This window comes from Babylonia areolata, chromosome 12, assembly GCF_041734735.1.
Source record: "Babylonia areolata isolate BAREFJ2019XMU chromosome 12, ASM4173473v1, whole genome shotgun sequence".
NCBI lineage: Eukaryota > Metazoa > Mollusca > Gastropoda > Neogastropoda > Buccinidae > Babylonia > Babylonia areolata.
The window spans coordinates 23,825,434-23,947,329 of NC_134887.1; the positions used below are offsets into that span (position 1 = coordinate 23,825,434).

Genomic DNA, 121,896 nt, shown 5'->3' on the forward strand with positions numbered 1-121,896 from the left:
CCCAATGATGCAGAAAATGTGGCGACGGAGCATGCCTGTACAACCTCCTCCTCCAGTTTGTTCCAGTCTGCTACTGTCCTGACAAAGAATGAGCATTTATACTGCTCTGAACTTGTCTGGGGGACTTTGTAGCTACGGCTGTTGTTGTACACATGCTTGTTGATGATGATGGTTGCCACGTGGTCTGTGTAAGTCTTTATTTTGATCTTCCTCTTGGTTTGCCTGCAGGGGTCAGGAATTCCTCAGGTGACAGACTTGGAACCTGGCCTTCTATCACTTTAAAGAGTGTAACAAGCCTTGTTGCTTCCTTCGCTCTTGTAGTGTGGGCAAACCTTGCTCCTGGAGCATCCGGATGACACATCCTGGGTCTTGTGACTTATAATCCCTCTTTATGAAGCGTGCTGGCCGTCTCTGCACTCGCTCAAGTCTGTTCTGATCTTTTGCCAAGTACGGGACCCAAACAATGGCTCTGTAGTCTAGGACAGATCAAATGAGTGAAATGTAGGCTGTACACTCTTCAGGACAGCTGCCCAAGTTTCATCAGGGGAATCCGAGCATGGAGCTTGCCTTCTTGCTGATGTTTGTGATATGTGTAGACCATTTTAAGTCTGCTGAAATCTGTATTCCCAGGCATGGATTATAATCCACATGTTGGGGGATATCCCCATCAAGTTTGTAGTAGAAGGACGAGCAGTGTTTGGTTTGAAGAACATTACATTTTTGGGCTTCAAACTTCATTCCCCATTCTCCAGCCCATTCTTCTAACTTGGCAAGGTCTTCTTGGAGTGAGAAGTGGTCCTGGAACTGGTGTATTTCTCGGTACAGTAGGCAATCGTCGGCAAACAGTCGTACTTTGGAATTTGTGCCTCGGGCAAGTCATTCATATGACACAGGAAAAGTAGGGGCCCAAGAACTGTGCCTTGGGGTACTCCAGATTCGACTACTGTCTCCTCCGAGGTTTCTCCTTCCAGGACTGCTCTCATTGTTCTCTTTGTGAGGAAGCTTGAGATCCACCTGTGGACTGGGCCTGTGATTCCATAATGCTGCAGCTTGTGACTTGTGGAGGAGCTTGTCATGGGGCACAGTATCAAAGGCCTTGCTGAAGTCCAAGATCACAACATCTGTTTGGGTTCCTTCATCATTTGACTTGAGGAGGTCATGCATCGTCGTGAGAAGCTGGGTTTCGCAAGAAATTCCCTTCCTGAAGCCATGATTTCCGTCAGTGAGGATTTCATATTTATCCAGATGTTCTCGGACATGGTGGCTGATGACATGCTCTAGTATTTTACACGCAACAGGTGTAAGTGACACCGGGCGGTAGTTTTCAGGCCTGTTTTGGTCTCCTTTCTTAAACACACAGCTTACGTTTGTGGTCAACCAGTCTGCTGGAAGTTGACCAGTGTCCTGTGAGTGGTTGCAGATGCAGGTCAGGGGTGCTGCGAGAATGTCAGCGCAGTTTTTCAGTACTCTGCTGGGAACTCCACCTGGGCCACTAGTGAGCTTTAGAGGGGTTTAGGTTTCGCAACAACTTGGCTACACCTCCTCTGACCGTAAGGTTGTTGATCTGTGGTCACTGGGGGCCATTCATTTGTGGTGGTGAGGAGCCATCACTTTTGGTGAAGGCATAGCGGATTTGCCTAAGAAGGATCTTGGCCATTGTTGCGCTGTCGCTGACCTGGTTGGTTCCTTCCTTAAGCGGGGCCACGCCGTATTGTCCTGTCTTTTAGCTTCCCAACACATCCTCCTGACTCAATGCCAAATCTCCCACCAAAATTACCAACGAACTCCCATTATTTTATTTTTGTTTACCGACGAACTCCCAACAAAGTCATCGTATGTAACGATTACCGATGTCGTTCAATGACATTTTCGTCAGGATCTCCGCAAAACACCGAACTACGTATCCATCGAGGATCGACGCCCAGCTACTTAGTTTCCTAAAACTTGCATGTGCGGAGTAAATGAGTCAATAGACCTACTACGAGACAATCTGCAGATTAATAATAATAATTATTATTATCATCAGTGTTGTTGTCATGACAAACAATACCTACCAACTGTGTTTAAATTAGTTTGTTTACAGATGTGAGGCTTTCCAATCTGGAAAGTACGTGCAAGGGCAGCAACTCTAAACGATCTGTGTCGAGCTTCCCATGCTTGATGATGTGAAAAGAAACCTGCCGATTGGGCACTGACCACAGTTCAGTTCAGTTGCTCACTGTTGAGGAATATGCACAGAAACTAGCTGGTTATATGCACGACTTTTGTTGTTGTTGTTGTTTGTTTGTTTGTTTGCTTGTTTTTTTGTTTTGTTTTGTGTTCATGTTCGTTTATTCATTTATAGTCTGTTCATCTAAGATGATCATATTTTGCGGTCAACTATATACATTTATGCATTGTTATAATTTGGAAATATATCCATTACGGTCAATTATATACATTTATGACTGTTATCATTTGGAGATAAATCCTTTATACACACTCCCTGTTTGGCAAGGTATATTTTATGCATGCTTATTATATTCTATGGACAATCACTATCTACAAATATATCCTTTATGCAAAGTCACTATCATGGTCTCCTTCATCCAAAGAAATTAACGGGGAGGATTTCCTTTATGCACAGAAGCTGTCTGCAATTATATCCTTTATGCTCATAGGATAACTGGAAGGTTCGTTTGCACCTTAAAGAACAAGCAGGATATCCTTTATGCACGCTCACTATTTGGAAGGATATCCCGCGGCTCTATTCACAGTATATAATTGGAAGGATACCCTTTGTGCACAGTTACCATCTGGAAGGATATCCTTTATGCGAGCACGCTGTCTTACAGGGTATTCTTTATGCATGCTCGTTATCTAGTATACTGATAATCTATGGACACTCATTAACTGGAAGATTATTGTTTTTGTACAGTCACTGTCAGGAAGGATACCTTTTATGCACAGAAACTATCTGGATGGATCCTTTTTTTCTTCTTCTTCTTTTTTCTTGTTGCAATTATACGGAGGATATCCTTTGTCCTTATGCAAACTCACTGTGGCAGGATGTAGGCCTACTTTATCTGGAAGTATTTACTTTATGCACTGTCTGGAAGGATATCGTTTATGGCAGTCAGGAAGGGCATCCTTGTATGCACAGTAAATAGTGGGAAGGATATCCGTTATGTATAATCATCTGGAAACATATTGTCAAACGCCTGCTAAAGCGGACGTGAACCCCCCCCCCACCCACCCACCCCCGCTGCCCCACTACAGACGCCACAACACCAACAAGCCCACACAGAAATAGATTTTTTCAACGCATTTAATGTATGTAATTATGTAATTGTATGAATGTATATAAAAAAAAACAACACACAACAACAACCCAAAAACAACAAAAACATATATTTAGAAGGAACAACAACAGAAGTACTCTTATTTCCTTCAACAAAGTATCCAAAGGACACTGATGGGTATGACCACACGGTCCATTACTAAAGAAACACTTCAAGTTTACTCGGGGAGCCCTCATCTCAACCCCACTCCTACAAACAGTTAAACGCAGATAACCAACATTAAACACAGGTAAGCATCATTTCAGTCCAACACTTTCTCTCTCACTCTCCACAAGTGAGTATCATGTATATGTGCGAGTATGTGAGTGTATGCGAATATGGAGTTGACCAAATTTCAATTATTATCACACGCACACAAATAAATAAAACTATAGGTTACTGAAGCACAAATGTCAAGAGTGAAATCTGACCAGGAGTCCTCAGGAGCAGAAAAGAAAAAGAAAAAACAAAAAAACGAAGCACTGAATTGTCTTCAGTTCCCTTTTGAATATGGAAATATCACTGTCAAACATGGAAAGGTGAAATCCTTGAAGACGCTGGCGGGCTGAAGTTAGAGTCCTCCGAACTGAGCGTCAGTAGCAATGTTGGCGGACCCGTCGCTGGTACCATGAGGCGGGAGGTCTGGAACCACCATATAACTATATACTTTCCACATGAATAGCAGCAACCAGCCAGGAGTACATCAAAAGACATAGGTCATTGATGTGGCAGCGGAAGAGTAATGGACCCAACGCTATGCCTTGTGGGACGCCGGATTCAACTGCTGCTTCCTCAGATGTCTTCGCCGTCCAGAACTACCCTCATCTTCCTCCCTCCCAGGAAGTGCAGCCATGTGTAGACTGGGCCTCTGACACCATAGTGATCCATTTTATGCGAAAGTTTACTGTGGGGGACCGTGTCAAAGGCATTGCTGAAGTCAAGGACAATCACATCTGTCTGCCTCCCAGCATCATTTGACTCATGGAGATCATACGTCGTGGTAAGGAGTTGCGTCTCACATGAGTGGCCTGAAGCCATGGTTTATGTGTCCGATAGGATTCCATGCTTCTCAAGGTGTGTTCGGAGGTGTCGGCAAACGATATGCTCCAGAAGTTTACAGGCCACTGAGGTAAGCGAAACTGGCCTGTAGTTTTCTGCTCGGTTTTTGTCACCTTTCTTATAGATGTCCGCGATGTTTGCTGAGTGCCAGTCAGATGGTAGTTGTCCAGTCTGGAGAGAGTGGTTGAAAATGGTTGTAAGGGGTGGAGCTATGGATTCTGCACAAGTTTTCAGCACTCTGTTCGGTATGCCATCAGGGCCAGAGGATTTGGATGGATTAAAATTCCTCAGCAGTTTCAGGATGCCGTTGACTTCCACGGACAAACTGTAGTTGGTCGAGCAGGCTGGTCCATCCATTGCTGGTAGTGCCGCGTCGTCTTCCCTTGTGAATACCGAGCAGAACTGCTGCAGGGGGATCCGATCTTTGGTGATGCTGTCGTTATGAAGAGTAGAGCCTTTCTTCAGGTGTGCTACTCCGACACTGTCCTGGCGTCTCGCTTTCACTTATCGCCAGAATGGCTTGGAGCTGTTCTCCTTCAGGCCTTTTTTCAATTGTTGCGTTCACTGAGTAACTCTCTCCTGCATTCTTTTTGACAGAACCTGTAGTTTTTCCAGTTATCGTATTTCTTTGCTTGTTTGTATAGCCGCTTTTTTCTTCTCAGTAGCTTCCTGATGTGTCTGTTGATCCATGGACGGCTGTAGTTTTTTCGCCGGAGGTTTGATGGGATATGCGTCTCGACGGCTGACATTAACGATGTCTTGAACTCGCCCCACATGGATTCAACGTCTGCACCTTCTTTGCTCATGTTTTTGATGGTCTCAGCAATCTTGTTAATGTCCGTGCTGAGATCTTCCTACTTCGCTTTTGAATAAAGATAGTGACGTCGCGGCTTCCCTTTTGCTCTTTGTGGCTTGGTTTCGAAGTCTGTCACTACAGCATGGTGGTCCGACACTCCAGGGATAGATGGGTTTGAGGTAAAAACCAAGTCAAACATATTGTTCTCCCTGGTTGGCTGTTCATGAACCTGGATTAGCTGGGCAGTTGAGGTGATGTCAATGAGCTCTAGCTATACTAGACGGTCTGGTACGTTGGGGGTGACTGTGACTGTGTTCCAGTCGACATCCAGACAGTTGAAGTCTCCTGCCAAGAGGACAGTTTGCTATTTCTGAGCACTGGTGATTTTTTTAAAGGCTTTTGTTTAGTTCGCCTTGATCTTTCTGTGAGCGGTGGGGCATGTAGAAACAACCGACAGTCAGGTCCTTGTTTCCCTGGAGGCAGATCTTCACCCAGATCATCTCGCAGTCTGCATCGATCTCTGTAAGCGCTGATGACACAAGGCTTTTATGCATCAGGATGAATACCCCACCCCCTAAGTTTCCTCTGTCCTTTCTGTAGGCCGTATATTCTTCTGCGAAGGCCTCACCCGCTTTGTTATCTAGTCCCAGCCAAGACTCAGTGCCTGCCGCACACAACATCTAGTTTGGTGTTTTTGATTGTTGCGTGAAATTCTGCCCTGTTTCTGATGACACTCCGGCAATTGACAGTGAGCACCCTCCAGTTCTTTTTCTTTGGCGCTCGGATGGAACTGCTTTTGTTGGATGTAGAGCCTGTGTGAGGGCTGCCGTGGTTGACTGTGCTGCTGGGGAGTCTTGTTTCGACTTTCAGATGGACTATGCTGTGTGCCATTCATTGGGTGTTGCTGTGGCTGTGGTATAGAAGCTGGTTTTTCCTTGTTTTTGCTTAGGTTGAAGGGGCTGCTGGTTTTGATAGGACTGAAGAGATAAGAGGAGTTGAAGGAATCAATAGATACGTCTGATAGAGGCTGGTAGAATTTGTTGCTATCTATACAGTAGCTGTGGAAAGTGAAGCTACTGCAGTTGATGCTGTCACGTGTATGACATATCTACAGCATGCTCTGATGTTGAAGCAGGCTGAAGTCCGTGGTGCACAACTCCAAGCAAGACCTGTGATACCACACACTACATTCGTCGCAAGCAACACAGTTAGTGCATGATACGATCCGGTCAACAAAGGCCACAGGGGAAGGTACTTGCTTGTCGGTGTGGTCCAGGATTACAATGCACATCGCCTGCTAGCATGAGGGATAGAACAAGGAACGTACCGACCTGGTACTTTCTGTAGTGTCAGGGCTTCAGGCTCTGTCTTACTTTATTCCCAAGCAGAAGTGGCTCAGGCGTGTGGAGAGAAGTCTTTCCTGGCAGTGGTGAGTTGATGTGGACATAGAAGATGACGAGATGTAGACTTGCTGAAAGGCTTGCCATAGTGACGTTTTCCACTGACCACTTTCGATATTTCTGTTTTGTTTACATTTTGTTTTTGTTTTGTTTTGTTTTTTAATGATGGCAGAACTACTGAGTTGTGAGTTTCAATTTCAGTTTTGATATTACAAACGATCAAAAGTTTATGAAGGGTTCAATTTGAGTTTCAATTTCAGTTTTGATGTTACAAACGGTCCAAAAGTTTGTGAAGGGTTCAATTTCCTTTACTTTATCTTTCTACTATCTTTATAAATGTAATTTTGAAAAAAAAGCTACAAAAACTATTATTTAGAATCGAAAAGTTAAAAAAAATGTTCACAGCAGGTTACTGTGGTACTTCCTGCTCGCGCATGCGCCCTCTTCAAACTGGATTGATGAAAACGATATTACTGGTGATGAGCAAGCTGGATTCAGGAAAGGTTACAGTACAGCAGATCACATCTTTACTATTTTTACTATGGTACAAAAACAGCTTGTGAGACACAGAAAACTGTACGTAGCATTTATATATTTTCGCAAAGCATTTGACACTGTATGTAGAGGTAGTATGTATGGACCATCTTGTGTAAGAATGAGCTGCATAGTAAGATACTGAATGCTTTAAAGTCAATGCATTCTGTTGTAAAAGCAAGAGTACGTGATGGTGGTGATTTAACAGATGCTTTTTGTGCCCACAAGGCCTGAAACAAGAAGTATGTTCACCAGTCTTATTTTCTTTGTTTATAACAAATGATATAATTGAGTTTGGGAGCCACGGTGTTCAATTAACACCAGATTTGATACAAATTCTGATTCTGTTATTTGCTGATGACATTATGCTAATATCCGACACTATAATTGGTCTCCAGACACAGTTATGTATTCTGTCTGACACAGCTACAAGTCTTGATCTTATTGTAAATATGGATAAATCCAGCGTTATTTTCTGTAATTGTGGTTATCATGCCTTGAGAGAAAAATGGGTCTGAAATCTGGGAATGACACAAAACCAAGACCAAATCGAAAGAGTTCACTTGTTTGCTCTGAAACGATTCATGGGCGTAAATGATAAATCTCCAAAACACTTAATATACGGGGAAACGGGAAGATATACTTTATATACTTAATCTTTTATACATTTGGTTATGGAGAAGTTTGGGAATCTCAGGGGGTTGGTAACTCGGAAATGTTTCTAACGGCTTTCAAACAGAGACTTCTCGACTGTTTTAAACAAGATTGGCATGCAAGTTTAGAGTCGCATACATTCTATGATGTCTACACCTCTTATAAGCATTCTTTTTCACCAAGTTGTCATTTATTTCAAATTGCCAGCATCAAAATTCGTAGCGTTTTCTCCAGATTCAGGATTGGTATGCCGCCACTGAATTGTCATTTTTTACAGTACAAACGTGATGTGAACAGAAATGTCTTTTTTGTGTCAATGTCCCAGAAACAAAACTTCACTTTTTGTTAACGTGCTATAAATACAAAACAATATCCGGGAGGAGCTAATACCAGAAAAGTTCTATAGACAACCATCCATGTTTAAATTTGCACTTCTGTTTGCCAATGTAAAAGAAAGAATTGTTTGTAATCTATCCCTTTTTGTATTCAAAGCGTTAAAAATTAGACAAAACGTGTGAATGTCTTTTCATATCGATGAATTAATTCATGTTTTCGTCATACTATGCTCACTCCATTGTATGGGCAAATGGCCTATTAAACTATCCTGCGTCCTACGTATTGAGTGCAGGACAAGAACACAAGACGAACATACAAAACACGCGGCTAGAACTGTCTCTATAGTCTCGTCTTACCTTCCAGACGGGGTACTTCTATCCGAACAGAACGAAAAACCACAATACTCCAAGGAAGAAAGCAAAAAGATCCCCACTGACAAGCGAAGAACCGGACGAACAGCCCTGAAGAGCACTAAAACAGGAACGACTGCCCACTGTGACAGTTGCGGCACAAAAATGTGTTATGATACACTCCTTGACCCAGTTTTTATATATGACATAAAATGTTTTGTTAAGTGGGAGCAAAAATTAGATGTTATTGTTAACTGGGAAACTACCATGAAACAATTTTTTAAGTGAAAGAGACAAAACTGAAATGGTTTCAAATTAGAATCTGTCATGACATTTTAGCTACAAACAAAATTCTTATAAAAATGAGTATTGCGACCAGTGACATGTGTAATTTTGGTAAGAACGAGTCAGACTCATTGCACATTACATATGGTTTTGCGGGTTCTCACAATTGTTTTGGATAGATTTAGAGAAAGTTTTAAAGTAAAAATGTGATAACTGCTTAAATGTTAAGTTAAACATACAAAGAGTGCTTTTTTGAAATGATGATGTTACAAAAACAGGTGAAATACTTAATCCCATCTTTTAACAAAACACTTTATCTACTGATGCAGACTAAATAGAACTACACCACGTGCTTGGCTTTTTTAAAATATTCATATAAGAAATCATTAAAAGGCAGAAAAGATATTTGTATTCAATGGAAATGTTAGATACGGTTTGGTTTTGTACAAAAATGAAAGAGAAAACTAAACAGTTTGAAGTCATTGCTCAAGAGGCCAAAAATGACAAGTGGAAACAGTTTTGCGAGGCACTCAGTTATGACACAACATTGACAGAGTTCTGGCAATTTTATCGTCGCATGGAAGGGAAAACGTGCACAACAACAACCCCAGACATGTTAGACACTGACGGAACCAAGCTTAAGACAAACGAAGAAAAAGGATCTGCCTTGCTCAAACGTTTCATACAACAGAGTGATCAAAGAAACTTAGATGAGAAAAAGAAATATGTTGAGGAGTTAAACCAAACCCTTATGCAGACTGGACCTGATGATGACTTGACAATGGATGATCTAAACGAGGCAATAGCTAAATGCAAGAAAGAATCGGCTCCTGGCCCAGACAAAGTTCGTTACTCAGACATCAAGGAGCTATCGGAAGAAGACAGAAGCAAACTTTTCAATCTATATCAAAACAGTTTCCAAAATGGACAGGTGCCGGAGGACTGGACACACAGCTTCTTAAAACCCATACCAAAACCAGGAAAGGACCATCGTCAGGTAAGCGGCTACCAGATCCTAACCATGCAAAACATTGTTGGAAAGCTCATGGAACGCATGATAGCCAGGAAACTTGCAAGGGATCTTGAACACAGGCACATTCTCCCTTCAAATCAAGGTGGTTACAGAACAGGTAAGTCCACATGGGAAAATGCAGCTGCTTTTGCATATGAGGTGTATGAAGGATTTCAAAGAAAAGAAGAAACACTAGCAGTAGCAATTGACCTTGAAGATGCCTACAATAAAGTCCAGTTTGCGCACCTCATGGAGCTGCTACTAAGGTATGGAGTAAGTTTGACACTGACAAGATGGATAGCAGCAGCGCTTCAGGAAAGAACCGTCGTCCTACGCCTCGGAGATTGGATGTCTGCACCTTCTAAACTATCCATGGGACTGCCACAAGGGTCTCCGCTCTCTCCTGTCCTCTACAATGTCTACACGAAGGGCCTTGCAGACTTAAACAACAATGGAATTGCTCGGGTGCTTACCCTTGCGGATGACGGCCTGGTCTTCAAAACTTCGAAAAATGCTCAGGAAAGAACTGAAGCCGTCCAGAAACAACTAAACAATATTGCTCAATGGTGCAAAGACACAGGATCTTCCATCAATCCAGCGAAAGCCCAAACGTTGCTGTGCACCCTCAACAACAAAACCGCGAGCAAATCACCACCTTCTGTGTCATTCGATGGGATTCAAATTGAGAAAACTGAATGCCTACGCTACCTAGGAATACACTTCGACAGGATGCTGACCTTCAGAAAACATACGGAAAATACTGTTCTCAAATGCAAAAAGGGCCTTTCAGTCTTAAAAGCAATGGCAACCAAAGGAATTGAACAACGCCACCTCTTCCTGCTATACCAATCACTCGTCCTCAGTGTGATCGACTACGGACTTGGGCGAACAACACCGTCTCAAAGCAACCTCCTAAAATTAGAAAGAGTCCAAAATGAAGCTATGAGGCTGATCCTTGGAACAACAAAAGACACGCCCACAGAAACCATGCGATACCTGCTTGACCTTCCTTCAGTGCAGGCCAGAAACAAGTTAGAACAGGTCAAGACCTACTTCAAAGCATTAGAAAATCCTCAAAACCCACTGCATGACGCAGTCAAAGAACCAAAAGGCAGCCGTCTAGGACGAGGAAGATCATGGATGGGGCAAGCAGAAGACACAATCCAGCTAGTATGCCGACTACAAGACCTGAAAGAAACAAAAGAATGGGAGAAAACCCCGAAAACCTCAACCATCTATTCAACACAGTCATTTCACCCACTCTAGGAAGACATTGTCGGGAATGGCCAGAGGGCAAAACTGATGCGGAAGTGAAGCTGCTTATAGAAGAAAACAGTAAAGAAGAGGACATCATCATATACACAGATGGCTCAGTCACCAAAGACCAGTCTGGTTGGGGATTCACTGCGAAACAAAATGGAAAAACAATTTGGGAAGAGAATGCTGCCTACAAAGTCACAACCTCCAGCCTAACGATGGAAGTTGAAGCTGTGACACATGCCCTCCAGTGGCTATCGTCCATCCATACGCCCGGAAACCAACATGCCATGATTCTAACCGACTCAATGAACCTCATACAGAAAATTGAAAACGGAATGGGAAGCCCAGAGTGGCATAACGCAATGCGCAACTTTCAGATTAAAAAACTCACATGGTCATACTGCCCGGGACATGCAGGTGTTAAGGGAAATGAGCGAGCTGACAGACTTGCTGGTAACGCAACACCAACAAGCGGCCTACATCTAGGAAAATCGGAAATCCTCAGAAAAGTCAAAGAATACCAAAAAGAACAGGTACAAGGCCATCACACCATCGATCGCCTCAAAGAAATAGAAGCAGAGAGAGGGAGCGGCCGCAAGTCTAACATGAAAGGTAGAGCACGATGCTTTGCAAATCAAACAAATATCGGCATCATTTCCAAACCAACATTGCGCAAATTTCTTCAAAACGGAACAGAGTCTCTGTGGGTCTTTCCAAATACAATAGACTGAGCAACACACTAGACGCCACGTTCTTGGCATCAGAGATCTTTTCCCATCCCTCTTGCGGCCAGTCAGTGGCGGCTGTGTGTGTTTGTGTATATGTGTGGGTCTGTGCTTTTGAGTGTGTTTGTGAATGCGCGAGAGTGAAAGTGTACACAAGTGTCAGGAGAGATATGTGTACGCGTGTGTGTGTGTGTGTGTGTGTGTGAGGGGAGGTGGGAGTGCGGGGGGAGGTGGGGTAGAGGATGAGGTATGTGAGTGTATGCATGCCTACACTGTGGGAGCAACAGGATATTGGAACATATATATATATATATATATATATATATATATATATATATATATATATATATATATATATATATATATCTTTGTATGTACGTGTGTGGGGTTGGGGGTGGGAGATATGGGCGTATGTGTGTGTGCTTGTACAAGTAAGTGTTCATCTCTGTGAGTGTGTGTTTGTGTGTGTGTGTGTGTGTGTGTGCCGTGGAAGCTGCGATACGTAGACTAGAAATGAGTGTGTGGAGGAGGGGGTAGAGGAGGTGCAAGGTAATGTGTGTGTGTGTGTTGGAGCTCATGTACGTTTATATGTATTTGACTGTTTTTTCATATGTGCTTGTACAAGTAAGTGTTCATCTCTGTGAGTGTGTGTTTGTGTGTGTGTGTGTGTGTGTGTGTGTGTGTGTGTGTGTGTGTGTGTGTGTGTGTGCCGTGGAAGCTGCGATACTTAGACTTGAAATGAGTGTGTGGAGGAGGGGGCTGGAGGAGGTGCACGGTAATGCGTGTGTGTGTGTGTGTGTGTGTGTGTGTGTTGGAGCTCATGTACGTTTATATGCATTTGACTGTGCTTTCATATATGTGAAACTGCATGTTTGGTGCATTTCTGTTATGCATGTGTGGGTGAATGTGTGAATGTGTGTCTTCATATTTTACATTTATTCGCTTATTTATCACCATTGTTGTCTTATTTATTTATTTATGTTTTATTATTATCATTTTGTTGGTATTACTAGTATTGTAACTACTGCCTTTTTCTATATTATAATTATTTATTTATTTATTTATGCAAGCTTGTCTATAATTTGTTCCCCCGTTTGGTTTTTTTGTTGTTGTTTTTTTTGTTTTTTGTTTTTGTTGTTGTTTTTTGTTTTTTGTTTTTTTTCTCAAGGCCTGACTAAGCGCGTTGGGTTACGCTGCTGGTCAGGCATCTGCTTGGCAGATGTGGTGTAGCGTATATGGTTTTGTCCGAACGCAGTGACGCCTCCTTGAGCTACTGAAACTGAAACTGAAACTGAAACTTTTTTGTTTTTTTGTTTGTTTGTTTTTGTTTTTGTTTGTTTGTTTGTTTTTTTTGCAGAAAATGGTGTCCATATCTTAAGCTTCTTGAAAACAATAATTCATAACAAATTGTGGTGAAATATCAAGGTGCGCAGTGATGACGCAGATGTAAATGTAAGTATGCGTGTGTGTATCCATGTGTATGGAAAAGGTATATCACAACTGTGTATTTTGGTGTATCATGCCTTACTATATTGCTGTTTAGATGGAATAAGTTGCTACATTTGAGGTCCCATCTGTGGAAATCACGAAATGGTTTACCTTCCTTTTCCTTTGTGCTGCCTGACATATACTAATAAGTAAGCAAATTGTCAACAATTCAATGCTGATTACAATGCTAATTATCTTTTATAACATCGAATCATTATCAATATCTGATGATTGTTTTCATCTTGTCCAAGAAAAAAGTGAATCAAAAAATTTTTTTTTAAGGAAGAAAAGTGAAGGGAATAATTCCTGGCCTTATAACCCATATGTACTCTCACACACGCGCGCGTGCACACACACACATATATCTATCTACCTATCTATCTCTCTCTCTCTATATATATATATATATATATATATGTGTGTGTGTGTGTGTGTGTGTGTGTGTGTGTGTGTGTAGCAGTGGTACCCGAGTGGTATTATTATATCAATAATAATAATGTGTGGTTCGTCCGTCGGGATCGACGAGGACCATCTATTCATCCTGGGGGTGGGTGGGTTGGGCTCTGTGGGTGCGCAGATGACTGGTCAGGCCAATCCGCGCCCGGAAGGTTCTGACGCAGTGTGGACAGGGCATGGTGGCGGCTGTCGGGGACTTGCTGGCACTGCTTTTCCTGGCCTGTCTGCGTTGCTCTGCTGCAGCGATTCTGTTGGCCTCACAGGATTTGGCGCCTTTGTGGACAGCTGAATGCCTCTTTGGTCTGTCCATTGCATTCAGCTCCCACGTGTCGTAGCTGATGTTGAAGTCCTTCGGAGAAGCTTTCAGAGTGTCTATGAAGCGCTTCTTTTGGCCTCCATAGGAGCACTTGCCATGTTGGAGTTCACCGTACAGCAGTTTCTTGGGGAGCTGGTGGTCTGGCATGCGAACTACATGGCCTGCCCAGCGCAGCTGGGCCTGCATCAAGATGATGTAGATGCTGGGCAAGTTTGCACAAGTGAGCACCTCTGTGTCAGGGATCTTCTCTTGCCACTTTATGCCGAGAAGTTTTCTGAGGCTGGTGGTGTGGAAGTGGTTCAGCTTTTTGGCGTGGCGTTTGTAGACCGTCCATGATTCACATCCATACAGCAGTGTGGTGAGAACTATGGCCTTGTATACTTTGAGCTTCGTCTCCAGGGTGATGCCTCTCCTGTTCCAAACGTTCTTATGGAGTCTGCCGAAGGCAGCGCTGGCTTTGGCGAGTCTGGCATTCACCTCGTCGTCGATGACAACTGTGCGAGAGAGTGTACTGCCCAGGTATGTGAACTTGTCCACCGCGTTCAGTCGTTGCCCGTTGATGAAGATGTCTGGTTCAACGTACGGCTTTCCTGGAGCTGGCTGGTGCATCACCTCAGTCTTCTTTGTGCTGATTGTGAGGCCAAAGTTGTCACAGGCAGCAGAGAACTTGTCGACGCTGTGTTGCATGTCAGCTTCGGAGGCAGCGTTGAGAGCGCAGTCATCAGCAAACAGTAAGTCGTTGACGGTGTCTGTCCTCACCTTGGTTTTTGCTTGAAGCCTCCTGAGGTTGAAGAGTGAGCCATCTGTGTGGTACCGGATGCCAATGCCTACGTCAGCGTCTCTGAAGGCATCTATCAGCATGGCTGAAAACATGAGACTGAACAGGGTGGGGGCAAGAACACACCCTTGCTTGACTCCATTGGAGACAGGGAATGGTTCTGAAGTCTCTCCGTTGTCTTGGACTCGGGCCAGCATCCCATCGTGTAGTTGCCGTATGATGGTGATGAACTTTCTGGGACATCCGTACTTCGCCATGATTCTCCAAAGGCCATTTCTGCTAACAGTATCGAAGGCCTTGGTCAGATCGACATAGGTGGAGTAAAGGTCGGTGTTCTGTTCCTGACACTTCTCCTGGAGCTGCCTGGCAGCAAACACCATGTCAATAGTCCCGCGTTCTTTCCGGAAGCCACACTGGCTCTCTGGTAGGAGACCTTGCTCAAGGTGCGCTATGAGACGGTTGAGTAGCACTCTGGCCAGAGTCTTAAATAATAATACTGTACATTCATATAGCGCTCTTTCTCACTGAGAGCTCAGGGCGCTTTACATGAAAGAAAAATATTACAAGTAACATAAAACATTCATGGCCACTCTTTCTCAACCCCCCCCACCCCCACCCCCCCACACACACACTCTCCATTTCCCACTCTTCATACATCCACAGTGAGCTGACATGGGTGGTGCTGGAGAAAAGGAAGCTGAGAGTATTTATAGATAGGTTTTAAAAAGTGATGAGCGAAAAGCAGAAATAGAATCAGAGGCACGGATATGATAAGGAAGTTTGTTCCAGTTGTGAGGAGCAGCAAAGAAGAAAGAACGTTCACCATAGGTTCTTGTATTGACACGAGGAAGTTTCAAAAGGTAATAGTCAGAGGAAGAGCGGAGATTTCTTGTGGGAGTGTAAACACTGATAAGGTCAGAAAGATAGGTAGGTCCTACGGAGTGTAAACCAGAATAGCAGAGACATGCAACTTTGTATGTAATTCTCGCTTCAGTGGGGAGCCAGTGTAGAGTGCAGAGGTGAGGAGAAATGTGATCAGTATGTGGGACTCAGAGTCAGACGGGCAGCATTGTTTTGAAGTTTTTGAATTCACAGAAGAATATTATGTGGACAGCCTATGAGAAGAGAATTAGTAGTCAATTCGTGACAACACAAAAGCAGAAATAAGAGTTTTAGTAGTTTCAATAGACAGGTACTGACGGATAGAGTTGATATGACGAAGTTCACAATAAAATTTACTATGCGTATCCAATTTACTACCTGAGCGTGCTTGCTGAAGTTTGAATCAAGAATGACTCCAAGGTGCCTTGCTGATGGGGGTGGGGGTGGGGCCTGGGGGGGGGAGGAGGGTAGGGGCGGGTGATTCTGGCCGCTGTGGCAATGTGGTTTGCGTCGCGGACTGACGGCTGGGAGGACGCGGGTTCGAATCCCAGCCAAGGTGGCTTCTACCCAGAGTTGAGTGTGCTGTGGGTTTAAATGGGGAGACTGGGATCACACCTTCGAGTGTCATCCACTTCAAGGATGCGTCTTTGGCTGTGTTGCTCTAATTACCTGACCAACACTGCAAGTGTCTATCTCTCGGGCCTGGTTAACGCCGGGATATCATTATGACAGGCAGCGTAGAGTACAGCCTTGTCACGCAGTCCCAAACCAAAAATGACCTCCATAGCAACATCGTCATCGTCATCCTCCACCTCCTTCATCATCATCAATATAAACAAAATAGTCTCAAAGTCTGTGGCCTTTCATGCCCTGGTCTCATGATGACTTCAGTTTCGATACCCCTCCACTTCTGTGCTTGGGCTGAGTCCTGTTAATGTCTTCAGTGTCGGCAGATTCATGGGGGGGCTGTTGTTTGAGGGACGAGGTGGCGGTCTCCACTCTAGGAGGGACGCTCACTAAGCCATTATTGTCGTTAGTAGGGGGCTTAGTAGGTGGTGTCCTAAGTACGTTAAATTAGAACAGGCACCACTGAACACCATCGAAGTGCAGGGTCTCCTCTGGTGTGTGGCCTTCTGGCGACCTAACATCGATGGTTCCTTGCGGGCTGCCGACGCTGGAACTGTGACGGACGAACCCGGGTGTGGCCGTGTATGGAGGAATCTAAGTGAGCGGCGTGGGAGTGATGCCACTGGAACGGTACAGATGACGGGACAGCATAAAGCCAGAACCCCCACCCCCACCCCCCTTATGTGAACTTAACATTGGGTGGAGAGTGTGTATATGGGTATAAGGCCAGGAATTATTTCCTTCACTTTTCTGATCATATACTGTTCCATAAAAAGAAACGCAACAATGTTCAGAAGGCAATGTAATGCCCATCGCACACGGGTGTCGAAGCAGCAAGTTTCACGCGACAAGCAGCAATAACGTACAGCGCCCCGTGTGCGAGGTATTCAGGCAGCAAGAGTCGCGCGGCCACGCAGCAAGATCGCCGTTGCCGCGCGTCAAATTCCTCGATAGAACTTGTCCTATTTTCCCGTGACAAAAGCGACGGACATAAGTGGAGCAACCAATCACGAGATCCGCTCGTTTCACGTGACACAAAATGGCTGACATCGTTTGGACTCGATTCATTCGTTTGACGTTGATCAATTAATCATGAAAACAAAGTGTTTTGGAAGTAAACGATTAGACTGTTTGGATGAAAAGATTGTCATTACATCTGAACGCATGTCTGTTTAAGAGTGATTTCTGTGAGTGCCCCAAAAATGATGACTTAATACTTTGAACAGCAAATCACATGGTAACATTTGTAATTCCTGCCTGAGAATATTCTGAGAACGAAAGTATCTTTGACTGAAATTGTAAGGATAACTGGATTTCCAAATATCTTTTAGAGCTGTACACACTTCTTTATTTCCACACACATATCATGTGCCAGTAAACGCACACACACACACAACCACCACCACCACCACACAAAAATACAACTGAACATTCACACAAACCCTACTGAACACACACACACACACACACACACACACACACACACACCACACCACACCACACACAAACACTACTAAACACACATATACACACACCACATCACACACTCACACAAACAGTACTGAACACACACACACACACACACACACACACTGTACCACACCACACACAAAAACACGACTGAACTCTCAAACAAACAGTACTGAACACACACACACACACACACACACACACACACACACACACACACACACACAAACAACAAAAAAACCAAAAAAAACACACACAAAACCAAACACCACTGAACACTCACACAAACACTACTGAACACACACACACACACACTACTGAGCATTCACACAAATACTACTGAATACATACACACACACACACACACACACACACACACACACACACACACACACACACACACACACACACACACACACACACACACACACACACACACAGAGTCATTCCTTCATTTACTCCTTCATCCACATGCTCACTGTGTAGACACTGAGAGCACATAAATAACAATAGACATAATAATACATGAATATGTAAAATCAAATATTTGAGTTCTGCAATTTTGACAGTTCACTGATCCTGAAGTAATGTGCTGGGATAACCAACAAATCAACTGAAACAAATATTGACTGCAACCATAACTAATTAAAAAAAATATATATATATATTTATTTATTTTTTACTGGAGTGCTGTTTTACTAATATTGATTACAAATGTTGGTTGCAACTTAAATTGAATGTTTGTAAACAGTCAGAATACAAATATCATGCTGACAGCAGCGAAGTGTGACTATTTCCCCATGAAATCACAAATATTAGCATGAAATTATGATCAAACATTGGTGAACTACTGATTTTAGACAGCATGTTAACTTTCTTATCAATCATAATTATGATTTATTTTGATATTATTCTAACATAGGTTTTTATATCCATATTAGTTAATGTGCATGGCTGACCAGATATCACAATATTACAATAGGAGGAATTTTTGTTTAATGTCCCGTCACACATATCGGTGATTGAAGACATTTTGTTAAAGTATTTATGAATACATCTGAGTATTATCGGTTAGAAGGGGTGGGAGATGTGGATGAATGGAGGGTTGGGGGAAACTGGGCAAATGAGGGTAAAAATGTGGGTGAAATTTGGAAGAAAAACAAAACAAACAAACAAACAAAAAAAAAAAAAAAAACAACCTCTAAATACAGTTACAGGAAATTACTTAAAGGACTTACAATATATCCCATACAGCAATCAGCTGTTTGTAAGCAGGCATACAACATATGTTAAACTGAGTAAAACAAAGTGTGAGATATATACATGTGGTAAACTGACTGTAGGTTAGTGTGATTTTCAATTTATTTTCCCCCAAGTGAAACAAATACTGAATGCAGCATTATTTATTATGTGGAGCTATTTTCTCAATACTATTTACAAATGTTGGCAGCAACCTAATAAAATGTTTGTAATCGGACAGAATACAAATATTATGGGATTTATGCTGACTGTAGCTAAGTGTGACTATTTTCCTATACAAATAACAAATATTAACAGTATGATTAGTGTTTGGTAAGCAACTGATTTCAGATAGCATTTTAACTTCCCTTCCTGTCATAGTTCTAATTTGATTGTTTTTTGACATAGCTTATCATCCATCATAGGTCTGAGTGCAATCAAAGACTTACCTGCCTTCTACATTATTTTCACCCACACATTATGTGCAAGCACACACACACACACACACACACACACACACACACACACACACACACACACACACACACACCACACCACACCACATCACACCACACCACACACAAAAATACTACTGAACACTTACACAAACACTACTGAACACACACACACTACTGAACACCCACACACACGCACACACACACACACACACACACACACAGACACACACCACACCACACCACACAACACACAAAAATACTACTGAACACTCACAGTCACACAAACACTACTGAACACACACACACACACACACACACACACACACACAAACACACACACACACTCACACACACACACACACACACACACACACACACACACACACACACACACATATTACCAAACAGGATAAAACTGAACGCTTTTATAACTAAGTTCAGCAAAGATGTTAGATGCATGTGTGGAGAACATATATCTAGCAACCATATAATATTCGAATGTCAGAATCTAAAATGCTTTTTACCAGACTTCACCAAAAGTTCTTTTGAATGTGTTATTAACAATTCCAATATGTTATTTGCTGTTGCAGAAGGTTTGCTGCGTAGTCCAACAGGACATTTGTTATAGTTGTTTGATGTTGGCGTTTATAACGTTTCCATTTTCTCTAGCGTTGTCTCTCCCTACTCACCCTCCACACATACACACACTTTTACCCCCACCCTCCTCCCACAACCCCTACCCCCATGTTTTTGTTCTTGTTTTTTTTCCGTCTAATATCACTTCAAGTGGAAAGACGTTAAACTGAAGACGAACACACACACACACACACACACACACAGAGTCATTCCTTCGTGTTCTCCTTCATCCACATGCTCACTGTATACAAATATCATAGGATTAATGCAGACTGCAGCTAAGTGTGACTATTTTCTCATCCAAATCACAAATATTAACAGTATGATTGGTGTTTGGAAAGCAACTGATTTCAGATAGCATTTTAACTTCCCTACCTATCATACTTATCTGTCTTATTTCAGCTGAAGCTGAAATAAACATTTCCCAGCAGTTTCTTCTTACAGAATTTGCCAAATGACTTGTAATTATGTATATCAGTGTTTTAATAACACTGTTTGATAACTTACACACCATTGTATAATATCAGTGTCTTTTGATATCTTCATTTGTAACTTGTGTTACTTCCTATTGGAGAACTGTTGGTTCAACACAAATACATGCTTACATAATTGATTTCTCCTTCATGGCCTGATTGCAATTGTAATTTCTTATCTTTCTTTTCAAACCATTTTGTTTGGAACTGTAAAATGTTGGAATCTGATTGTATCTGCAGTTATAACAGGCACAGTTTATTTTATGAAGCCGTGCAACTGATATGGAGAAGAAAAGAACTGTCACAGTTGCATGTACAGGATTCTCACACATCAACACTAATGTAAATGAAAGATGCAACAACCAGGTTTGGTTCCAGTGTAAAATTCTTCTTAAATAAATTATTACATTTTCTTATATATAGTATATATACACTTTTTGTATCTGATTGTAAACATCAACACAGAGGACACACACACACACACACACCTATATATATATATATATATATATATATATATATATATATATATATATATATATATATATATACTCACACATATTCTCTCTCACACTCTCCAGTCAAAAGATCAGTCCACCAACTCTCTCTCTCTCTCTCTCTATATATATATATATATAGAGAGAGAGAGGTGTGTGTGTGTGTGTGTGTGTGTGTGTGTGTGTGTGTTTAAAACTAGATTTATTTATTTGTGATTCTGCACACTATGGCTGTGTCTGGTCACCAAGACGGAAAAATACTGCAGCCAAGTGTCTTTTGCATACCATGTAATGTTTTTGTTATTTCTAGTGTGATAGGAAAAGAATCTTAAAATAAATAAACGAGTTTAAAAAATAAAGATGAAATAAATGAACAATCAGTCAAGAGTATAAATTGTTTTTGTTCATTTTGTCATGTCAAATATTTGGAATGAATGATTAAGTACAAGTAAATTAAGAAGTAAACGCATGAATCATTAAACAAATTATTAAGGACAGACAGACAGTTGGACAGATAGACCTGTATAATGAATAGTACAATATTAGATAAACAAATACAATGCAGAATATATTCACTGAAGGAAAGGGTCAGTGAAAACTGGATGGCAAAGAAGCAAAATAGTGATAAAATTAAAACAGGTCAACAATTTAGTTGTAAACGAATAAAATGAAATAATGAATAAATGCAGTTTCATGTTTATAAATAAAATGTTGATGACTTATACATGAAGTGAATAACATGAAATCAGTGAATACATATTGTCGCCATATACGTGCAGCCCTCACTGCATATATTGTCGCCAGTTTTTAGAGTAAAAAATTCAATGTAGAAAAATGATGATAGTATCATGATCACTACGATAAATGTTATAGTGAAAGAGAGAGAGAGAGAGAGAGAGAGAGAGAGAGAGAGAGAGAGAGAGAGATGAAACTGAAGATGCGTTTTATTTCTAGGGGGAATAGAATAAACAAGCAATTGCTTTTTTTTCATCCACCCCTCAAACAGGAAAATGTCAAAAAACGATATGAAGAAAGACCACAAGAAATGAGTAAACGGTAACATACAAAATCTTGAAAAGATGTTTTATGGATGATTACTTTATTGTGCAGTCCACCCCCTTCTTCCCTGTCTCTGTTTCTGATTCTCTGTCTCTCGCTCCCGTTTCATTCTCTTTCTCTTTTCTTTTTTTTTTTTTTTAATACAAAGGTGATCTATAAAAAAAAAAATTTAAAAAAAAAATAAAAAATCGGTGTGAAACTTTTTCATGGAATCTGTGTGTGTGTGTGTGTGTGTGTGTGTGTGTGTGTGTGAGTGAGCGTGTGTCTATGAGTAGTGTGTGAGAGAGAGACAGAGAGAGAGAGAGATGCGGATACGGATAATTTATGCATTAGGCCATAGCCCCTATGAAGGGGTACACAAACATCATCTGTTGTGTCGCATTTGTTTGAACAGACATAAAGAAAAAGAAAATCACTTGAAACAACATTAATAATAACAAAACATAATTATCATGAAGTTGCAATTTCTCTAAATTTAAATGCTTTATGCAGGAAGATGGACAAATTCCACACATCATTTTGACGTTTTGAAGACATCAGCAAACTGAACTTGAATGTACAAGACTGTCGGTAATATTTAGATGGAATATATTTTTCTCTAATCTCTTCAAGAGCTGGACAGCTCAGCACAAAATGTACGTCGTCTTCTTTTTCTCTTTGGCATAACTGAGGGCAAATCAAATCATTGTATCTGTAACGATGAGTTGCAAAACCCGACCCACCCAGCCGAAATCTTGTGGTTGTAATTCTCAAATGTTTGTCCATATTAGCATTAAATACGGTTTCATGTCATGCAGCCCACAAAAAGTTCTATACATACTAAATCTATCATTAATCTGAACACGTTCATTCCATGCTTGCCATCTACAATCAATTAAACGTTGACGAAATATTTTAACAAAATCATTTATACTACCCACACATTGATTTAACCACACTTCGCCAAAACCATTTTCACACAGACAACCCAATTTCTCTTTCCTCTAGTATCCAGTTCAAACAACAGTTTTCAAAGGTATTCTACTTTCATCCATTTGTACCAATCTAAGCCAATATCGTACGCACTGAACAGCAGAATTCACAACTCTCGGATATCTATTAGTTACACCATAAACAAGGTCATTTGGGGTACACATATCAACACACAGAAACTTTTTCAAAGCAAATTGATGCACAGATTCACAGTGTAACGCAGCTTTGTTTAAACCCCACAGCTCTGAACCATATTGTAGGCTACAATGGGCTGTACTTGGAAATCGAACATTTTCAGAACATTTTCACAGAGAGAGTGTGTGTGTGTGTGTTTACATGAGTGTGTGTGTGTGTGTACTCGTATAAATGTATGTGTGCGCTCGTATGTGTGTTTATATGAGCGTGCGCGCGCGCGCGTATGTGTGTGTGTTGTGCGAACGTGTTGTGACGGGGCTGGATTAATAGGAATGTGCTGTTCGTTTGTCCATCGCGGTGCGACGGAGTGAGAGTACAAAAAGGTTTTATTACCCTGAGGCACAACGACCTATGAACTTATTCTGTGTAACACCGGCAAGCAAGCGGTTGCGACATTGTCGACGCCGCCGTCTTCAAAGACAGTCATAAAACCTTCTTCAGTTAGACAGCTGTGGAAGCAGATGCCGCCATGGGGTGGGGACTGTCTTCGGTGCTGCCGTCTTCAGAGAAACATGATTGGGTTCTCAGCGAAGACGTTCTTCGCATTCCGTACATGGTCGCATTAAAAGTCCTGTATGGTGTAGACCTACAAGACTGGACACACTGAATGAAGAACATTTAACATCCTCTATGTGTGTGTGTGTGTGTGTGTGTGTGTGTGTGTGTAGGTTCAGTCCATATATTTGATACTCCGTGCTTACACACACATACACACTCTCTCTCTCTCTCTGTCACACACGTGCGCGCACGCACACACAGGCATACACACACACACTCACTCAGGTACTCTGTCTCTCTAAGCACACGCACACGAGCACACACACACGAACACACACACACACCCCACATAATCATACGCGCGCGCGCACACACACATCACACACTCAGTCACTCACAGGATGACCATAGGGCAGTAGGAGCTCTTATCCTTGGCTGGAAGTCCTCCTAGGAGACGGAGCTCTGAAGAAAACATCTGCACCTGCCGAGGCCGTACTACACGTGGCAGTATCTGCACCTGTGGGCCTGTGAGCGTCGGTAGGCGAGAGAGTGGGGAAGGGACTGCACAACTCCTCGTCACTAAAAAAGTCACCTGTGCTGGTCAGGCAACCAGGCTAATGTCGGAACGACGAGCTAGCCATTCAACACCCAGCTTTCCCAAGCCGTGCGGTGATGGAGAAGTGGTAACGGGGACAGGCAGAGGATGTTGCTGGCAGTTCCTAGTCACGACTCTGCACGCAGGCGGCTGTGGGGTGATGATCGTCCGCCGTAGACCTGAGCAGATGTGGCGCCCGTATCCTCCCACAGTGTCAGAGCAGCCCTTTCTAGGAACAGCACTGCTCTACCCACATAGGGAAGGGGTGATAAAAGGATCCCTAAACAAGGCCTGCCCCACCTAGTACCTAGTAGGAAACTGCACCTAGTTGGACATCCAACACTAGCAGTCAAAAACAACAGAAGAAAAGAACCAGGAGTCATGCCCTGACTCTGGGTGCCTGGAATGTTCGCACCCTTTTAGACAGAGACGACAGACCAGAAAGGTGCACAGCGCTCTTTGCTAGAATGCTTGATCGCTACCAGGTAGACACCAGCCCTGAGCGAAACCAGGTTTGCGGGTGAAACCCAGCTGGAGGAAGTTGGAGGGGGCTACACCTTCTACTGCATTGGGAAGCCAGATGGCACTCCAAGAAACTCAGGCATGGGCTTTGCCATACGAACCAAACTTGCACGACAGCTTGACTGCCTTCCACGTGGGATAAACGAAAGGCTGATGACCCTGCGTCTGAAGCTGTCCAAGGATCGCTTCTCCACAGTCATCAGCTGCTATGCCCCGATGATGACCAACCCTGATGACATCAAAGAAGCTTTCTGAATTTCAATGCCCGCGTCGGCGTGGACTTCTCCTCGTGGCCAAAAGTCCTAGGACAGCACGGCACTGGCAAGTGCAACTCCAACGGACTGCTTTTGCTCTCGCTCTGTGCGCAGCATGGACTGACCATCACCAACACCCTCTTCCAACAAGCGGACAAGTACAAGAACACATGGATGCACCCCCGCTCCAAGCAGTGGCACATGCTGGACTATGTGATTGTCCGACAGAGGGACAGAGGTGATGTTTCCATTACACGCTGCATGAGAGGAGCAGTCTGTTGGTCGGACCATCGCCTGGTACGCAGCAAGATGAACATCAGACTTGCACGCAAGCTCAAACCAGCCAGGCAGAAACCCCCTAGGAAGCTGAACATCCACCGCCTCCCTATCACCAAGGACATGCTGCAGCAGCAAATCCAAGCAGCTCTCCAAGAAATTCCTGCATCGACTGATGTAGAAGAGGTATGGAGCACCTTTAGAGATGCTGTGTACACAGCAGCAGCTGACACACTCGGCTTTGTAAAGAGGAGCCACAAAGACTGGTTTGACGAGAACGACTCTGGAATCTCACACTGCATATACGGCATCAGGATCGCATTTCCGATAAAGAATGCCAGAGGAAGGAGAACCAGTTCTTGCAAACCAAGCAACTCATACAGAAGAGGCTGTATGACATGAAGAACAACTGTTGGGAGAGAAAGTCTGAAGAGCTTCAGTCCGCTGCTGATGCTCACGACATGAAGACCTTCCATGATGGTCTCCAAGCTGTGTATGGGCCGAGAGTCACAGGATCAACCCCTGTCCGAGCCTTGGACCAGACCACCCTCCTGACAGACAAGAAAGACATCCTTGCCCACTGGGCAGAGCACTTCAACACCCTCCTCAACAGGGACTCGTCCGTATCTGACGAGGTAATTGCAGCCCTCCCACAGCTACCAGTCAATGACTCGCTAGCTGCCCCTCCCACCAAGGCCGAGACCCGGAAGGCCCTGAAGCTGACAACGTCAGGAAAAGCACCAGGAGCAGATGGAATCCAGGCTGACATCTACAAGTATGGAGGCGAGGTGCTGACAGACAAGCTGACCGCCCTGTTCCAGTCTATCTGGGAGAGAGGTGAGGTCCCCCAGGATTTCAAGGATGCTTCAATTGTCCACATTTACAAACGGAAGGGAGACAAAACATCCTGCGATAACTACCGTGGAATCTCTCTCCTCTGCATCGCTGGCAAGATCTTCGCCCACATCATACTGAACAGACTGGTTGACCATGTCCCCAACACAGTCATCCCTGAAGCACAGTCTGGCGCAGGGGAACATGTGACATGGTGTTTGCTGTACGCCAGATGTAAGAGAAGTGCCATGAGCAGAACAAGGAGCTCCACATGGTCTTTGTAGACCTGACTAAGGCCTTCGACATGGTGAACCGCCGTGGTCTGTGGAAGATCCTCCTAAAGTTCGGCTGCCCAGAGAGCCTAATCCAGCTGATTGCGTCATTCCACGATGGCATGCAGGCGAGAGTACAAGAAAATACTGACATGTCGGATCCGTTCCCTGTGGTAAATGGAGTGAAGCATGGCTGTGTCCTGGCACCGACACTGTTCTCCATTCTCTTCTCTGCCATGCTGATTGGCGCCTTCCAAGACTGTGACTGGGGCATCTACATTCAGTTTCGCACAGATGGCAAACTTTTCAACTTGCGGCAACTCCATGCCAGGTCCAGGGTGTTTGAGGCACTGTTGAGAGAGTTCCTCTTCGCTGATGACTGCGCGCTTGCTGCACACACCCATGAAGACATGCAGTTCATTACGAACAGGTTCTCAACCTCCTGCAGGCGCTTTGGACTCACCATCAGCCTCAGCAAGACCGAGTCCATGTACGAACCAGCTAGATCACAGAACACCAGTGCCTCCCCCTCCCCCCCAACCCTGCCCCGCCAGCAATCAAGATCGATGACACAGAGATCAAGTTTTGCTACCTGGGCAGCACCCTATGCAGCAACGGAGCCCTTGATGCAGAAGTAACGCTGCACATCGCCAAGGCCAGCTCCACCTTTGGCAGACTCCACAACAGGCTGTGGAACAAAGGCATCAGGCTCAGCACCAAAATCAAAACCTACAGAGCTGTTGTGCTGACCACCTTGTACTGCTGTGAAACGTGGACGACGTATCGCCGTCACATTCAACAACTTGAGCAGTTTCACCAGAGATGCCTATGAAAGATCCTCGGCATAAAGTGGAAAGACAGGGTCTCCAACCTCCAGGTCCTAGAGAGGAGCGGCCTGCCCAACATCGAAAGCCTGCTGAACCAATGCCAGCTACGCTGGACAGGACACGTTGTCCGCATGACAGACAGCAGGATCCCGAAGATGCTTTTGTATGGCCAGCTGAAGGAATGCCACCGTGAACTTGGAAGACCCTGCAAGCGCTTCAAGGACACCTTGAAGACAAACCTCAAAGCCTGTGACACAGACATCGCTTCCTGGGAAAATGATGCCCTTGACCGCTCTCACTGGATGATGCTGTGCTCTAGTGGCATAAAGACGTTTGAAAACAAGAGAACGCTGGCCACTAAGGAGAAGCGTGAGCGAAGGAAGCAGGGCTCAACTTCTGGAGACGTTTTCCCTTGCAACACCTGTGGGAAGTGCTGCGCATCCAGAATCGGCCTCTTCTCCCATATGAGGACACACACCGACAGATAAGCCTGCCTGCCAACTCATCCGTCGGTCCGACGGGAGGCTCCATGAGGACCAACATGAGGATAAATGAAAGCCTCTCAAACTACCACCCCACCCAAAACACAAATACAGCTTAAAAAAAAAAGAAAAGTTTTACCAGTGGAGTGCTGGCTCGGAGGTAACCTGCCCACGAGAGAATCTGAGCGCACTGGTTCAAATCCCATGGTCGGCAGTATTTTCTACGCTAGAACTTTTAATCGTGGTCTGAAAGCTAGTCATTCGAATGAGAATAAACCGAGGTCTCGTGTGCAGCATACACTTGGCGCGCGTAGAAGAACCCAAAGCAACAAAAGGGTTGTCCCTGACAAAATTATTTAGAAAATCCACTTCGATCAGAAAACAAATGACGTTGCATAGAGGAAAAAAAGAAAAGGTGTAGCGACGCACTCTTTCTTAGAAGAGCAGAAGAGAAATATGTTGTGACAAAAGAGTAATACAATTCAATACAATACAATACAATACGTGACATGGCATGACATGACATTGCAATGCAATGCAATGCAATGGTTTCCTACCAGATACTGCACATATTCTGTCTGTTATTTATTGTACATAAAAGATAAACCTTCAATTTAGTGAGTGTGCATATAAATTGCATCCTCCCACACTATTGACTGTGCGAAAAGTAGATCCTTCTAGGCTGTGTAAAAATGATACACTTAAAAGTAGCCCGAATTTCACACAGAGAAATATTTTGTGACCAACAAAACAGCAATACAATAAATGATATCCTCCCGCATAGTTGACTGCGAAAAGTAGATCTTTCCAGACTGTGCAAATACACTTTAAGATGGTGACTGTGCATAAAGGATACCCTTCCTCACTATTTACTGTGCATACAAGGATGTCCTTCCAGTAGTGACTGTGTTAAAAAGGGTAGTGGTGGGGATAGGGGTTGTACGGATAGGTGTAGAAGGTGAAGGGGTAGAGTAGGATAACAGGCAGAGGATAGGTGCACAATCCACTCTCTCCTCGTACCACAGCAGGGTCTTTTAGAAAGATGAATTGAGGTGTTTATTTCTCTAACTTTAAACAGCACAACTGGAACACACACAATATTAAAACCCAGGTTAAATCAATACCAAAACATATGCTAGACATAATTGCACTGATGTAACAGAAACATCATTATGTTGTCTGGACAAGTAAACAATTCCACAGATAACCTTTCTCCATTCTGACACTCCATGTCTAGCCATACACTCTCTTCTCAAAGAGATCTATGTAAAGATGTAAAACAAGTTTCATTTAGCTTACCATCAACAATCAGTGGCACATACGTTAATGTGCACCAAATATATGACTAACAAATACTAACTCCCAGTGTTTAACTCCTGTCAAACCACCACAGAATAATAGCTGTCGCACCAAGTCTGTGGCAGACAATTGCAAACTCCCAGTGTTTAACTCCAGTTAAATCACCTTACAGTAACAGCTGTTTCCATTAAGACTGAACAAATCTGTACTTTGTCTCTGCAAAGTATCTCACTGGTAAAATTTTTACATGGGAATCATACAGTTACCAAGTAATTTGGTAAATATATAGCAACCTGTGTGCACCAACATAGGACTGCCTCTCAGTGGTCTCAAATCTTATTGAACATATACAGCTATGTGTTACCCCACTGGCATATAACACATGACTACAGCACATGGTAATCACAACTACCAAGTCACACATGATCCCCATGTTGCATTATCACCCATGTCATCATGGCCTGGCTTCGCTGACGAAGATCTAGGAAGGGCGTTGTCCACGTCTGATGCAGGCACGCTCATGGCTGACAAGGCCAATGCGGGAAAAGCAGAGTCGGCCGCAGCGGTTGCAAGGGAAAGTCTGGTCTGGGTTCGCGGCTGCAGCGTCGTGGTTCTTCCTCCTTCTGCGTTTGTCCTCAAGGCTGGCCCTGCGGTTGTTTTCGAAGGAGGAGACAGCTTGGTGGATGGTGCGTCGCCAGGTCTCTCGATCAGCGGCTACTGCGGACCACTGGCGATGGTCAATGTGACAGGCACCGAGAGCTTTCTTCAAGGAGTCTTTGTATCTCTTCTTGGGTGCTACTCTGTCACGGTGGCCAGTGGACAGTTCGCCATACAGCGCGATCTTGGGCAGGCGGTGGTCCTCCATCCTGGACACGTGCCCTGCCCAACGTAGCTGGGTCTTTAGCAGCACTGCCTCGATGCTGATAGTCTTTAAACAGCACACACATGGAAAAGCATGAACATACAGTTAGCCTGTAGATTTGTTCACCTTGAATATAACCATCACCACCTAACATACAAAATAGGTATGTCATACCTCAAAATAACTCCAACTGTTGCAACCAAAACATTCTACACAGATGCAACACACATAATCTCTGTGTTTCTTTGTGACTGAATGCTTACATTGTTCCCACAGTATGTCAACAATTGACACACCACTGACATTTTACTGAACATTATCATTTATGTAAGCCAAGATGCACAACATGGGGGTGGGGGGGGGAGGACAGGGTTGAGGGTGATGGAAGTGGAAGGGAAAAGGGCAGGGGAGTGTATAGGAAGAGAATGGTCAGAGGAGATACCATCTTTACTTAGTATTTCTTGATAACTTGCTCCCTCTGCACTTGGCCAAGGGAGGGGGGGGAGGGAGAGAGGGTATGGGGAGGGGTGTTGGTGTTGGTGGGGATAGATGCCATGGAATGTGTGTGTGTGTGGGGGGGGGGGGGGGGGGAAGAGTAGGGAGGAAGGAAGGAGGGGTCCATCAGTGAGCAGTGTGTCTAAGAAAATCCCATGCTTCCACCATAGGCGCCTGACACACTATAACAACTGTGTTGAAACGATGTATAAAGTATGTACTTCCAGATAAAGTATATACTGCCACAGTGAGTATGCATAAGGACAAAGGATATGCTCCGTATAAATGTACAAGGATGTCCTTCCAGTTAGTGACTGTGTAGAAACGATGTATAAAGTATATACTTCCAGATAAAGCATATCCTGCCACAGTGAATATGCATAAGGACAAAGGATATGATCCGTTTAAATGACTGGAGGAAAAAAGTAGATTAATCCAGATAGTGCATGAAGGGTATTCTTCCAAAAATAGATAGTGACTGTGCGTAGTTGACTGTGTAAAAAGGATACACTTCAAGATGAAAGAAGAATATTCAACAACAAAAACAAAAAAGCATGTAATATCAAGCTTCAATATTAGACTTGTTGGAAGCGATGGTGTTGCATACAAGCCAGTAACATACCTAGGACCTAATACGGCTAAAAAATGCATTCACAAACTATACAAGGTATTGCGGTTTGTTAAGAAAGAACAAAAGAATCCCCAGAAAATGATCAGAACCCAGAACAAGAGGAAGACTCTTGCAACGCAAAGATTTTTTATATTTGTGATAAACCTCAGGCTTTGATAGAGTTAGACACCACGACCACACCAAAGGTTTATGTAGAGGGCCGGCACATAATGAATACAATGTGAGGTTAAGAATTAAACCGGATCAAGCAGAACTGCTTTTGAGAGTTTCTTTACTGCTGAATAAAACTATAAGGACTGTAATAGGTCTTTGCCATTTCAGTGAATGTGAATGCCTTGGTAAATTTATAAGCCACAAAACCAGAGATCGTCATCGCGATGATTAGAAGTACAAATTCACGAGGGTGAACCCTCAGAGGGTTGATGATAATCAGAATGTCAGGGTTTATCAGAAGAGGTTGTAACTGCTCTCCTGTTCCTTTTTAATACACTTGCTTATCTTGAAATGTGTCAACAGCGTGCTGTTGTTGTCTTGATAAGGTTTAGGCGTTGGATTCTCTGTTGGTTGTTTTTTTTTTCTTGCCATTCTGCTGTGCTAAGCATTCTTCTACTGATTATATCTAAACACATAGTTAAATTGGATTTATTTCCTTTGGCTCATGATATGTTCGGGGTACATACAACTACGACACAACCAGTTGATGAGGGTACCTAGAGTGCAGTTGATTACTACAATCAGTTGGGACGAGAGCCCACCACTGGACGAAATTATGCAAATTTTGAACTTGATTAATGAATAATCCTGATTTTGATATTATTAATGCTTATGCTACCACTGGCATTTCAACTATGGCTCGAAAAGCTGGTTGTGCAATTAACTCGGTTTTACAGATTGGAAACATCTCAAACCGGAGGCAGTTTCAGCTCTCCACAATGTTGACACATTATGATTCTCCATTACCTCATGGCTTCAAAGGCTTAGATAAAGCAATGCAGACACAGCGCGGTAATCTTACAGTCTTGCTAAACTTTCCACTCTAGATGAAGAAATATCAAGCTCAAAGATATGTATTCAGTCTGCAGAGTTGGCCGACAAAGATGTAACACCACTGCGTTTACATTTAAATGATCTAAACGCTGAGCGTTCTGCAATATCAGCTGACAAAGAAGCACGGCGATTTCAAATCATTAAGATACGTGAGACAATAGATTCGTGTTCTAAAAGACCCGCTTTTGTAAACAAAGGTGTGTCTTCAGCTCTTCCTTTTCGGTTTCATCACAGAAATAGGCATACAGGCAGGCCACAAACACAGCTATAAGTTTGAATATGTACATTTTAATGTTGACTAAAATCTGAACTTAAAAAAAGATATATAAAAATTTGGAAAAAAAAAAAAAAAGACTAGAATATCTCTCGGTTAAGTGAGTTTCAGAAAAAAAATTCTGCGTCGGCCAACTTCGAATTTGAAATCGCAATGTCAGTCAAAGGGACGGGGGCCCAATCCAGTCCATATACGCTTCATCCAGGTTCTGAGTCTAGCAGCCGTCGTCAGTCAAATCGAATACGAAGACACGACTCTAGCAGAACAAGGCACCACTGTTGCTTCCATTCTCACTGTCTTTGGTATGATAATCAGTACTATTGTTTTGATAGAGGGCAGCTGGATAAAAAAAAAAAAAAAAATTTTTAAAGACCTGGGGGAGTTACTGAAAAATCTGGTTTAAAGGCAGTTGTTGCACCTCCAAGGATTACATGGACTATCGTTTCATGGCCGTAGAGTACATTAGGTAAGGTCGTTGGGTGGTTAGCTAACAACTTGTGGGCATTAGTAGTTGGTGCTTGTATTTCTCTTAATGATTAAGCAACAAGTTTGCTTAATGTCAGATTGTGTCATACAGAGGCCAGTGCCAAATACAAAGTTCACTTCTGATCACGCATACTGAAGAACATCTTGGTACTCTTTTATATTGCTGTTTGAAAATTGATTGGCGTATTAACAGCTTCAACGGTTGCTAAAAATCGATTCTGTACATCAAACCCAGTCCCTTGTTCCCTTCGTGCGATACATACGTGCGAATGCTATCACTGAGTCTGATCACTCCAGCTTGTGTGAAACCGAATCCCTTATCAGATACAACTGTAGTCCGGACTATAGAGATATCAACAGTATGTTTCATATAATCTTTAGGGCTCAGGAAAACGGGCCTCTCCCCTCTCTTTCTCATTGACATTCGTTCAGCCCCACTTGGGGTTTCATACTGAACAATCCCACTCCATGGCCTTACTTTGTAACTCCAATCTGTGTTTGGATTACCACTGAATTCGTTACACAGACGCTGATAAACTGCTTTATTATACGGATTTTTAAACATTTTGAATGCTTGATGGGTGGGCATTCGTATCTGCATTTCATCTAGTATTTTACGAATCTGACAGTAACAGTAAAACCTATATATGGCTTGAATAAAAGGATCAGAAGCTTGCAAATGTTCTTTTGTTACTCCACACTCAGCAGTCACACCCCAAATAACAAAGTTGATTTGATTCTGCCACCACTGTATTGGGTTGTGTATCCAAGCCGCATTATCAACATTAACATCTCCAGTCAAAGTGGGATTAACATATGACCGAAATACATTAGGGAATTTTACGGTAAAAGAATAATCTTTGTTAGCATAGACTTTTTGATTCAGCATCTCCAGTCAAAGTGGGGTTAACATATTACCGAAATACATTAGGGAATTTTACGGTAAAAGAATAATCTTAACATAGATGTTTTGATTCAGCACATAGTTTCTTTTCTCTATATCGTGATTTATAAGTTGTGTCCATTAAAGCTGTATATTTTCTTTTTCATAATGTAAGTATGAATATCATATCAAGAGATCTTCAAAAAGATGAATTACCAAAATCAAAGTGTCACTCTAGAACATGCATAGTGTGAAATGACTTTTCTTCCACACTGAGCTGAGCTCGGGAACAATTCCATTGCTATAAATGGCGTAATGATCCCAGACGGACATTATAATGTATGCGACTTGAATAAAGCGTTTGTATGTAGTTAGATTTACATTCCCCGAGTGGTTATCTGAGAATAAAGGGCAACACATCAGGAATTGAACTTAGTGATGGTCTTTCACAAACTGGGGTTTTCTTGGGGAAGGATAGGGACTGGGAAAACAGTAATAGGAGACAAACATCCACATCTCGCTGTTCATGACATTTCACATCCACTGATAAGTACTTCTGAAAATACTTTAAATATTGACACTTATTCTCTGTCCCAGTAGAAAATGAAGAATGTGGAGGTGGTCGAACAGTAACATTCCCAGTCCCGCAGTATGAGACATGAACGGAGATTTACCATGGTTAACAGTTTCTATATTAGATGAAAATAATAACTCCGTTACAATTGGTCTGTCAGAACAGAAAACACGATGTTCTCAGAATTCTCCCGTCCCCAGCCTGTTAGACTTTGTTAGAACAGGAAACATGTTCTCAGAAATCTCCCATCCCCAGCCTGTTGGACTTTGTTAGAACAGGAAACATGATGTTCTCATAAATCTCCCATCCCCAGGCTGATGGACTCAAATGCAAGGAATCCTCCTCGAGTGCGCTCATCCATTCTTGCGCCTGGTAGTAGTAAGTCCGCAGGGAATGAAACTGCTGCTGATGGTGGTAGTTTCGCTGCAAGGTGGATGTGCAGCTTGACAGTTTCTGGATTCGAGATGTATTGTTTTATGTCGCAGTGTCTTCAAGCTGTCATCTGCCTTATCACTACAAAGAATAATCTGTAAAACAATGTTAGTCCTCTTAACGCTCCTGCCGTCATCATGGAAAAACCAAAGAATGGCGAATGGCTGTTGGATGCAGGGATAAGAAAAGAGGCTTGGGAGAACAAAATATAACAGCAGGAAAGAGGGTGTATCATTTTGAATTAAATGTAAACAGATCATCTGACAGACAAGTATTCCAAGAATTGTTCTTTCACCACTGTGACGCCTCCTTGAGAAAATTAAACTCAAAAGCTGTAACACACACACACACACACACACACACACGCTCGTACGCACACACACAAAGTGAAAGAGAGACAAGACAAGACAAATTCTTTATTTTGAGGATAATAAACAAGCACTGGTGTGCTTTTTTTTTCTTTTCTTTTTTTTAACATACAGTCCCTGCCCTTAACAGGGTCTACACTACACAATTCTAAATAGAGATAATGCACGGTGTTAGCAGAAATACGTAACAGAGTGGAAAAAAAAATTAAACGATTAATTATGAAATACTAACAATGATAAAGATGAAATACACAGACACACACAGAGGCACAAACATGGTAGTAAAATGTATTGGGGAAAAATAACAAAATGAAAAACACACACACAAGAGACACCGCACCACAAACCAGAATGTAGGATGGAGTGTGAGGGAGGTTCTCCTCAACAGTACACATGAGACAAACCGTCGGTATCATTATAATGAGCGATTTACACAACACATTATGGCATAAGGTGGGAAAGGTAATGATTTTTGAAGGTGGTTGGGCAATGGTGTTGTTTAATTGTTTCTGGGAGTGAGTTCCATAGGGTGACGCCTGAGTAAACCAGACTGGATTTGAACAAGTCAATTCACAGAGAGAGACAGAGACGGGGGCGGAGGGGGCGGGTTTCTTATGCTCAAATGTTTTCTTCCAACAGTAATGACCACCATACACATTGATACTCATCCTTTTTCGTGACCTACAACCCACGGAAGTGAGTAACAACAAAACCACGTCACGCCGCATAATAAGCATGTGTGCGCGCTGCTTGTGTGGTCATTCCTTCGTGTCAGATGACGCTCGCGGACAAAAACGCAATATTTCAAAATTAATTTTCGGTCATTCCCCCCCATAATAAATTGGTAGACTTTGTATAGTGGCATTATACATTTAAAAAAAACAAAAAAACAAAAAAACAACCAACCCCAACTTACTTAACCTTCGCTGGCTGTTGCTTTTGACTACCGTGAAACGGAAGCTCATGTGGGTCGTCCACGACCCATACCGCTGTCGCTTTTGACTGCACACGTTTCCCTTTTAGGTGTAGGAAGCATTTCTGAAATTTCGTAGAAAAATATTAAGAATTGGCTGAGATATTTGCGTTTTTGCACCCTTCTGGGTCGTGTACGATCCACGATAAAATAAAAACAAACAAACAAGAAGCAAACAACCCCCCCCCACCCCCCCCCAAAAAAAACAACAACAACAAATACACAAAACAACAACAACAAACAAAAACTTACAAAGGAATTAGTTTGCAGAACATTTCTATTCATACTGGACAGAGTTAAGTCCCCTCTTGTTTACCTGATTCAGACGGAAATGAAACTGTTTTGAGAACAGTTGCCTAACCCCTGTGTGATAGGGAACGCTTTTACAGGATGATGCAATTCATATTTCAACTCTGCTGCTCAAGGGGTGATAGAAAAAGGAACTGACTGTCGAGCTTCACTGTATGTAAAATATAAACATGGTGTTCACATCATCACAGGCGTTGACAATGCGTTTATAACCATCAGCCTTGGCGCATCAGGTGTCGGGCTACTTTTAACAGTTATCACTCCCCCAGGAGCACGAAGAGAGGTAGGGGCTGGACTGTGTGGCGTATTAGGTACTGACAACTTCATGATAGGCGCTGCCATAGCCGTTACTATAAATAGTTGTTCGTTCTTTAGTTAAACGTCTTTTCACTGTAAGTGATATTAGACGAATATGTATAATATATAAATTGTCCGTATGCAGTCATGTTCCGGTTTACATTGACAACATGAACACAGAGTGATGAAAATGCGGTAGGCAGTGGTCACTACCGTTCAGCACATGGTTCTTCCTACAGGAAAATAAATAAATGAAATGCTTTATGAGGGTATAGAAAAGCCATGTTACGACCATAACACCATCTTGAAGCAAAACTGAAAAAACTACTGCAGTAAATATCGCCCTGACCTTATCCCTGAAAAACAGATGACAGAAGACGAATGAGGATGTGTCAACTTTCTAAGTGACGATCGATAATAATACTTTATGCACTCGACCAATACACGTGTGTAAAATAAAAATTGTCACTGAGCATTCACCATGGTGTTAGTTTCCTCCTGAAGCAAGCTTTCAGGTACGACCCATAAAATTTTGGGAATCACTGAAGCTACTGTAAGCGGGACATTTATAAAATAAAATATAAAGTATGCCTTTACCTATTGTCTAATCAGGTTTCTGAAATTAGTGATAATATTTTAATAACACAATATTATGTTAGCCCAGTTTTAGGGATGTCTATGAAAGTCAATTCTAGGAAAAGTTATGTTTATCAAAGTTTATCATCATGCCTAAATAAACTAGGAGCATGCTGTCTACAAAGGAATAAATGATACTAGAGCGCATGCGCACGCACACATACACACACACATACGCGCGCATGCATGCATATTACAAACACTATACATTTTAATGTAATAGGGAGCTCAGTTTTCATTGAAATTTACAAATCAGATAAAATTCACACCCAAGCTACTGCTGGCTTATTTCACAGCGGTGCAACAAAGTGTCTGAGTTAGTGATATTTAAATCTTTTACTTAATTTTCCCAAATTGGAGAATAACAACAACAACAAAATTGAAAGATAATAATAAAAGCATTAATAATAAGAAGAAGAATGACAATAATAATAATACTAATAATGATTAAATTTTAAAAAAAAGTAGTAGTAGCAGTATAAAAATAGTAATAATAGCATTTATAAGGTGCAAACTACCCAGTGTGACCAAAGTAATTCCCATGAAACAATACATAAATACAATGGTGCATAACACTATTAATGACAGGCAACAGCACATGAAGACATACAAGAAAACTTTGGATATAAAAATACACATTGCAAATATCAATAAAAAATAATAAAATATACCTTACACACACACTCTCTCTCTCTCTGTCTGTGAGCATGATCTCAGAGTGAAATTATTTAATTCGAAATATTATGCAGAACCATGTCATTTTAGGCTAAATATGTTGTTGTCAACAAGAAATGAGACAGTTCTTTTTAATTTAGCTATGTATATTTATGAAGCAAGCAAGAGGCTGCGCACTGCAGTCTCTTAATATTCATTTACAGACCTTATGTCTGTTAACTGTTACCTTTGTTAATGAAAATTATGTATTATGTTCCTTTGTATTAGCCCCTTCAGTATGGGGACAAGGCCTTTATCTGAATAAACATCTGAATCTCTCTGTCTGTCTGATGCAAGCACACAAACACACTTGGCGTAGCTGAGTAGTATTTAAAGGGAATCTTTGGAACAATAATTGTTCTAACTTTTGTCATTAACGCTACAATACAATTAACAGTCAAGGATTGGTGGTGAAAAGGAGAAGTGAGGAGGGGGTTAAAATGGTAATAATAAATTTGCTCAACATTATCTTCAAGCTAAAGCCCATTTCACCAGGGAGTTCTAAAGACTGACTGATGAATCCCTGTCAAAATGGACAGTTTTGCTTTGGTTTTACCACACACTGTACCTCTTATCTTGGGGGATGTAAAAGTCTTAATTTACCGCCCCCTCTTCTCTCCTTTGACATAAAAGTGATAATAATGATTATCAAAAATATGCACAGCTCTGTGTGTGTGTTGAGAGAGAGACAGGCTGAGGCAAAAGAGGGATGACAGGATGAGGTGTGTGTGTGTGTGTGTGCCTCTGTGTGTGTGTGTGCGCGCGCGCGTGTATGTGTGAAATGCTTAAAGCTGTTTTAGGACACACTGCACTGCATCCACTGTAAAACAACCAAGATCAGTCAAGCATTAACATAAGCAAATAAGCCTGTCTGCAGTATTTTCATGGATATAATATATTGTTTAAAATTAAATGTTTACTTAGTTTTGAAAATTGAGTAGACATATTGATTAAGCTCCCTAAATCTTATCTTGGACATTTCTCAAATTCATAGTACACAGAGGGAAAAATGGACTTTTGACATTCACTGTTACACTTTTTTTTTCTTTCTTTTTTTTGTAGCATGATTTACTTTGACACTGGGTATGGATTAGTTAATAACTTTGTCAATCATCATATATTTGTGTTCATGACAATATCACAGGTTCTCTGTACTTATGGAGGAGCAATAACAAAAACTTTTTTTTTAATTTGTAAATGGCTCATACATTGGTCTTATTCACAGCCTGTCCTCACTCAGAATGTCATATGAATAGTGAAAAAAAAAAAGAAGGAAAAAAGATAGGGAGAAAATTTTGCCCTTCCTGTAGCCTTTGTGGACAGAGAATAAATAAAACAGGTAGTAGTGTGTACTATTCAGCCTGCACCTAAAAGATTGCACAGATTAGTTGCAAAAGAGCAGATCAATATAAATGTTTAGGGATTGGAAAACTCTTCAATCCAAAGTAGGCCAAAATCACTGAAATTTTGATAAAAATTAAAGTTACCAGCTGGCTGTAGGGGTTCTGAATAAATTGTTAGTTATGTATGAAGCATTCACTTTTGTTGTCGTTGTTAAGTTGCTGATAATTCTCATTCCTGACCACAAGTGGGGGAAAAAAGAGGATATGGGGGTGAAATGGTGGATCAGCTGATGATTAGCAAATTGAAGAAGAAAATTATAATCAATGGGAAAATCTGTGAGATAAATATGGTGTAAATATTCAGAAGTTACAATATTTCTTTTCATATTATCTATTCATTGATATCGGGTGAAGATTTTGAATTATTTGGTAAGGCAAGGAACTTAAAGGACGGCATAAAAGCCCTCATGTGGTCTTGCGAGGTTAGCAGTACTCAAAGCAATATGAAATTAAATGAAAATTTGTAAAATTCCTAAAATACCTAAAACTCAGCATCATCCTGACATCATCAGTTTTAACCAAAGACACCCTTAGTACTAGCAGTAATAATTTCAGATACCACCACCTTTAATTTCAATTAGTCCACTTGAAAATTATATGCCATTTCAGGACTGATTAATAATCATGTTATATCATTTTATTGTATTCATGATAATATGGATACTTCATATATAAATTATGCACATGGCAATTATTGCTTTCTCTGCCACATAGTTTACACATATACACAACTGAAGCACTATCATAACTTTCAAGATACATACTTTTCAGAGCCCTCAAACACAAAATTTATCTTTTGAATCAAACTGTGCTGATTTTGTCATTGATTTACAGATCTACAATTTTCTTCTCTCTCTGTGTGTGTGTGTGTGCACGCAATTTATAACTTCGCCCACGCGGTTTTTTGTTTTTTTTGCGTGTGTACGTGTGTGCGTGCGCGTGCACGCGCGCGCTTGTGTGTGCTGGCACAAAACATTGTCAGCTTCACATGCTTCAGTGTTGTGCACGGACGGACTCAACATCAATTCTGCCTGTCAGACAACACAGGCCCGGTAGTGGCGTATTTAAGAACACTGTTTTTACTCTCCCGGAATAAACGTAATGGAATGAAACTAGACTGTTCAAGTTTTATAATTTTCATTGCTTTGCCTACAGGTGTTTCAGCAAGCACGAGATATACATTTCGTCACTGAAGACCACGCTTCATATCGTCCATGCAAGCTGCCGAAGAAACCTGTGAAGGATGAATGATCTCCAAACTGTTTCCTAAAGCATTTCTTCAACATTCCAACGTCTCGGACACAATGCCATAGCAAAACAAATAAGTTAAAAAGTGGACTGACGCAGTCCTTCCACAACAGTTGCTGCTGTGAACAGGAAGACCACTGCATTCGCACCGCTCAGCCATTTCGGATTCAGCCGTTTGAGGATAATGTTGTTTGGGAGCGTGAAGTTGTCAATAGTAAATTTGTGAATAAAAAAAATACAATCTAAAGCCAAGAAACAATGAGATTCGTGTGCTTGCCGAGCTAAAACTAAACACCATAACTGATCTTATTTCTAAAACATGAGTGAATGATAAAATAACATGACGAGTTCAATCTCATTCTGTCTGAAGTTGACAAATATAATGGTATGAAAGCTGACAGTAGAACAAAAGTAAACAAGCAAGTTGGTATCAGCAAGGTAGAAAATAAAAGACGATTCAATGCGCAATAAGCTATTAGGAGATCAACAGTAAGTTTCAACTGTTTGCTGAATGTAGAACGTAACTAACTTGTGCTGACAGTGGGTATATGCAGTGTTATTTATAATTGCCCTACTATTAGAAGGCATGAGAATGTTCTCGGTTTTTCAACTTCCTGGCTTGGCACGGCGCCTACTGTGCATGAAACAGCGCCCAGACTGTGACAGGCTTTACACTGCGTGACTGGGGACTTTGCACTGCCACCTGGAGTCTGCGGAGACTGAGTGAGCTTAGGTGGAAGTGATTGAGCTGTTTGATGTGTCACTAGGTTTGGCTGTACAGACCATGTCTCACTGGTATGAACGAAGGTACAGTAGACCTTCCGCTTGGTGGTAGTCCTCTCTGCTCCCAGATGTTCTCATGGAGTCACCCAAAGGCGGCGCTGGGTATGGCGATCCTGTTGTTGACCTCGGCATCTATGTTCACTGCGCGAGAGTGTGTGCTGCTCAGGCAGGTGAAGTTGTAGACTGCCTGGAGGTTCTGCTCCTTCACTGTGATGCTCAGCTCCTGGTATGGCTTTCCTGGGGCAGGCTGGTATACAATTTCGGTCTTTTTTGGTGCTGATGGTGAGACTAAAGCTGTCGCAGACTTGTGAGAAGCAGTCCCTTTCACACAGCATCTTCTGCTTTGCGCTGGCACTGAGTGCGCAATCATCAGCAAACAGAAAGTCTCTGACGACAGTCTCTTTGATTTGTAACAGCCTGCAGGATCCTGAGGTTGAACAATCTCCTGTCAGTCCTATGCCCGAAGTGGATTCCTTCTTTGCAGTCATGGAAGGCACCTGTCGGCAAGGCAGAGAATACCATACTGAACAGAGTCGGGGTGAGAACACTGTCTTGTTTGATGCAGTTTGTCACTGGGAAGGCATCTGACTCATCTCCGTTATCCAGAACTTCCACCATCATGCCGTCATGGAACTGACAGACAATCGTGATGAACTTGCTGGGGCAGCCAAACTTCTCCATGATCTTCCACAAGCCTTCTCTGCTGACCATATCAAAAGCCTTGGTAAGATCGACAGGGTTCATAAAGAGGTCGCTGTGTTGCTCCTGGCATATTTCCTGGAGCTTGGAGTTGGTGTGCAGCACAAATCATTTCCGCAAGTCCCACACTCAGCATAGAAGCTGCGCTGGATTTCTGGGAGGAAACTTTGCTCAAGATATTGGAGAAGGTGGCTGAACAGGACACCGGCCAGAAATGAGAATCCTCCCAGCAATGGACAAGAGGGAGATGCCTTGGTGGTTGTTGCATGACTGGTGGTTGCCTTTCCTCTTGTAGTTGTGTACAATACTGGCATTTTTCAGCTTTTATCACGTGTCCCTCGTTCCACATGGATTGGAAGAGTTCCGTTATCTTTTGCATCATGGAACCGCCTCCTGCTTTGTCAGCAGGGATTGCATCGGATCCTGGAAGGAGAGCTGCTTCACTGCCTTCATTTTCTGTGGGGAGGGTGTCGAGGTCCTAGTTGATCTCTACCTGGGGTAGGCGAGCAATGCCTCATCGTTGATGTTTGCAGGATGGTTGAAGACGTTGTTGAAGTGCTCAGCCCACCACTCCAGAATCTGCTTCTTCTCTGTCAACAGCTGCGTCCCATCTGCATTGAAGAAGGTTGAGGAGCCAGAGGACCGCGGTCCATATACAGCCTTAAGCGCATCATAGAAGGGCCTTGTGTTGTGGCTGTCTGCATAGCCCTGGATTAATGACCAGTCAAGTTTGACTACTGACCTTGAACATGATCCATTCCTGGGTCATGCACCTAAAAGTTTTACCTGTGGGCCATATCATAAGTTTGGTATGCTCTTAGCCCCATTTACTACAGCTTAATATTACCAATTTAATAATGATAATAATGGAGGAAGTGAAGAAGCAAGAAACAAAGAATCCAAAGAAAGTTGAAGCTGGCCAAAAAGGCGCTGCAGCCAGAAAAGCAAAGCATGAACAAGCAATTGAAAAACTTCATAAATCAAAAGAAGAGGCACCGATACCCGAGTCTAGTACAACCCCTTGTGCACCAGAGCATCAGTAGATTAATCCCACATATATTGTGGCTGCAGTGGCATTAGTAGGTGGAGCTGTATATTACTATTTTAATCACGTTTGAGCACAACCAACAGTTGCATGAGATGCCCCACCTACTGCCCTAAATCCTGACCCATTTTGTATGGATTAAATTGAACATTTGATTATATTTATATAGAAAATGGCAACACCGAACATTAATGGTAGATAATTTTTTGTGAATACCGCCTATCATGCCACTGTGGTTTGTCCATCAGCTACGAGGCTTTTCAAAAATCTGAAGAATGATCTTCCCAAGAGCTTCAACACCCAAACTTGACTTCACTGGAGTAGATGTTAATATTGGCCTTGCTTTGACAAAAGACATGCTTGAGAAACAAGGCATCCTACCACCAGATATATTGAAGTAAATTTGTGTATAACATAATAAGGCATCAGTAGCGTTACTTATTGGTGGGGCAATAGCAAATGCCTTAGCATTCACCGGAAGTTATTATTCATTTAGCAAACTCGGAAGAGCGGACTCATTCGATGAACAGAAGCGTCATGATAAAGCACTAGAACAACTTCAGATAGCAACAGCAGAAAGAGAGAAATCAACGTTTAGATTTTAATAGCGAAAAATTAAGACACAACACGCTGTGAACACATTTCAAGATGTTGATATGTTTATGCAAGAGTATTACAAAGTTACTGGAGCAATTACCTCCTCTTACTGATAAACCCCAACTTACTTATCACTATGTACCTTCAGAGGAACTGAAAGATCATGACTGTATTTACTGCTGCTGTGATGGCAGTTTCTGGATTTGTGGCTTACAAAATGCTAAGGCATATTAGACATTCACTTATATATATGTATATATTAATTACTACAGATGGAAAAGATCTATTACAGTCCTAAAGGTTATTGCAAGGGCTATTCAGCAGTTAAGAAACTCGCAAAAGCAGCCATGCGTCTGAGGAGGCTAGAGAATGGTTACAAAAACAGGCTTGTGGCATATTTATCTACCACCCCCGAAGTATATTCCAAGAGCAAAGTTTGATAGTATACCTACTGTTCCTGATGAGGTTCACCAGGCTGACCTTTTATCTTTGCCCAGTGATAGAATCAGTTGTAAACACTGATTGTTGTTGATGTTGCAACTTCATACAAAGAAGCTGAACCCTTGACTTAAGACAGTACTGAAGTAGTAGCTGCTTTTTCGCATGTGTAAAGTCGTGGACCATTAAAGTGGCCTAAGCTGCTTCAGATAGATTATGTATGGATGCTGTGAATATATATATATATATTTTTTTTTTTTTTTTTTTTAAGGTGTAGAGGTAAGACACGGAGATACACACAGAAGCCAGGCCACTGAAAAAGATTCAAGTGAACACAAGCAGAATGATTGTTTCATCATCAATATGTAGTTGAAATAAAATCGCCTAACGTACAATCGATACAATGGGTCACTAGATCGCCAGCAGTTGTGGCTGCATTGAATTATGAGGTGACGATCAAGGCTAACACGTAGCAAGCCTTCAGTTGCTGTTATGGCTAAATCAGTAGAAGCCAAGTCATCTGCACCAGTCAATGATAAAGAAGAGTTACCACTTGATGCGCAAGTTCAGTACTTGCATGAACCTGGTGAGCTTGAGGGTGCAGCTCCTAACAAGCAATAGATCCTGTTTGGTCTCTGAACGCTTTTAACATTGAGCGTATTATGCCTGGTGATCCAACTGTTTTTATCATTTACAAAATCGTCCGTCAAGAGGGTTTGTAAGTAAAGAGCTTCCTCTTGATGCTGAAATACCATAATGCCCATAAACATAGGATGTAATCGTCTTGTAAATATCTCTTTGAAACATACGGTGATAGTGAGATCTTATTCGGAGTTATATCATAGATTTGTTGTTTACAATTTCTTATCGAGTTCATTTTTTGGCAAGAGGTCTTCTTTGTGGTCGTGTGTCATTGTGTCTGGCTTCAACACATACTTTCTCACACCTTTTGCTGTTTTGAACATTCTTGCCTTTATCGAGTAAGACTGGGAACATCTTTGATCTCAAGGCTATGAACTCCTTGGTTTATTTGCCACCAATCTCATCCCTCATCTTACCAACAACCTTCTTGTTACGAGTACATTGAACATGGGATGGTCCTTAGTAAAGTCACTATTGTCGTACAGCAGGTCTTGATCCATCCCTGCTTAAGTCCTCCACAAACATTTCAAGAATAAACGAGTCAGTGTAACACAGCTTACAGCGGCCTTGTATGGATTGTAATACAGGTCATACATCAGGTACTTAAAGAGTAGAATGCTCAAACTGATGTAGTGATGGTTTTCTACTATGAATTGCAAACAGGTTGGGGCTTATTATTTGATCTACATAAGAAGGGCTTGATGCAAGTTTCTTTATTTCTTATTTCTATTTAATACTAACAATCACCATGATAGAAATGATGATAATCCAAATAATAATAATAATATCATTTATTTTCAGTCTAATATCATCATCTTAGATGAACAGACTATAAATAAATAAATGAACGAACTTTATTTCTTGTTGGTCACTTTCTCTGAACAACTTTATATTAACACACCGTCTGATGTTCATTAGTTTGAATAGGTCCTTATCTGCATTAGTTGTTGCCTTCTCATGTTGGTGTTCATCTCTATATATTGGGGCCATCCATGGTGACTGGTCAAACTCAACTGCTTAAAGAATCTTTATTACTTTCATAATCAACTGGGTGTAACGCTTTAAGAGTCTGTAGTGCACTACACACTTCTTGCTTTGAAGGTTGGGCACAAGCTCGTTTACTTCTTCACCCATCATATTTGATTTTTGTCTTAGCTTTTGGTGGTATTGTGATAGATCTTCATGCTTCACCTTGAGCTTTTCTGGTGCCAGAGGGTACTCTGACTCACTATGTAGATCATGTAAACATTCAGGGTAATCAATATCTGCTTCCACAATCAAACCTTGATCAGCAGCATCAACTCTGGTTAGTAACTCTTCAATTCTACTGTCATTTTGCCATTTGAAGTTGGCTCGAGGAAAGTGCTGCATCAAAGCCCATCCATACAAGTTCTTGGCGTCTAAGTACATCAAGAATGAGGATGATAGTTTGGGGTTGAATTTTCTTTATTTTTTTTTTTTTATGACTGTTTGCATCAGCATACCTTTTTGAGACTGGCCATACTAATGCCATCTCTGATGCCTTCCTAAACCATGTTGTACAAGTCAACATCAGTGAGCAGCTCTATTTCCACTCCTGTTACTTTCAGTAGTGTATCCCAAGCAAGACCTGGTGATGTGAAGTAGTGTGCTGGATTGAGTTTGACAGTATATATACTGTCATACATGTCTTTCTCAAGATCTCAAAGATGTCTGTGAGTTGTAGAAAATCAATATTCAAGTAGGCCATCATGTAATCAGTGTTTTACGACAGAACACATCCCACAATTTTTGTGGTCGTGGATAGTCTTTGTGTGTAATGATTTCATTTGTTGGAGTGCTAAAAAAGTTCCTCTTGGGGGTAAACTTGTTTCCTCGAGTCTGTCAATGTATTCACATGGAAATATACCCTTGCCTGTCATCAACTGAAACTTCTTATTGTCTTTGAAGTGAACTCTTGTGTGGTTTAGGTTTTCCTTGCTTTTTGCATAAATGATTTTTCTAATGATGCCAACAAGAACTGTTGACTGTCTACAAACTTTAACTTGCTGTAACTGAATGAGATGTATTTTTCCATGTGATTTTACCAAAGGCCATGCTGCCAAGTTCTTGAATTAGCTGATGTGAATCATAGCCACACATATCATTCGCAAAGATTGGTAGATCTACTTGATCTGGTTTAATTTTTAGTCTTAGGCTGCATTCATTATGTGCTGGCCCTCTATATAAGCCTGTGATGTGGTCATGGTCTCTAACTACTCAATCAAAACCCAGAGGTTTATCACAAATAAAACAAAAGCATAAGTCTTCCTTCTTATGATCTAGTGTTAAGCAGTCCTCTCTGTGCCAATCAAAAATTTCTTTTGTTGTCAATCCAATCAAACAGCTTTCACAAAAATGCATTTTTTCTTTGTGAGGTTGTATGTCATACATAAATCTATTTAAGTCTTTGATGAATGTATTGTGCTGGTTACCATACTTGTCCTCAATCATTAATAGATCAATTATTTTTATTTCTGGTGGTTGTTTGCTTAGTCTTGCTTGTTCAATCACCGAGATATTTTTCAGCAAGAAAACATTAATTGCAATTGTATGTTGAGGTCTTCTTTAACATTCACAACTGATTGGTAGGATGATCTTATTGGAACCTCTTTGGTTTCTACAACCTCACCTGGTTTTACTTCGTCTGAACCTTAAGCATTAGATTTTGTTGGTGAGTGGGATTGTAATGTTGTGTACAGTTTCACTTTATTTCCTATTAAAGTTAAAGGGTCAGTATCTGTTGGTAATGCTTTAACGTTATAGTTAAAAATCACATTAACAAACTCCTCTGTACTTACAATCATTAGACACTGCTGTTGTTCTTGTATTGCAGTAACTAATTCATCTTCTCTCATTCGTGAGTATCTAACTACACCCAGCTGAGAAGCCATAGTTTTCAAACCCCTCACAAAATATATTCAAAGAAATTAAAAATAAACAAGTATAATACACTCAAAATGCGCAAAGCTAAAGACATTTGTGAATACCCTCAACTTAACCCTTTCGCTGCCATGAAGATAAAATTTAATTGAAACCTATTTGCCAGGGTTTTTTCCCAAAAAATGGGTATAAATTTTCCAAAAATTCTGTGTTCTTTGTTATTGGAGAAAGACCCATAAAAGTATATATTTTCTGAAAGGTAAATGAATAAAGAATACAAAACACATGCTGTTTTCCCATTTTATATATTTTTAGTGACATGCTGTTGTTTTGAAATCAGTGTTTTGTTTTTTGTCACATTTTCAACTTGTTCATTACAAACATTAGTCAGGTAATTTGCACAAAAACATCATATTTTCTGGACAAATGGATATCTGCAAACACAAATTCATACTAGAACAACCACAATATATATATATATATTTTAAGAGATAGATACACAATACATTGTGACTTCTCCAAGTGATAAGATGGATGTGAGGCCACGCCCCCTCAGTCTCCATCCCCCTCCTCCTCACCCCTCTCACACGGTCATTTGATTCAGTTCTCATCAGACCGCGTTGGCTGCATGCCAAGAATATCGCTCTGCTGCTAATTCAGCCTTGTTCTGTCGACTGCTAACATCTGTACAGCCGGCATCACTCACTGACAGTCACATCTTGGCCACTCTCTTGATTGCTCTCTTTATTTTCTATCAGATCGTCCTATAAATGTTCATCACTATCTTCTCCTTCGAATTTACGCTTCAATTCTTTCTGAGCATCAGCTAAAGAAAGAAATCTTGGTTGATTTAGTTCGTCATGATCGCATGTCTTGAGCAAGGCGTCAGTCCGACATTTTGTTGAGCGAGCGAGGAGAGAAGTCAGGCAAACACTTGGACAGTGAGCCAACCAAAACGTTCAAATAAAGGACTGCTTCATGACGTAGATGGGGTTTCTAGCTATGAATAGAATCTAGAGAGATTCCCCAGGCTAAAGCTACCACTATTTTTGTCAACGAAGTGAATGCAAACCAGGGAAAAGTCAGAATATTTCGATGATGAGTTATCTCGTCATTGTGGCAGCGAAGCATACATGCTTGCCATGACGAGTTATCTCGTCATGCAGGCAGCCTAGGGGTTAAAACCTCCACCACATGTGGTAAAACTTGAGATGGATTGTATTGCCGTGATCATATCAAATGCCATAGAAAGAATGTCTTTTCTAGTTACCTGTGATGCGTGTGGTCTTTATTGCCGTAGTGAAAAAAGGTGTAAAACATGTATTAAAAATAAATGTCTTGTAAAGCAGCACCCAGTTTAAATACAGGGGGGAGAAGCCTATGACTTACTTGATGAAGATGGGTTTCATAGTGGCCCTATACCACGGGGTTGTGAAAATGTGGGGTTCAGAAATGCTAACATCCACTTCACACCAAAGCCTTCATACTACAACCATCACAGTGTAAGTTTACTGAGTGGTCCAACTATCCCTCCTGTTTCACAATGGCAATATCTGAAAGGTCAGTGTCTGTTTCCAATGGCTCTGGATTAGACTTGACATTATCAATGTCCTTTTCCACTTTCACAGTGACCATATATCCTGCAGAACTGGATGCTGGTCCTGATGGATCCACTGATCCCATGTCTGTTGTTGATGCCTCAGAAAATGGGCCTTTACAGGAAGGGGACTGCACATCATGCTCATGACCTGGAGCTGGTGCTGGTGATGATGCTGCACCGGACTTTGGTATGGAAGATTCTGTAGGAGTGGCTTTCTTCTCTGTCCCTTCTCCAGTGTCCACCAAACGAGAGGAAGGTGAGCTAGCCAGTGCTGGTATCCGTGGGGATCCCCTTGGTGAGCCTGGGCCTGGAGACACTGCTGCTGATACCCGTGGAGAGGTGGGTGAAAACCCAGCCATACGTGAAGATGTACCACCACGGAAACCAGTCATGCCCAAGCTGCGAGCTTGGCTTTTCCTGGCTTCCCGCTCAGCCTTCTGCTGACGTTTTAGAGAGCTGATGATGTTATCCATGCAGGCCACCTTCCTCTCGGGGCGTTTGGCTTGGGCTGAAGCAGTCAGTGCACATGTCATGAAAACAAAGCCTGCAACAAGGTTTTCATGTCTTTTTTTCCTGTCTACTAGTACTGCATTATCCAAAAAAGAGAAGAACAATGCCTTTATAGCAAGCAGAGTAGGTTGGATTTTTTTTCTTCTATCTGAAAGTCTTTAGTTAATTTACGAGAATTCAGACATCATCCCAGTACACAGATCAGATCAATGATAACTCTGAAATTAAAATTTGGCAAAGATGTAAAACAGAACACATTTTGGAAATTTAACACTATGTTATTAAGGGATAAACAATATTTGGATGAAATAAATAAGATCACAGATGATATAATATCTGAGTATTCCAATGAACATTATGATGCAACTTTAGTAAATGAATTCTACCATAAAAAAGCCACACAAGAACAGAAGGAAGAAGAAAAATAGTCTGCACAAGGTGAAACTGATAAAATAGAATACAAAAAAAATCAACTGCAAGAATAATGATTTACAAAAAGACAGATTACTTGGTCTGTCTTGTAGTACATAAATGTTATGACAACAACAACACTTAATTCACTTATTAAAACATCACACTAAAAACACAACATAAAAAAGGAAATTTTCTTCCTAAAATTATGTTTAAGTAACATACTTACTGTGACCCACTAGTGCAGACTCCAGCAGGGGTCTGACATTCCTGTCCTGTGCAAACTACTATCCGCTTATGCAGAGAAAACGAAAGTAGCTACGGCCAATAACTTCCCGGAAGTAGATAACCTCCCCTTTGCCACCCTGGCTAGCGCCCTCTTTTTACGGCAATTCGCCGCAACCAGCGCAGCGTGCAGGGAGAACAGAAAGCCAGGAGGAACAGGAGGGTCTTAATTGTGGGTTACGGTAAGTATGTTAAATGTAATTTTAGGAAGAAAATTTCCTTTTAATTACACATACTTAACTGTGACCCACTAGTGCAGAATGGCATGACAAGGTGGAGGGCTCATCTGTTCTATTGTCAGTGCGCTGCGATGACCTGTTGTGTGAACACCGCAAAGGCAACGCCTCTTGAACCATCATCCCTAAAGCGATAGACGTCCCTCAAGTAGAATTCAATGAAGGTAGCAGGGTTTTTTTCCAGCAAGCAGCCTCCATGTCTTGTATCCATGCTGAGTGGGCAAAGGCAAGGGAAGAGGACCATGCTTTGACTTCGTGAGCTCTGGCTGAGGGGGCATGCGCTAAGGGGTCTGAGTTTGAGTGGGTGAGCTGGCGACACCACTCGCCAGGGGCGATGGGGCTCAGAGATACGGTGTACTGTGTCACATAAGGATATTGGTGTGGGCAAAAAAGACTGAGACCTACAGCTGTATTGTGGGAGAGGTCTGGACCACAGTTGTGCTGATAAATGTAGCGCAAAGAGAATTGGGTCAGTATGTTGAATCCACACTTTATTGTGAGCCCTTCCAATCAAAGGAAAGGAAGGAAACACGTACCCTATAGGGCTGTCTCATTTGAGCGTGGTTGAGCGTCAATGCAAGGAGGTGCACATGTGGCTTGATCTGATGATTCCACATCGGTTGTGGGCCGATAGTGGAAGTGATATATGTGTTTGAAGGAAACTGTGGCATGAGACAGAGGTAGCCCACCATGTTGGGCTTGCCTTAGGCGTGACAGCCAGATCTGTAGAGCTCCTCCATGCAAGCTGACAGGCGATGGGTGCTCCCCCAGCCACTTTTTTGTCGCTGCCAAAAAACAGCACTGGCATGTTGCCTATGCATAGAATGGCGGACATTTGGTAACAAGAGACTTGAGGTCCCTGGTGTCTGTGGGACAAGGCTGTGTAACTGCCCAGGTAGGTGCCATCACGAAGGGGCATACAGAAGGCTTGGTGACTTCTCTATCTGAGTGTGGCATGTTGGAGCAACCTGCAGAAAGTTGTTGGCAGTCAATGGCTGGGTTGGATCAGGCTGTGGGAGTGCACTTCATGTGCCTCCAGGTCATTGAGTCTCATTCTGTGGTGGAATTCCTAATGGAACAGGGTTTCCATGGGGAAAATTTTTGCTGAAGGTTCTTTAGTGAGAAAGGGGACCGAATCCATCACAGGCCTCTGGCTGTGTGTGGTGCACACTAAGTCTGGGATGGAACCGGGCGGGGTCAGGGAGAAAAGTGGTTCTGGATGTGTTGTACTGGCCATTTACATCAAATCAATGATCTGACATACGTTTACAGTATGGCCAACAGCAAAGTGAGAGCTGTATTATCAGTGGTTTCTTAATTGCAAAGGGAAATCGTTTGCAGCTTAGTCTTTCATGAAGGACTATGTCTCTCACACTAGAAGTCAAATTGTGCTGGGACTTAGTGCTGTAGCCTTGGGGGTTAACTAGCCTTTGGGATCCATCCCAGTGGTGACAGTCCTAAGGCCCTCTTGATCGAGGGAGTGGGGATGCAACTTGGGCAAAACACTGTCTACTATAAATTGTATAATCAAATTCCAGCCAGAAGCTGGAAGGTTGTGACGCAGTCGTGTGGGGCAACCGTGTATCTGAAAGACATGGTGCTTGCTTCCAAAGTGACAACAAAGTCATCCTCTGACAGGCCCTTGACTGAAGGCTGGGGCTCCACGATGGGATAGCCTGCCTAGGCTAAAAACCCCTGGAAGTGTCTCATTGGAAAGACAGTGCTTGAGAAGTAATGCCCATCTGAAACCACAGCAGTGGTTGTGTGTTGAGGCTGAAAGGGTCAGGCGGGGAAGACCAAGTGCAGAAAGTGCTTTCCAACGCCAATTGTTTGAGAGGCTGATGCTGGATCTCTGTTCAAGCAAGGTGATGGGGAGAACTAACGGGCTTGAATGCGGCATCTGCCGTGCTGGTATGAGTGGGCAGAAAGGTACACCCCTGTGGCTAATGAACGGTTCGTTGTGCTTTGTGAGACGCATCCGTCCTCGTCAATATGCCTTTCTCACGAGTATAGAGGAAAACAATTATTACCCAGGCCTTCTGCTACTAGTGAGGAGTGGAAGAGATGGGCTTAGGGTGATTGTCTCCTGCCCAGTGGGCAGTTTTTGGGCCTGCTAAAACTTGGAAGGCAAAGACAGACACCCCTACATGGGAGGGCTGGCTAGGATGTAGGGCCCGTGTGGAGCTGTTGTCACAACCACAGTGGTGCAAACCAAGGGTTGTAGGCAAGGGAGGGAAGAAGGGATGCCTTACAAACTTGGAAGGAATGAAGGGCATGTGTGTCCGGAGTGGCACCTCTAGGTTAGACTGCCTCATTCCTCCTTGTACAAAGTTAGGGCATCTCTAGCCCTGTGGGTGATTGTTGTAGGCAAATTAGTTGGGTTGCCTTGCCCCTCCTTGCACCAAGAGAGGGCATCCTTAACCCTGTGGGTGGGAATGGAGTGTGTGTGGGGTCCCTAAGAACCAGCCACTACTGATATGTGGCTTGAATGAGGCAGTTTTGTCTGTCCTCCGAAAGCAAGGTAGGGATGTATTTATTAAAAAGAATACATATATGTGGAAAGGGATATATATAAACTTCCATCAACTCGAGTGATGAGGTCAGGAATATGCCAATGACAAGAGATCGAGTCACAAGAAATAAGCGGCTGTATAAGCATACGTGTAGCATGCACAGATATACCCAACTAAATGGGTAAGTGTGCATAATCAGTAATGGAAAGGAATTTGTGTATGCACATATATATATATAAGAGATGTACATACACATATGAATAATGTGCCAGTATGTAGACGCACAGAGTTCTGGGCACTGTGTACAGAATGATGCAAATGCAAATGTGCATATATTGATATGTAGGGAATCTCAATGAATAGATCTCAATGAACAGAGATAGAGATATAACTGTACATGTTAATATGAAAATCATACGAACATATCCCGTAAGCGCACACACTTGTGTATACTGAGGGATAAGTATACATCTATAAATGTAAATAGAAATGTGGCATTATATTTTTTTTTTTTTTTTTTTTTTTTTTTTAATAATAAATCAAAAAGAATAGACAGGGAAATACTGTGATTTACTTCATGCTATTGTGTATAACAAGAAAAGAATGGTACTAGGATTGGTTGCCTGCAGAGGACTGCGTGCAATTGTGGGGGGATGAAGAACCCAAAAGTTCAGTGGCACATAGCCTGAGAAAACAGCAAGGTGCAGTTGCTGTGCTAAGTTGTGTAAAGCCCATGAATGGGCAGCAGGGCCCAATGAGAAACTGAAAAAAACATCGTTGGTGGGCAGCACTGGGGGCAGGAGTGACAAGCTGTGTAGGCGGAAGGGAAATAACTACAACATCAACCACTTAGTTGCCTCCCTTGGCGCCGATAATCAGCGAAAAGGATGGTGTCTTTAGAGCACATATCCCCTGGGGTGACGTTTCCTCGCTGTAGAGGAAGGAGTGTCATGCTCCGTGTGGGAGTCTGTGGTTCGATGTCACCATAACCGACATGGATGAATACGGCTGTAAGGGGGATAATTATAATGTCCCTTAGTGCTGTGGGCATCTCTACCCGAATCGGTCGCCATTGGATGCAAGACGGTCAGGACATGTGACATGACGGCTCCGTAAGCCAGTGTTATGGGCGTCGTGGACGAGGGGGTGACAAGTCCGTCGGCTTGCCGTGGGATGTGCATCCCCCTGTAGCTGAACGGCGGTCCAACCTCACGAATAGTTCCTGCAAGAGAACCGACATTCAGCTGTTGTGTGCTGACGGATAAAGGGATAGACAAGATCGGCCCGAGCACAGCCGAGTGGCAGCATCGAGTTATCAAGAGGCACTCCGACGTGGAAGTGCCGATATTAGTCTGGGCAACAGCAGAGTTAGGCGGTGGGACAGAAGAAACCAGCACTGCCGAAGTTCAATGGGCCATGCACGCACCTGCTCTGTGGGCAAGGGGCGGTGCAGGCACAAGGTGTGGCACCAGGAAGCAGAGTGCTGCATAACTGCTGCAGCAAGTTAACAATGAGTTGCTGGTTGTTTGGTTGAGCAGTTTGCTGAGACGCCATTAGTGGATGGGAAACAGCAGCAACCCGCGATGTGGCAGATGGGGTCATCACCACATAGCTTTTAGGGACCATGTACACACCCGCACTGTAGGCAACAGGCAGTGCCGGTAAAAGGGAAGTAACTGTGGCCGTCACCGGCAAGAGTGCCGAAGTAGGAGTTGTCTCCCTTGGATTGGACGCTCAGGACAAGGAAGGTGGTGCATGTGTATGGGCGAGCGTGTCCCCTAGTGGTCCACCTTCCTCCCTACGTATGGGGAGGGCATCCCTGTTCATCTCGGTCACCACTGGATCCGATGTCACGACCACCACCACGGACGCATCACACATAGGGCCCAGTCTAGCGTGCGGATACAAATCAGGCGTATGGTGTTATTTCCCCAAGGGGATTGTGGCACATTCCATTGGTGAAACTGTGGGTATGGGCAAAGACATGGAGGAGGTCGACTCATGCAGGGCTGAGAAAACATGGATCGCGTTGAGTCCATTCGCGGATCGATAAAAATGGCATCAATGGCACCACTGACCTGAGTGTGGGGCAACAAACCCCTAGAAGTCACCGGAGGAGGTGCAGGAGCTGGTGGAGGTCTGGAGTCGACTGGAGGGAGCGAAGGAAGTGGAGGAGGTGGCAGGTTGGCGTTGTTGAGAGGGCCGGAAGTAGAGGGCCCAGAGTGTCCGCGAATTGATTGCGATCGCGCCATATAATTATGTGACCTGGTTGAAAACATAATTTGACAAAAAACAAGAATGCCAGACAATTGACAGACAGAAAATAAGAAAAAAAAACTTAGCCGTATGAAGAGCACAGGAACAGGAGTCAAGATGGCTGCCGGAAAAAAAGAGGGCGCTAGTCAGTGAGGCAAAAGGGAGGTTACCTACTTCCGGGAGTTTATCGGCCATAGCTACTTTTGTTTTCTCCGCATAGGCGTTAGTAGTTTGCACAGGACAGGAATGTCAGACTCCTGCTGGAGTCTGCACTAGTGGGTCACGGTTAAGTATGTGTAATTAAACAAAGTTTTCAAGTTTCCAAAACTATTGTTCGCAAGTGAAAGGTATCTAAGTCTGTGCACTGTATAAATCAGTTCATCAGCTGGTAAATCAGGCTAACTGTTAACACTGACTCATTGATATATAATGTACCTGAAATATAAATGTTGGTAAACGGCAACAAAATCAAGATTCTTTTTCAATGCAGATTTGAGGTACCATGAATGCTCATTTACCAAACATATTTAAGAAAAGAAAAAGGAATCAACAGAATAACACTTCTCAATCAATCTTGTTGAACACTTGAGAATCAGATTCTCAAAGTGCTCCACTTCCTGGCAACAGTGGGTACTAAATGCTCTCACATGAGAGCATTCCCACAGCAAAGGGGAGAAGAGGGAAGTGGTTCACACTGTGTCATGTATGAACACAGTTCATGGACGCAAATGAAATGAAATGAAATTATGGTGCTTAGAGCCTCACCGACCACTAAGGCCATCTCAAGGCTATCGCCGCGTCAATAACTACTACAAGGATAAAAAAACAACCAATTAAAACGAGTCACCACTTCAAACTTTCCACTCCAAAGTTAAAAAAAAACTTCCATAGTTTAAAACCTTCAAATCTGGTTAAAAATGTTCACTTCTTTTAAGAAGTCCATCAGCGCCCACGGAGGGACATCACGAAACAAAGTCTTCAAAGAAACCGCCATGTAATGTCTGTGTCTAACGTCATGCAGATCCCAACAGTCAAGGAGCACGTGTTTCACGGTGAGAGGCTCATCACAGGGAATGCATCGAGGGGCCTCTTCCCCCTTCAACAAGTAAGAATGAGTGTGCCCCGCACGCAGTCTGCACAGCACAGACTCCTCCTTTCTGTTCTTCACCCCCGAAGGGAGGGTCTCTTTTAGGTCTGGACGGATCTGGAAGAGCTTGTTGTCCGTCTGGGTGTTCCACTCCTCTTGCCAAAGATCCTTAACGTAAGTGTTCACCTTCCGCTTCATGTCTGTGTATGGTACAAAGGATCTGGATAATTCTTTCTTTACAGCGTTCCTGGCCAGCAGGTCTGCCCTTTCGTTACCACGAATGCCAACATGTCCGGGAACCCAGGCCAACACAACCTCGTATCCTTTCTTCGTTGTGAGAGTAAAAGCTTCATAAAATTCCAGCAGTTTGGGATGAGTGATATTCCTGCAGGCGATCGCCTCCAGGGCTGACAAGGAGTCGGAAAAGATCATGAATCTCTTTTGTTTCGAAGAGAGAACCATTTTTACCGCCAGAACCAGTGCGGTCAGTTCTGTAGTGTACACCGAGCTATCAGACAGGATGTGTTCCGTTGAGGGCCGGTCAGGAAAGGCGGGACAGAACGCAGATGCAGTGACTCCGTCCTCTGACTTGGAACTGTCAGTGAAGATTCTTTGAAAAGTGGGAAATTTGTGGCAGAGTTCCAAACAGAAAGTTCTGTAGGCCAGAGAACTGGTGGAGTCTTTACAGTACGAGGCCAGATCGAATCGGACCTCAGGTGTTCTAAAGGTCCACGGAGGGCTGTCGGGGAACTTGGAGAAATCTGAGATGCCACCGACATCCAGATCGGCATTTTCTAAGTGCGACTGAATGCGGAGTCCAAGAGGAGGGATGCAGTTTGGGTTGTCTTTGAATTTCTTATCGAAAAGGTTGTTGAATACAGCGTCGTAAGCAGGGTTTGTAGGTTCAGAAAACCATTTCAAATAATAATTTAGGGTCAGCTTCAGTCTGCGGTTGGAGAGAGGCGGTTCCCCCGCCTCTGCGCACAGGCTGTGCACAGGGGTGGTGCGGAACGCACCTGAGCTGAGACGGAGCCCTTGGTGGTGTATAGGGTCCAACAGTTTCAGGTAAGACGGTCTGGCCGAGCCATATACTACACTTCCATAATCCAGTTTGGACCGGACCAGAGCTCTGTAGAGGTGCAAGAGAGTTCTCTTATCAGCACCCCAGTCCGTGTGTGCCACAACTCGAAAGATATTCAGGGCTTTTTGGCAAGATATTTTCAGCTGTTTAATATGGCTGAGGAAAATGAAATGAAATGAAATTATGGTGCTTAGAGCCTCGCCGACCACTAAGGCCATCTCAAGGCTATCGCCGCGTCAATAACTACTACAAGGATAAAAAAACAACCAATTAAAATGAGTCACCACTTCAAACTTTCCACTCCAAAGTTAAAAAAAACTTCCATAGTTTAAAACCTTCAAATCTGGTTAAAAAGGTTCATTTCTTTTAAGAAGTCCATCAGCGCCCACGGAGGGACATAACGAAACAAAGTCTTCAAAGAAACCGTCGTGTAATGTCTGCGTCTAACGTCATGCAGATCCCAACAGTCAAGGAGCACGTGTTTCACGGTGAGAGGCTCATCACAGGGAATACATTGAGGGGCCTCTTCCCCCTTCAACAAGTAAGAATGAGTGTGCCCCGCACGCAGTCTGCACAGCACAGACTCCTCCTTTCTGTTCTTCACCCCCAAAGGGAGGGTCTCTTTTAGGTCCGGACGGATCTGGAAGAGCTTGTTGTCCGTCTGGGTGTTCCACTCCTCTTGCCAAAGATCCTTAACGTAAGTGTTGACCTTCCGCTTCATGTCTGTATAGGGTACCAAGGATCTGGACAATTCTTTCTTTACAGCGTTCCTGGCCAGCAGGTCCGCCCTTTCGTTACCACGAATGCCAACATGTCCGGGAACCCAGGCCAACACAACCTCGTATCCTTTCTTCGTTGCGAGAGTAAAAGTTTCATAAAATTCCAGCAGTTTGGGATGAGTGATATTCCTGCAGGCAATCGCCTCCAGGGCTGACAAGGAGTCGGAAAAGATCATGAATCTCTTCTGTTTCGAAGAGACAACCATTTTTAACCCCAGAACCAGTGCAGTCAGTTCCGCAGTGTACACCGAGCTGTCAGACAGGATGTGTTCCGTTGAGGGCCGGTCAGGAAAGGCGGGACAGAACGCAGATGCAGCAACTCCGTCCTCTGACTTGGAACCGTCAGTGAAGATGCTTTGAAAAGTGGGGAATTTGTGGCACAGTTCCGAAAAGTAGGTTCTGTAGGCCAGAGAACTGGTGGTGTCCTTACGGTACGAGGCCAGATCGAATCGGACCTCAGTTGTTGTAAAGGTCCACGGAGGGCTGTCAGGGAACTTAGAGAAATCCGAGATGCCACTGACATCCAGATCGGCCTTTTCTAAGTGCGGCTGAATGCGGAGTCCGAGAGGAGGTATGCAATTTGGGTTGTCTGTAAATTTCTTATCGAAAGGGTTGTTGAATACAGCGTCGTAAGCAGGGTTTGTAGGTTCAGAGAACAATTTTAAATAATAGTTCAGGGTCAGCTTCAGTCTGCGGTTGGAAAGAGGTGGTTCCCCCGCCTCTGCGTACAGGCTGTGCACAGGGGTGGTGCGGAAAGCACCTAAGCTGAGACGGAGCCCTTGGTGGTGTACAGGGTCCAACAGTTTCAGATAGGACGGTCTGGCCGAGCCGTATACCACACTTCCATAATCCAGTTTGGACCGGACCAGGGCTCTGTAGAGGTGCAAGAGAGTTCTCTTATCAGCACCCCAGTTCGTGTGTGCCACAACTCGGATGATGTTAAGGGCTTTTTGGCAAGATACTTTCAGCTGTTTAATGTGGCTGAGGAAGTTCAGCTTCTGATCAAAGACGACCCCTAAAAATCTGGCTTCCTTGACCGCCGGGATGGTGGATTTTCCCAGACGGATTTCAGAGTCCGGATAGAACTGGCGAAAGTTATGAAAATGAATACATTCAGTTTTGGAGGACGAAAATGTGAAGCCATTCTCTTCTGCCCAACACTGGATTTTGTTGACGCAGAGCTGAAGCCGTCGCTAGATGCTGGCATACGTGCTGCCAGTTGCATATAAGGCAAAATCGTCCACGAACAGCGAGCTGTCCGATCCCTTCTGAACGGATTGAACGATGTCATTAATTTTGATGCTGAAGAGAGCTGGCGACAGGATGCTCCCTTGCGGGACACCCAGCTCCTGCTCATGAATGTCAGACAGGGTGGTGCCGACCCTCACCTGGAATTGTCTGTCTTGCAAAAAATTGTGGATGAACTGGGGCAGGTGTCCTCGGAAGCCGAGCTTGTGCAGGTCCGAAAGGATTCCAAACTTCCAGGTGGTATCGTAAGCTTTCTCCAAGTCAAAAAATATGGCCACCACATGCTGTTTGTTTACAAAGGCATTTCTTACAGTGGTTTCCAGACGAACCAGATGGTCAACGGTAGAGCGATGCTTGCGGAAACCGCACTGTTCTTTCGCCAGAAGGCCGTCAGTCTCTAGTTTCCACATCAGTCTACCGTTGACCATCTTCTCCATCAGTTTGCAGATGCAGCTGGTCAGTGCTATTGGCGGTAGTTGGAGGGGTTCGAGGGGTCTTTTCCCGGTTTCGGCACCGGGATTATGAGGGCTTTCCGCCAGGAGGGTGGAAAAAAGCCTGTGATCCAGATGTGGTTATAAACTTTGAGCAGGGTGTCCAGGCAGGTTTCGGGAAGATGCTTTAAGAGTTTATAATGGACCTCGTCCATTCCTGGACAGGAATCCGTACAGGTCTGAAGGGCAGATTTAAGTTCATTCATTGTGAAAGGAAGGTTGTAATTCTCTGTGTTGTCAGAAGAGAAGTTACAGGGTGTTTTTTCTGACAGGTTTTTGGTTTTAAGAAACTGAGCAGATTTGTTAGCAGATCTCGAGTTCTGTTCAATTGTGGAGGCAAGCAAATTGGCAACTGCTTTCTTCTCTGTGACCAGAGCGTCTGAAAGTTTAAGATGATGAAAGGTTGGGCATACGTTTTTGCCCTTAATTCTTTTTAAAACCCTCCACACTTTCTTCTTGGGTGTGTTGGAGGTTAAGGAAGAGCAAAAATCTCTCCATGACTTTCTCTGGCTCTTTTTAAAAACATACCTGGCTTTCGCCCTCAGCTGTTGATGGGTTCGAACGCTATCGGTCTCCGGTCTCCGAGAGACGCATCGCTGCGCTCTTCCGAGACTTACGGGCCTCCCGACATTCCGCGTTGAACCAGGGCGTTCTTGGCACCTGAGGCTTGGAGGTAGACGATGGGACTGCTGCTTTGGCGCAATCTAAAACGATCCGAGTCAGAGTGTCAGCAGGGTCCTTGCTTTTCAATACTGTTTCTTCCTGCAGCTCCGCTCTTATCTTCCTGGTAAAAATTCCCCAGTCTGCTTTGTCATAGTTCAGGCGGTCAGGCAGAGAGTCACCTTCTCCATCTGTGGGGCGGAGGACGACAGGAAAGTGGTCACTCCCGTGCAGATCGTCGTGCACTTTCCACTCGTAGTCCAGGACCAACGATGGATCGCAGACCGACAGATCTAAACACGAGAGCTTTCCAGAGGACAGATGAAGGTAAGTGGGAGACTTGTCATTAAGACAGTACAAGTCCATGTCGGAAAGAAGGTTTTCCAAGAGAAGACCTCGGGCTGATGTCATCTCACTTCCCCAGAGCGGGGAGTGTCTATTGAGGTCGCCCAACAGTAAAAACGGACGTGGGAGCTGGTCGACCAGGTTCATGAGGTCCTGCCTCAGAACACGGACGGCAGGAGGAAGGTACAGAGAGCAGACAGTGATGGTTTTCTCAAGTGTGACTCTGACTGCCACCGCCTGTAAAGGGGTGCTTAAAGGAACTGTACTGTATAAAAGGGACTTGCGTATAAAAAGAGCTACACCTCCCGTCAATCCCCCTTGCTTCGGTTGAGCGGGTTTAAAAACGGAGTTAAAACCAGAGAGAGATAAAACCTTGCCATCTCTTTGCAGAGTCTCCTGCAGCGCCAGCACTGAAGGTTTCAAAGCACAACAAAGCAGCTGAAGTTCCTGTATATTGGCGAAGAACCCCCGGATGTTCCAGTGGATCACTGCCATTAAAAAGGTTAAAAAAAAAAAGTAAAGCAGCAGCCTAATCCATCGCTACCTCCTGCTCCTCTGCTTGCGGTGGCTCAAGGTTGGCCAAGATCGAGTACTTGTTTTTCGAATTTAATTTTTCTGATTCCGACCAAGTCGGAATATCCACCACCTCGGCTCTTCCTGATCCCGCCGAGGCCGCAACCCTCCCCTCCTCGAGTTTTGGAGGTACGGGGGGTTTCTGGCCACTTCTGCCAGCCCGAGGGTCAGGCAGACGAGAGGCGGGGCGAGTGGGGCCGGGGGGTGGGGTGGGATGGGTTGGGAGGCGGACAACGTGCCTCCGCCCGAGGCTTTCCGCTCCCGCCCAGCAGCCCCTGAGGACTGCCGCACAGGATGGGAAGGGGTGGACACGGCGCCTCCACCCAAGGCCAACAGTTCTGACAAGGTAGGCACGTCATCCGTCTGCGTCCCTGTGGACGTCGTCTGGACCGTGACGTCAACCATCCTGGGTCTGACGACAGAGGCGTAAGACGCCTTAGGCGACGCGGCCTCCACCTGTTTCCTTGCCTCAAAGAACGATATCTTCTTTTCTGTCTTCACCTTCTGGATTTCCTTTTCCTTTCTCCAGGCGGGGCAGTCTTTCGATGAGGACGGGTGGCCGCCTCCGCAGTTTGCACAACGGGCTGGACTGACACATTCGCCCTGGTGCGCCGCCTTTGAACAGGTGCCACACGCCTCTTCCTCCTTGCATCGGTCTCTCACGTGTCCAAATTTCTGGCATTTGAAACATCTTAGAGGGGACGGCACGTACAGGCTTACACTCACCATCAGGTATCCGACTCGAATGTCCTTGGGGACATTCGGGCAGCAGAAGGTGAGGAAGAATGTGTTGGTCGGGACTCTGTCCGACCCCTTCTTCACCGTCACCTTGTACACGTCGGTCACTCCCTGAGAGGACAACTCACTCTTGATTTCTGCTTCAGACACTCCTCTCAACTCCGGGCATCTGATAACCCCCTTTGAGCAGTTGAGACCTTTGTGAGGGGAAACCCTCACCGCCCTATCCACAAAAGTGGTTGCCTTGAGCAGAAGCTGTGTCTGCCTTTTAGACTCTGTCTCCACTAAAAACACTCCGCTCCTCAGCCTCTTGATGGATTTCAGTGATCCTGCCAGACACTGAAAGCCCTTCTGGATAGCGAAGGGGCTGAGAGCCGACAAGGGCATGTCGTCATCAGCGCCCTCCATCACAAGCCACGACAGCCAAAATCCAGAGGTCTCAACGACCTCCGAATCTGAGTCCGAATCATCTGTTCCTTGTTTTCTTCTTTTTGCGAGTTTAGGGGGGTGTATTTGTTTAGAATTCATGTTTAAATAATTGTATATTCATCCCTCCCTTACCCACCCACCATGGGGTCCAACTTAGGGGCCAGGGTCAAGGGAACACCAGCTTGACCCCTTCCAGGTTTCGGGAGGGATATACGACCAACAGTCTAGCTCCAACGTGTTCCCCCCCCAATCATGCCCAGCTCCCGGGGACAGAGAACCGAGCACTATGGGGGTTATCTTCGTTAGCCTCTAAACTGCCAGTCTTGACCCAGCCCCACGAAGGGGTAGCCGATTGACACACACGGGCCAATGTGTGCCGCCTGTCTTAGGAGAGGTCCGAGCCAAAGGGATGTGTTGAGAGCAGTGTGCTCTCTCAATCCCCAGGATCTCATTCCCCTCCATCACAGGTAGCGCCGCACAGCAAACATGGCGGGCCTGAAGAAGGCCGCAGAGAAAAAAAGAATGTGGAAAGAAGGCTTGATGGGGAGCTGAGGACAGAAAAAGAGGCGGTAAAAAGAAGAATAGAGAATAGCGAAAGGGACAGTGGGTCATGTTTAGTTTGGGCCTCACTCACGACCTGTTCGGCATGGGAAGCCCTATCAGGGGCATCAGTACAAAAACCACCACTTATTCAGCCCGAACAGCTACGATGGCTATGTAGGCTGTCAATTAAGACCTGGGACCAGAGCAGCAAAACCCCAAGAAGCACTGATGCCCCCGCCGACATAGCTCGCTCGATCACTGGCCACTAAGCCTCCCGACCACGACAAGGTAGTGACCCCCCCGTGGGAGGGGGTCAAGAGAACACCAACTTGACCCCCTCCAGGTTTCGGGAGGCCTTGCCTGCATCCTCTTTTTACCTGAAACCATCTAGACACAACACCATTTACATAAACTGCTGATTTTATGTTATTATAAAATGTCTTGGCCAAAGGAATGATTCAGCGCTTATAGCTGTTAGAGGCGTTTGATTGGCTAAGAGCGGGCCAGACTAAGAGGGGCATCTTTTCACTGTTAGCCACGCGAAATTTGGCCAAACAGAGCAAACCATAGGCCTAGTTTGCATCAGTTTGACATGGTACAGTATATGACACCAAATATAAAATGTATATACCCACTGACATATATCTGGTCCAAAACCAAAAGCACGCATGACGTTTAACATAAAAGCCCAGTCAACAGAATCGAACACTTTTTCAAAATCTAGACATAATAGCAATCCTGGCAAATTATGTTTATTTAAGTACATTATTAAATAAAAAATCAAGCGAGCGAATGTTGTCTCCTATAAACCTGTTTGTCATAAAACTTGTCTGATCTTCATTTATTATGGAAGGGAGCACTTTCTTAATTCGGTTAGCAATGCATGCTGAACCGATTTTATAAACCACAATCAAAAGTGATATTGGTCTCCAATTTTTAAAATTTTTTTTATATATCTTCTCTCTTTCCTTATCAGCTTTTGGTAGACAGATTACAATGCCTTCTTTCTGTGTTGTGGACAGTTCTTGCCTTCGAAACCCTTCATTTAAGGACCTTACAATGAATCTTCCCAGCTGACCCCAAAAAGCCTTGAAAAACTCTACAGTAAATTCATCTGTGCCTGGACTCTTGTTTTTCTTTCTTTTTTTTTTTCCAGAGCTATACCTGCTTCCTCTAAAGATATTTCACCTCCTAATGAATGACTTTCTTCTTGGGTCAACTTTGGCAAATCATTAACTAGTTCTAATATTTCACAATGTTCTACTATGTTTTTACCTCATTTACAATATCATCTGTTTCATTTATGTCAGTGCCATTACTCAAAGTTAGTTTGCTCATGTGTTTGCTGATGAAGTTTCTTTTTTCAAGCCCACAAAAATATTTATTTATTTTTTCCCCTTCTGCCACCCAACGAGCCCTTGATCGCATCAAAACCCCTTCCATTTTCTGTGCTCTAACTGAAATGAGACATTCTTTATCATCAATTAATTTCTTATTTTCATCATCTGTCAGGACATTTTTTTCTTCTTATCTCTTAATATTTAGTTCTAACTGCTTTTCTAATTCACTATTTCTACGCTTTTTCGCTGTTGCAAATGATATGGTTTTACCTCTAATTTTCATTAACATTACATCTAGGAAAAGTTGGTCTGATATTGTGAATGTCAGCTTTACTTACATTGGACAGTTGTTCTCTATTTTATGGTGTAGCAGCGTATTCTTCTATTACTTCTTTTATGACACTGTTAACTTCATCTAGATATGTTTTATCTTTTAAAAGAGAACAAGTAAATTTCCACAGAGAATGGCGTTTCTTGTCTTTTTCAAAAGTCAGTGTTATTGTTGAGTGGTCAGTTCTGTAACCTGGCTTTATGTCTGTGTCAGTAACAAAATTAGACAAATCCTCAGAAATCAGGAAAAAGTCTAGTCTACTCTGTTGTACTGGGGTACTTCTTCTCCATGTATACCTTCTTGATTCTGGATTAACCTCCCTCCATATGTCCACTAAGTCTAGATCAGTCATTAATGTCTCAACTTGCTCTTTGGCCTTGATGTTATTAAAATGTTTATAATTATAGTAATCTAAATTGAAGTCCATGACTAGATTCCAGTCCCCCCTGATTATAATGTTTTCACATCTAATTTCTTTTATTCTTTCTTTCAATTCAGTATAAAAATATGGGTTATCTCGATTTTGGCCATATACAGTAATGATCAGAAATTCTGTCTTTAATCTCAATAGAGACAAACAAATAATTACCTGTTGTCTCCTTGTACACTTTTTAAATTCTGAATTCAAAATTATTATTAAAAAGAACAGCTACACCTCTCAAATTGGAACTGTAGGAGGCAAAGAAACATTTATAGCCCCACTCAGCTCTAATACAATGTTCCAACTTTGGATCAAAGTGGGTATCTTGCAGTAGGTAAATGGCAAAGTTTTTTTTATATTTTTTTTAAAGAAATGAAATAGGTCTTTTCTTTTTTTCTGAGCTGGCAAGGCCTTGACAGTTCAGTGACATAACTTTAATAGAACTATCCATTTCTAAGAGTTATTAGCAGAAAGTAAACTCCAACAACACACAAACAAACATTAATTTAGATATGAACCTTAATCCAGAATGATAATAATACTGTAGTTATCACAGAGGTACCAAGAAGGTGCATAGTTATGGTTTGGCTTGTTTTCATTTATCAAATATGACATTGGACTCAATCTTTTCAACCTCTTACATTGATATTTACCACACCAACACAAAAGAAAATAAAAAAGAAAGTGTTTATCCAGCATGTGAAATGATAACATGTTTCCTCAAACCAACTACCACTCCCTAAAAAGCAAAACCAAAGAATCCAAAATACCTAAAATAAAATGGATAGAAAACATGAAAAAAATACGCACAAAAAAACACAAACAAAACAAAACAAAAAAACAAACAAACAAAACAAAAACAAAACAAGAAACAATCCCCCCCAAAAAACAAAGCAAACACAGTGATAAAAAAAAAAAAATTACAACTACGGTCTTTTAGATGACTTCCGCAGTCAGGAGCATTGGGGTGACATATACAAGTTAGAAAAAAATGAAGAAAAAAAAAAGAAAAGGAAAAAAAGCAGAATAATTCTATACATACAAACCTACGGCAAAGAGCATAAACACGGAAAATGTTCTAGCAACATTACTTATTTCTCTCTCCCCCTCCCCCCCCCAGACCCCCTCCCCTTCCACTCCCCAACACACAATCCCCTCCACCAGGGCCAAATTCCACAAAGCATTAGAGAAAAGGCCCAGGAAAATGGGGGTGGGGTGGGGGGGGGGGGAGGGGGAAAGGTGGAAGTGGCAGGGGTGTGGGAAGAAGAAAGAAAAAGGAAGGTAGAGTATCTAACTATCCATATTAAAGTAAAAAAGGATGGGAAAAAGCATGCGCACTGTGTCTGTATTACTCTCTGTGTGTGTGTGTGTGTGTGTGTGTGTGTGTGTGTGTGTGTGTGTCACTGTTTTTTCTCCAGTCTCCCTTCCTTTCTTCTTTTTTTTTTTTATTCTTTTTTTTAAGGGGGCTGGGGGGGGGCGAGGGGCCTATCCAACCAACCGTACAGGGCCACATGTTGACTCCCCATCTGAGTTGGAACTCAACAGTGTCAAACCTCTCATTTAAAACGATTATCAAAAAATAGATTTAAAAAAAGATTAACTTTTGGAAAATAAATAAATAAATAATATAAATGAATAAATAGTGAACTCTTTAGAACGATCTTCAAACTTTGCTGTGTATCACAAAATCACGAGAGCATGAAAAAGAAAGAAGAAAAATGTATATACAACACAGAAGAGAGCAAGCACGCACGCACTCACTTGTGTGTGTGTGTGTGTGTGTGTGTGTGTGTGCGCGTGTGTGTACGCTCCTTTAGCAGACCAAACCGAAACATAACATTTCTTAAAAGGAAATTTTCTATCTAAAATTACGTTTAAATAACATACTTACCGTGACCCAACTAGTGCAGACTCCGGCAGGGGTCTGACATTCCTGTCCTGTGCAAACTATCCGCCCATGCGGAGCAGACGAAACTACGGCCGATAACCTCCCGGAAGTAGGTAACCTCCCCTTTGTCCCGCTGGTTATCGCCCTCTTTTGACGGCAATATGCCATCACCAGCGCAGCAAGCAGGAAGAACAGGAAGCGGGGAGGACGGGAGGGTCTTAAATTTGGGTCACGGTAAGTATGTTATTTAAACGTAATTTTAGATAGAAAATTTCCTTTTAATTACACATACTTAACCGTGACCCAACTAGTGCAGAATAGCACGACAAGGTGGAGGGCTCGCCTGTTCTACTGTCTGTGAGCTGTGATGGTCTGTTGTGCAGCTACCACAGAAGCGATGGCTCTTGCGCCATCAACCCGCAGGCGTGCGACATCTCTCTGGTAGAAGTCGATGAGCCATTATCCCTTAGGCGATAGGTGTCCCTCAAGTAGAATTTGACGAAAGTAGAGTGTACTGTGTCGCCTAAGGACATTAGTGCGGGTAAAGAAGACAGAGGTCCACAGCTGTATTGTGGGGGAGGTCTGTGGACCACAGCTGAGCAGATGAGCGCGGATGAGCGTCAATGCAAGGAGGTGCGCATGTGGTTTGATCTGATGATTCCACAACGGATGTGGGCCGATAGTGGAAGTGGTTTTTGTGTTTGAAGGAAACTGTGGCACGAGACAGAGGTAGGTCACCGTGTTGGGCCTGCCTCAGGCATGACAGCCAGATCTGTGGAGCTCCTCCATGCGAGCTGACAGGCGATGGGCACTCCCCCGCCCCTGGCCCCCCCCCCCCTTTTTTGACGTTGTCAAAAAATGACAGCACTGGTATGTTGCCTATGCATAGGATGGCAGACATTTGGCAACAAAAGACTTGATGTCCCTGGTGTCTCTGGGACAGGGTTGTGTAATTGCCCAGGTAGGTACCATCACGAAGGGGCATACGGAAGGCTTGGTGGCTTCTCTGCCTGAGTGTGGCCTGTTGGAGTAACCTGCAGAAAGTTGTCGGCAGTCAATGGCTGGGTTGGATCAGGCTGTGGAAGTGCATTTCATGTGCCCACAGGTCACTGAGTCTCATTCAGTGATGGAATTCCCAAATGGAAGAGTGTTTCCATGGGGAAAATTTTTGCTGAAGGTTCTTTAGTGAGAAAGGGGACCGGATCCATGACAGGCCTCTGGCTGTGTGTGGTGCGCACTGAGTCTGGGATGGAGCGGGGCGGGGCAGGGAGGTAAGTGGCTCAAGATGTGTTGTACTGGCTATTGACATCAAGGCACTGATCTGACATACGTTTTTAGTATGGCCAACTGCAAGGTGAGAGCTGTATTATCAGTGGTTCTTAATTGCAAAGGGAAATCATTTGCAGCTTAGTCTTTCATGAATGACTATGTCTCTCAGACTAGAAGTCAAATTGCACTGGGACCTAGTGCTGTAGCCTTAGGCCTAAGTAGCCTTTGGGAACCTTCCCAATTATGAGTCCTAAGGCCCTCTTGATTGAGGGACCGGGGATTCAACTTGGGCAAAACACTCTCTACTATAAATTGTATAATCGAATTCCAGCCCGAATAGACTGGACAGCAGATGCCTCCTCTGCTGTTCTGATGGAGACTGTCGTACTCGACTGATTATCATATACTGTTCCTAGGAGGACACCAATCAGGATGGGTAAACCAGGAAACAGCTGCTGTGTGCTTCAGGGACGAAGGTGTTCACCATGCAGATTATGTTGCAATGTAAGGAAGCCGGAAAGAGTTGACGGGGTCTTGTGGTGCAACCGTGTGTCAGAAAGACATGGTGCTTGCTTCCGAAGTGACAACAAAGTCATCCTCTGACAGTCCCTTGACCGAAGGCTGGGGCTCCATGATGGGATAGCCTGCCTAGGCTAGCAACCTCTGGAAGTGTCTCATTGGAAAGACAGTGCTTGAGGAGGAATGGCCATCTGTAACCACAGCAGTGGTTGTGTGTAGAGGCCGAAAGGATCGGGCAGGGAAGACTAAGTGCAGAAAGTGCTTTCGAACGCCAATTGTTTGAGACGTTGATGCTGGATTTGTGTTCAAGCAAGGTGATGGGGTGAACTGATGTGCTTGAATGCAGCATCTGCCGTGCTGGTATGAGTGGGCAGAAAGGTACACCCCTGTGGCTAATGGACGGTTCGTTGTGCTTTATGGGACGCATCCGTCCTCGTCAATATGCCTTTCTCCCAAATGTAGAGGAAAACAATTATGACCCAGGCCTTCTGCTACTAGAGAGGAGTAGAAGAGATGGGCTGAGGGTGATTGTCTCCTGCCCAGTGGGCAGTTTTTGGGTCCGCTAAAACTTGTAAGGCAAGATAGACACCTCTTCATGGGAAGGCTGGCTAGGATGTAGGGCCTGTGTGGAGCTTTTGTCACAATCAAAGTGGTGCAAACCACGGGTTGTTGTAGGCAAGGGGAGAAAGAAGGGATGCCTTACAAACTTGGAAGGAATGAAAGGCATGTGTGTCCAGAGTGGCACCTCTAAGTTGGACTGCCTCACCCTTCCTTGTGCATCTCCAGCCTTATGGGTGATTGTTGCAGGCAAATGAGTTGGGTTGCCTTGTCCGTCCTTGCACCAAGAGAGGCATTCTTAGCCCTGTGGGTGTGAAGGGGGTATGTGTGGATCCCTAAGGACCAGCCACTATTGAAATGTGAAGGAGCATACATTCAGGCGTGAATGAGGCTATTATTATTTTATTTTATTTTTGTGAGTGCAGTCGTCCTCCAAAAGCAAGGTAGGGATGAATTTATGAAAATGAATACATATATGTGCCAAGGGAATAAAAACTTCCATCAGCTCAAGTGATGTCAGAAGTATGCCAATGACAAGAGATCGAGACACAAGAAATAAGCGGCTGTATAAGCATACGTGTAGTGTGCACCGATATACCCAAGTAAGTGGGTAAGTGTGCATAATCATCAATGGAAAGGAATCTGTCCATGCACCTACATATGAGATGTACATACGCATATGAATAAAGTTCCAGTACGTAGAGGCAGAGAGTTCTGGGCATTGTGAACAGAAGGCCGCAAATGCAAGTGTGCCTATATTGCTATGTAGGGAATCTCAATGAACAGATGTCAATGAATTGAGATAGAAATATAATTGTACATGTTAATATGAAAGTCGTCTGAACCTATCCCATAAGCACATACACATGTGTATACCGATGGATAAGTACGCATCTATACGTGAAAGCAGAAATGCGTATGAATGTAGCAATATATCTCATATATATATGTGTATATGTGTGTGTGTATATATATATGTATATATATATATATATACATATATATATAGATTTTTTTTTTTTTTTTTTTTAATATAAAAAAAAAAGAAATTATGGTGCTTAGAGCCTCGCCGACCACTAAGGCCATCTCAAGGCTATCGCCGCGTCAATTACTACTACAAGGCTAAAAAAAAAAACCAATTAAAACGAGTCACCACTTCAAACTTTCCACTCCAAAGTTTAAAAAAAACTTCCATAGTTTAAAACCTTCAAATCTGGTTAAAAAGGTTCACTTCTTTTAAGAAGTCCATCAGCGCCCACGGAGGGACATCACGAAACAAAGTCTTCAAAGAAACCGCCGTGTAATGTCTGCGTCTAACGTCATGCAGATCCCAACAGTCAAGGAGCACGTGTTTCACGGTGAGAGGCTCGTCACAGGGAACGCATCGAGGGGCCTCCTCCCCCTTCAACAAGTAAGAATGAGTAAAAAAAGTGTGCCCCGTACGCAGTCTGCACAGCACAGATTCCTCCTTTCTGTTCTTCACCCCCGAAGGGAGGGTCTCCCCCAGGTCCGGATGGATCTGGAAGAGCTTGTTGTCTATCTGGGTGTTCCATTTCTCTTGCCAAAGATCTTTAACGTAAGAATTGACCTTCCGCTTCATGTCTGTATAGGGTACCAAGGATCTGGACAATTCTTTCTTTACAGCGTTCCTGGCCAGCAGGTCCGCCCTTTCGTTACCACGAATGCCAACATGTCCGGGAACCCAGGCCAACACAACCTCGTATCCTTTCTTCGTTGCGAGAGTAAAAGTTTCATAAAATTCCAGCAGTTTGGGATGAGTGATATTCCTGCAGGCGATCGCCTCCAGGGCTGATAAGGAGTCGGAAAAGATCATGAATCTCTTCTGTTTGGAAGAGAGAACCATTTTTAACCCCAGGACCAGTGCAGTCAGTTCCGCGGTGTATACCGAGCTGTCAGACAGGATGTGTTCCGTTGAGGGCCGGTCAGGAAAGGCGGGACAGAACGCAGATGCGGCGACTCCGTCCTCTGACTTGGAACCGTCAGTGAAGATGCCTTGAAAGGTGGGGAATTTGTGGCACAGTTCCGAAAAGTAGGTTCTGTAGGCCAGAGAGCTGGTGGTGTCCTTACGGTACGAGGCCAGATCGAATCGGACCTCAGGTGTTGTAAAGGTCCACGGGGGGCTGTCAGGGAACTTAGAGAAATCTGAGATGCCACCGACATCCAGATCGGCATTTTCCAAGTGCGGCTGAATGCGGAGTCCGAGAGGAGGTATGCAGTTTGGGTTGTCTGTAAATTTCTTATCGAAAGGGTTGTTGAATACAGCATCGTAAGCAGGGTTTGTAGGTTCCGAAAACAATTTCAAATAATAGTTCAGGGTCAGCTTCAGTCTGCGGTTGGAAAGAGGTGGTTCCCCCGCCTCTGCATACAGGCTGTGCACAGGGGTGGTGCGGAAAGCACCCAAGCTGAGACGGAGCCCTTGGTGGTGTACAGGGTCCAACAGTTTCAGGTAGGACGGTCTGGCCGAGCCGTATACAACACTTCCATAATCCAGTTTGGACCGGACCAGGGCTCTGTAGAGGTGCAAGAGAGTCCTCTTATCAGCACCCCAGTTTGTGTGTGCCACAACTCGGATGATGTTCAGGGCTTTTAGGCAAGATATTTTCAGCTGTTTAATGTGGCTGAGAAAATTCAGCTTCTGATCGAAGACGACCCCTAGAAATCTGGCTTCCTTGACCGCCGGGATGGTGGATGTTCCCAGACGGATTTCAGGGTCCTGATAGAATTGGCGAAAATTATGAAAGTGGATGCATTCAGTTTTGGAGGACGAAAATGTGAAGCCATTCTCCTCTGCCCAACACTGGATTTTGTTGACGCAGAGCTGAAGCCGTCGCTGGATGCTGGCGTACGTGCTGCCGGTTGCATATAAAGCAAAATCATCCACGAACAGCGAGCTGTCCGATCCTTTCTGAACGGATTGAACGATGTCATTAATTTTGATACTGAACAGAGCAGGCGACAGGATGCTCCCCTGCGGGACACCCAGCTCCTGCTCGTGAATGTCGGACAGGGTGGTGCCGACTCTCACCTGGAATTGTCTGTCTTGTAAAAAATTGTGGATAAACTGAGGCAGGTGTCCTCGGAAGCCGAGCTTGTGCAAGTCGGAAAGAATACCAAATTTCCACGTGGTATCGTAAGCTTTCTCCAGGTCAAAAAATATGGCCACCACATGTTGTTTGTTGACGAAAGCATTTCTTATCGTGGTTTCCAGACGAACCAGATGGTCAACGGTAGAGCGATGCTTGCGGAAACCGCACTGTTCCTTCGCCAGAAGGCCGTCGGTCTCTAGTTTCCACATCAGTCTACCGTTGACCATCTTCTCCATCAGTTTGCAGACGCAGCTGGTCAGTGCAATTGGGCGGTAGTTGGAGGGGTTCGAGGGGTCTTTTCCCGGTTTCGGCAGCGGGACCATGAGGGCTTTCCGCCAGGAGGGTGGAAAGAAGCCTGTGACCCAGATGTGGTTATAAACTTTAAGCAGGGTGTCCAGACAGGTTTGGGGAAGGTGCTTTAGGAGTTTATAATGGACTTCGTCCATTCCTGGACAGGAATCCGTACAGGTCTGAAGGGCAGATTTAAGTTCGTTCATTGTGAAAGGAAGGTTGTAATTCTCTGTGTTGTCGGAAAAGAAGTTACATGGTGTTTTTTCTGACAGGTTTTTGGTTTTAAGAAAGCGAGCAGATTTGTTAGCAGATCTCGAGTTCTGTTCTATTGTGGAGGCAAGCAAATTGGCAACTGCTTTCTTCTCTGTGACCAGAGCGTCTGAAAGTTTAAGATGGTGGAAGGTCGGGCATGCGTTTTTGCCCTTAATTCTTTTTAAAACCCTCCACACTTTCTTCTTGGGTGTGTTGGAGGTTAAGGAAGAGCAGAAATCTCTCCAAGACTTCCTCTGGCTCTTTTTAAAAACATACCTGGCTTTCGCCCTCAGCTGTTGATGGGTTTGAACGCTATCGGACTCCGGTCTCCGAAAGACGCGTCGCTGCGCTCTCTTCCGAGACTTGCGGGCCTCCCGACATTCCGCGTTGAACCAGGGCGTTCTAGGGACCTGAGGCTTGGAGGTAGACGATGGGACTGCTGCTTTGGCGCAATCTAAAACGATCCGAGTCAGAGCGTCAGCAGGGTCCTTGCTTTTCAATACTGTTTCTTCCTGCAGCTCAGCTCTTATCTTGGTGGTAAAAAAACTCCAGTCTGCTTTGTCGTAGTACAGGCGGTCAGGCAGAGAGTCACCTTCTCCATCTGTGGGGCGGAGGATGACAGGAAAGTGGTCACTCCCGTGCAGATCGTCGTGCACTTTCCACTCGTAGTCCAGGACCAACGATGGATCGCAGACCGACAGATCTAAACACGAGAGCTTTCCAGAGGACAGATGCAGGTAAGTGGGAGACTTGTCGTTAAGACAGTACAAGTCCATGTCAGAGAGAAGGTTTTCTAAGAGAAGACCTCGGGCTGATGTCATCTCACTTCCCCAGAGCGGGGAGTGTCCGTTGAAGTCGCCCAACAGTAAAAACGGACGTGGGAGCTGGTCGACCAGGTTCATGAGGTCCTGCCTCAGAACACGGACGGAAGGGGGAAGGTAGAGAGAGCAGACAGTGATGGTTTTCTCGAGCGTGACTCTGACTGCCACCGCCTGTAAAGGGGTGCTTAAAAGAACTGTACTGTATAAAAGGGACTTTCGAATAAAAAGAGCGACACCTCCTGTCAACCCCTCTTGCTTCGGTTGAGCGGGTTTAAAAACGGAGTTAAAACCAGAGAGAGATAAAACCTTGCCATCTCTTTGCAGAGTCTCCTGCAGTGCCAGCACTGAAGGTTTCAAAGCACGACAAAGCAGCTGGAGTTCCTGGAAGTTGGCATAGAATCCCCGGATATTCCAGTGGATCACTGCCATTAAAAAGGTTTTTTTTTAAAAAAAATAAAAAAAATAAAGCAGCAGCCTATTCCATCGCTACCCCCTGCTCCTCCACTTGCGGTGGCTCAAGGTCCGCCAGGATGGAATATTTGTTCTTTGACATAAATTTTTCGGGTTCCGACCGGGTCGGAATATCCACCACCTCGGCCCCTCCCGATCCCGCCATGGCCGCAGCCCTCCCCTCCTTGAGTTTTGGAGGTGCAGGGGGCTTCCGGCCACTTCCGCCAGCCCGAGGGCCAGGCAGACGAGAGGCGGGGCGAGGGGGGCCGGGGGGTGGGGTGGGGCGGGAGGCGGACAACGTGCCTCCGCCCGAGGCTTTTCTCTCCCGCCCAGCAGCCCCTGAGGACTGCCGCGCAGGATGGGAAGGGGTGGACACAGCGCCTCCACCCAAGGCCGACGGTTCCGACGAGGCGGTTAAGTCGTCCGTCTGCGTTCCTGTGGACGTCGTCTGGACTGCGACGTCCACCGTCCCGGATCTGACGACAGAGGCATACGACGTCCTAGGCGACGCGGCCTCCACCTGTTTCCTTGCCTCAAAGAAGGAAATTTTCTGTTCTGTCTTGACTTTCTGAATTTGTTTTTCTTTCTTCCAGGCGGGGCAGTCCTTCGATGAGGACGGGTGGCCACCTCCGCAGTTCGCACACAGGGCTGCACTGACGCAATCGCCCTGGTGCGCCGCCTTCGAACAGGTGCCACACGCCTCTTCCTCCTTACATCTGTCTCTCACGTGTCCGAATTTCTGACACTTAAAGCATCTCAGAGGGGACGGTACGTACAGGCTGACATTAACTAGCAGGTATCCGACCCGAATGTCCTTGGGGACATCCGGGCAGCAGAAGGTGAGGAAGAAAGTGTTGGTCGGGACTCTGTCCGACCCCTTCCTCACCGTCACCCTGTACACATCGGTCACTCCCTGAGAGGACAGTTCGCTCTTGATCTCGGCCTCAGACACACCTTTCAACTCCGGGCATCTGATGACTCCCTTAGAGCAGTTGAGACCTTTGTGAGGGGAAATCTTCACTGCCCTATCCACAAAAGTGGTTGCCTTGAGAAGGAGCTGTGTCTGTCTTTTGGATTCTGTCTGTACTAAAAACGCTCCGCTCCTCAGCCTCTTGATAGATCTGAGCGATCCTGCCAGGCACTGAAAGCCCTTCTGGACAGCGAAGGGGCTGAGAGCTGACAAGGGCTTGTCGTCATCAGCGCCCTCCATCACTAGCCATGATGGCCAAAAACCAGAGGTCTCGACGACCTCCGACTCAGAGTCTGAGTCGTCCGTTCCCTGTCGTCGTCTTTTTCCGAGTTTGGGGGGGTGTATTTGTTTAGGATTCATGTTGAAAGAAAAATGTGAATTCATCCCTCCCTTACCCACCCACCATGGGGTCCAACTTAGGGGCCAGGGTCAAGGGAACACCAGCTTGACCCCTTCCAGGTTTCGGGAGGGATATACAACCAGCAGCCCAGCTCCAACGTGCTCCCCCCCGATCATGCCCAGCTCCCGGGGACAGAGAGCCGAGCACTACGGGGGTTACCTTCGTCAGCCACTAAACTGCCAGTCTTGACCCAGCCCCACGAAGGGGTAGCCGATTGACACACACGGGCCAATGTGTGCCGCCTGTCTTAGGAGAGGTCCGAGCCAAAGGGATGTGTTGAGAGCAGCGTGCTCTCTCAATCCCCAGGATCTCATTCCCCTCCATCACAGGTCGCGCCGCACGGCAAACACGGCGGGCCTAAAGAAGGCCGCAGAGAAAAAAAGAATGTGGAAAAGAAGGCTTGATGGGGAGCTGAAGACAGAAAAGAGGCGGTAAAAAGAAGAACAAAGAATAGCGAAAGGGACAGTGGGTCACGTTTAGTTTGGGCCTCACTCACAACCTGTTCGGCATGGGAAGCCCTATCAGGGGCATCAGTACAAAACCACCACTTATTCAGCCCTAACAGCTACGATGGCTATGTAGGCTGTCAATTAAGACCTGGGACCAGAGCACCAAACCCCAAGAAGCACTGATGCCCCCGCCGACATAGCTCGCTCGATCACTGGCCACTAAGCCTCCCGACCACGACAAGGTAGTGACCCTCCCGGGAGTGGGTCAGGAGAACACCAGCCTGACCCCCTCCAGGTTTCGGGAGTTTTTTTTAATATGTATAGATTTTTCTATATATATTTCGTGATTGTTGCTTGTGATAATAAATCAAATGGATAGAAGGGGAAATATTGTGATGCATTTCCTGTAGCCAATAGCCTGAGAAACAGCAAGAAAAGTGCAGTTGCTATGCAAAGATGTGTAAAGTCCCTGACTGGGCATGAGGACCCAATGAGAAACCGAAAGAAAACATCGTTGGTGGACAGCACGGGGGGCAGGAGTGATGTGCTGTGTCGGCGAAACTAACCACAGCTTCGAGCGCCTAGGTTACAAATGTGGAGTTGCCTCCCTTGGCGCCGAAAATCATCGAAAAGGAATGTGTCTTTAGAGCACATATCCCCCTTGTGCGACGTGTCCTCGCTGAACAGGGAGGAGTGTCATGTTGTGTGTGAGAGTCCGTGGTTCGATGCCACCGTAACCGACACAGGTGAAAACGAGCGCAAGGGGAATAATTATAATGCCCCTTAGTGCCGTGGGCATCCCAACCCGAATCAGTTGCCATCGGACGCGAGACGGTCAGGGCATGTGGCATGACGGCGCCGTAATCCAGTGTTATGGGCGTCGTGGGCGAGGGGGTGACAAGTCCGTCGGCTTGCCGTGGGATGTGCATCCCCCTGTTGCTGAACGGCGGTCCAATCTCGCGAACAGCTCCTGCGAGAGGACCGGCGTTCAGTTGTCAGTTGTGTGTTGACGGATAAAGTGATAGACAAGATCGGCCCGAGCACTGCCGAGAGGCAGGATCGAGTTATTAATACATGTAAGAATTATCTTGATACTCATTGTGAAAACTTTAAATACAAAACTCATTTACATATTTTCTGATTTTTCAAGCACTGCGCACTCAATGTTGAAAAATGCAACAGACATACGTGGGGACTCTCTTTTTCTTCCCCACTTCAAGCGGGTAAAAGGCCTTGTCAGGCTTGCACGCCTTGATATTGATATATGATATGATATAAGAGGTACTCCAACGTGGAAGTGCCAATATTAGTCTGGGAAACAGCAGAGTTAGGCAATGGGGCAGAAGACTCCAACACTGCCTAAGTTCCAATGGGGCGTGCACGTACCTGCTCTGTGGGCGCAAGGCGCGGCACCGGAAGGCAGAGTGGTGCATAATTGCTGCAGCAAGTTTAGCGATGAGTTGCTGATTGTTTGGTTGAGTAGCTTGCTGAGACACCATTAGTGGATGGGAAACAGCAGCACTCGGCGGTGTGGCAGATGGGGTCATCACCGCATAGCTTGGTAGGACCGTGCACACACTCGCACTGAAGGCGAGGAGCAGTGCCGGTGCAAGGGAAATAACTGCGGCAGTCACCGGCAAGGGTGCCGAAGCAGGGGTTGCCTCCCTTGGATCGGGTGATCCGGACAAGGGGGGGGGTGCACGCGTATGGGCAAGCGTGTCCCCTAGTGGTCCACCTTCCTCCCTACACCAGGGGAGGGCATCCCTACACGCCTCGGTCGCTATTGGATCCGAGACGGTCGAGGCAAGCCGCGTGGGGGGTCGCGTGATCCGATGTCACGGCCGCCACCACGGACGCATCGCACATAGGGCCCAGTCTAACGCGCGGATCCAAGACAAGCTGCCTTTTTTTTTTTTTTTTTTTCTTTTCCCCAAGGGATTGTGGCCATTCCATTGGTGCAACTGTGGGTATGGTAAAGAGATAGAGGAGATCGACTCGTACACTGCCGACTGGCAGGGCCGAGAAAACGCGGATCGCGTCGAGTGAGTTCGCGGATCGATAAAAATGACATGAAAGGTAACACTGACCTGAGTGTGTGACCACAAACCTCTAGAAGTCATCAGAGGAGGTGGCGGAGGTCTGAAGTCGACCGGAGGGAGCGGAGGAAGTGGAGAAGGCGGCGGGTTGGCGTTGTTTAGAGGGCCAGGAGTAGAGGGCCCAGAGTGTCAGCGAATCGATTGCGATCGCGCTTTAATTTTAGCACGATTCCCCAATCGAGCTACATAATTATGTGACCTGGTTGGAGACATAATTTGACCACAAACAAGAACGCCAGAGAATCGACAGACAGACAGAAAATACGAAAAAACTTAGCCGTATGAAGAGCACAGGTACAGGAGTCATGATGGCTGCCGGAAAAAGAGGGCGATAACCAGCGGGACAAAGGGGAGGTTACCTACTTCCGGGAGGTTATCGGCCGTAGTTTCGTCTGCTCCGCATGGGCGGATAGTTTGCACAGGACAGGAATGTCAGACCCCTGCCGGAGTCTGCACTAGTTGGGTCACGGTTAAGTATGTGTAATTAAAGGTCTCTTTCAGTTTAAGTCGCCATTTCCTAACAACCTTTAGCCGTTTTGTCATACATGCACGATAACATACCAAACAGCACGTAGCAAAGTTATTTCACAATTCTTGGGAAATGCACATACAATATAACATATAAAGGATATCAATTCAAACACAATGAACCACAATAACAAAACACACAGTGCGTGCGTGTATGCGCGTGGATGTGTGTGTAAAGGTGGGGTTGGAGCTCTGTGTGTGTGCGCGCGCGTGTATGTGTGTGTGTGTGTGTGTGTGGGGAGGGTTGGGGGGGGGGGGGGGGGCTGTATATGGATTTCTGGTAAAAGAAAAATTTCGAAATGTCCTTTCTGGATATCAGTCAGAAGCAATATCACACCATGTTTACAATGTTTTCACACTTGCCATACGAGGTGTCATAAAGCAAAATCACAACCAGAAATATTATACATATAACGTCAGTCAAATTATGGGTCTTCTTCACAACAGATTTGAGATGCCCCTTTATCGAGCAAATCGAAACATTGATCCATGACTAGTACTGACCCATAATATTTCATACATTATACCAAAAGCATTAAAGACAATAGCAAATCCATAGAAAAAAAGAATTAAATGTGTGTGTGTGTGTGTGTGTGTGTGTGTGCGCGCGTGCGCGCGCTTGTGAGTGTGTGCGTCTGTCTGTGCGTGTGTGTGTAGGTGTGTGTTCGTATGTGTTTGCAGATGTACATGTGCATGGGAGTTATTACGCTAACTGATGTGCTTTCTGAAAGACTATTTCCAAATGATTCCCTTTTGAGCATACACTTGTATGCTCTCTGGTTCTCTCAAGATTGGATTACTGCAACTCTCTTTTGGCCGGCCTTCCCAAATATCTGTTAGACAGACTCCAACGAATTCAGAATAACGCTGCCAGACTCATTTGCAGAGCTTCTAAATTTGACCATGTTTCTCCTCTCCTTCAGTCTCTCCACTGGTTGCCTGTTTCTGATCGAATAGACTATAAGCTATCCACTCTGACTTTTTCTGCAGTCAACGGATCTGGCCCCAAGTATCTTTCTGAACTCCTCCATATCTATAGCCCATCTCGCCAGCTCCGTTCTTCCTCTGATACTCGACTTCTCAGGATACCTCACGTCAGAAGTAAGACCTATGGACACAGATCGTTTTCTTTTCAATCACCAAAGACATGGAACAAGCTCCCTGATAACCTCCGTCATTCTGATTCCCTCGCATCTTTTAAATCTAGTCTCAAAACTCACCTTTTTCCTCAGCAGTAAGTTCAATTGTGGCAGGTCCACTTCCTTTGCGTTCGCTGTGCTTGACTGTGTGTATACATATGTATGTGTACATAACTACATGCATGTATATGAATGTGTATTGTGTGTGCGTGTGTTTATGTAAGTTTGTGCCTGCCGATGTGTGCGTATGTGTTAGGGTAGCTGTTAGATACACATGTATGTTAAAATGTATGTATGCAGTGAGTGTGTGTGTGTGTGTGTGTGTGTGTGTGTGTGTGTAGTCACATTTTGGTGTGTGTAACATAGATGTAATGTTTTATGTTAACAAAGCGTTTTTGTAAAGCACCTAGAGCAGATTTCTGGATAGTGTGCTATATAAGTATCCATTATTATTATTATTATTGCCCTCTCTTCTTCCAAATGTACAGTTTCACAAAAAAATGGCACACAGCACCTCCATCCCTCTGGACCAAAGTGAAAGAAGCCATTTCAAACACAAACCACCATACACTTCCTTCAGCTTTCAATGCCCTTTTGTCTCTCTCTCTCTCTCCACATACAGGCACACACCAATGACAGGGGAAAATTAATAAATAAAAATTCGTGCAATCCATGATACCCGAAATTGTTCGCACACATATGACCTCAGGTTGTTTTTTTGTTGTTGTTTTTTTAGCTTGTTTTCTTTTTTCTCCCTTTTATCTATTCCATTTATCCATTTTCCTCTCTGTCCTTCCCAGCCTGTCAGAGAAACCTTCAGTACAACCTTGTAATAAAATAAATAAATATTTAAAATGATATAAGAATAACTGTAAAAAACAAGGAAAAAAACAAAAACAAAACATGAGCGCATGCGTGTGGTGTGTGTATGTGTACAGCACCGACAACATATGCCCCCAGTATAAATATCCAATGCACAGTTTGTTTGTTTTTTGTTTCATTTACAATGTTGGTCTGCTTGATATTTAACTGCAGTGAAAAATCAGTAAAAATTTTCATTTCCAGAGTTCAAAATTGCTATTGTAATTGTTTTGCATGAGTGAAAGAAACCTACAAAAGGCCTTTTGGTTTGATGGCTTTTTCAGAAATCAATGTCAAAGCTGAATGTGTTAATGTCCAAATCTAAATCCCCCCCCCTCCCCCACACTCAGACACACAAAAAACCTTTAAAAAAAAAAAAAATCAACAAACTTGCATCAATGGAAAACTTTGTTGTACACATTCATTTCAGAACACCTGCAGCAGAAGAGGCCAAAGGTATAGTCAGTACCTGGAGTTCTTGGGGTCATCTTCACCTTGGTGGACGCCTCACTGGCTGAATCATCAAAGTCAAAGGCACTGGGTTCAGGTGCCCTGCAATAGAAAATGCCATGCATTTTTATTTGTAAACATATCAATCTTATCATTATATATATACACATGTATATGCGGACACAGAGAAAAACAAACAACAACAAAAAATAGAGAGAAAGAGGAGAGACAAAATGGAAGTGGCAGAAGAAAAGCAGACAGCAAGAAATACAAAGACTGAAAGTGTAGGTTAGTTTACTCTACCACTGTTCCAGTCTGGCCATGTTATCCAGTATCATGTACATATGCCATACACTATCAAATCTGAGGGGAACATTAAAAAGAAAAAGAGAGAAAGAGCAGAGACAGAATGAGAGATAATGACAAAGAAGAGTGCCAGTACAATACTGACAGCAAAGCACTGGAGTAGGTATTTAACTTCTTCAGCTTGTCCTCCCTATTTACCATAATGTTTTTGGTTGAAGAGAGTTCTTTCTCTGTTTCTGGACCTTGCGATTGGAATGAACTTCCTTTTTCGCTTCGTCAAGTCTCCACACTCAGCTCTTTCAAGTCTGGCCTTAAAACCCACCTCTTCCCAAAATAGCCTCCCTTGCCTGCCCTTCCTTGTCTTTAGTTTCTGCAGTATTAGAGTTATGCATGCGTGTGAATGACTGGTGTGAAAGCGCTTTGATTTGTCTCTGCACAAGATCCAGCGCTATATAAATACCATTATTATTATTAACTAAAAAATAAAAAAAATAAAAATCTGGCATGCAAACTACTGCAAGAAAGTATACATAATCCATACTTTTCAGAACAGAAAATGTACAGACAATCAATTTTTGATAGCTTGAATGTCACTGCCTACTCCCCCACTTTGTCTTACAGTGCTGCCCTGGTTTACAAATTCTTCAAGTTGTGGGTAGGTCTGTTGGACTGGCGAAGGGTTTGGAATATTCAGTGTCATCAACTCTGTTTTCTTCTGGCTGATCTTCAGGCCTATTTACTATGCAAAGTTGCTGAGGCAGGTTGCCTTTTCTTGCACATTATGAAGTGTGTGGGAGACCAGTGCCAGGTTGTCTGCAAAATCCAGATCTTCCAGTGTTGAGATGAGAGTCCACCTGATACTTCTTGGTTGATTTTCGATTGATCTTTACACAGCCCAGTCTATGATCATGTTGAAGAGTTGTACTGATATTATACATCCTTGCCTTAATCTAAAAAATACAAAGAAACTCTGTTAATTAATTCCTACTTTGTATGTGATAGGCGTTAAAAGCTCTTGAAGAAAAAGACAATTTGCTGTAAAATCCAATAAGCTCAGAATATATGACATTTGCTTTCTCTGTGCCTACAGGCTTCCTTGAAATCTACAAAGTTGATACACGGGTCTCGGAATCTACAAAGTTGATACCCAGATGTCTCTGCTACTCTGTTGTTTCACAGCTCAATGATGTTACACAGGGTAAATAATCATCTGGTCACCACCTGTTCTTTTCCAGAAACCTGCGCGTTCGTTCCTTAGCTGCTTGTGTACTGCATCTGAGATTTGTTGCATGATGATCTTTGCAAGGATTTTTGTTGGAATTGACAAAAGTGTGATCCAATGCCAGTTGTTGCAGTTACTCAGGGTGCCCTTCTTCGAAATCTTGACAATGACATCCTTTGTCCAGTCATCTCATATCTTCTTCTCTTCCCATATCATTGACATATGGCTGTAAAGTGTAATGAGTGGCTGAAGCATTCTATCCACAATCTCTGGGCCTGCTTTGAATAGTTTTCCACTGAGGTCGTCATCATGTGGGGCTTTTCTGTTCTTGAGAGATCTGAAAGCGGATATTCTTCTCTATCGGGCGGTTCACTATTAACACCAAGATCAGTCTCTACTTTTCACGTCAGCTTCAGCTGGTGGCGGTCTGTTAAAATTCTGCTGAAGTGCTCCATCCACTGAGCTTCCTCTAACATTAGCAGCCATTCTCACTTGCCTTTGATGGGTGCGTCAGTGGTTTCATGGTATTTGTCACAGACTATCTTGGTTATTTTGTATGCGTTCCCTTGTTCTCCTGTCTTCTGTGTGGCTTGCAAGGTTGTCTATGTACGCCTGTTTGTTTCCTCTTGCCACCCTCCTCACTGTTTGGTCATCTTCCTTGTACTGCAGTTTGTACCCCTCTTGCAGTCTCTCCAGCTTGGCCTTGATCATCTGCTTCTTTGTAGTTCTCCTATTTTCAATAGTTTGTCAGGTGTCTGTTGCAATCCACTCTTTTCTTTTCTTTCTTTTTTCTTTCATCTGGTTCCTAAGCTGGTTTCACTGGTTTGGAAGTATGCTGCTCTGACTTGTTTCCATTTGGTATTGATTTCATCTGGGTGTGGTTGTGAGTGGTTTTCAATGTCTGTTAGTGCCTAGAACTCGTACTTTAGCTGCAGAATGAAAGCACCCTATATTCTGAGGATCTGAAGTTTTTCCACATCAAACTGTAGGTGTCCTGTTTTCCTGTGCCCCGTTTTTTCTGAATTTCAGTTTCAGTGCTGCTGTAAACAGGTGGTGATCACTGCTGACATCGGCTCCCCTCTTCATTCCAGAAATGACCATCTCCAGGTGCCACTTACCATCAGGAAGTTGATCTTGTTTCTACCACTGAAGGAATACAAGGTCAGCTTGTGTATGTTACTGTGTGAAGAGGGCCCCTCAAATAGTGTGTGTGTGTGTGTGTGTGTGTAGACCATGTGCCAATGTTTACTGTCAAAAGAAAACATGACTGTTGTCATTATGAACATGGGAAACACAACATAGTCATAACTATACTTAAAATATGTGAATTTGAGCTTTTTTTCAATGTGAGGGGTGTATCCCTTTTCATTTATTGTTTCTTTAATCATTATGAATCACATTAACCCCTAGGCTGCCTATATAACGAGGTAACTCGTCATGGCAAGCATGTACGCTTCGCTGCCACAATGACAAGATAACTCGTCATCGAAATATTCTGACTTTTCCCTGCTTTGCGTTCAGTTCGCTGACAAAAATGCTGGTAGTTTTAGCTTGGGGAATCTTTCTGGATTCTATTCATAGCTAGAAACCCCATCTACGTCATGAGCAGTCCTTTATTTGAACGTTTTGGTTGGGTACGGTCTAAGTGTTTGCCTGGCTCCTCTCCTCGCTCGCTCAACAAAATGTCGGACTGACGCTGTGCTCAAGACGATCATAGTGAACTAAATCAATCAAGATTGCTTTCTTTAGCTGATGCTCAGAAAGAACTGAAGCATAAATTCGAAGAAGACAGTGATGAACATTTATAGGACAATTTGATAGAAAATAAAGGGAGCAATCAAGAGAGTGGCCAAGATACGACTATCAGTGAGTGATGCTAGCTGTGCAAACCTTAGCGGACGACAGAAAGTGACTGAATTATTAGCAGGACAGTGTGAGCGATTTTCTTGGCACTCAGCCAACGCGGTCTGATGAGAACTGGATAAAGTGACCATGTGAGAGGGGTGAAGAGGAGGGGGGGTGGGGGTGGGGGGATGGAGACTGAGGGGGCGTGGCCTCTCATCCACATTATCACTTGGAGAAGTCACAATGCATTGTGTATCTCTCTTTTTTTAATTTTATTTTATTGTGGTTGTTCTAGTATGATTTTGTGTGTGCAGATATCCATTTGTCCAGAAAATATATTTTAGTGCAAATTACCTGACTAATGTTTGTAATGAGCAAGTTGAAAATGTGACAAAAAACAAAACACTGATTTCAAAACAACAGCATGGCACTAAAAATATATAAAATGAGAAAACATCATGTGTTTTGTATTCTTTATTCATTTACCTTTCAGAAAATGTATACTTTTACTGGTCTTTCTCCAATAACAAAGAGCACAGAATTTTTGGAAAATTTATACCCATTTTTTTGTGAAAAAATCCTGGCAAATAGATTTCACGTAAATTTTCCTGGCAGCGAAAGGGTTAAAGACTTTGATTTTTTTTATTTCATTTCCCCCCAAACCACACTGTTTCCTTTCATTTTCACACCACCTTTAATCATTCTCACTCCTTAATTTCAGCTGACAGAACAGATGACAGCTGGTGACAACCATCACAACAGGTTCTGTCGGTGTTTGATTTCTTTTTGTCTCTGCCTGAATCATGGAATATTTCCAATGTTTTTCTTTAAAAAAAAATTTTTTTTAAAAAGAAAAGGAAAGAAAAGTAAAGACAGGGTCCACACTGGTTTACAATTTAAAAATTCCATGACTTTTCCTAAACTTTTCCATGACATTTTCATAAATTTCCAGGACTCCAAATTCACTATTTTCATGACAAAATGTATATTCTTCTATTATCAAAATGGCGTATTGGGAAGATAAAACTTAAAAACATTACTGTGCTTTGAATGTCCATAGCACAGCAGTCAGACAATAACAGTGATATATATCTCATGTCTTGTCAGGTCAGGGGCATAGCCCTTACTACTGGTACCATGAATCCAGTACTACCTGCCGCATGTGAAGTCTCCCAATGACGGACCAAGCGGAGGAGGAAACCTTTCCCAACGGCTGTGAAGGCGGAAGAGGATGACCAAAGGGCAGGGGGAGCTCTTATCCTTGGCTGGAAGTCCTCCTAGGAGATGGAGCTCCGAAGAAAAAACCTGCACATGCTGAGGCTGTCCTACACGCGGCAGTATCTGCACCTGTGGGACTGAGCGTCGGTAGGTGAGAGAGTGGGGAAGGGACTGCACACTCCTCACTAAAAAAAAGTCACCTGTGCTGGTCAGGCAACCGGGCTAATGTTGGAACAACGAGCTAGCCCTTCAATACCCAGCTTTCCCCAAGTCCTGCAGCGATGGAGAAGTGGTAACGGGGACAGGCAGAGGATGCTGCTGGAAGTTCCTAGTCACGCGGCTGTGGGGTGATGGTCGTCTTCTGTAGACTGGGGCAGATGCGGTGCCCGTATCCTCCCACAGTGTCACAGCAGCCCTTTTTAGGGACAGCACTGCTCTCCCAACATGTGGAAGAGGATATAAAAGGATCACTAAACAAAGCCTGCCTCGCCTAGTACCTACTAGGAAACCGCACCTACTTGGACATCCAACACTAGCGGCAGAAAACAACAGAAGAAAAGAACCAGGAGTCATGCCCTGACTCTGGGTGCCTGGAATGTTTGCACCCTTTTAGATAAAGACGACAGACCAGAAAGGCGCAAAGTGCTCATTGCTAGAATGCTCAATTGCTACCAGGTGGACATAGCAGCCCTGAGCGAAACCAGGTTTGCCGGTGAAACCCAGCTGGAGGAAGTTGGAGGGGGCTACACCTTCTACTGCATTGGGAAACCAGATGGCACCCCAAGAACCTCAGGTGTGGACTTTGCCATACGAACCAAACTTGCACGACAGCTTGACAGCCTTCCATATGGGATAAACGATAGGCTGATGACCCCGTGTCTGAAGCTGTCCAAGGATCACTTCTCCATAGTCATCAGCTGCTATGCCCCGATGATGACTAACCCTGATGACATCAAAGAATCTTTCTACGAGGTCAGCCGCACTATTTCAGCGGTAGACAGAAAGGACAGGCTGATCATCCTTGGGAATTTCAATGCCTGTGTCGGCGTGGACTTCTCCTCATGGCCAAAAGTCCTAGGACAGCATGGCACTGGCAAGTGCAACTCCAACGGACTGCTTTTGCTCTCGCTCTGCACGCAGCATGGACTGACACCCAACACCCTCTTCCAACAAGTGGACAAGTACAAGAACACATGGATGCAACCCCGCTCCAAGCAATGGCACATATAGCCTATTTCTTTTTTCGGAAAAACCAATACCCGTAGGCATTGTTGGTTAATTTGTGGCAACCGTGTTTTTCTGAAGGTTTAAGGTATGCAGAATTGATTTCTATAATTTGCCAAGCGCCATCTTGCTCCAGTCTCCCATGGTAACGGCTCAAACAATACGGCCGCCACGCCAAACGAACATGTACATTTTTTTTCCAAAAAATCAACAACTGAGTCAACCAAAGTTAAACAATACTGCTTTAAACCTCCCAAAATAGTTATTTATACCAATTAAACTTTTTTGGTAACACTGAAATGTCTTCTTGGTACTAACTGTTGATAAATATGTTATCCACAAATCACCAACAAACACTGGATTGATATCGTTTGAGACATCAAAATGTCCATCAGGATGGACCCACTTCAATCAAAGTCACATCGATGTTTCACCTGAGATGATGACAGTTGGTTACATGCCAATCGTACAAGTGCCAGCCCATCAACTTGATACGCTTCACACAGTTGTGTTGAGATGCAAGCACATCGCCAGACAACTTGGCTAACACCATGTTGAATTTAACAGTCGATGAAGCCCTCTTCTGGAGACTGATGGAATTCAAGTGGGCTAAACCAGAGTACCAGGGCTTTTTGGTTGTGAGATTAGGAGGTCTTCATACCGCTATGAACTTTCTTCAGATTATTGGAAAGCATGCACAGGGATCAGGTCTCCTGGAAGCTTGGATTGAAAGTAACATCTTTGGTCCAGGAACAGCAGAACAGGTGATGTCTGGAAAGTCCTATGCCCGGGGGATGAGAGGACACAAGTTGACACTTCAAGCACTTTGACGATTGCTTGTTCCCAAGCTCTTGATGTTCATCAAAGACACAGACCAATATCTAGAAAGACAGATACAGGATGAACTGTCCGCTGATGGCACAGATGGACTGATGAAGTTGTTTGCTTCTCCAAACTTCAGCAAGGCTATGGATGCATTTGTGTCGAACAATGACAATCCCAACTTCAAGTTCTGGTGGACATACATGCAGATGGTCCAGATTCTCCTACGTTTCACCAGAGCACACAGAAAAGGCCTTTGGCAACTACATCTGCATGCTTTTGGCGAAATGTTGCCTTATTTCATGTGGTATAACCACCACAACTACGCCAAATGGGGATTCATCTACTTATATGAGATGAATCAGTTGCCGGAGAACGTCAAGGGCAACTTTGTGGTCAAGAGGTCACCTCGACAGTTCAACCAAGTTGACCCTGACCAAAGTCAGGAATGGCTCAACAGCACAGGGAAGAAGGGTGGTGGAATAGTAGGCATCACCAAAACAACCACAGCGCTGAACAGGCGGGCTCTCTCCTACAACCTCAGATATCACATCAGCAGTGAAACGAAATGTACCTTAGGACTGAGGCAAGATGACAACTTCACACAAAATCACAAGATGACAACTTCACACACAATGAATGCAACCCGGCAAGACAAAGGCTTGATCTGAGGGATGAAAATAAGCTGCTGAACACTTTGCAAATCTTTAAGCTCTTCACAGTCGAGGCATCCACAGACTTGCAGAACATTGCAACAAAAAACGTTATCCCCAGCAACATCACTGAACATTTGTTGACGGTCAAGGAAAGGGGTCAAGGCCAGCTGATCAAATTCGTTGAAGAAAGGCTTGTTCTCAGCAACGATCGACAAGTGCAGTTCAGAGACACTTTGCACAGGAACAAATGCCTGACATTCGCAGCCCTGTTCGAAGTGGAACAAAAGCAATCCAAGATGAGTGCACAAAAAGTCATCCAGGCCAACAGAAAGTTTCTACAACGACTTGTCACGGCATACAGAGCTGGAAGAGACGTCAATCTGCAAGACATACTACAGCATGAGCTTCTTCCTGCCCCAGCTGCTATAGCAGAAATGACTGGCAATCTCTGTTCTGGTCAGAAATCCCTTTTGGCAGATGCTGTGATTGGTGACACCTTGCCCCCCAAACCTTCAACCTGCTGACCTTGGAGAAGAACCCACACTCATCATTGATGGCCAAGCACTTGTGATTGCAATTGTAAAGCCACCAAATGCCAAGACCTTCGGTGACCTAGCTGACACATTGGTTCAATATGTTCTTCAGAGTGGCACTGTCTTCACTCGAATTGATGTTGTGTTTGACAGGTACTACGAAATGTCCATCAAGAGTGGCACAAGACAGAAACGAGGCAAGCATGCAGTGCCCGTGAGGAGAGAGATCCAAAGCAGAGAAGTCCCTCTACCACCAAAGTGGGAAAATTTCATTGCCCTTGCAGAGAACAAAGCTGACCTGGCCAATTTCTTGTCTCGCCAACTGATCCTTCAGGCACATCCGTATCTCGTGCAGCAAGATCATTGTAGTTTCTGGTGGCTTCAGTGATGAAGAGAAGGTCAAGTCCTCAGCTCCTGATGTAAACACTGAAGAGTTAGAAGCCAAACACGAGGAGGCCGACACTCAGCTTATTCTTCACTGTGTGAAGAGCTAAGCTTCAAGCATTGTTGTTGCTGCACGAGATACGGATGTGCTGGTCTTTCTCCTCGCCCACTTCAACAAAATGCCATGCTCAAAAGTGTGGATGAAAGCGGGAACGTCAAAGAACAGAAAGTACATTCCAGTCCCACACCATTGTAGATCAACTTCCCTCTGACAACAGTTTCCTCAGTGCCTTACCGGCATTTCATTCACTTACTGGAAGTGATACGACATCGTTCCTGGCTGGCCATACCAAGAAATCTTTCTTGAAAGTCTTCAAAGAGCTTCATGACCTTGCAACACTTGGAAGAGGTGAACTGTCTCACCAAGCGTGTGCTGATGCAGAGGCCTTCATCTGTGAAGTGTACAACATGGACACTGCTTCTGTAGACGATGCAAGGTTAGTTCTGTTTGCTCGAGCCCAGCCCTTGGAAACCTTGCCACCAACACACGACGCCATGTCGTTCCATATCATGCGAGCACATTACCAGGCACTTGTCTGGAACCAAGCTGACAAACAACGTCCAGTGCTGCCCAAACCAGAGACCATGGGATGGACCATCAACAATGGCGCATTTGCACCTATTCTGAGGTCTCTTCCAGCATTGCCTGAATCCTGCGTTTATCTCATTTGCTGCAGCAAAACACAGTGTCAAAGGAGAAACTGCCAGTATAGAAAGCATAAACTGCAATGTACTGGTGCATGCAAGTGCAGCACTGGTGACTCTGCAGAAACAGCAATACTTGAAAGCATGAACTGAAAGAGCATACAGTCTCTTGTTATCAGCCGGTATTGTTCCTCTTTCATTTACATACACTAAAGCTAAACTACACAAACTGAACCAGAAAATCGTGAATAGTTAGGCCTCTGTTCCATCAATTTAACATTGCGGGCTGCGTTTGCTTTATCAAGAGATTCTATTGGATTGAGCAAACTGGCACAGGAGAAGGTATTGTTGTGCAAGAAAATTGACAGATTAAAAAGCCTAGCAGCAATTTCAGACAAAATAGTACGAATTTGGCACCTTCTTTATATTTACCACCTTCTTTGTGTTCGATTCCTTTGCTGTTGTTTGGTCAATCAAAGGCTTACGTATGTAATTATCATTCAGATAACTCAAACTTGACTGTTTTTGCATTTCCCATGTACAAAGAATTTCAAATCAAAACTCAAAGGCATAGATGTTAATTTTCATTATTTCATTTCTTTGCGCAGGGAGGGGTCGGGGGTACATTTTGATAGAAAGATGATCCAGTCCTTACAATTATGAAGAGAAATACAAGTTTGAAATGCTTATATGTTGTGTTTCTTTTTTTGTGTGTGTTTTTTGTTGTTGTTGGGTTTTTTTTGTTTTTGTTTTTGTTCAGAATGATCTTAAATAAACACTAAAGTTTGTATCCACTAACGCCTAAAGGAGTTTTCTGTTCTGCGAGGCGGCCATTTTGAATAATTAATTATATCTTGGAAAAGAAGCGAGATTTCATGTGGCAAATTTGATAAATGAATTTAGCACACCCAAATCCTTTAGGAAATGATATGCAGCATAAATTAACCGAAAATGCTTACCACTTTTAAACCAATTCGAAATCTCATATTTTAAAACGGTCTAATACTGGACTATGCGACTGTCCAGCAGAGGGACAGAGGTGATGTTTTCATTACACGCTGCATGAGAGGAGCAGTCTGTTGGTCGGACCATCGCCTGGTACACAGCAAGACGAACATCAGACTTGCACGAAAGCTCAAACCAGCCAGGCAGAAACCCCCTAGGAAACTGAACATCCACCGCCTCCCTATCACCAAGGACATGCTGCAGCAGCAAATCTAAGCAGCTCTCCTAGAAATTCCTGCATCGACTGATGTAGAAGAGGTATGGAGCACCTTTAGAGATGCTGTGTACACCGCAGCAGCTGACACACTCAGCTTTGTAGAGGAGCCACAAAGACTGGTTTGATGAGAACAACTCTGGAATCTCCAAGCTCCTGAACACACTGCATATACGGCATCAGGATCAAATTTCCGATAAAGACTGCCAGAAGAAGGAGAACCAGTTCTTGCAAACCAACCAACTTATACAGAAGAGGCTGCATGAGATGAAGAACACCTGGTGGGAGAGAAAGTCCAAAGAGCTTCAGTCCGCTGCTGATGCTCATGACATGAAGACCTTCCATGATGGTCTCTGAGCTGTGTATGGGCTGAGAGTCACCATCCTCCTGACAGACAAGAAAGACATGCTTGCCCGCTGGGCAGAGCACTTCAACACTCTCCTCAACAGGGACTTGTCTGTATCTGACAAGGCAATTGCAGCCCTCCCACAGCTACCAGTCTAGACTCGCTAGCTGCCCCTCCCACCAAGGCCGAGACCCGGAAGGCCCTGAAGCTGACAACGTCAGGAAAAGCACCAGGAGCGGAGCGGATGGCATCCAGGCTGACATTTATGAGTATGGAAGCGAGGTGCTGACAGACAAGCTGACTGCCCTGTTCCAGTATATTTGGGAGAGAGGGGAGGTCCCCCAGTATTTCAAGGATGCTTCAATTGTCCACATTTACAAACGGAAGGGAGACAAAACATCCTGCGATAACCACCGTGGAATCGCTCTCCTCTGCATCACCGGCAAGATCTTCAACATCATACTGAACAGACTGGTTGACCATGTCTCCAACACAGTCATCCCTGAAGCACAGTCTGGCTTCCATTCAGGCAGGGGAACATGTGACATGGTGTTTGCCGTACGCCAGATGCAAGAGAAGTGCCGTGAGCAGAGCAAGGAGCACATCATCTTTGTAGACCTGACTAAGGCCTTCGACACGGTGAACCACCATGGTCTGTGGAAGGTCCATCTAAAGTTTGGCTGCCCAGAGAGCCTAATCCAGCTGACTGCGTCATTCCATGATGGCATGCAGGCGAGAGTACAGGAAAATACTGACATGTTGGATCCGTTCCCTGTGGTAAATGGAGTGAAGCAGGGCTGCATCCTGGCACCGACACTGTTCTCCATTCTCTTCTCTGCCATGTTGATTGACGCCTTCAATGACTGTGACCGGGGGATCTATATTCATGTTCGCACAGATGGCAAACTTTTCAACTTGTGGCGACTCCATGCCAGGTCCAGGGTGTTTGAGTCACTGTTGAGAGTTCCTCTTTGCTGATGACTGCGCGCTTGCTGCACACACCCATGAGGACATCTAGTTTGTTATGGACAAGTTCTCAACCTCCTGCAGGCGCTTTGGACTCACCATCAGCATCAGCAAGACTGAGTTCATGTACCAACCAGCTAGCTCACAGAACGCCAGTGCCTCCCCCCCACCTGCAATCAAGATCGATGACACAGATCAAGTCAATCGACAAGTTTTGCTACCTGGGCAGCACCCTATGCAGCAACGGAGCCCTTGATGCAGAAGTGATGCTGTGCATCGCCAAGGCCAGCTCCGCCTTTCGCAGACTCAACAACAGGCTGTGGAACAACAAAGGCATCAGGTTCAGCACCAAAATCAAAACCCACAGAGCTGTTGTGCTGACCACTTTGTTGTACTGCTGTGAAACATGGACAATATATCGCTGTGAGCAGTTTCACCAGAGATGCCTACGAAAGATCCTCGGCATAAAGTGGCAAGACAGGGTCTCCAGCCTCCAGGTCCTAGAGAGGAGCGGCCTGCCCAGCATCAAAAGCCTGCTGATCCAGTGCTATCTACGCTTGACAGGACACGTCCGCATGACAGACAGCAGGATCCCGAAGATGCTTTTGTATGGCCAGCTGAAGGCAGGCCACCGTGAACTTGGAAGACCCTGCAAGCGCTTCAAGGACACCTTGAAGACAAACCTCAAAGCCTGTGACATAGACATCGCTTCCTGGGAAAATGATGCCCTTGACCGCTCTCGCTGGAGGATGTTGTGCTCTAGTGGCATAAAGACGTTTGAAAAACAAGAGAACGCTGGCCATTAAGGAGAAGCGTGAGCAAAGGAAGCAGGGCTCAACTTCTGGAGACGTTTTCCCTTGCAACACCTGTGGGAAGTGCTGCGCATCCAGAATCGGCCTCTTCTCCCATATGAGGACACACACCGACAGATAAGCCTGCCTGCCTACTCATCCGTTGGTCCGACGGGAGACTCCATCATGTTTTAACACCACCAATACACACCTTGTCTCAGCTGGCTCAAGGTATCTTGGTAACACCACCAGTGCACCACACTGTCCAAAAGGTATCTTGGTCTAACACCACTAATGTACACATAGCCCTCATAGTCTCTTGGTTCAACACCACCAATGCACTCACTGACCTCAACTGGCTTGAGGTATCTTAGTTTATGGTTTGATACTGCCAAAGCACACACTGTCCTGAACTGGCTCAAGGTATTCTTCATTCTTGGTTTGACACCACAAATGCACACAAGGTGTCTTGGTCTGACACCACGTATGCAAACACAGTCCTCAAAGTTACTCGGTTTAACACCACCAATGCACATACAGTCCTCAGAGTCCCTTGGTTTAATGTCAGTGCACACGTTGTCCTAACAATATCATGGATGAAACTTATGTTTCCAAAAGTGTCAGTATCTTAGGAAATTATTTTTTATTATTCTTGCAAATTTTCTTAGAATTTGCAATGTGCCTCAGTTGGTTTTCAATCTCCTCATCAGTGGTTTTCAGTTGTTCCTCATTTTGTTTTGCAGACCTCCCGAGAGCATTTGACTTGGATACAAGAGTCAGTAAACTTTTCATATTTTTCTTGTCTTCAGCTTGCTCGGAGTATTGATCTGCACTTCCGATACAAACATTTGATTTTGTCTTCCACCTGTTTTCTCTTTCTTTCTTTTTTTTTTTCCAAATGATCCAGTTAATCCATGGCAGACATCCTCTTTCTTTTCTTATTCAGCTTCCTCATTTTCCTTCTTCTGGTCATCTAGGTGCTGGTAGTATTTCTGACAGCATGTAGCAGCAGTTACTTCAATGTTCTGAATACCACCAACATATGTACACATATACACAGGTTTTGCTTTGTGTAACTTGCTGACTGACATCGGCATCTTTCTTGCTGGATTTTCCTGAACACACTGCAGGCATGGCCGATGAAACTGACATTGATGCTGTGTTTCATTTGATTTGGCGATGGCTTCCCTTCGGCTGATGAAATTTTTTGGAGTTTCTTATTCAGCATCAGAACACACGAAGCAGATGAGACATGTTCTGATGTTAAATGAGAAGCTCCAAAAAATTCTGTCAGCCAAAGGGAAGCCATCAACAAATCTTTTCCTGACAGAGCAATTTTATGTTGGTGGTTTTTTTCCTTTTTGCATGACTTTTCAGCGCAGCATCACCCATGTTAGAAATAAATATCAAAAGACTTTCGACATGCTGTACAGTATGCCATTATAGGATCCAAGTGAGTTGCCAGCCAACTTGCTAAGTCATTGTTACTTAGCCACAATTCATTAAACTTACACTTCTTGATCTGCACTGCATTTTGTTCTTGATTCCAAATGATGCTCAAGGCTGAGGGCCCTCGGTTATGTGAGAGAGCCAATGAAAGGGTTTGAATCAGTGCTCTCAACCAATCAGAACCATTTGACATTACTCATCCCCAAGCCTTGTTTTCATTTCAAAGAAGCCTGTGACTCACTGAGCTCAGTGCTGTGACTGGCTACATGTTCCTTTGAAGTTTGCAGACACACGTACGCACACAAACAAAAAACAAGCTTTTGTAAGGCTTTATTTGGAATTCCATTACTTTTCCATGACTTTTGACCAGAATTCCCGAATTCCATGACTTTTCAGGCCTGGAAAATCATGTTTTCAAATTCCATGATTTTCCATGACCTGTACGGACCCTGAAAAGAGAAAAATACAAGAAGAAATAGAAATAAAACAATAACAGAAGAAGTGCTGACCATCATCACAACAAATATCACTTTTGCACCTTTTTTCTTCCTCTTTATCATCATCACCCTCTTCACCATCTGTCATGTCATTCAAGGGCTGCTCTGGAGCGTCAGACTCTGGCAGTCGACGACCTGGGCACACCCACTTCAAAGGCAACACCTGAAAATGTCCATGGAGTTAACATGAGATATTCCAACCAAGGTGTCACAATAAGCTGCAGAAGAAAATCTGAAAGGAGAAAAACCAACAAGAGCAAATGTTGCCTACCATTAACTGTTGCTGAGCTAAGCATGAGAGCTGTGGCATGACTGTGCAGTTCAGTGCCAGAGAATTTTGTAAAAAAAAAAAAATTTTTTTCAATTAAAAAAAGTGCTCTCCCTCTGCCAGGGAATTCTGAGGATTCGGGGGTAATAAATCACAAAAAATTCTAGCACGAAAGCTATGAGTGATATATGTTTTTGTGAAGGAAAATGAGCGTAGATTCTGCTTCTGGGCTTTTAATTTTTATTTTATTACCCAGTTAGGTTGATTGTAGATAACTGTTCAGGCAGGTAAAGTCAAGATAATTTTTGTGCAACAAAAAGTCTATTTCTACCTCTACATAATAGCATCCATAAAGAAAAGAGAAACAAAAACAATGTGAGAGGGTGAAGTTCTTTGATGACATTCACTCCTTTCAAGATGCACGTGGGCCAATTAAAGTGTCTGCTGTGCATCCGGCTTTCCATCTCTTCAAACAAGTCAACCAGAACAGAACCGTCTGTATATATTTTTAAGTGGTGGGGGTATGTTTCAGACAAGTGTGATTTGACTCGAGAAGCTAGTATATTGGGATTTTCATCTTTCTTAATGTCACAATATTGAATGTCAAAAGCTGCTCCCGTTAATTACCATAATGGAACTGGTGAAGTGCTCATAATCGGAGCAACATTTTGTGGATCAACATTTGATTGATTAATAGTATCTGACACATGTAGAAATAGTTTCTAGATTTCTGTTCTGTTTCGCTCGTTTCGAAAAAAGTTTGTCAGACCGTGTATTAATCTCAGTTTTGACAGAATTTTCTGTAGCATTTGCTCTAATTACATATTTTGCCAATGCTAGCTTTCTGAATTCATTAAGAGGTAGTATACCTGCAGCTCTATATGACTGTAATGTGTTCATATGAAACAGAACACCTAGGGCCAACTTTATGGCTTTGCTATCTAGGCTTTGCATTTTTTTAAGGAAAGCATTGGGAGCAGAGAAAAATACCTCCTGTGCATACGTCAATCTAGATCTTACCAGTGCAGTAGCGGTAAGATCTAGATTTAAAGCTGAAGTAATTGCCATCCTTAACATATCTAATTGATCTGCCCCTAAACTTGATTAATGTTTTATTTTGTGTTGATTCAAAATCAGTTCTCGGTCTATCAAATCAGGTTGTACGAACATGAATTAGAACATCATTTTTGAAATAAGATTTTTGATTCACTGTATTCAAATGAGAGGAACTAATATTGAAATGTGCTGGATTCCCTCACACTGTGGACTTTTCTCTAATGAATGTGCAGATCATCTTGCAAAGCTTGGAGCTAAAAATGCTTTAAATGCAATTGAACTTCCCCATCGTTTATCATCATCTGAAATGTGTAATATTGTTGAAAGAAATATATGCAAAATTCCTTTCTGTCTTTAGAAGTTAACACTTCTGTCTTATTAAATGCTAAAAGAACTGGCAGGGCTGTTAAGAGCATGGCATTTAGGCTATTACTAAATGCCCCATATACAAAATATTGTGAAAATATTGAATGCATTTGCAAGGAACGTTTAACGGTAGAGCACATTTTAATTCGCTGTTTAGTAATGAAACCTTTTTTGCCTCCAGAAATTACAGAACACGTGTTACCCGTTTCAAATGTTAACATTTTTTGGAAATAGTTATATCTTTCAAACTGTTCTTTATTAAAGTTAGCTAGTTATGTGTTAAATAGTCCAGTTTGTTGTTTATTGTAGGTCCCCACATGAACCTCTTTTCAAATAATAATCTACAGAAGTAGTGCATACAATATATATGAATATTTGATTATTGATTTTTTTTTTTTTTTTGTCCTCATCCCGCTTCCCCCATCCTGCCTCTCACACACACCCTTACAGAAGTAGTGCATACAATATTTGATTATTGATTTTTTTTTTTTCTCCTCATCCCGCTTCCCCAGTCCTGCCTCTCACACACACCCTTCCAGTATTATGTTTTTTCTTTCTCCAATCACTGACACTCACCCTCTCCATTTTAGATTTTGTACTTTATCTTTTCCACATTCTGTTCTCTCTCTCTCTCTCTTCCTTTCTTAGTCCCCTCCAGTCTAATATCATCATCTTAGATGAACAGACTATAAATAAATAAATGAACGAGTCAACCACTGATTCAGTGAAAAAAAGCTTGAAAAACAAAAAGCATGTGTTTCACGTCCAATGCAGGTTCCACCCTGTGTTTCGTGAAAATCGTGGAGCAATAGCGGTTGTCGATCCTACAGCCTGCATTGAAATGTGAGCACACTCATTCCTAAAAGCCACGCCCCCTTCATGAACTCTGGCTGACATTCGACCTATTGTCTTACATCACTCCTCTCCCTCTCCTCCCCTTCTTCCAACGCTCACTGCACATATTCTGTCAGTCATAGCCACTTGTTCAAAAAAACACTGACTGACTGGATAGATGGACTGAATTACCATGAAATAGGGCTGTCAGTTTCGTCACTGTCATTGTCAATCACCTTCATTTCCAAACCAATCATCAGACATGAGATATCCTTCTCCGTCGCGAACGCTGTCCATAATTACAACTTAAGTAATACAAGCAGAGCTTTCAGAATTGTGTAAATCTGCTGACTGTGAGTGTGACCACCTCCTTTAGTGGACAATTTTCAATGTCTTTTTTTTGCACATGATCATGATGCAATCCCCTTTTCCACGCGCGTATCACGTGGTCAGTTAGTAAATCATTATAGAGTAGAAAGGGGTCTTCTACCTGATGTATGTTCATTTGAATAGTATTTTTTATAATCCAGACACATCAACTAACTGTTCAGAGTCTGTTTATGTGACCTGAACTAAGTCAACTGGAAGAAAAATCGGAACATATGCAGGACGTCAGTGGACGTCTTATAGGCACTATGGCAATACTTTTTGTAGGACGTCAACTGACATCTTATAGGCACTCTACTGGTTAAAAAAAAAAATCAAAAATTTATCGTTTAAACTTACAGATCACATCCAACAGATACTTGTTCAAAAACGCTGTCTGACTGGACAGATGGACTGAATTACAATCAAATGGGCTGTCAGTGGGCATCTTATAGGCACTATGGCACTACTTTTTGTAGGACAGCTGACATCTTATTATATTATTATATATAGGCACTCTACTGGTTATAAAAAAAAAATAAAAAAATAAAAAATTATCGTTTAAACTTACAGATCACATCTAACAGATCTGCTTGGCTTTAGTGCATACATGTTGAATATTTTTGTCTGACTCACTGACTGTGTACAAATTTGTATATATGTAAGTGTGTAAGAAAAATAAAAGAAGAAAAAAAGACCCCCAAAACTGTGAGGTTAGCTTTGTATTCACATATGGTTTCATGTAGTACTAAATGATTCCAACTGAACTTGGTACCTTTCGGAGGAAACATCCAGGCAAAAAGGCTTCTAAACATGTCGGTATCTTCATGTCTTATGAGTGCTCTGCAAGAATGAATGTTTGTTGTGTTGCACACATGCATCTCCACACACACACACACCCATACACAAATCACACGTCAGAAGTGGTAGCTGTGAAACAGTAAGGTCAAACTCTAACCCTTTAGGCTCTCAGTTGTTCCAAGCCCTGCCAATGGACTGGTTTCCATTTTGTGTGTGACATCATAATTCGATCGTATCAGAGACGCTTTGTGGTTCTATTCATATGCCCCATGCCAGAAGAAATTACGGATCCTTTGCAGCCAGTCTCTTGTGTGTGACGCTTTGCAGTTATAAATTTTTTTTTTTTGGTGAAAACATTAGACCTACCGTGATAACGATCTTCAAATTCAGTTGTGACGCCAGTCGAACTTCGCATTGCCAGTGACAGACTGATACCAACAGCACAGTTGAAGTTTTGCATTACTGGTGATATCAACAGTCCTTGCAAATCCTGCAAACATGAGTGAGAACCAGCAAAAACATTTCACATCAAGCATACCTGTACCAGAAAAACGTTCTGGGCATGACAGCAACTGTAGAGAGCTATTGGAAAAGATTCCGCAGAAAGTGGGACAATTACTGCATAGCAAATCAAATCAAATCAAATTATGGTGCTTGGAGCCTGGACGACCACAAAGGCCATCTCAAGGTTATCGCCACATTAGCACCTACTTCAAGTCAAGGGTAAAAGAAGTACAATAAAAACTAGTCACCACTTTAACTCAAAATTTAAAAACATTCCAGAGTTTAAAACATTCAAATCTGATTAAAAATGTTCACTTCTTTCAAGAAGTCCATCAGCGTCCATGAAGGGACATCATGAAACAAAGTCTTCAGAGAATCCGCTTTGTAATGTGTCTAACGTCATGCAGATCCCAGCAGTCAAGGAACACGTGGTGAGAGGCTCATCACAGGGAATACATCAAGGGGCCTCCTCCCCCTTCAATGAATGAGTAAGAAAAGGGTGCACTGTGTGCAGAGCACAGATTCTTCACCACCGATGGGTCGGTCTCTTTTAGGTCTGGACAAATTTGGAACAGCTTGTTGTCCGTCTGGGACACTCTTATTTTGGAAGTAAAAATTCCCCAGTTAGCTTTGTGAAAGTTCACACTGTCAGGCAGAGAGTCACTTTCCACATCTGTGGAATGGAGGACGACAGGAAAGTGGTCACTCCTGTGCAGATCGTCGTGCACTTTCCACTTGTAGTACAGGACCAACGATGGATTGCAGACTGACAGATCTAGACACAAGAGCTTCCCAGAAGATGAAAGTAGGCAGGTGATTTGTTGTTTAGACAACGTAAGTCCATGTCTAAAAAATTTTCAAGGAGAAGACCTCAGGCTGAAGTCACCTCACAACCAGAGTGGGGAGTGGCTGTTGAAATCGCCCAACAGCAAAAAAGGTCGTGGAAGCTGGTTGACAAGGTTCACGAGGTCCTGCCTCAGAACAGAGACAGAAGGAGGAAGATAGACTGAACAGACAGTGATAGTTTTATCGAACGTGACTCTGGCTGCCACCGCCTGTAAAGGTGTGTTTAAAGAAATGGTACTACATAAAAGAGACTTTAGTAGTTTGCACAGGACAGGAATGTCAGACCCCTGCCGGAGTCTGCACTAGTTGGGTCACGGTTAAGTATGTGTAATTAAAAAGAGACTTATGCAAAAACAGAGTGACGCCTCCCTTCAATCCCTCTTGCTTAGGTTGAGCGGGTTTGTATTTGTATTTGTATTTCTTTTTACCACAACAGATTTCTCTGTGTGAAATTTGGGCTGCTCTCCCCAGGGAGAACGCGTCACTACACTACAGCGCCACCCATTTTTTTGTATTTTTTTCTGCGTGCAGCTTTATTTGTTTTTTCCAGTCGAAGTGGATTTTTCTACAGAATTTTGCCAGAAACAACCCTATTGTTGCCGTGGGTTCTTTTACGTGCGCTAAGTGCATGCTGCACATGGGACCTTGGTTTATCGTCTCATCCCAATGACTAGCGTCCAGACCACCACTCAAGGTCTAGTGGATGGGGAGAAAATATCGGTGGCTGAACTGTGATTCGAACCAGCGTGCTCAGATTCTCTCCCTTCCTAGGCGGACGCGTTACCTCTAGGCCATCACTCTACATTTTAACTGCTTTAAAACCTGAAAGAGTTAAAATCTTGCCATCTCTCTGCAGTTTCCTGCAGTGCCAGCACTGAAGGTTCAAAAGAATAACAAACTGGAGTTCCTGAAAGTTAGCGTTAAAACCAAGGATATTCCACTGAATGATTATTGCCATAAAAAGTTTGGGTAAAATTGTAGCAGCTTCCTAGTCCATCTCTACCTCTGCCTGTGATGGCCCACGGTCACTTAGAAACTGAAAATCAATTTGTTGCACTTACTTCAGCTATGTCTGTGTCTGGCCGAGCCAGAACATCACCCACCTCAGCTCTCCCTGACCCTGCTGAGATCGCATGCTTTCCTTCTTTACTTGGTTTTGGAAGGGGGATACATCTGGGCACACCCACCTTCCCAAGGGGTCAGCTGACGAGAGGCAGGATGAGGGGGTGACAAGAGGCGGATACCATGCCTCCACCCCTGAGGACTGCTGTGCAGGATGGGAAGGGGTGGAAACAGTGCCTCCACATGAGGCCGACGACCTGATTGCTCTAACTGGTACTTCTGTCTACGTTCCTGTGGATGCCAGTGGACCGCAACATTCACAATCTTGGGTGGTATGATGGTTCTGCCTTTGGCAAAGCAGCCTATACAGTTTTCCTTGCTTCAAAATATACCTTCTTCTTCGTCTTCATCTTCTTTTTTTCAGATGGGGTAGTCTTTAGAAGAAGACGGGTCACTGCCTCCGCAGTTGACACAAAGGGCTGGACTGTTGCATTCGCCCTGGTGAACCACCTTTGAACAGGTACCACATGCCTCTTCCTCCTTGCAGCGGTCTCACACATGGCCTCAAATCAAACTATGGTGCTTAGAGCCTCGCAGACCACTAATGCCATCTCAATGCTATCGCCATGTTAGCAACTACTTCAACGGTAAAAAAAAAAAAAAAAAAATTACAATAAGAACTAGTCACCGCTTCAAGCCTTCCACTCAAAAGAACTGTGGCATGATGACTGTGAATAAGGTTGAGGACTGTGGCATGATGACTGTGATTAAGATTGAGGACTTTGGAATGATGACTATGATTTGATTGTGGCATGATGATTGTGGTTAAGGATGAGGACTGTGGCATGACCACTGTGGTTAAGGATGAGGAGTGTGGCATGACCACTGTGGTTAAGAATGAGGAGCGTGGCATGAACACTGTGGTTAAGGATGTGGACTGTGGCATGACCACTGTGGTTAAGGATGAGAAGTGTGGCATGACCACTGTGGTTAAGGATGAGGAGTGTGGCATGACCACTGTGGTTAAGGATGAGGACTGTGGCATGATGACTATGGTCAAGGATGAGGAGTTTTGCATGACCACTGTGGTTATTGCTTTTATAATTGTTGCTGAATGGTCGGCAACTTTCTTAAATTCTGCGTGCGGATCGCATTGCTCACTGTACTGTGGAACTAGTGTTTGTGTGGACCACGTAGTTCACTGTACTGTGAAACCAGTGTTGTGTGCTGGGATATTTATTGCTTTTATAATTGTTGCTGAACGGCCGGCAACTTTCTTAGATCCTGTGTGCGAATCGCATTGTTCATTGTACTGTGGAACCAGTGTCATGTGCTGATCGTGTAGTTCATTATACTGTGCAACCAGTGTTATGTGCAGATCGCGCAGTACATTTTACTGTGGAAGCAGTGCTCGTGTGGATTTGGATCCAGTGTTGTGTGGGGATCACATAGGAAATTTTCTATCTAAAATTAAGTTTAAATAACATACTTACCATGACCCAACTCGTGCAGACTCCGGCAGGGGTCTGACATTCCTGTCCTGTGCAAACTACTATCTACCTATGCGGAGAAAACGAAAGCAACAACGGCCGATAACCTCCTATATGGCCTGTTGTGTGACCACTGCAGAGGCAACGCCTCTTGAGCCATCATTCCTAAAGCGATAGATGTCCCTCAAGTAGAATTCGATGAAGGTAGAGTGTACTGTGTCACCTAAGGATATTGGTGCGGGCAAAGAAGACTGAGGTCTGAAGCTGTATTGTGGGAGAGGTCTGTGGACCACAGCTGTGCTGATAAATGTAGCGCAAAGAAAATCAGGTCGGTGGGTTGAATCCACACTTTACTGAGAGCCCTTCGAATCAAAGGAAGGGAAGGAAACACATACCCTATAGGGTTGTCTCACTTGAGCGTGGTTGAGCGTCAATGCAAGGAGGTGCACATGTGGTTTGATCTGATGATTCCACATCGGTTGTGGGCTGATAGTGGAAGTGGTATATGTGTTTAGAGGAAACTGTGGCACGAGACAGAGGTAGGCCACCATGTTGGGCTTGCCTTAGGCATGACAGCCAGATCTGTAGAGCTCCTCCATGAGACTGAGAGCTGACAGGCGATAGGCGCTACCCCCCCCCCCCCCACCCCCACCCCCCACTTCCCTTTTCTGTTGTTGCCAAAAAAGACAGCACTGGCATGTTGCCTATGCATAGAAGGGCAGACATTTGGCAACAAAAGACTTAAGTCCCTGGTGTCTCTGGGACAGGGCTGTGTAAGTGCCCAGGTAGGCACCATCACGAAGGGGCATGCGGAAGGCTTGGTGGCTTCTCTACCTGAGTGTGGCGTGTTGGAGCAACCTGCAGAAAGTTGTCGGCAGTCAATGGCTGGGATGGATCAGGCTGTGGGAGTGCACTTCATGTGCCTTCAGGTCACTGAGTCTCATTCTGTGGTGGAATTCCTAATGGAAGAGGGTTTCCATGGGGACAATTTTTGCTGAAGGTTCTTTAGTGAGAAAGGGGACCGGATCCATGACAGGCCTCTGGCTGTGTGTGGTGCGCACTAAGTCTGGGATGGAGGAAAGTGGCTGTAGATGTGTTGTACTGGCCATTTACATCAAAGTCAAATTGCACTTGGACTTAGTGCTGTAGCTTTGAGAGCTAACTAGCCTTTGGGATCCATCCCAATGGTGAGTCCAAAGGCCCTCTTGATCGAGGGACTGGGGATGCAACTTGGGCAAAACACTCTCTACTATAAATTGTATAATCATATTCCAGCCCGAATAGTCAGGACAGCAGTTGCCTGCTCTGCTGATCTGATGGTAATTGTCGTACACGACTGATTATCAATACTGGTCCTAGGAGGACACCAGTCAGCATGGGTAAATCAGGAAACAGCTGCTGTGTGCTTGAGGGATGAAGGTGTCCACCCTGCAAGTTATGTTGAAATGTAAGGAAGCCAGAAGGAGTTGACAGGGTCTTGTGGTACAACCATGTGTCTGAAAGACATGGTGCTTGCTTCCAAACTGACAACAAAGTCATCCTCTGACAGGCCCTTGACTGAAGGCTGGGGCTCCAGGACAGGATAGCCTGCCAAGGCTAGAAACCCCTGGAAGTGTCTCATTGGAAAGACAGTGCTTGAGAAGGAATGCCCATCTGTAACCACAACAGTGGTTGTGTGTTGAGGCTGAAAGGATCGGGCAGGGAAGACCAAGTGCAGAAAGTGCTTTCGAACGCCAATTGTTTGAGACATCGATGCTGGATCTCTGTTCAAGCAAGGTGATGGGGCAAACTAATGTGCCTGAATGCAGCATCTGCTGTGTTGGTATGAGTGGGCAGAAAGGTATGCCCCAGTGGGTAATGAACGGTTTGTTGTGCTTTGTGAGACGCATCCATCCTCGTCAATATGCCATTCTGCCAAGTGTAGAGGAAAACAATTATTACCCAGGCCTTCTGCTACTAGTGAGGAGTGGACAAGATGGACTTAAGGTGATTGTCTCCTGCCCAGTGGGCAGTTTTTGGGCCCGCTAAAACTTGGAAAGAATGAAGGGCATATGTGTCCGGAGTGGCACCTCTAAGTTGGACTGCCTCATCCCTCCTTGTACCAGGTTAGGGCATCTCTAGCCCTGTGGGTGATTGTTGTAGGCAAATGAGTTGGGCTGCCTTGTCCCTCCATGCACCAAGAGAGGGCATCCTTAGCCCTGTGGGTGGGAAGGGAGTGTGTGTGGGTCCCTAAGGACCAGCCACTACTGATATGTGAAGGAGCATACATTCAGATGTGAATGAGGCAGTTTTGTCTGTGAGTGCAGTCGTCCTCCGAAAGCAAGGTAGGGATGAATTTATGAAAATGAATACATATATGTGCAATGGGATTATAAACTTCCATCAACTCAAGTGATGGTGTCAGGAATATGCCAATGACATGACAAGAGATCTAGTCACAAGAAATAAGCGGCCGTGTAAGCAAACATGTAGCGTGCACAGATATACCCAAGTAAATGGGTAAGTGTGCATAATCCATAATGGGAAGGAATCTGTGTATGCACCTATATATGAGATGTACATACGCATATGAATAAAGTGCCAGTATGTAGACACAGAGAGATCTGGGCATGTGAACAGAATGACGCAATTGCAAGTGTGTCTATATTGCTATGTAGGGAATCTCCATGAATAGATGTCAATGAATAGAGATAGAAATAAAATTGTACATGTTAATATGAAAGTCGTATGAACCTATCCCGTAAGCGCACACACGTGTATACCGAGGGATAAGTATACATCTATAAGTGTAAATAGAAATGTGTATAAATGTAGCAAGATATGGTATATATATATAAGTGTAAATAGAAATGTGTATATGTGTATATATATATATATATATATATATATATATATATATCACACACACACACAATTTTTTTTTTTTTTTTTTTTTTTTTTTTTTTTTTTTAATAAATCAAAAAGAATAGAAGGGGAAATATTGTGATTTATTTCCTGTTATTGTGTATAACTGGAAGAGAATGGTAATAGGGATGGTTGCCTACTGGACTGTGTGCAAGTGTGGGGGGATGAAGAACCCCAAAGTTCAGTGGCCAATAGCCTGAGAAACAGCAAGAAAGGTGCAGTTGCTATGCAAAGTTGTGTAAAGTCCATGAATGGGCATCAGGACCCAATGAGAAACCGAAAGAAAACATCGTTGGTGGACAGCACGGGGGGCAGGAGTGACGTGCTGTGTCGGCAAAAGTAACTACAGCTTCAACCGCCTAGGTTACAAATGCGGAGTTGCCTCCCTTGGCACCGATAATCGTCGAGAAGGATGGTGTCTTTAGAGCACATATCCCCTGGTGCGACGTGTCCTCGCTGTAGAGGGAGGAGTGTGATGCTGCGTGTGAGAGTCCGTGGTTCGATGCCACCGTAACCGACACAGGTGGAAACAGCCGCAAGGGGAATAATTAAAATGTCCCTTAGTGCCGAGGGCATCGCAACCCGAATCGGTCGCCATCAGATACGAGACGATCGGGGCATGTGGCATGACGGCGCCGTAATCCAGTGCTATGGGCGTCGTGGATGAGGGGGTGACAAGTCCGTCGGCTTGCCATGGGATGTGCATCCCCCTGTAGCTGAACGGCGGTCCAACCTTGCAAATAGCTCCTGCGAGAGGACCGACATTCAGCTGTTGTGTGTTGATGGATAAAGGGATAGACAAGATCGGCCCGAGCACTGCCAAGAGGCAGGATCGAGTTATTAAGAGGCACTCCAACGTGGAAGTGCCGATATTAGTCTGGGTAACAGCAGAGTTAGGCAATGGGGCAGAAGACTCCAGCACTGCCGAAGTTCAAATGGGGCGTGCACGTACCTGCTCTGTGGGCGAGTGGCTGTGCAGGCGCAAGGTGTGGCACGGGGAAGCAGAGTTGTGCATAACTGCTGCAGTAAGTTAGCGATGAGTTGCTGATTGTTTGGTTGAGCAGCTTGCTGAGACACCATTAGTGCACGCACGCACCCGCACTGTAGGCGAGAAGCAGTGCCGGTGCAAGGGAAGTAACTGCGGTGGTCACCGGCAAGGGTGCCAAAGCAGGGGTTGCCTCCCTTGGATCAGGCACTCCGGACAAGGAGGGGAGTGCGTGTCCCCTAGTGGTCCACCTTCCTCCCTACACCCGGGGAGGGCATCCCTACGCGCCTCGGTCGCCATTGGATCCGAGACGGTTGAGGCATGCTGCGTGGGGGGCCGCATGATCCGATGTCACGGCCGCCACCACAGACACACCGCACATAGGGCCCAGTCTAATGTGCGGATCCAAAACAATCTGCTTTTTTTTTCTTTTTTTTTGTGGTGTTGTTTCCCCAAAGGGATGTGGCACATTCCATTGGTGCAACTGTGGGTATGGCTAAAGAGATAGAGGAGGTTGACTTGTACACTGCCGACTGGCAGGGCCGAGAAAACGCAGATCGCGCCAAGTGCGTTCGCGGATCGATAAAAATGACATTAAAGGCAACACTGACCTGAGTGTGTGGCAACAAACCTCTAGAAGTCACCAGAGGATGTGTAGGAGGTGGTGGAGGTCTAGAGTCAACCGGAGTGAGCGGAGGAAGTGGAGGAGGCGGCGGGTTGGCGTTGTTGAGAGGGCCAGGAGTAGAGGGCCCAGAGTGTCAGCGAATCCATTGCGATCGTGCCTTAATTTTAGCACGATTGCCCAATCGAGCTACATAATTATGTGACCTGGTTGGAGACATAATTTGACAAAAAACAAGAACGCCAGAGAATCGACAGACAGGCAGAAAATACGGAAAAAAACTTAGCCGTATAAGAGCACAGGAACAGGAGTCATGATGGCTGCCGGAAAAAGAGGGCGCTAACTAGCGGGACAAAGGGGAGGTTAAAATGTGTTGAATTTTTTAAATATGCCAATATTTGCCCATCATTGCAAAACTACATGAACTATTTAACTACATCTCCATAGAGTTAACCATGTCAGCAGCACACAACTCTGGTTCCAAAGTTCAGTGAACAACGTGATGAACACAGAACACTAGTTACTCAATACAATGAACAACGCGATCAGCACACAATGCCGGTTCCACAGTACAATGAACAACACGACCAGCACACAACACCAGTTCTACAGTATAATGAACATTTAATTACACATACTTAACCGTAACCCAACTAGTGCAGACTCCGGCAGGGGTCTGACATTCCTGTCCTACTATCCGCTTGTGCGGAGAAAACGAAAGCAACTACGGCCGATAACCTCCTGGAAGTAGGTAACCTCCCCTTTGTCCCCCTGGCTAGCGCCCTCTTTTGACGGCAATATGCCATCACCAGCGCAGCGAGCAGGGAGAACAGGAAGCTGGGAGGACGGGAGGGTCTTAAATTTGGGTCACGGTAAGTATGTTATTTAAACATAATTTTAGATAGAAAATTTCTTTTTAATTACACATACTTAACCGTCACCCAACTAGTGCAGAATAGCGCGACAAGGTGGAGGGTTCGCCTGTTCTACTGTCTGTGTGCTGTGAAGGCCTGTTGTGCAACTACCACAGAAGCGATGCCTCTTGAGCCATCATCCCGCAGGCGTGCGACGTCTCTCTGGTAGAAGTCGATGAGCCATCATCCCTAAAGCGATAGATGTCCCTCAAGTAGAATTCGACGAAAGTAGAGTGTACTGTGTCACCTAAGGATATTGGTGCGGGCAAAGAAGACAGGTCCGCAGCTGTATTGTGGGGGAGGTCTGTGGACCACAGCTGTGCTGATAAATGTAGCGCAAAGAAAATCGGGTTGGTGGGTTGAATTCACACTTTACTGAGAGCCCTTTGAATCAAAGGAAGGGAAGGAAACACGTACCCTTATAGGGTTGTCTCATTTGAGCGCGGTTGAGCGTCAATGCAAGGAGGTGCACATGTGGTTTGATCTGATGATTCCACATTGGATGTGTGATTTTTGTGTTTGAAGGAAACTGTGGCACGAGACAGAGGTAGGTCGCCATGTTGGGCTTGCCTTAGGCATGACAGCCAGATCTGTAGAGCTCCTCCATGCGAGCTGACAGGCAATGGGCGCTCCCCCGCCCACTTTTTTGTCGTTGCCAAAAAATGTCAGCACTGGTATGTTGCCTATGCCTAGAATGGCAAACATTTGCAACAAAAGACTTGATGTCCCTGGTGTCTCCGGGACAGGGTTGTGTAACTGCCCAGGTAGGTACCATCACGAAGGGGCTTACGGAAGGCTTGGTGGCTTCTCTACCTGAGTGAGGCATGTTGGAGCAACCTGCAGAAAGTTGTCGGCAGTCAATGGCTGGGTTGGATCAGGCTGTGGAAGTGCAATTCATGTGCCCACAGGTCACTGAGTCTCATTCAGTGGTGGAATTCCAAAAGGTAGAGGGTTTCCATGGTGACAATTTTTTGCTGAAGGTTCTTTAGTGAGAAAGGGGAACAGATCCATGACAGGCCTCTGGCTGTGTGTGGTGCGCACTGAGTCTGGGATGGAGCGGGGCGGGGGCAGGGAGGTAAGTGGCTCAAGATGTGTTGTACTGGCTATTTACATCAAAGCATTGATCTGACATACGTTTCCAGTATGGCCAACTGCAAAGTGAGAGCTGTATTATCAGTGGTTTCTTAATTGCAAAGGGAAATCATTTGCAGCTTAGCCTTTCATGAGCCTATGTCTATCAGACTGGAAGTCAAATTGCACTGGGACTTAGTGCTGTAGCCTTGGGCCTAACTAGCCATTGGGATCCGTCCCAATGATAAGTCCTAAGGCCCTCTTGATCGAGGGACCGGGGATGCAACTTGGGCAAAACACTCTCTACTAGAAATTGTATAATCGAATTCCAGCCCGAATAGTTGGGACAGCAGTTGCCTCCTCTGCTGTTCTGATGGTGACTGTCGTACACGACTGATTATCATATATTGTTCCTAGGAGGACACCAATCAGCATGGGTAAATCAGGAAACAACTGCTGTGTGCCTGAGGGATGAAGGTGTCCACCATGCAGGTTATGTTGCAATGTAAGGAAGCCGGAAAGAGCTGACGAGGTCTTGTGGTGCAACCGTGTGTCTGAAAGACATGGTGCTTGCTTCCAAACTGACAACAAAGCCATCCTCTGACAGGCCCTTGACTGAAGGCTGGGGCTCCATGATGAGATAGCCTGCCTAGGCTAGAAACCCCTGGAAGTGTCTCATTGGAAAGACAGTGCTTGAGAAGGAATGCCCATCTGTAACCACAGCAGTGGTTGTGTGTTGAGGCTGAAAGATCGGGTAGGGAAGACCAAGTGCAGAAAGTGCTTTCAAACGCCAATTGTTTGAGACGTTGATGCTGGATCTTTGTTCAAGCAAGGTGATGGGGTGAACTGATGTGCTTGAAAGCGGCATCTGCCGTGCTGGTATGAGTGGGCAGAAAGGTACACCCCTGTGGCTAATGGATGGTTCATTGTGCTTTGTGAGACGCATCCGTCCTCGTCAATATGCCTTTCTCCCAAATGTAGAGGAAAACAATTATGACCCAGGCCTTCTGCTACTAGAGAGGAGTGGAAGAGATGGGCTTAGGTGATTGTCTCCTGCCCAGTGGGCAGTTTTTGGGTCCGCTAAAATTTGGGAGGCAAAGATTGACACCCCTTCATGGGAAGGCTGGCTAGGATGTAGGGCCTGTGAGGAGCTGTTGTCACAACCACAGTGGTGCAAACCAAGGGTTGTTGTAGGCAAGGGAGGGAAGAAGGGATGCCTTACAAACTGAGAAGGAATGAAGGGCATGTGTGTCCGGAGTGGCACCTCTAAGTTGGACTGCCTCATCCCTCCTTGTGCCAAGTTAGGGCATCTCCAGCCCTATGGTTGATTGTTGCAGGCAAATGAGTTGGGTTGCCTTGTCCCTCCATGCACCAAGAGAGGGCATTCTTAGCCCTGTGGGTGGGAAGGGGGTGTGTGGGTCCCTAAGGACCAGCCACTACTAAAATGTGAAGGAGCATACATTCAGGCGTGAATGAGGCAGTTTTGTCTGCGAGTGCAGTCGCCTCTGAAAGCAAGGTAGGGATGAATTTATGAAAATGAATACATATATGTGCAAAGGGATTATAAACTTCCATCAACTCAAGTAATGATGTCAGAAATATGCCAATGACAAGAGATCGAAACACAAGAAATAAGCGGCTGTATAAGCATACGTGTAGCGTGCACAGATATAGCCATGTAAATGGGTAAGTGTGCATAATGAGTAATGGAAAGGAATCTGTGTATGCACCTAAATATGAGATGTACATACACATATGAATAAAGCGCAAGTACGTAGGCGCAGAGAGTTCAGGGCATTGTGAACAGAAGGCCGCAAATGCAAGTGTGCCTATATTGCTATGTTGGGAATCTGAATGAATAGATGTCAATGAAAAGAGATAGAAATATAATTGTACATGTTAATATGAAAGTTGTCTGAACCTATCCCATAAGCGCACACACGTGTATACTGACGGATAAGTATACATCTATAAGCGAAAGCAGAAATGTGTACAAATGTAGCAAGATATCTCATAGATATATATATGTGTGTGTGTGTGTGTGTGTGTGTGTGTATGTTGTTTTTTTGTTGTTGTTTTTTTTGGTGTGTATATAAATATATATATATATATATATATTTGTTGGGGTTTTTTTGTTTTGTTTTTTTCGGTTTGTATGTATGTATATATATATATATATATATATATATATATATATATATATATATATATATATAGCTATATATATAGCTATATATATATATTTTGTGATTGTTGATTGTGATAATAAATCAAAAGGATAGAAGGGGAAATATTGTGATTTATTTCCTGTTATTGTGTATAACAAGAAGAGAATGGTTATAGGACTGGTTGCCTGCTGAGGGCTGTGTGCCTGTGTGGGGGATGAAGAACCCAAAAGTTCAGTCGCCAATAGCCTGAGAAACAGCAAGAAAGGTGCAGTTGCTGTGCAAAGTTGTGTAAAGTCCATGAATGGGCATGAGGACCCAATGAGAAATCGAAGAAACATCACTGGTGGACAGCACGGGGGGGCAGGAGTGACGTGCTGTGTCGGTTACAAATGCGGAGTTGCCTCCCTTGGCGCCGATATTCGGCGAAAAGGATGGTGTCTTTAGAGCACATATCCCCTGGTGTGACGTTTCCTCGCTGTAGAGGGAGGAGCGTCATGCTGCGTGCGAGAGTCCGTGGATCGATGCCACCGTAACCGATAATAATAATGTCCCTTAGTGCCGTGGGCATCCCGACCCGAATCGGTTGCCATCGGACGCGAGACGGTCGGGACATGTGGCATGATGGCGCCGTAACCAGTGTTATGGGCATCATGGAGGAGGGGGTGGCAAGTCCATCGGCTTGCCGTGGGATGTGCATCCCCCTGTAGGTGAACGGCGGTCCAATCGCACAAATAGTTCCTGCGAGAGGACCGACATTCAACTGTTGTGTGTTGACGGATAAAGGGATAGACAAGATCGGCCTGAGCACTGCCGAGTGGCAGGATCGAGTTATCAAGAGGCACTCCGACGTGGAATTGCCGATATTAGATTGGGTAACAGTGGAGATATGCAGTGGGGCAGGAAAAACCGGCACTGCCAAAGCTCAATGGGCTGTGCACGCATCTGCTCTGTGCGCAAGGGGTGGAGCAGGCGCTAGGTGTGGCACCAGTGCATAATTGCCGCAGCAAGTTCACAAAGGGTTGCTGGTTGTTTGGTTGAGCAGCTTGCTGAGACGCCATTAGTGGATGGGAAACAGCAGCAACCGGCGGTGTGGCAGATGGGGTCATCACCGCAAAGCTTGAAGGGACCGTGCACACACCTGCACTGTTGGCAAGGGGCCGTGCCAGTAAAGGGAAGTAACTGCGGTGGACACCAGCAAGGGTGCCGAAGCAGTTGTCTCCCTTGGATTGGAAAATCGGACAAGGGGAGGGTGCACACGCATGGGCAAGCATGTCCCCTAGTGGTCTACCTTCCTCTCTACCCCTGGGGAGGGCATCCCTAAGCGCCTCGGTTGCCATAGGATCCGAGACGGAAGAGGCATGCCGCGTGGGGGGCGCGTGAGCCAATGTCACGGCCACCACCACGGACGCATCATGCATAGGGCCCAGTCTAGCGTGCGGATCCAAAGCCAGTGTATGGTGTTGTTTTCCAAAGGGGTTATGGCACATTCCATTGTTGACATGGGAAAAGTGTTAGAGGAGATCAACTCAGGTGTCCTGCCGACTGGCAGGGCCGAGAAACGCGGATCGCGTCAAGTTCGTTCGCGAATTGAAAAAGGAAAGCATCAATGGCACCACTGACCTGAGTATGGGGTAATGTACCTCTAGGAGTCGCCGGAGAGGCTGCAGGAGGTGGTGGAGGTCTGGAGTCGACCAGAGGAAGCGAAGGAAGTGGAGGAGGCGGCAGGTTGGCGTTGTTGAGAGGGCCAGAAATAGAGGGCCCAGAGTGTCCGCGAATCGACTGCGATCGCACCTTAATTATAGCCCGATATCCCAATCAAACCATATAATTATGTGACCTGGTTCAAGACAAAATTTGACAAAAAACAAGAACGACAGAGAATCGACCGACAGACAGAAAATACGAAAAAAAACTTAGCCGTATGGAGAGCACAGGAACAGGAGTCATAATGGCTGCCGGAAAAAGTGGGCGCTAGCCAGCGGGACAAAGGGGAGGTTACCTACTTCCGGGAGGTTATCGGCCGTAGTTTCGTTTTCTCCGCATAGGCGGATAGTAGTTTGCACAGGACAGGAATGTCAGACCCCTGCCGGAGTCTGCACTAGTTGGGTCACGGTTAATTATGTGTAATTAAATGTTTGTGTTAGGTGGGAGGGTTTGTGTATGGTTGCAGGGGTGCAAGCAGAGAGACCTACTCAAGCCTGAAATATTTTTTCTGCCCAGACAGAAGCCTGAAAAAAAATTTTCTGCCCACCCAGACCGAAGCCTGAAAAAAAATTTTCTGCTCAGACCGAAGCCTGAAAATTTTGTTTCTGCCCAGACCGGAGCCTGAAAATACTACGTGAGCTCAACAAAACAGAGCATCAAGCCTGAACAAGATTACCGTACTATTATATTTTCTAAAGGCTTATTTGGAGGAGAATAATGGTGAATTCTGGAAAAATGAAGAAGCATACAAAAAAAGAGAGATTTTTACCCTTAAACACTAAAACATAATTTTAATGAACAAGACCTGGCACCCATACTGAACATTCTCATAGGATGGACCCTCTGAAAACAAAGTAGGGTGATGACTGCAGTATCCAGCATAGCAAAAGATCTAATAATGGAGAGAACAAAGTACAATGCATCTGATTAAAACTAAAATCAATTAGTTTTATTAAAAGCAAAAGACAAATCACATTATTTTTGCTATGAAAACAAACTATAAAACAAGAGAGGCAAGGCCTTCAACAGTTCAAGACTCACTTGTGATACACTTAAAAAAATTTTTTTTAAATCTAATCGTTAAAATGTGTTCTGTATTTGTTATTATAAAGCTTCGGGTTAAAAAAAAGAAAAAAGAAAAAAAAAAAGTCCTAACCAGATTCAAACCCCGCGTGTTCGGGTGAGAAGAAACTGTCTTACCCATTACACTATCGTGGCTCCTTGACTGACGTTCTAAAATTTAATATTTGAACATATTTTTTTAAAGGGCAATAAATCAATTGCAGTATACGCAGTGAGAACTCTGTTTAAATCATATTATTGCAATCACACTGCAACATTTAGCCGTTTTCTCTAGATCTAGATAGATGTACAAGTTTAGTTACACCCACCGGGAATATAGTACGACACAGTCGATTCAATTTCTCTTTTATGTTCATTCTAGTTTTTTAGTTTTAAAGTTGATATGAAAATTTAGTATTTTGTTAAACTAATAACATGTAGAGTCAAGTACAAGTACTTCTAAACGTCGTAAGAAGTGAAAAGGACTTCATTTTGAGAAAAGTCAAGATTGGAATTTTTTACGTTTCATCGTGATCAATTCAAGGGTATTAACTCGAATGGTTTACAATTTTTAACTGTGAATTCCGACTGATTCTGTGGATATTTTTATGGCAGTTTGGGGCATAATCCAGTAAGTGATGAGGCGTTCACAAATCTTTCTCTGAATAAATACTTAACGGTCTCCTTCTCCAACTTTCCATCACATGTTATGTCCATTGAATATAGGATTGAACAGGCAGGTCAACAACTTGAAACAAAATGGCGTCATTCGCATTCACGAAGAATGTGAGCACGCGCTTTGAATGTGCATAAATACGTGTACGCAACTGATTTTTGCCCATGACCTTCAGGGCTCAGCCAATAGATCTGTAAAGTCCACTCGTATTGATATTAGTATTTTCAGAAAAAGACCACTTGGGCGAATGAACATAGTGAAAGCCCTGTACACTGAGAGTAAAACACACAAGCTTTTTATGTATTGAGTATAATTTCAAAATGTAATGTTTAAGATGAGAAAGATCAGTTTAAAGCAAATTAAGTCCCCTAGCATTAATTACAGATTAATTTCCCTTTTTTACAATCTGCACCAAAACATTTGCAAAATAAATAAAACTTCCATGCTTAGCAAAAGAAGTTCCTGTTTGAACAAAAAATGATAATAATGACTGCTCTTGTTGTGTCAGAATATCAGATCAAAGTGCCAAGTTTAGAGAATACAAAAAATATAAATATAACAGTAAATGCACTTTGCATATAATTTGGCTTCTTTTTTATTTTTTTGTGCCCATCCCAGAGGTGCAATATTGTTTTAAACAAGATGACTGGAAAGAACTGAATTTTTCCTATTTTTATGCCTAATTTGGTGTCAACTGACAAAGTATTTGCAGAGAAAATTGCAATGTTAAAGTTCACCACGGACACACAGACACACACACACAGACAACCGAACACCGGGTTAAAACATACTCACTTTGTTTACACAAGTGAGTCAACAAGAACATACCCTGCATGCCCACCCCCAAAAACAGAGAATGGCTGCCTATATGGTGGGGTAAAAACGGTCAAGGTAAAAAGCCCGCTCGAGAACATATGAGACATTAGTCCACTGGGCTAAAATAGTATAAACAACAGGATTCTGACTGACTGATTGAAGAACTTGAGGACAGACCATGAAACTAAACTTCGGTAGTTCTGTGGGCTATAAACATGATTCAAACTGACTGACTGAACAACTAGGAAAATCCGTGAACTAAACTTGTGTTGTCCACTGGGCTCAAGGTGAATGTTCTTGAATAAAAAATAATCACAAATAAAACAATAAATTTACACCACCAGTCACTGAATAATAGTAATACTGATACTGTGTTTGCATTCGTATCAATGATCAGCCAGCATATCATTACTTCATCCCTCACGACATCCTGGTCCGCTGTATTTCCACTGTATTTTTCTTTTCTACCATTTGGGGCTGAAAAAATGAAGCCATGGACTTAAACTTTCCAATGGCTCTATCATTGTCCACATGTGTCTTGGCACTGCGTCGCTGAGTACAATAAAACAACCCGCCATGCTTACACGAGAAGCAAGTTTTGCATATCGTGCAGAAAACAAAGTATAGCCCATTCTTTGACAACACAGGACAAGGGTATTTCTGGTGATACAAACTGATAAACTCATGCTCCCCCTTTCTTTTTTTTTTTCTTTTGACTTTTTTTACAATTCGACTTTAATGTTGATGGCTGCACAATTTCACAATCTGATTCTTCATCTGAAGTATCATGTTATTATTTCTTGTCTGCCATTTTGGATGGCGAAAGAAAGACACGTTCAATTATAGGCACTTGTGCTTGGGCTTTGCCATTGCTTCATGCATTTATGAGAACACCTGCGGGCAGTGATAGAGAATAAAACAAAAAACGCAATCCCATGAGCTGAAAAAATGTGTGTCACCTGTTGAAGAGAAAAAACACAACCACCATGGCTCTGTGTTTGGACCGCATCGTGAGTGAAATGCATAGCCAGCAACCAGACATTCACAGAGTTTTATGTACTGATGTGTAGCAGCGTAGCAATAGCTTCAAACGAGAATTTGATGTCTAAGTCTAGGATAAACAGGTCTTTTAAAGTGTTCATGTTTAAAACAACATGATAGTGCAAGAAACAACATACTTGCACTTGGTTGTTGTGTCTAATACATTTGCTAATATTTTAGCATCATTTCCATCCATTAAATAAACAAACTTGAATTTTGTTCTTTTTTCCCCCAAAATATTCTGTTTTGGGTTCAGGGAAATTTTTTCCCCTAAAAATCCTAGTTATCTTTCCCTGATTGGGAGTTATCAAATCCTGTCAAAACTAAAGTTATTATATTGAAGTTATATTCTACATTCATTTTCCTTAAAAAAAAAATGTATACTTTTACATACTTTTGAGTATAATTTTAATTTTTGTGATTTATTTTAGAGGTTGGTGATTTCATTTGCAAAAATCACAAATAGTTCCAGAAGTGAAAGGGTTAAGGATGAGGACTGTGGCATGATGACTGTGGTTAAGGATGAGGACTGTGGCATGACAACTGTGTTTAACCCTCTGGCCCCTGTCAGAAAAATCCCAAGAGAACTTCAAAATCCTACGAGAAGGAAAGTAACTCCGCACTGAACTCACACATATCAAGCACACACAAAAAAGAAAAAAATCACATAAAGAACGCCTTCTCTATTTTGTTGCAGAAGACAGCTAGTGATATGCAGAAAACATCACAGTTTTACGTACAGGTAAATTGGGAAGACTTTTAACTGTGAAGAATGATTTTTTCAAACAGCCAATGTGTTCTTAAAAAGTCTCAAGCAGTGTGCGAATCAAAGATTATGAAAACTGACCGTCACTGAGAGATCTGTAGTGTGTGTACACTTTTTTTTTAAATTCTCTAAATACTCAGCTACAAATAAAGATAGCTCATAATAACAGTTGCCCATAACTGAAGGCATGTCTAAACAATCATTCTTAGTCCTTTTGTTGAAAAAATCATCAATTTTAAAAATTCATAGTCCAGAAACGTCTCAACCGATCCACCTGAAAATGGTGGCAGTGTAAGGAAATAATGCCGATTATGGGACTGCAAAAAGCAAAAGGTAACTGAACATTGTGTTTTGCGGGCCGTACCAGATGGTTCAGGGCTTTAACTGGGCACATCTGGCAGGCCATACTGGGTGGTTCAGGAGGCAGAGGGTTAAGGATGATGACTGTGGTCAAGGATGAGGACTGTGGCATGATGACTGTGGTTGAGAATGCTAAGAAATGCTTAAAACATACGCGTTTAGACATTTTCTAATTAATATTAATGGTAGTAACAGAAAAAGATGCCGTCCTAATTTCCTCACCTGGTCCTTCTCCAACTGCTCAAACATGAGAAGAATGTCCTGTGGAGCTGGCTGCCACACAGGTGGCTCAATGCCTGTGGGGTTATAAACATCTGGCTCTACTTCCTCCACCACAAACTCTTCCCCCCCTTCACTGCCAGGCCCCATCTTGCACAAACCAAACAGAAATGCACAGCAGCAGATCTGCAATTATATGTCGGTTCACACTGAGTGACACCTGACACTTCAGGATTTCAGCAAGCTTTTGGAATTCTGAAACAAAAAACAAAACAAAAAATCCAAATAATGATACACATGTATCACTACCTGGTAAATAAAATATTATTATTTATAAGACTGAGAACAAGGATTTCTGACAACTGACAGTATGAGAAGAAATATATTTCTAGTCTGTTTCACTCTTACATTTACAATAACATGTAATACCAATATTGCAGTAAATGAAATGTATATAAATGCAAAATCATACAAACCACAACAAAATCAAATAATTATAAAAACAGAATAAACTAAACTCTCTGGGTTCTCATTTAAATATTCCTAATCCTATACATGACGTGAAATATGTCACTGATTCATTACATTGGAAATATTACCAATTCAACACACAACATAGAAATGTCACTGATCTGTTTACTTTACTATTTGTTGTTAGATGTCAGAAATGTCACGAATGAAATTCATGATGTGAGACAAATTGCAAATTCCTTAAACACAATAGATGTCCCTAATATACATGAGATATGTTAACAAACAATGAAACAATTCAAACATAATTCACAAAGAAATGATTCAAGACAAAATTTAACAATTTTCAAACCAAAATTTTGATAACAAACGCATTCTCCTCTGTTTCATACATAGCACATTTATGACATCATCATACCACCAGAAATTTCCAATTAATATGCATAGAAGAATGATGTGATAGCAGTCACGTGACATGTGACTGCTGACAAGGGAAATTACTTAACCTTCATCATTTCTTGTGATCACTATTGCAAATAATATGAATGTCATATAAGAAAGTAATAGCACATCACCAATATGTAACCACTCACCAAAATGTCACCAGTATGATATATATGTGAGAAATATCACATCACCAATATATCTATATATAACTTGTAAGGAATGCCACCAGTATAACATCTGTTTAAACATTCTCTTTACTTTGAACTCCACCACTGCCTGGTCCCACATCCAGGATGAGAAAGGAGGGTTGTAGTTGTACATCAGGCTAGCAACCCACAACATTAAAAAGAAAAGAAAAAAACAAAAAATGTGACACTACAGAAACTCCAAAATAAAAAATATTCATAAAAGTAAAACCCAACCATTATCAAGATTCTGAACCTCAACAAAATAAACTGTTCATGATCCGGAAATACAGTTTCTTCTTCTTTGTTCGTGGGCTGCAACTCCCGCGTTCACTTGTATACATGTACACAAGTGGGCTTTCACATGCATGACCATTTTTACCCCACCATGTAGGCAGCCAAACGCTGCTTTTGGGGGTGTGCAAGCTGGGTATATTCTTGTTTCTATAACCCCACCTAACACTGACATGGATTACAGGATCTTTAACATGTGTATCTGATTGTCTGCTTGTGTGTACACACAAAGAAGGTTCAGGCACAGGCAGAAGGTCTGCACATATGTTGACCTGGGAAAAATCTCCACCCTTTACCCACTAGGCGCCGTTACAGAGATTCAAACCCGGGATCCTCAGATTTAAAGTCCAACTGCGCACCCCCTAAAACGGAATATGGCTACCTACATGGTGAGATAAAAATGGTCATGCATGTAAAAGCCCACTGGTGTACATATGAGTGAACATAGGAGTTGCAGCCCATGAATGATGAAGATCATTTGTAGACTCAGATTAGCAATGGGAGTAAGACTGTTTCCTGTCTCCCGAACATGTTTGGTTTGAATCTGCTTTTGTATCTTTTTGGGGTTTTTTCACACGAAGCTTTATAATACCAATTACATTATACAGAAAACATTCTAACGATAATTTTTCAACAACAAAAAATATTTTAAAGTGTGTATCACGGGAGTCATGAAAACCTTGCCTCTCTTGTCCTTTTTTATCTATCAAATGTGTGCAACTGGAATGTAAATTTTACATCAGTTTGGTAGCTACTAAGTTATTTTAATAAGTTCCATGTATACTATAAGCTACCCAACTGGAACCAGTGCCCACATTACTCCAGTTAATGGGCTATTCCAAGACCCAAATACTACAGTACCAGTACTGCCAGTAGAAACTTCTTCTCTTTTTTTAAACTGCATATCATACAGTACACTAGTAGTAGTACATATATATATATATATATATATATATATGTATATTATATAAATTCAATTTTATCAGCATCGATCTGTTTTAGTTCAAGCAGATTTTGTTTGAACTTGTTTTCGAAAGTAACGACCTGATTATGCAGGCCCAGTGATACCGGCAGCTAGAATAGGAGGGTATTAAGACGAGCAAGCGTATAAATGGTATAATCGCACTTAAGCATCCTAATGATTTTCAGCTCCAGGAATTTAGGATACTAAAAGTAAAATTTAGGATGCTAAAGTGCGACATTACCTAAATTCCATCCCACTTGAGAATCCTAAATTCAGCTCCTGGAGTTTCGGATGCTAAAGTGTGACATTTACCCGTTTACATTACAAATGCCGGAACATAATCACCTCTGCAATCAGCGTGCTTCAGATAGACGGGCGAGAATAAGAAGCAGCACCTGCGTGCTTCCCGCCATATTGGACTGGGGATTGTCTAGGCCCAGTTACGTCCCTTCTCAACGCAGTTAACTTCCATAGACATTTTGCCATTGTGCTACAGCATCCCAATGTTGAAACTCAGAACAAGTAATCACAAACTACCAATTGAGAAAGGGAGACACATGAACATACCACAAGAAGCAAGATTGTGTCATCTTTGTGACATGAATCGAGTGGGAGACGAATACCACTTTGTCACGAAATGCCCTGCAATTCAA

General features: G+C 43.8%; 4 protein-coding genes across 6 annotated transcripts in view; 1 reads left to right on the plus strand and 3 right to left on the minus strand.

The window, feature by feature from the left end:
- The window catches only part of LOC143287869 (centromere protein V-like), a 13,466-nt gene extending 11,564 nt beyond the window's left edge, over positions 1-1,902 (minus strand). Inside the window, exon 1 of the mRNA XM_076596106.1 lies at positions 1,849-1,902. The gene's annotated coding sequence lies outside the window, so the exon portion shown is untranslated. The remainder of the gene's footprint in view (positions 1-1,848) is intronic.
- A 26,985-nt stretch (positions 1,903-28,887) lies between these two features.
- On the minus strand, positions 28,888-45,135 carry LOC143288463 (uncharacterized). 3 transcript variants are annotated; one of them, XM_076596981.1, is made up of 2 exons: positions 40,864-45,135; positions 28,888-30,064 (listed from the first exon to the last, which is right to left on the minus strand). In XM_076596981.1, the coding sequence occupies exons 1-2, from the start codon at positions 40,909-40,911 to the stop codon at positions 29,618-29,620; spliced, it is 495 nt and encodes a 164-aa protein (XP_076453096.1). In that variant the 5' UTR covers positions 40,912-45,135; the 3' UTR covers positions 28,888-29,617. The 3 variants fall into 3 exon arrangements, with proteins under 3 accessions (XP_076453096.1, XP_076453097.1, XP_076453098.1); XM_076596982.1 differs by having other exon boundaries at positions 36,414-45,135; XM_076596983.1 differs by lacking the exon at positions 40,864-45,135 and adding an exon at positions 36,105-36,349 and having other exon boundaries at positions 28,888-30,015.
- Positions 45,136-45,339: 204 nt separating this feature from the next.
- On the minus strand, positions 45,340-121,675 carry LOC143288460 (uncharacterized). The gene is made up of 5 exons (XM_076596979.1): positions 121,589-121,675; positions 118,886-119,137; positions 96,023-96,144; positions 81,818-81,900; positions 45,340-49,981 (listed from the first exon to the last, which is right to left on the minus strand). Exons 2-5 carry the CDS (start codon positions 119,030-119,032, stop codon positions 49,398-49,400), a joined length of 936 nt encoding a protein of 311 aa, XP_076453094.1. The 5' UTR covers positions 119,033-119,137; positions 121,589-121,675; the 3' UTR covers positions 45,340-49,397.
- Positions 81,947-87,638, plus strand: LOC143288462 (uncharacterized). Its single transcript, XM_076596980.1, has 2 exons — positions 81,947-84,487; positions 86,279-87,638. Exon 2 carries the CDS (start codon positions 87,047-87,049, stop codon positions 87,617-87,619), a length of 573 nt encoding a protein of 190 aa, XP_076453095.1. The 5' UTR covers positions 81,947-84,487; positions 86,279-87,046; the 3' UTR covers positions 87,620-87,638.
- Positions 121,676-121,896: the final 221 nt, after the last annotated feature.

Bases quoted from the DNA above. Each gene is read 5' to 3' on its own strand.
- LOC143288462 (XM_076596980.1), top strand. From the start codon at position 87,047: ATGCTCAATTGCTACCAGGTGGACATAGCAGCCCTGAGCGAAACCAGG.
- LOC143288463 (XM_076596981.1), bottom strand. From the start codon at position 40,911: ATGCAGTGGTCTTCCTGTTCACAGCAGCAACTGTTGTGGAAGGACTGC. The intron at 30,065-40,863 runs GTCAGTCCACTT...TGCTGTTTAAAG, and splicing joins AACTGTTGTGGAAGGACTGC to ACTATCAGCATCGAGGCAGT.
- LOC143288460 (XM_076596979.1), bottom strand. From the start codon at position 119,032: ATGGGGCCTGGCAGTGAAGGGGGGGAAGAGTTTGTGGTGGAGGAAGTA. The intron at 81,901-96,022 runs GTGCAAAAGTGA...TTTCTATTGCAG, and splicing joins GATAAAGAGGAAGAAAAAAG to GGCACCTGAACCCAGTGCCT. The intron at 49,982-81,817 runs GTACTGACTATA...TGACTGCTTCAG, and splicing joins GATGACCCCAAGAACTCCAG to CCCAAGCCAAACGCCCCGAG.